General features: G+C 42.4%; 1 protein-coding gene across 3 annotated transcripts; it reads left to right on the top strand.

Annotated features, from left to right (window-relative positions):
• Positions 1–5,984: 5,984 nt before the first annotated feature.
• B3GLCT (beta 3-glucosyltransferase) lies at positions 5,985–114,538 on the top strand. 3 transcript variants are annotated; one of them, XM_030882559.3, is made up of 15 exons: positions 5,985–6,166; positions 20,079–20,128; positions 26,347–26,386; positions 39,420–39,529; positions 51,515–51,591; positions 52,396–52,507; positions 65,701–65,837; positions 69,953–70,016; positions 75,510–75,629; positions 77,193–77,262; positions 87,231–87,344; positions 89,683–89,782; positions 96,241–96,360; positions 105,006–105,150; positions 114,056–114,538. In XM_030882559.3, exons 1-15 carry the CDS (start codon positions 6,094–6,096, stop codon positions 114,221–114,223), a joined length of 1,500 nt encoding a protein of 499 aa, XP_030738419.1. In that variant the 5' UTR covers positions 5,985–6,093; the 3' UTR covers positions 114,224–114,538. The 3 variants fall into 3 exon arrangements, with proteins under 3 accessions (XP_030738419.1, XP_060144021.1, XP_060144022.1); XM_060288038.1 differs by lacking the exon at positions 5,985–6,166 and adding an exon at positions 18,933–18,960; XM_060288039.1 differs by lacking the exon at positions 5,985–6,166 and adding an exon at positions 19,793–19,814.
• The last annotated feature ends 29,641 nt before the right edge of the window (positions 114,539–144,179 follow it).

Consider the following 144,179-nt stretch of genomic DNA (forward strand, 5'->3'; position numbering starts at 1 on the left):
TTAGCTTGCAGCTTGAGCAATCACACAGGTGCTTTTCCTTGAGACAACATCTTAGTTTGATATACAGCAGGAGTACTTTAATGTTACGCCTCAGCTTGCCCCACAAAATGTTAAAACGTTGTGTGCTCAAGGGTGTAGTTTAATAAAATTATTAATTTATTCCGCTTTAGCAAGCATCCTCTTAAGTGAACTCGGCTTTTTTTGTTGTTGTTGCCACTGCCTTGATTAGCGCTAAGGCAATAATACTTTTTCCCATGAATGCTTTTGCACCACTAGTGGGAATTCAACACAGAAAAAACCCCCAAGTAATGTTGTAATATTTAGTACTGTTATAAAAAGTTTTGACTTGTGAACCTGGGTACCTGAAGGAGTCTTAGGGGTCCCTGAGAGTATCGTCGACCACACGTGAGAATTGCTGTCCTCATGTAAGTCACCTGACCTCTCTAAAATAGAAATAAAGCTGTTTTGAGAACTAAATAAAATATTATTTAAGAAGAAATAATGCATGGAGAGCACTTAGTATCGTGCCTGGTATATAATAAGTGTTTGTTAAATGTTTGCTACTACTATTAGTCTATTGATACTGTGAGGGTATAGCTACCATTTACAATAGTAGTAGTGATCATACTGTATCATTTTTCTCCATAAACTCATTCCTTTGGCAGATCTCCGTTTTAGTTACTGGCTCCATCTGTCTCCTTTTGTGGTCCCTTTCTTCACTCCAGCCAATATCTACTCACTCACAAGTACTGTTGATGTGACCTCTGTCACACCTTCACAATGGTCCCTTTTCTCCCATTCCTGCTGCTACCACCCTGCTTACAGAGCATGATTTGGTGGAAAGAAACTTCCATTAAAGGCAGTTCTGGCTGTTGGTATTTGACCTGCCTGAGACTCAGTTTACTAATCCGTAAAGTGGGAAAACAGTAGTCCTTTTATATATATATATATATATATATATATATATATATATATTTTTTGCTGTATGCGGGCCTCTCACTGTTGTGGCCTCTCCCGTTGCGGAGCACAGGCTCTGGACGCACAGGCTCAGCGGCCATGGCTCACGGGCCCAGCCGCTCAGCAGCATGTGGGATCTTCCCGGACCGGGGCACGAACCCGTGTCCCCTGCATTGGCAGGCGGACTCTCAACCACTGCACCACCAGGGAAGCCCTATATATTTTTTAGTGAGGGTTAAATCAAATAATATATTTGAAAGTAACTGGCAGAGTATCTACCTATGGCAAGTGTTCAGTGCACGTTAGCACATTTTAACAATACAGTATAAATTCTTCCAATCCATGAGCATGGAATATCTTTCCATTTATTTGTCTTTTTCTTTCATTTAAGTCTTGCAGTTTTCAGTGCACAGGCTTTTCACCTCCTTGGTTAATTTATTCCTAGGTATTTTATTCTTTTTGATGCAATTGTAAACGGGATTGTTTTCTTAATTTCTTTCTGATGTTCATTATTAGTATACAGAAATGCAACAGATTTTTGTGTACTGATTTTTTATTTTTTACTGAATTCCTTTATTAGTTCTAAAAGTTTTCTGATGAAATCTTTAGGGTTTTCTGTATATAATATCATGTTATCTGCAAATAGCACAGATCCCACTACTGTTGGTGGGAATGTAAATAGGTAAAGCCACTATGGAAAGTAAGAAGGAGTTTCTTCAAAAACTTAAAAATAGAACTACCAGATCCAGCAATTTCAGTTCTGGGTATTTATCTGATGAAAACAAAAACACTAATTTGAAAAGATATGCACCCCATATTCATTGCAGAATTATTTACAATAGCCAAAAGATGGAAATGACCTAAGTGTCCACTGTTGGATGAATAGATAAAGAAATTGTGGTCTATATTTGGTGGGGTATTTTTGAGCCAAAAAAAAGAACAGAATCTTGCCATTTGTGACAACACGGATAAACCTCGAGGGCGTTATGCTAAGTGAACTCAGACAGAGGAAGACAGATGCTGTATGATCTCCCTTATATGTGGGAGTTAATATATACACACACCAAGCTCATTGGTGGTTACCAGAGGTAGGGGGTAGAGGATGAGAGAAATGGATGAATTTTTTTAAGTTTAAATAAATTGAATTTTTAAAATGGATCATAGAGGGGAAATAAAACATACTTAAATTGCAAAAAGAAAAAAGTTAGATGCAGACACTTCCTAGTGCTGTGTTGATAAGCCTATCAGGAGCTATTCCTGATCTTTACTGAGAACTGAGGCTGTGTGATTCTAGAAAGGAGAACAAAAGAGCCAAGTGGTTAATCTATTTCTGATCAGAAGTTTCTAGGAGATAGCCCTTTTTGGTAGAGAAGACTTTACACCTTTTTCTATCTTAAAAAGCCCCCCCAAAAACCAGAATGGCAACAGTGTCGGATTTCGGGGCTTGTCCTGGGGGCTTGTCCTGGGGGCTTGTCCTGGGGGCCTGCCGAGATGGTAACCTCTGTTGTGCTTCCTGGATCTTGGTTCAGGGCTGATAGTCTGTAGGAACCCCATGGTTAAGCCTCTTACGGTAAAAATTGTGGTTTCGCTTATAATCTTGGAATAGCTTTGGAAGCAAAGGGAGAAGCTCCTCCAGGGTGTGGGAGAGACCCCCACATTAATTGTCATCAGAGTGTTCCTCCTGAGCGCCTGCTGCAGAAGAGGCTGTGGCCAGTGGGTCTACTCCAAGCCATGCAGGTTTCTGCTGTCTCTTCTCCCATAGGGGATAAAGATTCCCTTGCTTCCCTAAAGGTTAAAGCCTCAGGTGAAGTGACTGGTTTCTCTCCCATGACCAGGTGTGCACCGACTCCGGGGGTATGAGGCATGGTTAGCCGATGGTTAAATCATGGGTCTGATTATCACAAAGACCCAGTTTTAGACATTCTAGTCCACTGTCAGACGCCAGGCCGGATTTTAGGTTTGGAAAATAACCCCCAAGGGCACTCATAGTTCCTAAGGCCACTTTTCAGTGTGCAAAGAGGATGGCCTTCCCGACGCCGTGTAAGAGGGCCCTGAAAATGGAGAGTTGGAATCTGTCCCTTTGCTGATTCAGGACAGGATGCCCAGTCATGGGACAGAGGCAGCCAGCTGGGCGGGGCTGGGCAAGACGCCTGTGCCCTTATTGCCACTCCCCAACCCACCAGACAACTTTGAGTTTTGCTTTGTGCGTGTGTGCCTCTGCCTGGGATGCCCTTCCTCTTTTTCTCAGCCTGGGAACCTCCTAGTTCCCCTTTAAGACCCTGCCCTAAAGTCACTTCTGCTTTTCTGACCAAATCCCAAGGCGCTGATAGATTCTGTTTTTGCCTCCGTATGTTCCAAAGTGTTTCCACCTGTGCTATAGCATAACGTTGCAGCAGGAACATTACTTCTGAACGTTTCTATCTCCCTCACTGGACTGTGAGTTCTTGTGCCCAGGGCCACGCTTTATGCTTCTTTGTATCTTCCCCAGAGCCTAGCAATGGGTGTGCCAGCTAGAAGGCGTTCGGCGCCAGTTGAATGAATGAATGTAGTCCAGTCTTTTGGGCCTATAGTTATTATGAGATCAGAAACCATCTGTTTGGAACTTATTAGATTATTTGGCTATCTATGGTTTTCTGCATATATCTTTATGTTCTCCTTTAGTATTTAGAAAATTCTTTTAAAAATTACCGGTCTGTTTTCTTTTTTTTGGCTGCGCTGCGAGGCATGTGGGATCTCAGTTCCCTGACCAGGCATCAAACCCGTGCCCCCCCAAAATTACCAGTCTGTTTTAATCATGATGCAATAGGGCCCCCCAAAAGAGGTGACACCCTGTTCTACCCCTGCACAGGGGAAGGGCATACTTTTGAGGGCCAGTGTGGGGATGGCATCTGGAATTCAGCTGAGTGAAACCCAGGCAGGCAGAGCTGTGACCTGCCCTTTTTTCCTATCACAGTCTTACGGGGCATGAGATTAACTGTTCTCTATTGAAAGGTGTCCCCTTACAGTTGGTGTTTCAGGTGCCGAGGCAGGCCATGCATCACCAGGAATGTTAGTGTCCCCGCGCGCACGTTTGGTTCCAGGAAACTCCCAACCCGTGATCGGGAGGGAGTGCTCCCGGCAAGTCCATTTATCATGTGATTAGAGTAAGTGAAAGGTAATCCTTTTTAAAATGTGAGTTATGGAGCTTTGTGATGTACCATTTATCTGTGTCTGCCGTGGGAAGGAAGAACACTGGGGCAAGCTTATGACTTAGACGGTGCTCTCGGCTGTATTTAGGGCTGTTTCCCACACCTTTACTCCACATGATGAATCTGGATGAAAATTTTGATTGAGCACCTAGAGTTGCTTGTTACCAAACATGGAGTAGGTGTGTGAACACATACCCAGTAAGTAAGCTGCTTAATTTCTAGGCTTCTGTGTCTGTTTAAACACCTTGTTTTAGTGTTTAATATCTAATATACGTGAGGAATGTCTTCTTGGAAGAAAGCTAAACAGCTTTGGAAATTGGAAAACTTCTAGAACTCTAAACCAGGCAGGTGGGTTTTAAAGCAGGATAGAAGGGATCACTGTAGTCAACCATAAATTTGCAAACCTTCACTAAAAAAGGCAAGGAAGCAGTCTTACATTTCTTTTCCCTCCCAGATCAATGGTGTTGACATGGAGCCACAAACCTTGGCTGACTGGAACAAATGGCACTATTTGCATTCACATAAAATGGAAAACACACAAACTATTCAGTTCCCAGTTTTAAGACGGCAACATAAACCAGAGAGAGAAAACCCTGTCTCCAGACTTCCTTTTAAAATACTTGTAGCAGCTGTTGTACGGACAGATGACCATACTGGCCTCGTGCGTTCAAGGTTAAACCTCCCAGTGAGCATTCAAGTTTATTAGTCTCAGAACAGCAAACATTCATTCAGCACCTGCTTCTCTATATTCCCCACATTGTACTGGTATCCCTAGGGCCTGGGACTGGTCTTCATGCAATGTTTAGCAACTGGGTGAACGTTGCATGTCCATGTGGAAGATGCTGGTGTTCATGGGGTGCCTGGTACACTCCCGGGCACAGAGTGGGCATCCAAAAAATATGACGAAGTATGAATGAGAACATTGATGTGACCTTCAGGAGGTCACGGTCGAAACTCAGGTGAGCATTAGCATTTGGTCCCGCCTCCTTCCTGGGAGAAAGAAGTGTGTCAAGGCTTGGGGGAGGCAGAGCGGGTGCAGGACCCTCAGAGGGGGCTGCAGTTCTTCCTCTGTAATTGCTTCCTTTTAGGCCACCATCTTCCCGGCTGGGGAGGGACAGTCACCTGGGGACAAGAGGGACTTTCCAAAGGAGGTTTCTGTGGTCCCTCCACTCTTCTGCATTTTAATGTAATTTATTTTTTATCAGACTTTTGAATAAAAGTCCTTCCCTCTTCCATTATGGTGAACACTTAAAATTAAATTTATACAGAATTACGTTTACACAAATTTCTATTAAAAGCCAAATTCCAGGCCTAAGCTATTGGCCAAATTCCATTAAAAAAAGAATATGAAGTAAATTAGTTGAGCTGATTAAAAGCACCTTCATCAAAGTAGAACATTGGTGCCAACGATGTTGAGTTGAATTATTGATTTTTTTAATATAGCAGATGGTACATTAGCAGGGAAGAAAAGTGATTCTCCTTCCCCTCCTCTGCCGCCCATTCCCTCCCCGCGCCCCCCCCCCCACAACCGCTTCACTCTGGGGATAAGAAGGGGCACTAGAGACTTACTGGCGACCACGGAAAGGGAGGTGATGGAGTAAGGTGGGAGCGCACGAAGGCAAAGGATGGGGCCTAGGTGAGGGAGAGGAAGGAAAAGGAGGGGTGGAGACCGCAGGGAGCAAAGGTCAGATGCCTGGAAGGAGGGCGCTGTCCCCGCAGAGAAGCGGCCACCTCGACCCGCACCCCGGCCGCGAGCCAGGCAGGCGCTCCCGATACTGGCCGCCAGAGGGCGCGTCCGGAGCCGGCGCGGAGCTGGGGGAGGGAAGAGGGGAGCCGGCGGAGGAGGGTCAGCCGCGGCGGCAGGGGCGGCGGCGGTAGCGGCGCAGCTCCGTTCTCCGCGCGTCTCGCGTCCCCGCGTCCGGACAGGGCGCGCAGCCCCGCCGCCGGGATGCGGCCGCCTGCCCGCCGCGGCCGCCGTCTGGCGCTCCCGGCACTGCTCTCGCTGCTCACCTGCTCCCTGGGTAAGTAGCGGGCGGCCCGGGCGCGCACGGGAGAGGCGCGGGCTCCCCGGGAGCAGCGCCGCGCCGCGTCCGCGCCGAGGGAGACGCCGGGCGGCCCAGCCCTGCCCCGCGGGCGCCCGCGCCCCGCCGCGCCCACGGCAGCGCCCTCTCGCGGCGCCCCGGCCGGACTCGGCTCCCCCGAACCTTGGGACCCAAGGGCGCTCCTTCCCGGCCCCTTTCGGCTCGCGGGGTCCCGCCGCCGCCGCGGCCCGACTCGCGTCTTCCCGCTTCCTTCCGCTGCGAGCCGGCCGGCGGCCGGCCGGCCCGCGAGGGCGCGGCGCCCACCCCCACAGGAAGCGTGGAGTGAACGCAACTGCGAGAAACTTTGGATGGAGGGAAGCGGCGGCCGCGGGTCCGCCCCCTTGCCTTCCGCCCGCGCCCCACCGGCCCCCCCGGCCCCCAGCGCGCCTGGCGCTGGCGGCAGAGGCTGGAGGCGGGCGAGCTCCGTGGCCCAGGTCCCCGCGCGCTCCGCTCCGCCCGGCCCGCGAGGGCGACCGGCGGTGCCCCCGGGGCTTCCTGAGCGGTCTCGCGGACCTTCCCTGGCCCCCTCGGCTGGGATGCCCACCAGGCACCAGCCCCTTCTACGGATTCCTTGACCAGGAAGGGAGGACCGGGTGTCCGGCTGGGCCTCCGTGTATCGGTCGTGCCTCTGGGGAGGCCGTGGGGAAGCCTTCCCGAATCTTGCGTCTTCATGGGGGAAAATTAGAGAACACTTCTGCAAAAGGTGCTTGTCTGCTGCTGCTGTAATGCCCCTTTCGTTTTTTCTTCCATGCTCCTCACAAGAGCGTGCTCCCCCCCTTTATCATAAAATAATGTGATGAAAGTTTTTTTAAAAAATCATTGCAATTGACTCACGATGAGATGTGTTCAAGTTTGGAGGAAAAATTATTCCTTTTCAGTGTTCTCAGGGTTGTTGTCTCTTTTATCCCAGACTTTTGTGTTTCCAGCCTGTTAAGAGGCAGTAATTTTCAGATTTTTAGATATGGCAGACTGGTGCAATTTAGAAAAAGACATAGCGTCATTGTACACTGCTGTTTTGGTAGCCCACCGGACAGCCGTTTTGATTTGGACTTAAATTCTCTGAATAAGGACTTTAACCTGTGTACCCCTGGCATGTCTATAGGAGCTCAGTAAGTGTGGGAAAATCGAGTGAGATTAATTGGTAATTGTTCAGATGCGTGATTAAGTAAGTAACAATGTAATTAAAAATGTTTGGGCACCTTGGGCAGAGAAGGCTATAACTGACGGTGGGGAGCAACTGAACTTGGCGGGGATCTGCTTTAGTGGAAGAAAGAGTTGCATTGCTTGGGAGAGGGGCGGGCAGCCCTGGGAGAAGGGGAGGTTGGAGGGGTGGGACGGGGGCTAGGGGACTCCTGGCTGCATCAGTTGGCCTGCTGCCTAGACGTTTTGCAACTCACCAAATGGGGTGGGTGGTAACTGAAATTGGTATTCTATTTATAGCCCTGCACTTTGTAAGATGTACTGGGGATATAATATACGTATATAATATATTCACTATACAGGCTGAAGTGCACACTTGTGTTGCTATGTGTATGTATTTTTCACTGCACGTAAGGGAATATCTGCACTGTCCACACTTGGTGTAAGGGAGTATCTGCACTTTCCACACTTGGTAACACATTAAAGGACGTAAAGAATGAACTAAAATGTCCACATATTTTTACAGATGTCTGTTAGCCTTGTGAAGTTGTCTTAGGATAAGCACAATAAGTAAAACATAAAAACCTATTAAGAGTTCCCCGGGAGACATTTGGCTTTGTGAACTAGCTTTCATGGGTTGGTACAGAGAGGAAACTGTATTCTTCTAGGTCTGAAGTAAATCTTGAGTTCCTTTTATTGAGCTCTGCTTTGATGTAGTGGAGGGGCACCAAGAAATAAAAAGCTGTGGTACTCAGTCTTTTTATATCTTGAAATCAGGGTTCTTAGACTCTTGCTGAAATAGAGAACATGATAGGAGTTCCAAGGCATGTGAACAATCTGGACAGAGTAAAGATACCTTAAATATTCCCTTATAAGGGCAGGGTGGGGGCTGACTGTATATAGTTTAGTTTTCCCACAAATTGTAGTATATTCATTTGAGCTTTTAGAGAAAAGTCAATATAGAACATTTATCTTACACCCATACGGTTATACAGACAAAATCCACTGCAACTTCAGTTCTGAAGTCCAAAGCTAGTACTAGCCTCAGAAGATTTATTCATGCCTCTAGGTCAGCCACTGTGGCTTCTCGTTGCCTTGAGTCTCAGTTTTCTCATATAAAACAGGAGGCATAGACTAGATAAAATACTAGAACTTTGCCATATCTTACAGTTTTAACTGATTCTATTGTAGCAGAATCTGCTATCTGCCCCTCCAAAACCCTTAGTTCCTTCTTTTCCTGGATGAAAAACCTCTTAGATAATCAGCACTGTTGTGGACTGAGTTGTGTCCTTCAAATGCCTATGTTGAAGCCTTGATCCCTAATATGACTGTATTTGGAGAGGTGCCTTTAAGGAGGTAATTAAGGTTAAAAGAGGCCATAAGGGTGGGGCCCTAATGCAATAGGACTGGTGTCCTTATAAGAAGAGGAAGAGATGCCAGACAGGCTCAGAGAAAAAAGGTTGTATGAGGACACAGTGAGAAGACATCCATCTAAAAGCCAAGGAGAGAGGTCTCAGCAGAAACCAACCCAGCTGGCACCTTGATCTTGGATTTCTAGCCTCTAGAACTGTGAGAAATAAATTTCTGTTGTTTAAGCCCCCCAGTCTATGGTTTCTATTATGGCAGCCCTAGCAAACTATAATACAGGGGTAAGGGGAAGGGTGTAGGTGTAGGAGTGGTAGTGGTGGTGGTGGTGGCAGTGTGTCTAGTGGACAACATTTTTCATTGGCCCTTGCAAACAGCGGTAGCCAGTGAGCTATCTGTACAGCTCTTTGGGTGCGTCTCTTGGTAAAGCTTATTAAAGGTGGCTGACCCAGCTGAGATACAGGTCCTCTGCCATTGTTTCCTCCCCCTTCCCATGGCCTATTATGTGAATCTAATGGCTGGAGCTACAGTGGCCATCTTGTGACCACGAGGTGACCTTGAAGACAGAAGCCAGTAGTAAGGATGGTAGAGCAGAAAGGATGGTACCCCCTGGGTGCAAGGTGGATGTGGGGCACTGTGCTAGGCCAGGATTGCCTATTTCCACACTTGTATTGCATTAAAGAAAAAATCTGCCTTGTTGAAGCCTCAGTTGTTGTTGGTGGGGGGGGGTGGTTATTACATGCAGCCAAACCTAATTCTAATTGATGCATCTGTGAAGAAGCTTATTTGAACCAGTGGTCAAATAATAGATGTTAACGTTTGTCTTTCGTATCCCTGTTTCTACTCTGAGTCAGGATTATATCTCTTACCACCTGCCAAAATTAGGGATGATTTTTCATTCTGAGCCCGGTCTCGCTCTGATTCTTTTCATTGCAGTAAGCCAGACATTTTAGGACCCCAAGAGTCACACCTGGCTCCAGGTTGGTTTGTGTTTTTTAGTTTGGATTTTTAAGCCCTCCGTTTATTTCCTCAGCAGTACTCAGATATTACTGGCACAGATTTTAACCGTCTGGATGGATTCTCTGTTGTCCAGGTAGTCCAGGCCCCCCAAGCTGGCATGGCCGGCTTGCTCGTGGACTTGACCCAAGGGAGTTGGCCGGTGGCCAATAGTCAGGCTGGGGGGGGCGGGTGGTGGAAGGGGAGGGAGGAAGAGTAGCTGTTTCACGTGGGGGTGGGGGAGGGGAGGAGATGTCCAGACCCTCTTGTTAACTTCTTCTGAGGAAAACACTGTGCGCTCAGTACTTGAGCAGGTCATAATTACTGATCTCATTTGGACCATTAAGGGCCAGGTGTTTTGCTTTTCATTAGAAACATAAAGCAAGCCTCATTTGCAACTGTTACTCGTTTTGCTTCCTTGTAGCATTACAGGTAGTCCATCCTGGTGTTGAGCAGATTCTTGCTGAAGAACAATATACAGGAGTGCTAATTCCATCTTTCCAAATATAAAGGAAAAATGATGGTGGGTATCAGGGGCTTATCAGACCTCTTATTGGTCGAGAGTCTCTCTTAATGTCACATTTCAACCGTCTGATCACTAAGCTCCTCCCAAAGAAAACAGATTCAGTGTAGGTGCTGATTTGAACTACTGGAACGTATTAATAACTTAAATAGTATTAAAAGGAAGAGCTGTACTCACAGTTTCTTCATCTATTCCGGAAGTGTCGAGTACTGTCTACTATGTGTCAAGCCCTGGGGTTGACAGGGCAGGAAGGAGACCCATCTAGTCTGTCCCTACCCTCGTGGAGCTCGCAGTCTTGAAGGGGACCTTGAACACGAACTGCACCAGGAGTAGAATTGCAGCCTGCCCGGTGCTGCGGTGACGGTGTCCAGGGCTCTGTGCTAAGTGTTGCAGGGACGGTTGTGGCTTTTTACCTGGAGTCTGGAGCAGTGGTTCCCAACAGGGGGCCATCTTGCCCCCCAGGGAGCGCTTGTAGATGGCTTGTAGGGGCTGGTTTGGCAGGAGTGCTGGTGAGTGGCCTGCAGTGCACGGGACAGCTGGTGAGTGGCCTGCAGTGCACGGGACAGCTCCCACTGCAAAAGAGTCGATTATCCGGTCAAATCATCAATAGTGCTGGGCTGAGAAACCTTGGAGTTGCCTGTTTTCTTTTTTTTTTTTTTGCCACATCGTGCGGCTTGTGGGAACTGAGATCCCGGACCAGGGATGGAACCCAGAGGGCCCAACCTTGAAAGCCCGGACTTGTAACCACTAGGCCACCAGGGAACTCTGGAGTTTCTCAGGGAAGGGCATCAGAGCTCAGACCCAAAGGGGAAGCAGAGATCAGGTACCTGGAGGGAGGGAGGGAGGAGGGGAGCACGCCCGCAGGGGCAGAGCTGTGCTGGAGGAAGCTGGTGGAGAAAGACAGGACTAGAGAGGGGAGGGGCTGAACGGTCAGTCGGGGCGCTTATGCAGGGCTGTGAAGGCGAGGGGAGGAGTTCTGGGCTTTGTCCTTAGAGTGGTAGTGGGTACTGCAGGGTTGTCTTAGGAGAGTGACAGTGATTTGACTTCCATTTTAAGAAGCTCACGCTCGTTAGAACAAGGATGGGAGGGGCCCATGTGGACGTGAGGGACCAGTGAGGAGGCCACGTGAGAGCTGATTAAGAGTCTGGGGCGCGGTGGTTGACTGGTCCAGTGGGCTGAGAGGAGGGTCAGGGATGTCATAGGTTCTAGCTCTGAGCTGTAGGTGGAGAGTGCCTCTGTTTACTGATACAGGCACTGATGGAGAGGGACCAGATTTAATCAAAAGAAGAAATTTTTTATTGTAGTTAAATATATACAACATAAAATGAATCATTTGAACCATTTTTAAATGTACAGTTCTGTGGCATTAAGTACCCAGATGGTTTTCTAAAATTTACTTTTAGTTTTAAGGGGAGCTGAGGATGATGAGTTCCATTTGGTCAAGTTGAGTTTGGGGGTGCATGTGAGATGCTTAGGTACCACGTCTGGTGGGCAGTTAGTTCTGCGGGTCCGGAACTCAGAGGAGAGGTCAGCTCAAGAGAGATTTGGGGGAAATTTGAGTTTTTTGTTTGTTATTTTTCTTTCTTTTTTTTTTTTTGCGGTACGCCAGCTTCTTACTGTTGTGGCCTCTCCCGTTGCGGAGCACAGGCTCCAGACGCGCAGGCTCAGCAGCCATGGCTCACGGGCCCAGCCGCTCCGCGGCATGTGGGATCTTCCCGGACCGGGGCACGAACCTTTGTCCCCTGCATCGGCAGGCGGACTCTCAAACACTGCACCACCAGGGAAGCCCTGTTAGTTTTCTTTCTTAAAGAAGAGAGCGTTGATTGACAACATAAATTTATTTAAACGTTTACTCAAAATGTATGTGTACTGAAGATTTGGAAGAAGTTGGGGAAGCAAACAGTCTATCTGTAAAGCTGATATGATGTAAAGCTGTAGGTTTAGACAAAACAAATGAGTTAAAGTATCATCAAATAAGATTTGAATGCATCTCAAGTATAGCAATGCTGGTCTCTCCAAGGGATACGACTTGCTTCCACTCATAAAGGAATATTTTATGATCTGAAGAGGTGATGTGTTTTGGTTTACATCATTGCTTCCCATAAGAAGCTCAAGGCCCTTTGCACATCACGCTGAATTTATCTTCTCCGGATCCTCGAGGGTGGATATGCAGGAGTTTGCTTTTCATTTATGGAATGAAGGAAGTAAAGGAAGATAAATGGCTAAAGCCTGTCGTGAGAAAAGCCTTGTTCCGTCCCCTTGAGTGCCAGTCTCCCTGTCCATCCCAGTGCCTGTCAGACTCCAGCACATACGGGAACACCTCAGGGTCTTAAAGAGTCCCCTTTGTTAAGGTCTCCTTTGTTAAAATGCAGATTTCTGGGTCCCAGCCTGAGAATTTTCGGATTCAAGAGAGCCAAAATGAGGCCCCATGGTCTGCAGCTTTAATAAGAGGCCAGGTGAGTTGTGTGTGCTGGCAGGTGCAGAACCCTTCTCAGGCCCCCCTGGCCCAGGTGTAAACTGGGACTGTTACTGGGCGATTTTCCTGCAAGTCTGTAGAATGTAAAGGTGATTGCTGGTTGCTTTGTCTTTAAGCTGAAGTCAGGAGCTGTTATGGAGAAAGCCAAGCGTGGAACTGAGGCCTGATATTCGGCAGTCAGGTGTTCTGTCTCTTTGGAAAGGGAACTAGAAACCCCAGAACTCGAACTCAGAAGTCTTCCTCTGGTTCCGGCCTCGTTTGGCAGATTTATAGATGCTGCTGGAGGGACTGTAGTGCGTGGAGCACGAGTCTCAAAAACAGGAGCAGTACGTTGTTGGAGCAGAGATTTTTGGGTAATAGGTGAGTTCCCAGAGGCGCTAGAACATCTCAGGCTGCGGATGCCGCGGATTCAGTGGCACCAGCAGGGGTGCTTTTTAGGACCGGCTTTTTACGTTATAAAATTAAGATACCAAAAGTCAGGCATACATGATCCTGACAGTTAACTGCTGAGCGTCCTCTAGCAGTGTACAGGAACTGGACGGAGTGCCGACTCCCTTGGGTTTGTGTATTTGCTCTCCCGGAGCCCTTGTGTGTGTTCGGGAATGGGCCCTGTGATGCCCCTCACCCATGACTCCGCCTGTGGAACGTGCTTTACGAATCTCTCCCCAAACTCTGAGTTAGAATTTTCTTGTTTTCAGATCCTGAGCGGCATATGGGTTTTCGTATCATCTGTTTAAATGAGATACGAATCAAAGAAGCCAAAGATCTTTTCCTTCCTAAAATATATGGTTATTTCCTTTTTCTTTTTCTCCCTCCCATTTACTGTCCTTCCTGTGCATATGCTTACCCTCTGGCACATAGAATATATTGGTCCTGGCAAACGTCGTTTCCAAGTGAGGAAAAATCTGTATTCCAAGCTCCACTTTCCCACTGACTTCTATGAGGAAACGGGGGACGTGTTTCAGACGGAGCGAGCCCAAGCGCGGGCAGCCGTGGGCTGAGTGTCGGGGCTGTGTGCTCCCTGCCACGCCTCTCGTTACTTCTCCCAACTGGCTGCATCCTTTGTAAGTGAACCCATGGAACACCGCAGAGGGGTTCCCGACACGGAATGCCATCCACCTCTCCACCTGCTGTGGTGGCAGAATTGTGCTGGCGTTGTCCCCAGAGCGGCACATCTCTTTCCCTGAGAGTTTGCTGTTGGTACCTGGCACCTGAGCAGACGGCTCAGCTCCAGCTCTTCCCGTAGGCCAGGCATGGCCCTGGACGTGTGCAAGCATTGCCTTAGACCTCCCCGGTTTAAATTCCCCCTGTACAGGGAGGGAGGCAGAAGCTCCCAGAGGCCTCGTTGCTGAGCTGCTCAGCGGCAGGTTGGATGGCGCGTGGTGTGGGAGTTAAGACTCCATGTGTGAACAGGGTGCTGCGCTCGTCCTCGGGGTCACGCGGGACCCCCGCAATGCGGCGTCTTCCCTCGTTCTGTGGAGCTCTCACGAGAGGGCTCCTTCAAAGGACACCTTGAAAACGCCTTACACGCCTGCCTCCTCCTCTCTGCCTGGCCGTGCCTTTTTGTCTCCTTTGCAGTTCTGCCCCTGAGATATCGGGGCTCCCCCGCCCCCGTCCTCCCCGTCCAGCCTTGCGCCCTCAGTTCCGTGGCTCGTGGACACACTGAGCCGCGGAGGCTCCCCTCACGCCTCTGCGCCGCGCGGCCCCCTGGGGACCAGGCTGCCATGCGGTGTGGCCACTTGAGTGCCCGGCAGCACCTCGGGAGATTGGGAACCAGACTGAGTTTTCCCACAATCCGCTCACCGCTTGTTATACTCCAGCGTGTGACGGGCACCCCAGTCTGCCCGCCCCTCGGATCTGAAACCCGGAATTACCTACACTCGTCTCTCTGCCCGCTCCTTCCCTGCCCTCATCCACCTGTAGGGTCCGTCTCAAGGTCTGGAAATTCTGCCTCTTCAGTATCTCCAGCTCCACTCTCGGTCCCCACGTCGCTCTGCGCAGGCGCTGCCTCGTCTTAATTCAGTCCCTGACCTCTCATTGCCTGGCTCCGTTACCCTCCCAGCTGGCATGCGTGTGTGTCTTTCTTTGTCCCTCCACAGCCCACCCCACACGCTGCCTCTGGAAACTTGTCTAGGGCACACACTTCCACATGGCACTCCCCTCCTTAAAAGCGGCTCAAAGCTTTTAATGGCACTCAGAACAAAACCAGACTCCCTAGCGCTAACCCCTTTCCCGTTGGCCCTGTCATCCCCAGCCTCACCTCTGGCCCCAGTCACACCCTCCCCCCCAGCTGTCCATGCCCGGGTCGCTCCCCTCCCCCCCGGCTGTCCACGCCCAGGTCGCTCCCCTCCCCCCGGCTGTCCACGCCCGGGTCGCTCCCCTCCCCCCGGCTGTCCATGGTCTGGGCACACTGGGCTGTGTAATGTGCTTGGTGTGCAGAAGCCTGTTTCCAGGCCTCCTCCTCTGTGCTGGAAGTCTCTGCTGTCTGGAGTTTACTTGCTCAAGCCCCGCGTTGAGCTTGCTGCCCTGCTTGGTCCTTTGCCCTCCCTCTTCAGGGGCTCCCTTGGCAGTGCCATTAGAACAGCTGCCATCAGAGGGTGCCCATCTGCACTTGGTCGTTGGTGGAGAGACTCGTCTGTCATGTGAGACCATCGTCTGTCATGTGAGACCATCAGCTCCTTGGGGAGCTGCTCATTCATCTTCTCCCGGCTGCTGGCATGACACGTGGCTGTGACACATGCAGCCACTCTTTGATTTTCTGTTGAACAAACAATAGCATAGATGAATAATGATAGTGACAGTAGCTGCTAACACCCAGAGCCTCAGCGTGTGCCAGGCCCCGTTCTGGGCCCGCTGCGTGGGCTTCACCACCGGATCCTCAGCTGCCGGCAGCTGGTTCTGCCCTCTGTCCTCGGCCCTGCGTAGGGATGGGCCCTCCATCCTGTGGTTGGGTGCCCCCTCCTCCCCCCGACATGTCCACAACCCTGGAGACAGTGGATTTGTCAGAGGAGGATGAGGAAAGCAGGCCCTGCCCCAGTTCCTGGACCAAGCGCGTTTGTTTCTGTTCCCTCTGCTGCCAGGGATTATCTTCAAAGCAGGTAGTTGGAGCAAAGTAAATTGGCTGCAGACCTTGCATCCTGGAGCTTCAGGCCCCTTCAGAGGAGCTGCGATTAAACCTGGAAGCCCTAGGGAGCTTGAGTCGCCGGGGGCAAGGCTGTGCCGCTGAAACCTGTTCAGTGAAGTAGGTCGCAGCGAAGAACGGACCGGGGGGAGCCCTGAGCCCGGAGGGGGGGCGGGCGGGCCTCCAGCCGTGGGCTCCCAGGGGTGTGGTGAGCTCTGATCTGTCCGGCCTGGCTCAGATCCCTCCCTCCCGGCTTGTGTGGAGGACCCACGACCACTCGGCCCCACCGCAGTTGATCGTTTGTTTCCTCTTACAGCAGGGCCACCGCCAGCACCCCCTGAGCCTTTAGTCTATACTGAGCCCTCGCTGGACACTTTCCGCCTCGTCTCACTTCATCCCGGCAGCTCTCCTCCGAGGGGGTCATTTAACGTCTTACTGCTTTCATATTTTGGTGTTTAATTTGGTTTCTCTGATAAATGTTACCGGGAGAGCTTGGGAGGATAAGTCCGGCACAGGAAGGAAACGGGAGTTAGGAGGCGCAGTCGCCTTCCTGCCTGGGCTGGTCCTGCTCCCTCCCTTCTTCCCTCCCAGGAACAGAAGACCCGGTAGGTTAGTGTTGCTTAAGTCATTGCAATGAATTCCTCTCCCGTTTTCTCGCACTCGAGGGCTGGGCTGGCCTATGAATCCTAGGCCCAGGTGAGCTGTACAGTTTGATTTATCTCTCGGGATAGGTGTGCTAAGGCACATTAGCTGGCTTGAATCATTTAAAGTTCTCCTGAGAAAGGTCTTATTTCTGTTGCCTGCCCTGATTTGCACTTTAGATATAGTTCCCTGCAGCGACTCACAGGAATTCATGTTGAAAATAGAAAGGGGAAAATGACTTTCAAACAGCAGCTTGGCATAGAAGAGCTTGATTTACCTTCGAGTATTATTCCAACTGCGCATCAAGGCCAAGCTTTCAGGAGTAATTTTTTTCCCCACTGAAGCTGGAAATTATGAAGCCAGACAGCAAACACGGAGCCTCAGGGCCCCCCCTCCCCGGCCCCCGCCACGCTCTGTGAGATACCTACTCTGTGCTCTTGTTAGCCTTGTTGAAGGTGACAGGTCTTTCTTACCTCACTTGCTAATTTTTCCTCCTCTGTCAGCACCATTTCTCCTTCATTTCCACGAACTGCAAAAGCTGGCATTCTGTTGGTAGGAATTCTGTAAATGATTCATTATTTTCAAGTTGGATTTGTTAATGGTGTAGCATATTCTGTGCCTTCAAAATGCATTTGGTTCCTTGATGATTTCTTTTGTTTTATTTAGATTATGGAAATGCAAAGATAAAACCAGCTAGTATTTTTTTTTAATATTCATCTCATGGGGATTATCTTGCCATATTATGATTTGCTCTTCTGCCTGAAAGTAACGGTATTTCTTATGTTACTGCTTTAAATATTGTATAATTTATTTCCATCGTGGGAAAAAGGAGTTCTTAATTTCACAGCAGAGTGATAGGGAGAAATATGTTTTGTTTCCCTTTTTTTAGAAAGATATTTTACCATTAGGCCGGTATATTTTTGGAGAGAACTAAAATCTAGTTTACCCTTCCCTCAGTGCAGCCTTGTCTGAATAAAAGTATGGTGTCTTTATTCCATAGAGACAGGGAGGATTTGAGGAATTCACTTGATTCCAGGGCAACATCTTTCCTCTCTGTAATTTCTACTTTAAACAGTAACACTGTCGACTAATATTAGTTGCTTATTTATGAAAGGTTATGTGTTAGTAATATTTAGAACCAACACCAACTAAAGACAGTTTTTCTTCAGTACAGAGTCTGTGTTCTGAAGGGCAGGGGCTTTTGTGTTGACATACTCTTCTTTTTCACATAGCTACCTGGCTTGGCAAAAAAGTGAGGTAAGACTAACCCTGGTTATTAGCTGAGGGGTCACTGAACTTGTTAAATTGGGAAAGTTATTTTTCTTGATAAAAGAGGAAATTCTAACCCAGAGAGCTTTGACTCTCCATGTTTGGAATAAGGCATCGATGGGTTTGGGGAAGATGGATTTTTGAGTATCAGGTCCTACATTAGATTGACCTCAGTTTTTATATCCCGCAAGTTGCTACAGTGTTCTGTTTTCTGGAATTCTGTGATGCTGAGTGGTGTTGATGTGTTGCAACCTCCCTGTATGATGTTTATTAATAATTCTGTTTTGGGGGCTTCCCTGGTGGCGCAGCGGTTGAGAGTCCGCCTGCCGATGCAGGGGACACGGGTTCGTGCCCCGGTCCGGAAAGACCCCACATGCCGTGGAGCGGCTGGGCCCGTGAGCCATGGCCGCTGAGCCTGCATGTCTGGAGCCTGTGCTCCGCAACGGAAGGGGCCACAACAGTGAGAGGCCCGCGTACCGCAAAAAAAAAAAAAAAAAAAAAATTCTATTTTTGAGACCTTCTTGAGGGTTTTAAATGTGCATGCTAGTTTAGAGATAAACAAAAACAGAATATTAAATACCCAGAAGCAGAATTTAAATGGTGTTTGAGGTTAAATCTCTCCTCTCTTCTTAGAACTTAATGAATGATTTGGGCTCTGCATTTGCCTTGGCGTGTGTGTGTGCGTGTGTGCATAAAAAGTGAGAAAGCAGATCATACCCCAGTGAACATAAATTAAATGGGGGCACTAAGCTCTTTTGTTCTGCTGGGTTGACCATGTTCGCTGTAAGGAGGAGACAGCCCTGAAGTGACGGATTGGGAAGACTTGCATTCATTCGTTCAGTCACTCATGTGGGTAAATATTTATTGACCTTCTTCTGTGTGCTGGCTGTGTTCTAGATTTGGGGGCAAACAGTACATAAAACCACATTCCTAAGGAAGAAAAGCCCATATTCTTGCCTTCATGGGGCTTACATTAAACTAATATATAAGACAAGCAGTAAACAAATAAGTATATATTATGTCAGTGGTGGTAAGGGCTCTGGAGGAGAATAAAGCAGAGGCAAGGGCGGGGGCAGTGGTGGGCTTTTCTCTCCGGAGCCACATACAACACCTGCTGGCATCTCAGCTCCCACAGAGAGGTTCATTTGTATTTCACCCTGCCTTCTGAAATGTCATCCTGGAGGTGGGAATGATTAAACCACGTGAGTCGTTTGCCTCTTAGCGTGAATATGTGTTAGATTATCGCCTTTGAGCAAATGTTAGTTGAGAGAGAATTTGAGGTAGTGGATGTCTGGGGATAGGGTGGGAGGGATCAGAGGTATCGGGATGGGTGGCATTGTCTCCTGCTTCTGAGTAGGACCTCCTGCTACTCAGGGACTACCCCCAACTCCCATGGGGCTTGCACTGCATTACTGCTCCTTGGAATTGCCTGGCCAGCCCTTCAGTACCTTCCTGCTCCATGGCATTGCTCGTTTTTTTTCCTGGGAATGCTAATTGGAGAAAGCAAACTCTACGAAATGCTTTCCTCTTAGCTTTTCAGGAGAAGTGCACTGTAAAATTAAGGCACTATTCTTTGTCTGGTTAACCTTCCTGACCGTTTGGTTTATCATTTTGCTTTCTATTTTCCACATGTTACTGTCAGGTTACTATTATTATGATTTTTAATGTGGAGCCTGGATGTGTCTCTAGGGATATCTTTGTCTATTTACATGCTCCGACTAGAAACATTAAATCATTCTAAATGGGGAATGATTCTAATTCCTCTCGCTCCCCTGGCCCCATGGCTTCAGCAGGGTTCTGGTAACGCTCCCCTGCGTGCCTGGAGCAGTATATGCAGCGCGCTGCTGACCCGAAACCGCTGAGACGGAAAGCTTGCCCCAGATTTAGCTCTGCGGCCCGCCAGGCTCCGGCGGGGATGTGAGAGTAGGAATTTGTACTTCTTCCTGCTCGATTCTCAGCAATTCCCCTTTGCTTCAGAAGGCACCAGAATCCAGGTTTCTAAGAAGTTGTATTCCATATGCATCTATCTTGTGGTTTATAGCTACAGACATGAATGGTATACTCAGATCCTATCTCCTTTGATGTAGTATTTCCTTAGCTGGTTCCCTAAGCATGTTGCCTTCACACCGATGGATAATCTTAAGTCTGGAGAAAGGCAGCCTGCGGTACTAGTTTGTAGCAATTGCAGGTGCTTTTAAAAATGAGCAAAATTGATCATGTTGAACTATGATTTTTTTCCCCATTTGAAGTAAAACTGTTGACTATGAGAATGAACCCTTATTGCTGATTTTAATGTAAAAATGTTTCTCTCTTTTTCCAGCTTTTGCTTTGGTTTCTAAAGATGTGAAGAAGGAGGTCAAACAGTCTAAGGTACGAATTGTAAAGTCAAATCTATTCCTCCTGAGATTTGTCTGTATTTTCTTTAATAGGAGCTGTAATGATTTCATCTTTCAATGAATTAGTGAAATGTTGGTTAACACAGATTTTTGAACCCAAGCAGCAACTTACAGATAGGTTTGCTTTTAAAAAAAAAAAATCCTTTATCGTTAAGGCAGATCCACTTGGTTTTAAATTTCATTTTAAGAAAAAAGGTGCTTGGTTACGAAGCTAGACATTTTAGAAGTCTTGCTTGGATACCGTAGTTTTCTCCAGTCTTACTGCGTCTTAACCTTGGCCTTAATTTTCCCAGCCTGTGAAAGGATTCTGCTGTGTCAGGGTCACAAGAGCCTGAGTATCCCTCACCTTGAAGGTGGCACCGTCTGAGCGGGCATCCTGGGGACTGGTCAAGAGACCCCAAAGGTGACTGGCAGGCTCCTTGCACAGTCAGAACCCGAAACCAAGACGTGGGGGACCCATGGAGAGGGGATAGCACGTTTCCAAATCTCAGAGCTGCTCCTTTGCCATCATTGGTCGCATTCAAGAACTGCATCTGAATTTTACCATTTGGGGTTGCGTTAGATCAGTTTAGCATACGAGAGAGAGAATATTTTTAAAATGTGAGTTTTTTTTTTTTTTTTTTTTTTTTTTGCGGTACACGGGCCTCTCACTGCTGTGGCCTCTCCCGTTGCGGAGCACAGGCTCCGGACGCGCAGGCGCAGCGGCCATGGCCCACGGGCCCAGCCGCCACGCGGCCTGTGGGATCTTCCCGGACCGGGGCACGAACCCACGTCCCCTGCATCAGCAGGCGGACTCTCAACCACTGCGCCACCAGGGAAGCCCATGAGTTGTTTTTGTCACTTTAATTAAGGCTCAGTTGACTCTATTTTTTTCCCTCGCAATTTAGTATAAAAGCATTTTTAAATATCATGTTTCTTTTACCATCAGAGTATGATTGTGCTAACTATGCCGTGGGATCCCTAAATGTGAATAATAATTCCTTACGGTTTTAAGATTCTTTGTGATTAATAAAGCATTTTCAGGCATTTCATTTAACTTGATTTTCTCAGTGATCACGTTATTGCTAAGCAAAGCGGACATTCGCATGGAGAGCAGAGAAAATTTGCCCTTGGAGAAGTTTAGTGATTTGATCGAGGTCACATGACTGTTAAAAGGTGAAGTTAGAATCCAAATTTTCAGACTCCTTGAATTTTTCACACTGCAGTTTTGTATTACATTGTCACGTGCATTGCCACGTGTGTGTTTGGCAATGATGAGGCTCATTTATAATGAACTTAAGGGTTATTAATAGGGAATTAAAATTTTGTGTAATAAATTTAGAAATTATAGCCCATTCTTTCAAATGGAGGTTTTTACTAATCTTTTCAAAAGAGGAAATAAATATATATATTTGGCCTTAAATACATATATAAATAGAATAGAGATAAGGTGAGTCCTATATCTTAGTGTCATGTTTCATGCAAAAGTATTAAAGCCCTTGAAAAAGGCCATCAACCCCATCTGTGCTTAGGCCGCACAGAGCCGAAAAGCCATTAATCCCATGAGGAGCGGCAGTGATAAAATGTCCACTGTAGCCCAGACCCAAGGCTGGGAGATGGAGGAGAATCAATTTGTCCAAGGTCATCTGTAGATGAACCTGAGATAGGAGTTAAGGCTCTTTCCAATAACCGCAGGAATCCGGGATCATCATTAGTTTATCACTCTCAGCAGAGCTGACTGGGATCTGACCCTGCTGCCCAGAAGGCCGCCTTCCGTCCTGCTCACCACACTGCTCGCTTTGGTCAAGGGCTCTGGTTCCCTAGAACTAGGCCAGCCCTGCTCAGGGCTGGGGTCCTTCCCCAGACGGATCAGATTCGCTGGTTGGCATCTGGTGGCTTCGTACCAGAATCCCGAGGCTGCCAGTGCCCTGTCATCCTGCCCGGGGCTTGCCCTCTGGCCCAGGCTCCCCTCCTGGGCTCCTGGCCCCTGGCTCTTGTCAGATTCTGACCCAGCCCAGCTTTCCGTGGAGCCTGCCCTCCCAGGTTGGGGCTCAGGCTGCTACCTCAGCCAGGCCACCAGACTGTCTTCCAGTTGCACTTTTGCCCGGCCTTACATTCTGTGCTGGTCTGTGATCCTGGACCCTGTGGGACGTAGGCTTCGAGCTGGGCTCTGGAGCCAAACTGCTGTGGTTCACGGCCCTCCTACAACCCTGAACCCCTGCGGGACTCAGCAAACCTCACTAAGCTCAGCGTCCTCGTCTGTAAGACGGGGTAACAGGACTGCCCTCAAAAAGCTGTTTTGAAGATGAAGTGGGTGTGTGTGTCCGTGTGTGTCCACCACTTAGAGCAGTGCCAGTTCCTGTTTAAATGTTGACCTGCTCTAACAGCAAGAAATGTCTTATGCAACCTTTCAAGAGGTACCCACACAGATCAAAGTAACGGAGGAGCCATAGGCCTTCCTGCTTTTATCAGTTAAATGTCTTTTATGGTGGTTGTTGACTTCATATGAAGCGGATGATGAGGATGATAAAAAGAGCAGGAGTTAATAATTACTGAGCATTTGCTTTGGGCAGACATTACGTCATCTAACGAAACCCTCACAACAACCCTGGCAAGTAGGTCTTGTAATTGTGATTCCTATTTCACTGAAACCGAGCCCTGAACTAGTGCATGGTAGAGGCAGAATTAGAGCACGGGCCCAGCTTACAGCTGAGTGTAATGATGACCACATCTGGTTCATTCATTTTATTCGAGATCTAGGGGGTGGTGATTGTTTGTGACCGAGTAGAAGATGCCAGTTTACGTCTCTTTCTTCTTAAAAGATGTCGTAACAAATTCTTTGAGGTTGTTTTATCTCCTTTTAATGAAGGATTTATAAACTGAGCATCGCATATATGGATTGCAAGTGTTGAAATCTATTGTGCCTTAAAAATTAAACCTGCACGGAAGGGTGACTTGGATTTGTCTTTTCCTGGCCAGGGTAGGAGCTGTCTGGGGGGTAGATGCCCTGGTAGCAAACGTCTTTCCTGTCTGAGTAGCAATCCCGTTGACTTAGAAAACTTTGACAGTGAGCACATTTTGATGGGTATTGATAGTCAGTGTCAGAAACATGGATAATAAAACAAACCGTGTGTTTCTTCTTGGGAAAAGCTAAGCCTTTTCACGAGGGAAGCTGGAGACAGAATTGTAAATGTTCTGTCAATTCGTTCATTTAGTCTCATTTTCTTTCTCAAAGGGGAAATTACTGAAGACCATTCTGGTTCCGTTTCAGTTCACCTCATTCAAGTATTTCTTGGATATTTTATTTTTACAGTTTACACGTCCTAGCTATTGTGTCAGGCAGTCGGAGCCGCAGTGCTTAATAACAGATAGAAAGCTGTGGAATTTTGGTTGATTTTCTTTGGTTTTAGCAGGGCATCTGGTAGAAAGTCCAGTTCCTGTTCCAGCTTGTTTAGTCTGGAATCGCTGAGTTCAGGATAGTTTTTGTGTTCTACTTGTGGATAAAGGTGACTTTTATTGTAGGTATTGCTCTTAGTGTACACTCAAAATATATTTCCATCTAATGACACGTATTTTCTGAAGAACGCCTCTGGACGAGGACCGGGCACGCGTTACCGGTGGGTGGAAGGAAAGAACGCCGGAAAGGAGACAGAGACCTGGATTTTAATCCTGGCTCTGTGGCTGGAATGGCTGTTGGAGGTTGGGCAAATCCTGTATCTTTCTGAGCTTCCCTGACTTGCAAAGGGGAGTGTTGGATTGGATCATCTCCCGTGCTATTTTTAAAAAATTGTGGTAAAATACACAACATAAAATTTACCATTTTAACCTTTTTTTTTTTTTTTTTTTTTTTTTTGCGGTACGAGGGCCTCTCACTGCTGTGGCTTCTCCCGTTGCGGAGCACAGGCTCCGGACGCGCAGGCTCAGCGGCCATGGCTCACGGGCCCAGCCGCTCTGCAGCATGTGGGATCTTCCCGGACCGGGGCACGAACCCGTGTCCCCTGCATCGGCAGGCGGACTCCCAACACTGCGCCACCAGGGAAGCCATTTTAACCATTTTTAAGTGTACAGTTCAGTAGTGTTAAGTATATTCCTACTGTTGCACAAGCAGTCTCCAGAACTCTTTTCATCCTGCAAAACTGAACCTCTGCACCCAGTAAGCCACAATTCTCCATCCTCCTCCCCCAGCCCCCCACCACCCTGCTTTCCATCTCTGTGAATTCAGTGGTCCTAGGTACCTCATGTAAATGGAGTCATACCGTCTCTGTCTCTTTATAACTGGCCTATTTCACTTAGCATAATGTCCTCGAGGTGCGTCCATATCGTAGCAGATGTCAGAATCCCTTCCTTTCTAAGGCCGTTGTATGGAGGGACCACATTTTCTTCGTCCATTCCAGTGCTATTTTTAAATCGAAAATCTCCAATTTTCCGTTATCCTCATCTGGCAGCCAAAGCTGTGGCCTGGCAAGGAGAAGGCAGCCTGGCCCCAGGGGAAGCCGAGGGTTCCCTCCCCGAGTGCAGGCAATGCTCCTGGCCAGAGGGGCAGTGAGTCCACACGCGCTAACCTAGGACAATAGCCTGGCTCTGCTTCAGCACATGTAGGGAAGTGGCTTGAGCTTTCCAGTCTTCTTTTTTTTTTTTTTTTGTGATACGCGGGCCTCTCACTGTTGGGGCCTCCCCCGTTGCGGAGCACAGGCTCCGGACGCGCAGGCTCAGCGGCCATGGCTCACGGGCCCAGCCGCTCCGCGGCATGTGGGATCCTCCCGGACCGGGGCACGAACCCGTGTCCCCTGCATCGGCAGGCGGACTCTCAACCACTGCACCACCAGGGAAGCCCTCCAGTCTCTTTAGTGGCTCTTCTGAAAAGAGTTTTATCAGGATTAGGTAAAGTGTCACTTGATCCCGAGGTACAGCAAATCAGTACGTAACTCTGAGGTTCTTCTCGACTCGGTGGTATTTCTGTTCTTGAGACAAAGATAATTTCAGAAAATGCTACGGAAGGTGGCTGCTCCCCTGTGTTCCTCCCCCTGTCCTCATCTGCTGTCACGGTCCCTCCTGCATCCTAAGAGGACACGTCTCTGTGGCAGCGTCTTGGCTTTTAAGCTGTTCCGGTTTTGGTGATAAAGGCTCACAACTGCACTTCGCGTTGCAGTCTGTGAAGAAGATGGAGGGGTATTTGCCACCGTCCATTTATCATAATTATAGCATGTACCGTTGCAAATGGAAAGGGGCAGTTAGAGAGAAAATTCCTTCTTCCAGAGAAGACAATGAAAGTGGCAGATTTAGCTGCTGACACTCTGTGCTTTGTCAGAGAAGTCTTTGAAGAGCTCCTCCCTGATTTAATCAGGATCAGGTACTTCTGTGCTTACGTGCCCACGTCCAGATTTCTGCGTCTGAAGCTCTGCAGCTCTGAGACGTCCCTTTTGTGCTCATGAAATGTCATGAGCCCGAGGCTGACCCCCTCCACGGTCCTACTCAGGCCCTCAGGGCTGCTTCTCAGGTAGGAGAGAACACGGTGGTGTCATTCTTTTTTCTTTTTTTTTTTGATGTACCACGCAAGCACAATATTTATTTATTTATTTTCTGGCTGCGCTGAATCTTCGTTGTGGCGCGTGGGGTTCTCTAGTTGTGATGCACGGGCTCAGTTGCCCTGTGGCATGTGGGATCTTAGTTCCCCGACCAGGGATCGAACCCACGTCCCCTGCATTGGAAGGAGGATTCTTAACCACTGGACCACCAGGGAAGTCCTGGTGGTGTCATTCTTGACGGCAATACATCTGAGCCCCCAAAATGTTAAATACGATAATTAGTAGAGCCCATTTACCTGAGGAACACACAACTAGAATCGGTACTATCTCTGATATATTTGTAATGCTTAGCATTTACAAGTTTTTAAAATTAACCCTCCCAAGAGCATCATGAACCATCTTACTCAGGAAGAGCGAGCCTCACCTCAATTCAGTGACGTGCTCAGGATGACATCAGAGAGGAACGGCCCCATAGGAATCTTCTGCTGTGATGCAGAAGTATTGATACGTTGTTGCTGCCCCCCCCCCCCCGCTTAATTTTGGTCTCTTTCTTTAGGGAAGCATTTCCAAGCTCTCATTTTCAATGTCTACCTCCAAATGTTAATATGTACCATACATATGTATTTGGTGTATTGCTAGTTTTGTTATGTGACGAGATTTATCTTTTTCTCTTTTATTTAAAATACAGAATTTGGAGAAAAGTGGTATATCAGAGAAAAATGACGTAGGTGAGTAATGATTTCTTTTTTAACTTAAGAGTATGTATTCAGGTGTACTTCTTGTAAATTATATTTCAGTGAAGTGAATTTTCCTTTCTGATTTTATTTATGGGATAAATATTGTTGTCCAAATAGGCCGTCTTTGGCCCAGCCCGGTGTTTACCCTCATGAAGACACAGGGGGAACACTTTTCAGATTGACATATTGGAAGTAACAGCTAATACGCTGGATTGAATTCCCTCGGCCACAGTTTACTGAGTGGCCAATGAGGACAGATTCCCATGCCGGGGGGCCGCTGTGAGGGTGCAGAGACCAATGAGACAGAGGCTGTGGCACACTTCGCGGGACGAAGGGTCAGCTGTGGCCTTGGCTCACGTGCCCTCCGCTGGGAGCCGGGTCGCCACTGCTGACCTGCAGGCAGCATGCCCGTCCCCTTCGGGTCAGCTTGGCAGCCGCGTCTTCTGTTAAAACATGGGGCGAGGCCGCTCCTGGCTGCCTTGCAGACACACGGTACCCGCCTCACAGCCCATCGGCACTCATGTCTGTGCTCCCTTTTACACACATCTTTCTCCCCACGTATTGTGAACATCTTCAGGGGTGTGACCACGAGTTCGGATTCGGATTCCGTGGGCAGCGGGCCCCAGGGTGTTGATGGGAGGGCAGGGCCGCGCCTCTGTGTGTTGGGTCTCTTCCTAGAGTGTGTGAACTTGATCATTGTCAGTCATCCCAGGGTGGGCCATGGAGACCTGGGAGGTGGGCCTTTGGACGGGGGAAAGGGACGCTTTCCTTCCTAGGCCCTCCTTGCCTGGGCCTGGGTTCTGAGGCGTCTAGAAGGCAGGAGAGGCCCCCCTCCGGGTGGCAGGGTGGGATGGACTGTGCTGGGCCTGGGTGTGCGGGGGGACCACAGGGGGTGGGCTGGAGTCTTCGGATCTGAGAGCGGCAGTGTTTAGGGAGCCACAGGGGTTCATTGCTCTGCCTTCCCTGCATTACAACATCCTGTGTGGCTGAGCCTCTACTCACGGGAGGAGACTTAAAATCCTCAGAGATTTTTCCTCTGAGGCCAACCCCTGTGCATTTGGGCATTTGGCTGTGTGTTGATTTCGTGGGAGCTGGTGGGCCTCCTCGTAGTAAGTGGTTCTTAAATGAACAATGGCCCTGATCTGGAATGTGGTCTTGAACGTACCTGGGGAGCTGCCTGAGCAAGTGAATCTACAGTCTCCAAGTTGCAAATGGCAAATCCAGTGATAACTGAACTTGGTATCAGTTCATCTGAAAAACGACTCAGGGAGCTTATTTACTTAACGTCAGTCTACAGGACCGGGATGGCGGTGGGGCTACTAAAGCAGCCATCCCAGCAGAATCAGTGCCTGGATCTTGGTCTCACGGTGCTCAGGGCTGGGTGACCGACTCCAAGCGTGGGGCAGTCTTTTTTCCTCTTTTGACTCATTGCCTAATCAGTACATTCACTGGGGACCATGGTTCTCACCAAGTACGACATCCCTCCAGTGGCTCTTCCTGTGTGTGTGTGTGTCCATCCCCCAGCCTGAAGTCCCAGGCACTTGTTATACAGCTTTTGTCAGAAGACCATCACATTGATTTCACATCGGAAAAACACCAGCGTGAGATAATTTTCGACCGGGAGAGATTAGTACTTAGTGGAATGGTTGGTGCATGGTATATACTCAGAAACGGGAGAATTAGAGAACCTTTGATTGCTTTTTCTTTTTGTGAATTTTTGAATTGTATTTTATTTATTTTTTTGTACAGCAGGTTCTTACTAGTTATCCATTTTATACAAATTAGTGTATATATGTCAATCCCAATCTACCAGTTCATCCCACCGCCCCCCCCAACTGCTTTCCCCCCTTGGTGTCCATACGTTTCTTCTCTACGTCTGTGTCTCAATTTCTGCCCTGCAAACCGGTTCATCTGTACCATTTTTCTAGGTTCCACATATACGTGTTAATATACGATATTTGTTTTCCTCTTTCTGACTTACTTCACTCTATGACAGTCTCTAGATCCATCTACGTCTCTACAAATGACTCAATTTCGTTCCTTTTTATGGCTGAGTAATATTCCATTGTATATATGTACCACATCTTCTTTATCCATTCATCTGTCGATGGGCATTTAGGTTGCTTCCATGACCTGGCTATTGTAAATAGTGCTGCAATGAACATTGGGGTGCATGTGTCTTGTTTTTTGTTTTTTTTTTAGTGGTACGCGGGCCTCTGACTGCTGTGGCCTCTCCCGCTGCGGAGCACAGGCTCTGGACGGGCAGGCTCAGCGGCCATGGCTCACGGGCCCAGCCACTCTGCGGCATGCGGGATCCTTCCAGACCGGGGCACGAACCCGTGTCCCCTGCATCGGCAGGCGGACTCTCAACCACTGCGCCACCAGGGAAGCCCGCACGTGTCATTTTGAATTATGGTTTTCGCAGGGTATATGCCCAGTAGTGAGATTGCTGGGTCATATGGTAGTTCTATTTTTAGTTTTCTAAGGAAGCTCCGTACTGTTCTCCATAGCGGCTGTATCAATTTACATTCCCACCAACAGTGCAAGAGGGTTCCCTTTTCTCCACCCTCTCCAGCATTTGTTGTTTGTAGATTTTCTGATGTTGCCCATTCTAACTGGTGTGAGGTGATACCTCATTGTAGTTTTGATCTGCATTTCTCTAATAATTAGTGATGTTGAGCAGCTTGTCATGTGCTTCTAGGTCATCTGTATGTCTGCTTTGGAGAAATGTCTATTTAAGTCTTCTGCCCATTTTTGGATTGGATTATTAGTTTTTTTTAATATTGAGCTGCATGAGCTGTTTATATATTTTGGAGATTAATCCTTTGTCTGTTGATTCGTTTGCAAATATTTTCTTCAATTCTGAGGGTTGTCTTTTTGTCTTGTTTGTAGTTTCCTTTGCTGTGCAAAAGCTTTTAAGTTTCATTAGGTCCCATTTGTTTATTTTTGTTTTTATTTCCATTACTCTAGGAGGTGGATCAAAAAAGATCTTGCTGTGATTTATGTCAAAGAATGTCTTCCTATGTTTTCCTCCTAAGAGTTTTATAGTATCGGTCTTACATTTAGGTCTCTAATTCATTTGGAGTTTATTTTTTGTATATGGTGTTAGGGAGTGTTCTAATTTCATTCTTCTACATGTAGGTGTCCAGTTTCCCCCGCACCACTTATTGAAGAGACTGTCTTTTCTCCATTGTATATCCTTGCCTCCTTTGTCATAGATTAGTTGACCATAGGTGTGTGAGTTTATCTCTGGGCTTTCTATCCTGTGCCATTGATCTATATTTCTGTTTTTGTGCCAGTACCATATTGTCTTGATTACTGTAGCTTTGTAGTATAGTCTGAAGTCAGGGAATCTGATTCCTCCAGCTCCGTTTTTTTCCCTCAAGATCACTTTGACTATTCGGGGTCTTTTGTGTCTCCATACAAATTTTAAGATTTTTTTTTCTAGTTCTGTAAAAATGCCATTGGTAATTTGATAGGTATTGCATTGAACCTGTAGATTGCATTGGGTAGTATAGTCATTTTCACAGTGTTTATTCTTCCAATCCAAGAACATGGTATATCTCTCTGTCTGTTTGTATCATCTTTAATTTCTTTCATCAGTGTCTTATAGTTTTCTGAGTACAGGTCTTTTGTCTCCCTAGGTAGGTTTAGTCCTAGGTATTTTATTCTTTTTGTTGCAGTGGTAAATGGGAGTGTTTCCTTAATTTCTCTTTGAGATTTTTCATCATTAGTGTATAGGAATGCAAGAGATTTCTGTGCATTAATGTTGTATCCTGCAACTTTACCAAATTCATTGATTAGCTCTAGTGGTTTTCTGGTGGCATCTTTAGAATTCTTTATGTATAGTATCATGTCATCTGCAAACACTGACAGCTTTACTTCTTCTTTTCCGATTTGTATTCCTTTTATTTCCTTTTCTTCTCTGATTGCCATGGCTAGGACTTCCAAAACTATGTTGAATAATAGTGGTGAGCGTGGACATCCTTGTCTTGTTCCAGATCTTAGAGGAAATGCTTTCAGTTTTTCACCATTGAGAATGATGTTTGCTGTGGGTTTGTCCTATATGGCCTTTATTATGTTGAGGTAGTTTCCCTCTGTGAGCACTTTATGGAGAGTTTTTATCATAAATATGTGTTGAATTTTGTCAAAAGCTTTTTCTGCATCTATTGTGATGATCATATGGTTTTTCTTCTTCAATTTGTTAATATGGTGTATCACATTGATTTGCATATATTGAAGAATCCTTGCATCCCTGGGATAAATCCCACTTGATCGTGGTGTATGATCCTTTTAATGTGTTGTTGGGTTCAGTTTGCTAGTATTTTGTTGAGGATTTTTGTATCTATATTCATCAGTGATAGTGGTCTGTAATTTTCTTTTTCTGTAGTATCTTTGTCTGGTTTTGGTATCAGGGTGATGGTGGCCTCATAGAATGAGTGTGGGGGTGTTCCTTCCTCTGCAGTTTTTTGGAAGACTTTGAGAAGGTTGGGTGTTAGCTCTTCTCTGAATGATTGATAGAATTCACCTGTGAAGCCCTCTGGTCCTGGACTTTTGTTTGTTGGAAGATTTTAAATCACAGTTTCAATTTCATTACTTGTGATTGGTCTGTTCATATTTTCTGTTTCTTCCTGGTTCAGTCTTGGAAGGTTATACCTTTCTAAGAATTTGTCCATTTCTTCCAGGTTGTCCATTTTATTGGCATAGAGTCACTTGTAGTAGTCTCTTAGGATGCTTTGTATTTCTGAGTGTCTGTTGTAACTTCTCCTTTTTCATTTCTAATTTTATTGATTTGTGTCCTCTCCCTCTTTTTCTTGATGAGTCTGGTTAATGGTTTATCAATTTTGTTTATCTTCTCAAAGAACCAGCTTTTAGTTTTATTGATCTTTGCTATTGTTTTCTTTGTTTCTGTTTCATTTATTTCTGCTCTGATCTTTATGATTTCTTTCCTTCTGCTAACTTTGGGTTTTGTTCTTCTTTCTCTAGTTCCTCTAGGTGTAAGGTTAGATTGTTTATCTGAGGTGTTTGTTGTTTCTTGAAGTAGGATTGTATTGCTATAAACTTCCCTCTTAGAACTGCTTTTGCTGCATCCCGTAGGTTTTGGATCGTCGTGTTTTCATTGTCATTTGTCTCTAGGTATGTTTTGATTTCCTCTTTGATTTCTTCAGTGATCTCTTAGTTATTTAGTAACGTATTGTTTAGCCCCCATGTGTTTGTCTTTTTTACATTTTTTTCCCCGTAATTTATTTCTGATCTCATAGTGTTGTGGTCAGAAAAGATGCTTGATATGATTTCAATTTTGTTAAATTTACTGAGGTTTGATTTGTGTCCCCAGATGTGATCTATCCTAGAGAATGTTCCGTGCGCCCTGAGAAGAAAGTGTAATCTGCTGTTTTTGGATGGAATGTCCTATAAGTATCAATTAAATCTATCTGGTCTGTTTTGTCATTTAAATCTTGTGTTTCCTTATTAATTTTCTGTTTGGATGATCTGTCCATTGGTGTAAGTGAGGTGTTAAATTCCCCCAGTATTATTGTGTTACTGTCGATTTCCTCTTTTATAGCTGTTAGCAGTTGCCTTATGTATTGAGGTGCTCCTATGTTGGGTGCATATATATTTATAATTGTTATATCTTCTTCTTGGATTGATCCCTTGATCATTACGTAGTGTCCTTCCTTGTCTCTTGTAACATTCTTTATTTTAAAGTCTATTTTGTCTAATATGAGTATTGCTACTCCAGCTTTCTTTTGATTTCCATTTGCGTGGAATATCTTTTTCCATCCCCTCACTTTCAGTCTGTATGTCTCCCTAGGTCTGAAGTGGGTCTCTTGTAGACAGCATATAGATGGATCTTTTTATTGTATCCATTCAGCCAGTCTGTGTCTTTTGGTTGGAGCATTTAATCCATTCACGTTTAAGGTAGTTATCAATATGTATGTTTGTATTTCCATTTTCTTAATTGTTTTGGGTTTGTTTTTGTAGGTCCTTTTCTTCTCTTGTGTTTCCCACTTAGAGAAGTTCCTTTACAATTTGTTGTAGAGCTGGTTTTGCGGTGCTGAATTCTCTTAGCTTTTGCTCATCTGTAAAGCTTTTGATTTCTCCATGGAATCTGAATGAGATCCTTGCTGGGTAGAGTTGGGTAGAGTAATCTTGGTTGGTTCTTCCCTTTCATCACCTTAAGTATATCATGCCACTCCCTTCTGGCTTCCTTAAGTATATCATGCCACTCCCTTTTGGCTTGTAGAGTTTCTGCTAAGAAATCAGCTGTTAACCTTACTGGAGTTCCCTTGTATGTTATTTGTCATTTTCCCCTTGCTGCTTTCAATAATTTTTCTTTGTCTTTAATTTTTGCCAGTTTGATTACCGTGTGTCTCGGTGTGTTTCTCCTTGGCTTTATCCTGCCTGGGATTCTCTTCACTTCCTGGACTTGGGTGGCTATTTCCTTTCCCATGTTAGGGAAGTTTTCAACTATAATCTCTTCAGATATTTTCTTGGGTTCTTTCTCTCTCTCTTCTCCTTCTGGGACCCCTATAATCTGAAAGTTGTTGCATTTAATGTTTCCCAGAGGTCTCTTAGGCTGTCTTCATTTCTTTTCATTCTTTTTTCTTTATTCTGTTCTGCAGCAGTAAATTCCACCATTCTGTCTTCCACGTCACTTATCTGTTCTTCTGCCTCAGTTATTCTGCTGTTGATTCCTTCTAGTGTAGTTTTCATTTCAGTTGTTGTATTGTTCATCTCTGTTTGTTCATTCTTTAATTCTTTTAGGTCTTTGTTAAACATTTCTTGCATCTTCTCGATCTTTGCCTCCATTCATTTCCTGAGGTCCTGGATCATCTTCACTATCATTATTCTGAATTCTTTTTCTGGAAGGTTGCCTATCTCCACTTCATTTAGTTGTTTTTCTGAGGGTTCTTCTTGTTCCTTCATCTGGTACATAGCCCTCTGCCTTTTCATCTTGTCTGTCATCCTGTGAATGTGGGTTTTGTTCCACAGGCTGCAGGGTTGTCGTTCTTCTTGCTTCTGCTGCCTGCCCTCTGGTGGATGAGTCTGTCTAAGGGGCTTGATGGGAGGGACTGGTGGTGGATAGAGCTGGCTGTTGCTCTGGTGGGCAGAGCTCAGTAAAACTTTAATCTCATTGTCTGCTGATGGGTGGGGCTGGGTTCCCTCCCTATTGGTTGTTTGGCCTGAGCCGAACCAACACTGGAGCCTACCCAGGCTCTTTGGTGGGCTAATGGCGGACTCTGGGAGGGCTCATGCCAAGGAGTACTGCCCAGAACTTCTGCTGCCCGTGTCCTTGTCCTCACGGTGAGACACAGCCACCCCTCACCTCTGCAGGAGACCGTCCAACACTAGCAGGTAGGTCTGGTTCAGTCTCCTATGGGGTCACTGCGCCTTCCCCTGAGTCCTGATGTGCACAGTACTTTGTGTGTGCCCTCCAAGAGTGGAGTCTCTGTTTCCTCCAGTCCTGTCGAAGTCCTGCAATCAAATCCCACTAGCCTTCAACGTCTCATTCTCTGGAAGTTCCTCCTCCTGTTGCCGGACCCCCAGGTTGAGAAGCCTGACATGGGGCTCAGAACCTTCACTCCAGTGGGTGGACTTCTGTGGTATAAGTGTTCTCCAGTTTGTGAGTCACCCACCCAGCCGTTATGGGATTTGATTTTACTGTGATAGTGCCCCTCCTACCATCTCATTGTGGCTTCTCCTTTGTCTTTGGATGTGGGGTATCTTTTCTGGTGAGTTCCAGTGTCTTCCTGTCGATGATTGTTCAGCAGTTAGTTGTGATTCCGGTGCTCTCACAAGAGGGAGTGAGAGCACGTCCTTCTACTCCAGCATCTTGAACCAATGACTGGTGGCGCAGTGGTTAAGAATCTGCCTGCCAATGCAGGGCACACGGGTTCGAGCCCTGGCCCTGGAAGATCCCACATGCCACGGAGCAACTAAGCCTGTGTGCCACAACTACTGAGCCCATGTGCCACAACTACTGAAGCCTGTGTGCCCAGAGCCCACGCTGCACAACAAAAGCCACCACAATGAGAAGCCCGCACACGGCAATGAAGAGTAGCCCCCGCTCGCCGCTACCAGAGATAGCCTGTGCACAGCAACGAAGACCCAACACAGCTAAAAATAAATAATTTATAAAAAAGAAAAAAAAAAGAAAAGGATAGCTTTATTGCTTTGCTAGCAAAGGGAGACACACTGGGCTTCTGCCTCAAAGAACTGTGTGTCCCCACCTTTGATTGCTTTCCTCTTCACAAAAGAGTTAATCCTCCTACAGGGCTCCCTCTGTAGCCATCTCTGGTCCTGTTTCCTGAAAGTTCTACAGCTACTGTCGGCTTTAACACCGAGTGGGTCCTCGCTGTATCCTTGACTATCTTCCCTTCTCGCCCGTCACACTCATCATTATTGTCAGGCACTTAGTGTGTGACCCATTTATCACTCATTCCTGGAGGAGGTACAGTGACAGTCTGTCTTGAGTTGTGACTGTGTTTGCTCAAGGCACATTGCAGTGGGTTTAGGGAAGTATCAGCAAAGGGATGGGAAAATAGCGGAATCGTCTTATTTGGTTCCACTGACCAGGCAGTGAGAGCTTAAGAGTCACGTGGTTGAACGGCATGAACAGAGAAGACAACCCGGAGATCTAGACTCGGCCAGAATGCGATGCAGTCCAGGAGGGCTTAGGATGTATGTCAGGAAACATTTCCTGGTGCCGATACATAAAGAACAGCAGGAATCTAAGAACCAAACTGTACTATGCTGGTTATTTTCTGGAATGGGGGTAGGGCTGAACGTGGTCATCGTTCATTGTGTCAGGGTTGTAGGACCTGGGTACACCCTTCCGCTTTTGCCTCATACAGGTAACGCCAGCACACGCATGCCGTTCCTTACCTCACCGTACAGCCTCCCCTAACTGTAATACTTCAGGGCCCAACACTCCATTTGCTGTCCCGAACCTTCACTGCTCTCTCTGTTGGAAAAGTCGTCCCCGGGTGTCCCCAGGACTTGGTGTCCTCATCACATCCTCTGGGGAGGCTCTGCTATCTGGGGTCCCAGAGCGCTCTGGGGCCCTTCCCCAGTTTGAAAGCTGTTAATCTATAGACCCGGCCTCTTTGCGTGGCACATAAATCCTTCCTGATCTGATCTGGCTGACGCAGCCTTCCTCTCTAACTTTATCACTGACTGTTCCCTTCATCCTTTTCTCAGAAATGCCCGATAAACTCCCTGGTCACCTCTCAGGGCTGCTCCCAAGATAAGGTGGGCTGTGGGCTCTGTGATAACTCTCTTCTTCCTGCCACTGATCTGCTACCTTGTGCCTGAGTCTGTAGAAAACTGTGTTTTATTTTTTTTTACTTTTTAAATGTTTAATTTATTTTTTTAATGTTAATTTTTAATTTTAATATTTTATTTTTTTGGCTGCACTGTGCACATATGAGATCTTAGTTCCCCGACTAGGGATTGAACCTGTGCCCCCTGCAGTGGAAGTGCGGAGTCTTAACCACTGGACCGCCAGGGAAGTCCCACTGCTGCATTTTAGAGGAAACTCAGGAAGCACCCCTCCCCAGAAGCTCTCCCTGCACTGGCTCTCCTCCTCTGTGCCCCCAGGGTCCCCGCTTGGCTCTGCAGTGACACCCACGGCCTCGTGCTGTGATGGCGTCTTCTGAGCTAGACTCCCGTGCTGGGGCCACGCTTGCTCCTTTGTGTATCCTGGATCCTCGTGCTTAGAAGAGGCTTCGAGATGTTTGCTGAATGAGTGCACACAGCATGCGAGATCCAAGCACTTGATAAAGGAAGGGGATGATCTCTCAGGAGCAGAGGAAATAGCACAGGACCCAGATACGAAAAGGGGAAGAATTCGCTTTTTTTCTTCTCCCCAAGCCTCTTCCCCACACCAAAGAGCTGCTTCTGTGCCAACAGTGGGAACTTTGCTGATCTGGTAGAGGAGGTGGTGGGAGTTGATTCCTGCAGGGTTAACCTTTTGACAGATGGAGCTACTCTTTTTTTTTTTAACTTTAAAAATAATTTTTTTTATTTATGTAATTTATTTTTTGGCTGCGCTGGGTCTTCATGACTGCGTGCGGGCTTTCTCTAGTTGTGGCGAGGCGGGGCTACTCTTTGCTGCGGTGCACGGGCTGTAGGTGCGCAGGCTTGAGTAGTTGTGGCTCTCAGGCTCTAGAGTGCAGGCTCAGTAGTTGTGGCACATGGGCTTAGTTGCTCTGTGGCATGTGGGATCTTCCCGGACCGGGGCTTGAACCTGTGTCCCCTGCATTGGCAGGAGGATTCTTAACCACTGCGCCACCAGGGAAGTCCGAGCTGCTCTTTTAAAAAAATTTATTATGAATTATTTTGAACATACAGGAAGCTACAAAGAGTAACATGGTGTATCTACCACTCAGATTAAGAAATAAAATATTCCTAACACAGCTGTAGCATTTAAACCATCATCTTGATTTGGTGTCTATCGTTCTCCTGTGGTCTTTTATACTTTCACACCATATTTGATATGTATACATGCATATATATGGTATATATCCATTTTTTATATATTTGTGTTTATATTTTTGTAAACCATTGATTTATACTGTATGGTTATTCCCTTGTGCCTTGCTTTTTTCAGCATTCTGTCTTAGGGTTCATCTCCAATATCCATCTGGCTTGATCCACGTAGCGTCAGTTAATGTTTATTGCTGTGTAGTAGTCCAATCTGTGTATCCTGTTAGGGGGTGTCTGGTTTGCTTCCAATTGTTTCTTTTTACACAGTGCTGCTGTGAGCACTCTTGTTACGCTCCCTTGTACACGCATTGCGAGTTTCTCAAGGATGACTAATAAGGCTGGAGTTTCTGGGTCATTGCACATGTGTGCCTTCAACTTTATTAAATTTTGCAAAAATTATTCTCTGAGGCTTAATGACTCCAGTCTTAAAAAAATAAATACTTTTCATTTTGATAAGTCAGTTACGTTAGTGTTTCAGATGTAGTGGATCGAAGGTTCCATTTCAGTTGAAGTAGAAGATACCCGTTTGAGCTGTATCTGTGTGTCTCATTTATACTGATTTAAAACGGAGATCGGTATGTGGAGGTTTCGTATTTATATAAACTCCTACAAAGGAAGAATGAGGTCATATTCAGCAGGTTGTTCAGCATTTCCTTTTAAATTTTTTGTTGAGTTTTAACCAGAGAGCGTTTTGGATTATTTTTAGGATCTGGACTGCTCACTGTGGAGCTATTTGTTGTATGAATATTTGAGTGAATAAATGAATGGAACTATAGAACTGAACGTGAGAACGATAAAATTTAATGGAATAAATTAAAACCAAGTTAGCGGCCCTGAGTCGAGGGGTTAAAGTGAAAAGCTCCTGGTGGGGGGAGGGTCCTCACATTCATCTACTGTCAGCCTGCTGGAGGCTACAGTTTTTTAAATTTTTAATTTTTAAAAAAATTTTATTTTATATTGGAGTATAGTTGATTAACAGTGTTGTGTTAGTTTCAGGTGTACAGCAAAGTGATTTAGTTTTACGTATACATATGGCTATTCTTTTTCAAATTCTTTTCCCGTTTAAGTTATTGCAGAGTACTGGAACAGAGTTCCCTGTGCTGTACAGTACTCCTTGTTGGGTATCCATTTTAAATATAGCAGCGTGTACATGTCAACCCCAAACTCCTAGTCTGTCCCTCCCCCCAACCCTCCCCTCCCTGCCCCCCCACCCGGTAACCAGGGGTTCATTCTCTAAGTCTGCGTCTATTTGTGTTTTGTAAATAAGTTCAGTTGTATTTTTTTTATTAGATTCCACATATAAGTGATATCATGTATTTGTCTTTCTCTGTCTGACTTACTTCACTTAGTATGATCATCTCCAGGTCCATCCATGTTGCTTGGAGGCTAAAAGTCTGTGACACCTGCCTTCGGCCAGCACCCCCGTCTGGTGGCAGCGTCCTGACACAACGGCAGTTCCATTTCTTTATCACGAGCTCAGAACCTGGGCAGGCCTGATGTGCTTCCCTGGTGCGGGGCCTGAGCAGCCCCCTCTGCGGCGAGACGTCTGTGGTCTCCCCTGGTCTGGACCCTGTCAAGACACCGGCTGCCCCGAAGCCAGTCTTAGCTGGCGGCAGATACGGCCAGTGTTGCCGACAGGCTTTTATGCAGCCCTTCCCGCCACAGCCCTGCTGTGTGGAATCGTGGCTGTTTTCCTGGAGATAACACTGCATCCTGGCCAGGTGCCTTGTGAGGTCATTGCTGAGCGTCACCTTGAAGGGCTGTCCAGAATGTGCTTGAGGTAGAGTGTTAGTTTGCTAGGGCTGCTGAAACTAAGTGCCACAAACCGCGTGGCTTCAGCAGAAGTTTGTCTCCCGGTTCTGGAGGCTGGGTTGGTTTCCTCAGAGGCCCCCCTCCTTGGCTTGCAGGTGGCCGTCCTCTCCCTGTGTCTTCACAGCATCCTCCCTCCGTGTGTCTCTTGCCCGGATTTCCTCTTTTTATAAAGACGCCAAGTACTGTATATCGGATTAGGACCTATACTAATAACCTCACTTTAACTCGATCACCTCTGTAAAGACCCAATTCCAAATTAGGTCACATTGTGAGGTGCTGGGGGTGAGGACTTCAACACATGAAGTTTGGGGGACACAATGCAGCCCCTAACAGGTAGACACACTGTAGGGTTATGTGGGAATTGTTAAAAGGCTTCTTGCAGACATTGGATTTTCAGTGATGAGGGAAGTGACTGTTCTTTCCCACATTAACATTTGCGTACTTTCTGACAGATGCAGGAGCAACGTCACAGTTTGTTACCACAGACTTGGTTAGTACAGCGGGCTTATTTACTTACTAACTTCTAGGAAGGAAGTTGCAGAGATCAGTTTAAAAAGGGAGATTGTGTTATTAGAATTACATATAAATTGATTTTTTTTTCCCTAAGAGTTTATTGCCTGAAGGCTTGCCTTGTGGTTGTTTTTTTTTTTTGACTTGTTTTCAAGTTTATTTCAGTTGTTGTTAAAAAAAAATACCTGAAAACTTTTTGTTGTTGTTGTTCTAGATTTAAAAGGAATTGCATTTGTCATCCAGAGTCAAAGTAATTCTTTTCATGCAAAGAAAGCAGAACAGTTAAAACAAAGCATCTTAAAGCAAGCTGCAGATCTTACCCAGGTACGTAGAGGTGACTTGGAATGTCAGTACTTACTTATTTCTTGATGCATTTTTGTTTTCCAAAGCTCTTGGTCCATAGATGATCAATTTTATTGAGATAAAATACCTCGTTTTTTGTTTTGCTGGCTTAATATGGACTATATTGTTTAGAATGCTCTAGTTAATTTCTAATGCTCAAAGCATCGTATTCTAAATTATTATATATATTTTTTAAGAGAATTATATAAATGTATAGGACTATCACGGTTTCATCATAAAGTATGATAGAAAAAAGTGGAAGAAATAACTTTTTAAAGGCAGAGCTTAAAATAGCAAAGATAATTAATGTTCAAAATTTTGGTAACAAGTTCTATGGGAATTTCTATGTTGAAATAACACTTTCATTAACCTTAGTGCGGTGCTGCTTCTGTGAGTTTCTTAATCCGTTTTAAAATTGGATCTTATTAATTGAACTTTTGATTTGATTTATAATGTAATATCCAAGAAGGATTATGGAGAGAAAGACTGACACGTCCAGGTACACTTTAATGATGTTTGAAATAGGCGTGAGCTGAGTTTAAATCTGTTCTGAATGATGCTGGAGGTTTGGGGCAAAGGAAGAGCTACCTTCTTGTGCTGCCGTACAGGAGCTTTCTTTTTTAGCCAAGCAAAGAAATTCCTCCCAGCCCGCTCCACTATGTGGCTGTGGCCTTCAAGACAGAAGTGCTGTCTGCAGGTAAAAGCCGTCAAGCGCTCTCTGACAAGAGACCTGTGTGTTTGACAGACAGCTTCTTTCTGTTGGTGGGAGCTGGGAAGTAAAGGGTTGGAGATATCAATGGAAAAATGAACAACTGTAAATGGTATTCAAGGTTAAGGCACTGCTCACAGTAAAGCTTACTGTGCTTCATCTTTAAATGCTTTACGTATGAAATTCATCCACCCTCCCCACGTCCCCGCAAGGACAGACCCTCGGTTCCTCATACCTTCTCAAGGGAGAGGAAAGTGTTGCAGGCTATAGACAGGTGGTTGGTTTTTTTGTTTTTTTGGGGGGGAGGGTTACTTGGAGATAGGAGCAGCTTGATGAGTTTTAAGTTCCCCTTTGTCTGGAAACCCAACTTTGGAGATTTTCTTCTACTAAACCTTTTCAGATTCCATCAGAGAGGAAGTCCTGCAGCAACCTTGACAGGCTGGGGTTCCTCCGTGGGCTCTGGTAGAGGCCTGTGCGGGGGTCAGGGAGCAGGGCCCCACATAGTCCCTCAGTGGGGTTCAGGTGAGCATTCATGGAATTTAGCTCAGTTGGGCCTTGGCTGTTACCCCAAACTGTGAAGCAGTGATGATGTCAGGACAGAGTTATGTATCGTTTGAATTCATATATGAATTAAGGGCACATATATCTCTGTACCTTGTTCCCAGAAGTACCTTCCCTTTAGTAGAGGCAGATTCATGTGTGTTTTATTTATTTTTTTAAAATAAATTTATTTATTTATTTTTTGGCTGCGTTGGGTCTTCGTTGCTGTGCGCAGGCTTTCTCTAGTTGTGGCAAGAGGGGGCTACTCTTCGTTGCAGTGCGTGGGCTTCTCATCGCAGTGGCTCCTCTTGTTGCGGAGCACAGGCTCCAGGTGCGTGGGCTTCAGTAGTTGTGGCACTCGGGCTCAGTAGTTGTGGCTCACGGGCTCTAGAGCGCAGGCTCAGTAGTTGTGGTGCGTGGGCTTCATTGCTCCACGGCATGTGGGATCTTCCCAGACCAGGGCTCGAACCCGTGTCCCCTGCATTGGCAGGCGGATTCTTAACCACTGTGCCACCAGGGAAGCCCTTGTGTCTCTCTTTTCTAAAGTTCTCTGAGGTCAGTATAAAACATAAGAATGTAACATCCTGGTTACACGCTGTAATATGGTTCAACCATGATCAGTGTTCTGCTTGTGGTAACCTTTCCTAGAAAGGTTAGAAAACATTTCTATTTCTCTAAAGTGTTGAGCTTTTCTAGCAGTTTATTCTGCGCTCTGTTTAGTTTCAGTGTGCTTCTACTTAATTTGTATTGTCCTTTGCATTTGCAGTTGCCATTTAGACCACCTGTTTAGCTGGTGACTTAGATCGCCACTAGGTGGCAGTATTGGTTTTACATTTAAAGACACCTAATAAAGCAGTATCACCAAGCAAACCCCTCCCCCAGCATCTAATTTCCGTGATAATAAATGGAGTCTAGACTAAAGCAATTGGAAACCTCCCTTTATTATCAGATAGTCTGTTTTTCTTATTCAGTTCTTTCCTAGCGTGGAAGCCAGCTATGAGTACTGAAGTAGTTATGACAGAATTTCATTTTAGCACTTGGATTTAATTTGCTCACAAGATCCAGGGTGTACTGTTACAACTCAGGTAATTTCATATTTGGGTTAACACATCTTTTGGTAGTTGAAATGGCTGGAAAGATTTTACAGTTTGCATCTGTACATGATACTGGTTCATTTTTTTTCTCTGTGTAGAGTTCTTTATGTTACGTATGTGATTTAAAGTTGAATTTATTCCACGAATAGCATCTTGGAGATCCACAGATTGTCAAAAGCTCGCACCGGGTCTGTAGACAATACCTGGGGCAATGATGAGCTACCCTGACCTAGAACTACGTGAAAACAGAGAAAGAAGATTAACTGCAGAGAATTAAGTGCTGAGATGCACAGACTATAGGGCAGCAGAGTCACTTGGAGAGGCAGGTAATGGCTCCCTAGTTGCAACTTGACTGGAACTTGGTTTAAGAAACTGACATATTCTTGAAAAAGAACTGACAGCCTAGTCGTCAGCTGGGGAAGACAAGGACAGCTGAATCCGGGGCAGAGTTGTCAGGGCATCACCAGTGCTGCGGCAGAAGCAGGCTGGCTCCTCTGAGGCGTCAGCCCCATGGTTTGCCAGGTATGTGCTGCGCCTCTAACGGGACAGGATGTCACCTGCGACCTGAATCATGAAGTCTTCAGGTTGCAGTTTTGGTTTTCTCCATCGATTTGCCCACCATGAGCATTCACCACAGTTGCTTAGTGAGGGAGGAATCAGCCACAAGTTTTACCATCTGAATATTTATCTGATAGTCCAAAATATCTCTTCCACGCCACCAGATGTCTAGAACTGCTGTTTATTTATTCCTTACTCCTGTCGGGTTGCACTTGACTACGAAATCTGCCAGAAATTAAGGTGCAAAAATTTAATGGTTTCCGCAGTTAGGCATCTGCTTCTAGCTGTTCTCTTTTGCTTTGGCAAGTCATTGCCTACGCCTGTTTCGCCTCAAGGTGCTAAAATGTGGTCTTATTGAAAACACAAACGTTTTTCATTCTTCTCATTTGAGTATAAAAACAGGAGCCTAAGCGAACTTTCTATCTGAAACACGACACTGTACTCGGAGTTGTTACCAGAGTGGTGAAGCTGTTTCCCTTGTTTTCTGAAACAGTCTGGGTCATTGGGAGTTGTCACTCCCATTTCCAGGTTTGATGCTTATAAGGCAGGTCATAATGGTTTTGAAGTCTATAATGATATAGTTCTTCTAGTCAGGAAGCTAGCAGACTTTACCAAGTGCTTCCTGTGTACAGAGAACCATTCTGGATTGTGGTGGAGCCGAGTTAGGATTTAGAAAAGATACTCTAGTTCTTTGAATTACTTATAAGGTAGATGGTAACGATCTCATAATAGAAATGACTGTATCATTAAGTAGAAATTAGAAATCCGAAATAAGTCTATTAAAATATCTATTCAACAATATTCATTGCACATCTGTAGCTACATTAGGTACTTTTGAACGTAACAGGACACCTCTAGACAGTCCCTGGGGCCCTTGAGAAAGACGGTGGTCATGAAGTTGTTTAGGAAGTAGAGCGATATGTAAACAGCACATGAAGGAAGACTTCTATCAGATCAGATAGGAGAGACAGGAAATTAGCTGGAGGGATGTTGGTTTGGAACAGGGAACCAGATCTGGAAGACGAAGACATGAGTCATCAGGAAGGTTTGCTTTTGGGATGCCAGGGGACCTAGGATTTGTTCGGGGGGGTGAGTAAAGCGTGTTTTAGCAGGAATAGTGATCTTTCTAGATCAAAATGGATGGAAAGTAGAGCTGGTAATGTGGTTGACCAGTACAGGGTTCCTAACTGTACATCTACAGATAGAAGAATGCAGATTTGGAAGAAGTGCTACCTTTTTTCCTGAGTGTTTTCTCCCTGCGTTACAGATGGAAGGGTAATGTGAACTTATAAAGATTGACTATACAAAGAGGTGCATGAACAAAAGCCAGGTGGAGGTAAGGCTAACAGAAACCCGTAAGGAGAGTTTGTGCAACAATCTCTGAATTAATCAGGCCCTTGAGTGTATTTTGTTTTAAATACCTGTTATGTGCGTGGCATCTGTGTGTCAATTGTGATTTGACTTCTGCTTTTTGAACTTGGAAAAAATTCCTTCTTGAGTCAGTGTTTGTGTGAAAATTCTTGTTTTTTTTTGTTACGTGAAATGGGCGCAGTCAGCTCGGTCTCTGGCGAAGACTCTGTTGGAGAAGCTTGAGTTTATGTTGTGATGGAGAGGCTGTCAAATGAGAGTATTTTTTCCCTTCTGGGACCTGGGATCCGGTAACCAAGGCTGATCCTAGATTGACACAGTTTTTACTGCACCTTCAGAAATGTGTCAACACTTGCTTAAAATTATAGAAGCCATTAATATTCGCCAAAGGAATTTCAAAATAAGATTAAATTGGAGGCAATAAAGGAGAGAGGAGAGAGCATCATTGTGCTTTTTTAAAACTAGGTTCTAGTAAAATAAAGACTCATGTACATTTTGAAGACTCTGAAGTCTGATCTTAGCACAAGGCACAGGTCATGTGTGGTTGGGGAACCACTTTGAATGGGAGACAGGGAATAAGCCCCTGTAGGAGTGACTACTCAGAGAGAGGGGACAGGCTGGATTTAGAATGAAGGCAGGACCTGAGGGAGGGGCAGAACCACGGATAAGTTATGGACCCCTTTTTTTTTTCAACATCTTTATTGGAGTATAATTGCTTTACAATCGTGTGTTAGCTTCTTCTGTATAACAGAGTGAATCAGCTATACGTATACATTTATCCCCATATCCCTTCCCTCTTGCGTCTCCCTCCCACCCTCCCTATCCCACCCCTCTAGGTGGTCACAAAGCACGAGCTGATCTCCCGGTGCTATGCGGCTGCTTCCCACTAGCTATCTATTTTACATTTGGTAGTGTGTATATGTCCATGCCACTCTCTCACTTTGTCCCAGCTTACCCTTCCCCCTTCCCGTGTCCTCAAGTCCATTCTCTGCATCTACGTATGGACGCATTTTTAAGGCATCCTCCAAATACAGAAAAGAAAATTCAGAAGTGGGTTAGGCTTATAAGGTTTTCTTTTTAGGGGGGTTATGGTGCCCCTGTAAATTTCATTTTATGGCAATAATGGATTACATTTTCTGTTTTAGGCCCAAAGGGGCCAGACTAGCTGCTTAGAAACCTCCATACTCTCCCTTCCCACAGCTAAATAGCTTCTGAAGAGAGCAGACGGTTCCAATTTTGTTGCCTTCTTTTGTGGTACGAACTTTATTTAAAAGCTGGCAGAATCACAACCTTACAAATAAATGATTCTGCTTATTCACAGAAAGGTTTGGAAATCACTGTTTTCTCAAGAAGAGCTAGGTCTTGGCTCATTAGTTTAAAAAACCTCATTTCCATGCGATAAGGCAGGAAAGCTGGAAGCAAAGCCTTTCACAGAGGAGCGTGAAGAAGCTTGAGAAAGTGGCCTTGTGTTTTCTAGTTTCAGACGTTATCATATTGGCAAGGAGACAGCTTGAGGTGCTTCATTAAAAGGTTAGCTGTGAGAATCAAGTCGCTTTCACAACACTTTCCTTTTTAGGTGAGAGCAATCGGATGCTGAATTACTTAGTGAAAGTTTGTTTTCTGTCGTAATCGGTAGGTGTTAAGTAATCACATTGAGTTATTTATTAAAGTGGAGTTCTTACTGCGTTGCTGTTGAGTAAGAATTTATGCATCCGTTTACCAAATCTTTGTGGAGTATTACTTAGGCAAGGGCCTGGGCGAGATGCTGCAGGAGAAAACAGAGCAGTGAGACCGAGTGCACTTCCTCTGGGGCTTGCTCAGCTGTAATGAATTCTTCACACCATGTCGTGAATGTGGGTCTCTGTTTGGCGCCCAGCATTTGGACACCTTCCCTTACTGGAGATTTCTACCTGGTGTGAATCTGGTGGGAGTGGGCTCGGCCCACTCAGGACCTCAGAGCCCAGACTCGGGGTCTCCCCAGCTCATGGAGGGTGGCCAGCTGGACGTTGCCACGCAGGATTCTGAGTCTGGAGCTAGGGACCCATACAAGTGGTTTATTTATTTATTTACTGACTTTATTTATTTACATTTGGTTGTGCTGGGTCTTAGTTGTGGCAGATGGGCTCCTTAGTTGCAGCTTGCCAGCTCCTTAGTTGTGGCATGCAAACTCTTAGTTGCGGCATGCATGTGGGATCTTAGTTCCGTGACCAGGGATCGAACCTGGGCCCCCTGCATGGGGGGGCGCAGAGTCTTAACCACTGTGCCACCAGGGAAGTCCCGAGTGGTCACTTTAGATCTCACTCTCCTGGTGGTGACATCGGTGCCCAGGGGACCAAGTGAGGTGGCAATGCATGCGTGCACGTGTTGGAGGAGGCCAGTGCTCTGGGGCGGGTGATGCCCTGCAGGGCGACCTTTTCCCGGTGAGTCACTGTGGAGGGGGGCCCTGCCTGTGCCACCCTCTGGGAGGCTCGTGATGGGGGGTGGGGCACTGCATGTCACTTCCTGCAGCCGCATCAACAGCCACCATGAGAACACAGGCCAGGCAGCAGCCCGCCCGCCCTGCCGGGAGAGGTCAGCGGAGGCTTTGTCATGACATTTGAACTGAGCCTTGAAGAAACAGGAAGAGTTTGCCGGGGCGACTGTGAGGACCCCCACTGATGGAGAGGGGAAATCTTGGGTCTCGCGGGATGTTGGCAAAGGGCTCAGCTACTCTGTGAGCTACTACCATGAGTTCACATTTGGGGAGGTGGGCTTGGAGGGACTAGTGAGACACCTAACACGTGGCGCCGGGGTCTGCAGTAGAGACCCTGGAGGAGGGTTGGAAGCCATAATAGTGCCCGCAGCGGACGTCCACTGAGTGCTCACCATGGCCGTTACTTTACCTCGCGCTCATGTCAATACACTATGCCGCCTTCAAGCGTCAGCTCATCTAAGTCTATGAAGTGGTTTCTGTAATTCTCCCCATTTGCAGAGAGGAAATGGGCTTAGAGGGATTGAGCGACTTGCCCAAGCTCACATCACTAACGAGCAGTGCGGCCAGGCTTGCGTCTCAGTTCTGATCTGCCTGCTGACACACAGGTGGGGCCTTAATCACGGGGCCAGGCGGCAGATCGCTGCCGCTGCTGTGTGCAAGGAATTCCACGCCAGTTTGTAAACAGTGGTCTGTGCCCTCTCTCACCTTACCCGGCCTTTTTTTTTTTTTTTAATACCATTTATCCTTGGCATTATATTCTAGATATATTTGCTTACTGCCTGTATCCTGCATTAGAACCTGAGATCCAAGAGGTCAGATCCAAGACTCTGCCCGGTCTTTTCACAGATGTTTCCTATGTTCCTAGAACAGCACCTGGCACATAGTAGTTGCTCAACAAATATTGTACAATCATAATAATATTAATAACCATCACATGCAAGCTTGTGCCAAGTGCTTGGAATGTATTAAGTCACTTGACCCCATGACTGTTGTGACCCCCATGTTAGAGATGAGAAAACAGACCACAGGCAGGTCTGGGAACTTGCTCAAGGCTGAAGAGCTGGAGCGAGGATTCTGATGCAAGCACGTTGCCTCCAGAAATCAGGTCCCTACATGCTAAGCTTTATTGCCTTTCATGAAGGAGTGAATGATTCGTTAAAATAGAGTTATATGAGCTATAAAAATGTACATAGTAATGCATTTCAAAGTAAATATTTAATAAAGAGAAATTATATCAATGATGAGGTAATATTTTTCTCTTGTTAGGAAATGACAGGTTTCTGGGGAAAAAAATATATTTTAACATAGGCTCAGATTCCTGGAGCGTTTGTCATTATAGCATCACTGTAATCTCCTGGTCCACATGTGAATCCTGGGTTTTTAAAGGCTAGTAAATCTGTCTGATGTATGTTCCAAACAGGATATTATATCCTCATAAGATAGACCTACTTCTTACGGAAGAAATAACAATAAACAGATGTTAATTTTTGTCATGATTTATTTGTTGGTCTAAAAGTTCAGTGCCTAAGAACTATGTAATAGTTGGAATTTGGAAATACAGTTGAACTGGCATCAGTCTTAAAAGCAGGATTCAGTCCTTTAGAACTTTTGCCTGATACTGAACAAATATCTTGGGTTTTGCTTTCTAATTTAGTGCTTGGTCTGAATAATGAGACCGAATTAGACCATAAACTCATGTACTTAAATTAAGGTATGGACAAGTAACGAATATTGGGAAATAGTCTGTTGACAAGGGAAGAGGCCAGCATCATGGAGTTAAATTAGTTGAGCTTTTTCCAGACAGAGGCAGAAAGACTAAAGTGGTTCAAAACCAAATTTGCCTAATAAAGTTATTTATGACATTTAAAATATTAATCTACTTTGATCCATGTTCCAGTGTTGGCTTTTTCATTCATACTCATTCTAGATATAAATTTTTAATGATTTCTGCCTCCATATCAAGAATATGGGCTTTCTCCATTCTCAAAGCATTTTCAGAATACGCAGCTATGCAATCCAAGCCCTCTCCCAAATGAAGACGATGAATATGTATGAGAAACAGGTACTGAAGTAGAGTGTGGGTTCTGAATTTGTTGGTTCTCAGTAATTATTAATGGCATTAAATGTGAATATGCCATGATAAGAAATGTTCAAAGGAAGTACTGCCTGAAGGTCCAGTAGGCTTTCTGACTTCAAAATGCTTATTAGGATAACAGTAGATGCCAGTGATGGAAGTAAAGGTAGATTTTGGTTCAACAAGACAAATAGTGTTAACGTAAGATGTTTAAATTACTGTGATCAACTTTTTCTTTTTTCTTTTTTCCTTTTCTGTCATTTACCCATATTTGATTATTTGTATTTTTAGTCCCTTTATGATTGCCTCTGTTATGGTGTTACCTCATTTTTGATAGAATTTTACCTTCAACTTTTAGGTTTGAAATAGAATCATGGTTTGGTGAATAGGCATCATTTAGATGGCTGACAGGCATGACTGCCTTTGTTATAGCTTTTCGCTTTTATTCCAAAGGGCTCTGTTGATAGAACATTTTCTTACTTTTTCCTTGATTTTTCGTTTGAAAACTCTTCCTTATTCATCCCTGCAATTACATACTAAAAAACTCTATTTTCATCTAAAAGTGCTGTCAGGTGGTGATGTGGCATCTTTAAGGAGGTTTCATTCTTGTGGATAGAACAGACAGTAGATATAAAGAACATAAATTATTACAATCGCGAGTGGTAAGAACTGAGATAAGATCATTTGATGGAAAATTTTATTGTGACCTTTTAAATTATTTTATCTTAGAGGTGCTAATACATATGAGTGTGTGTGTATCTAAGTCTGTGTGTGCATTCACACACACAATATATACACACAGACAGACATACATGCATATGTATATGCACACATATATGTAAAACAAGAATAAAAGCTCTTGGTCCTTTTTGAGGATTAGTAGACAAAAGTTTGTAAGTAGAATGGCTTTGGCTTAATCAAGAGTTAATCAAGACCAGGTTTCTGAGTATCAAGGGAGGACCTATTTTATATTTTTAAGACAAAGGTAGTCACACATATTTGGAGATAGTTATCAACATAGCATACTAGTTTTTGAAATGTTTCTATTTGGAGATACAGGGGTGCAGAAAACTTTGCCATTTTTGTGTTCACCACCTGAAGCAAATACAAAATCCAGGCATGTGATTTAGTAAACAGAAAGTAATGGAGATAGGAAAGATTGTAACCCACTAGTAATCCAGAGAGTTTATTTTAGTCTAGAATATAACTCCTTTGCGCTGACTGAACCTTTGCCTCCTGCAGATTGACGTGACAGAAGGTATTCGTAGGCCTACCTCTGCACCTCTGCCAGGAAAGCACCCTCACAGCCTTTCTGCAGAGGTTACCCGTCTGGGTGTAATACTTGTGGACATCACTTGTATAGTTCCTAAAACTCGGAAGGGTGGTTCTTGTTTGGTAACCACATTTTCGTATTTATTTTTGCTCAAAATAATGTTTACTACATATATGTAGTAATTTCATCCTTCTGATTCTGGCTCCTTTCCAGTCTCTATTCATCTGTGATTTTGTTTTACATGGTTGGAATTATGTGTTTTAACATTTGACAGAAAGACATTCCCATTGTCATAATGTCTTCATTGTTATAATTTCAGTTGCTATATAATAGCTCATTTGCCACTTATTTTCTTGTAAGACTTCTTTTAGTGTTTGCTCTGTTTCTTTTCTAGCTAGTTCATATTAGCATGCTCCCATAATTATCTGAAAGTTTTATGCAAATATTAATGTTACTAGTTTTCTTCACACACGATTTTTGCTCTTATGTAATCCTCATGAATATGTATGTGTGTGATATATATGTATGTGTATATATGTATGCCATATGTATGTATAAGCATATAGCTGTATATGCATGTATATGTATAGATATGGCATATATATGTATGTGTATGGCATATACATGTATACAGCATATAGCCAATATATGTGTGTGTGTGTATATATATATATATATATACACACACACACATACATATAGCAGTTTTTGAAGACAATGAAAATTACTTCATTATTCAGAATCAACAGTAGGAAAGCCCAGATTACATTGGGGTGCTGCTAGTTCAACCTTTAGGAGTTTAGTTTTTCTCTCTGACGTGCCGTATTGTTAGTGTGATTTAACCTTTGATTGCTGTTTTTACGTTTCATATTTGTCCACGGCAGTTAAAAAAAATACTGCATGCGATGAAGAAATGAGGCCTATTTGATTGCCCGAAGAGTTATATTGGAAACCATTCTTTTCTTCTTAAATAATAAACGTATGTGAACTTAAAGAATGGTATGGCATCTACTTTAGTGTGGTAATATTTCATATAGTTAAGCATGTATTCTTAAAGTCTTTTGTAACAATTACCGGGCTGTAGGCGCTATAAAACACAGAATATCCTACAGTTTGTTGGGGGGTGTCCAAGCATATTAGGTGTCTGGGTTTTGACTTGTCTCAACTTGAAATAGATTAAATAGTGCTTAACTTCAAAGCTCACATTGATAGCTTTAAAGATATGACTCTCTCTCTCTCTATAGTAGAGCAGGTATGTATATGTAACCGTAGTTGTGTCTACTTCTGGATCTTAGTTCCTCCTAAGTTTATAAATTTTGATATTCCATCATTACGCTATTACTGTTGTTGCCTGAATACTTGAGGATTCTATTTCTAGTGTTTAGACCCAAAGCTCTTCATTATGATGGTGTTTTAGTGTTTTTAGGGCACTCTAAAATTTTTTCTTCACTTGAGGTAAATTGGCTATTATATCCTCTTGTTTAGCCCGAAGTGTTTTATTTTCCACATGCTTCCTCTGTTGTGTACACAGAGAAAGCTGTCTTTATGCCTCTGGGTTTGCCCTGACTTCCCCTGGGCTCTTGCCTTCCAGTCGCCTTTGCACGCCTGCAAATTCCAGGTCTGCTCCGGGTGTCACTGGAGACCCTTCCTGGAGGGCCTCTGCGCCATGCGGAGCGTGGGGGCTGAGGAGGCTGTGTGGCTTCAGCGAAAATCCTTCACTTCTAGTAGCTCCAAAGGGAAGAGAAAAGAGACGAGTAGGAAGAGCAAAGCGTCAGATCTTTAAAAATACCTGGTTTTAAATTTGAGTCTTCTGAAGAAATTGCTGCGGTCATATTGTGTTTTTTATTTGTTTCTCTGCTTTGACGATTGTTTCTTCAGGAAGTCCCCAGAGTCCTCCTCCTTCACCAGCTGGCTCAGCAGGAAGGCGCGTGGACCATACTTCCATTGTTACCGCAGTACGTTTCACGTGACACGTGCTCATTATTGGCATCTCTACCTGACGCTCGTAGGCTCCCTAGTTTTCTTACTCAGAGGGTGTTTTTTCCTCAGAGTCAGGAAGTAAAGTCCATTTGGACTCCATGACCACTACTGTAATCGGATTTCTTGATGATTGATTCTTTTTTTTTTCCTGTTTCACTAGGCAGTGGGTTTTATTTGAATTAATCTACAATGACCGTAATTCCCCAGCTCCTTACTGTTTGTCTCGTGTCTAAAACAATTCTTCCCAAGCTATACATCATAAGTACTACTTCAAACTAATTAGTTATTTCTTGGATTTTTTACAAAAATGATTCAGTTCTCTGAGTCTCCTGTTTTTATATCTAGTGTACCATGTGTCTTTAGAACTACTTTAACTTACTATTAGAGAAATTAGATATGTTTATAGTCAAACTGCATTATTCATACAGTTTAAGCATTGATGATTGATTCTTAATCATGAATAGCTTTTATTTTTAAATATGTTTCTTTCTTAAAAGATATGATGTCAATATATTTGATATTTGAGAATTATGTCTCTTCTGAATTGGGGTTTGTCATAGAAAGAATTAACTTTAAGAAGTCTAGCTGTTTCATAAACCAATAGTATCTGGCTTTCCTATACGCTTAAACTATACACGGAAGAAAAATATTATGGGAAAAAAAATCCAGATTTCTTGCCATTTTGTATGTCCTTCATCCATTTCCTGTTGATCAGTTTTAAACCTTATTATAAACTCACTTTATAAAGGTGATTACTATAACCTATTTGTTTTTGTCAGCTTTTCTGTAACATATAGCAGAAATTCATCATGGATTTTCTTCTGTGAAGAAGAGACAAGAATACAAATTCCACAACTCTTACAAGCACTCAGAAGATATGACCCATCAAAGGTAAATACAATTTCAATACGAGTATTTTTATTTTGGAGAAAATGCTTAAAAGAAGTTTAATTTTGATTAAGAGGTTTTTCAGTCTAATAAAAACACTTAATTTAAGATTAAGAAGAATGAAATAGGCTGCTCTTGCCTTGTGAAACGGAGCACATTCTGTCTATGCAACGTGTATCTCTCTCAAAAAAACCTGCTTTCACTTGAAGAATGAAATAACAGTTGAATATCTGGAAGCAATGTTAAATACTTCTCTTTGACGTTTGGAGCTTTCAGAAGGATGGAACTTAAAATGAGCCATTTTTAAATGAAAAAAATACATGGGTTATCAATTTTGAAGAATTAAAAAACTGTTGATATAACCTAGAGTTAAGAAATAAATTGGTTATTTCTCTTTATCAACAATGACCACATTATTTTACACAAGAAATATTTTTTGAGTACCAACTGTGTATCAAGCATTATGATAGCAGAGGCTAGAGAGACAGGGGTCCTGACTGCCTGGATGGTACAGAGTAGCAGGGAGAGGAGGGACCATTAAGAAAACAATTACCGAGGGAGAGGACTGGGGTTGGCTGCCTGAACACAGCCTTAAGCGGTTAGTGCACCACGGCTAGCCAGGCTGGGAGGGAGTCCCGGAAAAAGTCTGGAACTGCCGAAGAGGCAAGAGACTTTTTCTTCCCTCTTTGTTTCCTGGTGCGCGAGGAGAGGGGATTAAGAGGGCTGCTTAAAGGAGCTCCAGAGACGGGCGCAGGCCGCGGCTCTCAGCGCGGGCCCCAGAGACGGGCATGAGACGCTAAGGCTGCTGCAGCCACCAAGAAGCCTGTGTGCGAGCACAGGTCACTCTCCACACCTCCCTTCCGGGGAGGCTGTGCAGCCCGCCACTGCCAGGGTCACAGGATCCAGGGACAACTTCCCTGGAAGAACGCACGGCGCACCTCAGGCTGGTGCAATGTCATGCCAGCCTCTTCCGCCGCAGGCTCGCCCCGCATCGTACCCCTCCCTCCCCCCGGCCTGAGTGAGCCAGAGCCCCCGAATCAGCTGCTCCTTTAACCCCGTCCTGTCTAAGCGAAGAACACACGCCCTCAGCGACCTACATGCAGAGGCGGGGCCAAATCCAAAGTTGAACCCCAGGAGCTGTGCGAACAAAGAAGAGAAAGGGAAATCTCTCCCAGCAGCTTCGGGAGCAGCGGATTAAATCTCCACAATCAACTTGATGTACCTGCATCTGTGGAATACCTGAATAGACAACGAGTCATCCCAAATTGAGGAGGTGGACTTTAGAGCAAGATATATTATTTTTTCCCCTTTTCCTCTTTTTGTGAGTGTGTATGTGTACGCTTCTTTGTGAGATTTTGTCTGTATAGCTTTGCTTCCACCATTTGTCCTAGGGTTCTGTCCGTCCGTTTTTTTTCACTTAAAAAAATTTTTTTTCTTAATATATTTTATTTTAATAACTTTATTTTATTTTATCTTATTTTATTTTATTTTATCCTCTCCCTCCCTCCCTGCCTCCCTCCCTTCTTTCCTTCCTCTTTTTCTCCCTTTTATTCTGAGCCGTGTGGATGGAAAGCTCTTGGTGCTCCAGCCAGGCGTCAGGGCTGTACCTCTGAGGTGGGAGAGCCAAGCTCAGGACACTGGTCCACAAGAGACCTCCCAGCTCCACATAATATCAAATGGTGAAAATCTCCCAGAGATCTCCATCTCAACACCAGCACCCAGCTTCACTCAACGACCAGCAAGCTACAGTGCTGGACACCCTATGCCAAACAACTAGCAAGACAGGAACACAACCCCACCCATTAGCAGAGAGGCTGCCTAAAATCATAATAAGGCCACAGGCACCCCAAAACACACCACCAGACTTGGACCTGCCCACCAGAAAGACAAGATCCAGCCTCATCCACCAGAACACAGGAACTAGTCCCCTCCACCAGGACCTACACAACCCACTGAACCAACCTTAGCCACTGGGGACAGACACCAAAAACAAGGGGAACTACGAACCTGCAGCCTGCATAAAGGAGGCCCCAAACACAGTAAGATAAGCAAAATGAGAAGACAGAAAAACACACAGCAGATGAAGGAGCAAGGTAAAAACCCATCAGACCTAACAAATGAAGAGGAAATAGGCAGTCTACCTGAAAAAGAATTCAGAGTAATGATAGTAAAGATGATACAAAATCTTGGAAATAGAATAGAGAAAATGCAAGAAACATTTAACAAGGACCTAGAAGAACTAAAGAGGAAACAGGCAACAATGAACAGCACAATAAATGAAATTAAAAATACTCTAGAAGGGATCAATAGCAGAATAACTGAGGCAGAAGAATGGATAAGTGACCTGGAAGATAAAATAGTGGAAATAACTACTGCAGAGCAGAATAAAGAAAAAAGAATGAAAAGAACTGAGGACAGTCTCAGAGACCTCTGAGACAACATTAAACGCACCAACATTCGAATTATAGGGGTCCCAGAAGAAGAAGAGAAAAAGAAAGGGACTGAGAAAATATTTGAAGAGATTATAGTTGAAAACTTCCCTAATATGGGAAAAGAAATAGTTAATCAAGTCCAGATAGCACAGAGAGTCCCATACAGGATAAATCCAAGGAGAAACACACCAAGACACATATTAATCACACTATCAAAAATTAAATACAGGGGCTTCCCTAGTGGCGCAGTGGTTGAGTCCGCCTGCTCATGCAGGGGACACGGGTTCGTGTCCCGGTCTGGAAAGATCCCACATAGGCCGCGGAGCAGCTGGGCCTGTGAGCCATGGCCAGTGAGCCTGCGCGTCGGGAGCCTGTGCTCTGCAACGGGAGAGGCCACAACAGTGAGAGGCCCCCGTACCGCAAAAAAAAAAAAAAAATTAAATACAAAGAAAACATATTAAAAGCAGCAAGGGAAAAACAACAAATAATACACAAGGGACTCCCCATAAGGTTAACAGCTGCTCTTTCAGCAGAAACTCTGCAAGCCAGAAGGGAGTGGCAGGACATATTTAAAGTGATGAAGGAGAAAAACCTACAACCAAGATTACTCTACCCAGCAAGCATCTCATTCAGATTTGATGGAGAAATTAAAACCTTTACAGACAAGCAAAAGCTGAGAGAGTTCAGCACCACCAAACGAGCTTTACAACAAATGCTAAAGGAACTTCTCTAGGCAAGAAACACAAGAGAAGGAAAAGACCTACAGTAACGAACCCAAAACAATTAAGAAAATGGGAATAGGAACATACATATCGATAATTAACTTAAATGTAAATGGATTAAATGCTCCCACTAAAAGACACAGACTGGCTGAATGGATCCAAAAACAAGACCCATCTATATGCTGTCTACAAGAGACCCACTTCACACCTAAGGACACATACAGACTGAAAGTGAGGGGATGGAGAAAGATATTCCATGCAAATGGAAATCAAAAGAAAGCTGGAGTACCAATTCTTACATCAGACAAAATAGACTTTAAAATAAAGACTGTTAGAAAAGACAAAGAAGGCCACTACATAATGATCAAGGGATCAATCCAAGAAGAAGATATAACAATTGTAAATATTTATGCACCCAACATAGGATCACCTCAATACATAAGGCAAGCACTAACAGCCATAAAAGGGGAAATTGACAGTAACAATAATAGTAGGGAACGTTAACACCACACTTTCACCAAAAGACATATCATCCAAAATGAAAATAAATAAGGAAACACAAGCTTTAAATGATACATTAAACAAGATGGACTTAATTGATATTTATAGGACATTCCATCCAAAAACAACAGAATACACATTTTTCTCAAGTGCTCATGGAACATTCTCCAGGATAGATCATATCTTGAGTCACAAATCAAGCTTTGGTAAATTTAAGAAAACTGAAATTGTATCAAGTATCTTTTCCAACCACAATGCTATGAGACTAGATATCAATTACAGGAAAAGACCTGTAAAAAATACAAACACATGGAGGCTAAACAATACACTACTTAATAATGAAGTGATCACTGAAGAAATCAAAGAGGAAATCAAAAACCTAGAAACAAATGACAATGGAGACACAAAGACCCAAAATCTATGGGATGCAGCAAAAGCAGTTCTAAGAGGGAAGTTTATAGCAATACAGTCCTACCTTAAGAAACAGGAAACATCACAAATAAATAACCTAACCTTGCACCTAAAGCAATTAGAGAAAGAAGAACAAAAAAACCCCAAAGTTAGCAGAAGGAAAGAAATCATAAAGATCAGATCAGAAATAAATGAAAAAGAAATGAAGGAAACAGTAGCAAAGATCAATAAAATTAAAAGCTGATTCTTTGAGAAGATAAACAAAATTGATAAACCATTAGCCAGACTCATCAACAGAAAAAGGGAGAAGACTCAAATCAATAGAATTCGAAATGAGAAAGGAGAAGTAACAACTGACACTGCAGAAATACAAAGGATCATGAGAGATTACTGCAAGCAACTCTATGCCAATAAAATGGACAACCTGGAAGAAATGGACAAATTCTTAGAAATGCACAACCTGCTGAGACTGAACCAGGAAGAAATAGAAAATATGAACAGATCAGTCACAAACACTGAAATTGAAACTGTGATTAAAAATCTTCCAACAAACAAAAGCCCAGGACCAGATGGCTTCACAGGCGAATTCTATCAAACATTTATAGAAGATCTAACACCTATCCTTCTCAAACTCTTCCAAACTATAGCAGAAGGAGGAACACTCCCAAAATCATTCTACGAGGCCACCATCACCCTGAAACCAAAACCAGACAGAGATGTCAAAAAGAAAGAAAACTAGAGGCCAATATCACTGATGAACATAGATGCAAAAATCCTCAACAAAATACTAGCAAACAGAATCCAACAGCACACTAAAAGGATCATACACCATGATCAAGTGGGGTTTATCCCAGGAATGCAAGGATTTTTCAATATATGCAAATCAATCAATGTGATACACCATATTAACAAATTGAAGGAGAAAAACCATATGATCATCACAATAGATGCAGAAAAAGCTTTCGACAAAATTCAACACTCATTTATGATAAAACTCTGCAGAAAGTAGGCATAGAGGGAACTTTCCTTAACATAATAAAGGCTATATATGACAAACCCACAGCCAACGTCATCCTCAATGGTGAAAAATTGAAACCATTTCCAGTAAGATCAGGAAGAAGACAAGGTTGCCCACTCTCACCACAATTATTCAACATAGTTTTGGAAATTTTAGCCACAGCAATCAGAGAAGAAAAAGAAATAAAAGGAATCCAAATTGGAAAAGAAGAAGTAAAGCTGTCACTGTTTGCAGATGACATGATACTATACATAGAGAATCCTAAAGATGCTACCAAAAAGTGCTAGAGCTAATCAATGAATTTGGTAAGGTAGCAGGATACAAAAGTAATTCACAGAAATCTCTGGCATTCCTATACACTAGTGATGAAAAATCTGAAAGTGAAATTAAGGAAACACTCCCATTTACCGTTCCAACAAAAAGAGTAAAATATCTAGGAATAAACTTACCTAAGTAGACAGACCTGTACTCAGAAAACTGTAAGACACTGATGAAAGAAATTAAAGATTATACAAATAGATGGAGAGATATACCATGTTCTTGGATTGGAAGAATCAACATTGTGAAAATGACTATACTACCCAAAGCAATCTACAGATTCAGTGCAATCCCTATCAAACTACCACTGGCATTTTTCAGAGAACTAGAACAAAAAATTTCACAAATTTTATGGAAACACAGAAGACCCCAAATAGCCATAGCAACCTTGAGAACGAAAAACGGAGCTGGAGGAATCAGACTGCTTGACTTCAGACTATACTACAGTGCTACAGTAATCAAGACAGTATGGTACTGGCACAAAAACAGGAATATAGATCAATGGAACAGGATAGAAAGCCCAGAGATAAACCCACGCACATATGGTCACCTTAACTTTGATAAAGGAGGCAAGAATATACAGTGGAGAAAAGACAGCCTCTTCAATAAGTGGTGCTGGGAAAACTGGACAGCTACATGTAAAAGAATGAGATTAGATCACTCCCTAACACCATACACAAAAATAAGCTCAAAATGGATTAAAGACCTAAATGTAAGGCCAGACACTATCAAACTCTTAGAGGAAAACATAGGCAGAACACTCTATGACATAAATCACAGCAAGATCCTTTCTGACCCACCTCCTAGAGAAATGGAAAATGAACAAAATAAACAAAAATAAACAAATGGGACCTAATGAATCTTCAAAGCTTTCGCACAGCAAAGGAAACCATAAACAAGACCAAAAGACAACCCTCAGAATGGGAGAAAATATTTGCAAATGAAGCAACTGACAAAGGATTAATCTCCAAAATTTACAAGCAGCTCATGCAGCTCAATAACAAAAAAACAAACAACCCAATTCAAAAATGGGCAGAAGACCTACATAGACATTTCTCCAAAGAAGATATACAGATTGCCAACAAGCACATGATAGAATGCTCAACATAATTAATCATTAGAGAAATGCAAATCAGAACTACAATGAGATATCATCTCACACCTGTCAGAATGGCCATCATCAAAAAATCTAGAAACAATAAATGCTGGAGAAGGTGTGGAGAAGAGGGAACCCTCTTGCACTGCTGGTGGGAATATATATTGATACAGCCACTATGGAGAACAGTATGGAGGTTCCTTAAAAAACTACAAATAGAATTACCATACGACCTAGCAATCCCACTACTGGGCATATACCCTGAGAAAACCATAATTCAAAAAGAGTCATGTACCAGAATGTTCATTGCAGCTCTATTTACAATAGCCAGGACATGGAAGCAACGTAAGTGTCCATCATTTGATGAATGGATAAAGAAGATGTGGTAGATGTGGTAGATAGATGTGGTAGATAAAGAAGATATACAATGTAATATTACTCAGCCATAAAAAGAAACGAAATTGAGTTATTTGTAGTGAGTTGGATGGACCTAGAGTCTGTCCTACAGAGTGAAGTAAGTCAGAAAGAAAAACAAATACCGTATGCTAACACATATATATGGAATCTAAGGAAAAAAAAAAAGATCATGAAGAACCTAGGGGCAAGACGGGAATAAAGACACAGACCTACTAGAGAATGGACTTGAGGACATGGGGAGGGGGAAGGGTAAGCTGTGGCAAAGTGAGAGAGTGGCATGGACTTATATATACTACCAAAGGTAAAATAGGTAGCTAGTGGGAAGCAGCCTCATAGCACAGGGAGATCAGCTCGGTGCTTTGTGACCACCTAGAGGGGTGGGATAGGGAGCGTGGGAGGGAGGGAGATGCAAGAGGGAAGAGATATGGGAACATATGTATATGTATAACTGATTCACTTTGTTATAAAGCAGAAACTAACACACCATTGTAAAGCAATTATACTCCAATAAAGATGTTAAGGGAAAAAAAAGCAATTACCTTTAAAAGGGAGACGTTTAAGGCAAACATTGGGCGCTGTTAGAAGCACACAGCAGGGTATCAGACCGAATCTGGGAAGGTCATGACAGGAAGTGACATTTAATCTGAGTCCATGGGATGAGTAGGAGTTAATAGGAGAGAGTGCTCTAAGCAGAGGGAACAATATTTGAGAAGGTCTCGGGGTGAGACAGTATGCATCTTGGGTGAGAAGTTCACCGCTACTTTCATATTTTAACATTTTTATCCTGTGCAGATACGATGTTGCAGCTGGATCTTGTTTACCTCTACGTTCTGTCTGAGCACTGAGCAGTGTTTAACACTTAGTAGGTGGTCAATAAATATTTGCATACGACTGAATAACTCTGTAAGTCAGCTGTCCTGCTGGACTACATTCAGTGTCTCTGGAGGTTTAGAGGCAGCCCTGGAGTTTTGTGGAGAGGAAATCAGGCCGTTCAGTTCTCTTCCAGCAGCCCAGGCTGCACCCTGATCAACTTAACAGAATTCTTTAAACACGGAATAAGCAGAACTGGGTCCTTTCTGGGATCACTGGACACCTGCCCCACCCCTGTTCTGACACCCACTCCAGAAGTGAGTCAGATTTAAGGAGGATGTGGAAAAGGAGCCGTGGCTTCTGGGTGCCCACTTGGTTCGTTGATGGGGACACACAGAGTTGGGCAACAGTGATCATTAGGTTGATTTCTCAAACGCTGGAAAGTTTGTCACTATAATAAAACCACTGGTCTTGATGTTTTTTAAATGCTGGGAGGGCCCATTCTGATTTCTCTTCATGCATTTGATTTCTGGGAAAGTACAGATGTAATTGAATGAGAAGGTTGTTAGGTTAAAAGAATAATTCCTTCAAAGGAGAAAAGAATTATGAACGTGTCTCATCTAGTCTTTTCAGATGACGGCTGAGCAGCAGCTGTGTACTCGGTGCCGTATTTTATGTAAAACATTTGTTAGGCTTTTATGTTTGCCTTTGACTTGAGAAAAACTCCAGATCTTTTTTAGCATGTAGGAGTTTTGATCTCCTCCTAGTGTTCGTTTCACCTGGAGATTATTTTTTCCATTATCCATAGCTCTAATTCTGTACAGAAGATGGTGACTCACTGTACTTTTTAATGAAAATTGGAATGACAAATAAGTTCAAAGCAAGTTCATGCAAAGCAAGTACAGAGTCAGAGGTGAAATGAGATGCTCTCTTCTTCTTTTGTGAGCAGTACCACGTGAAAAAAAAATCTAGGATGCTTTGTTTCTTTTGAAACTAGCATTTGGGAATAAAAATTACATAATGTTGAAGTTAGCTCAAACCAGTGTGTTTTTTCCCCCCTACCATGTGAAATTTTAGGAAAAACGTATAAGACAAACCTGGCTTTGATACTGACAGAGGTAAACGACATTAAACTCATAATAATGTGTTAGAGTATCAGTTACTTCGTTGGATTCTGACATTTTTTCCCTTCAATATCATTTTGTCATTCTTACTAATGCAGATTTATGCTGTTACACAGTATTTTAAATGAAAAACTTTAATCTTCATTAAAGTAATTAATCTTTGTTAAATTGCCTTTCTAGGTGATTTCTATAAATTTCTATATCTTATTGAAGTCTTTCTGTTTTTTCCCCACAGTATGCTTTTAACGTGTATATTTGCTGAAATGTCTTTAATTTTTAATAGAGGTGAGACAGTGCTGGCAAAGAGTAATTCTAACACACTAATAGAACGTTGAGTTATTCTTTTACGGTCTGTCTTGATTGTAATCGTCTTTATTAAGAAGGCATTAAGAAAATTAATAAGAAAGATGGGGCAGTGTCTCTTCACAGAATCTGTGTTAATTTCTCCCTTAGAGTAGTTGACAGTATAATCCCCCCAAAATATTGAAAAACAACCTTATATACTAGATAATAGCCGAACACTGCTACTAGTTGTTGAAACATAAAAACATGTTCTGCATAAATTTATGTTTGGAACAGGAGATTATAATAGTGAAAGATTATTGAGAAAGGTGCTAACGTATACTGAAGTGTTTATTTTCTTTAAACAAGCTGTATTTACGTGGTGTGTTAAGTGTGATGATTTTCATCTTGGTTAATGTTTAGTAGTTTGATTTTTTAAAAAGATGTTGAATATTCTATCTCAAGCCAAGGCTATTTGCCTTATAATCACTTCTCTTGCCCAGTGGTATATATCCATAAAATGTCAGGAAGAAATCCTCGGGCGGAACTATGGACCTGGACACACAGTTGTGTTACTGGCTTTCACGTATGTTCATTTATGACTTGTTGCTGAATTGACCCAAACTAAGACTCTGGGAGGTATTTGGAACACAGCCATGAGCAGAAGAGGGCCCTGGGAAGACAGCACTGTATCCCTCCTGCTTTTATTTTCTGATAAGGGATAGGGAGTGAGGGGGTGATGGTTGGGTAAGAGAGAAAATATACAAAACTTTTAGAACTTAGGGTACTTGACTTAAATTATCTGCTGACATTTCTTTCATAGTTGCCTTTGAAAGCTCTCCCGGGCTGGCTGCATCATTTAACACAAAACTAGGGGCACCTGGGACATTTAGGTATCCTGGGATACAGCAGTGAGCAAAATAGACAACATCCCTGGTCACAAGGGGGGGATAGTCTCTTGCAGGGGAGACAGGCAAATGTGAAACAATGTGTCAGATGGTAATAAGTGTTATGGAGAAAAATAAAGCAAAATAAGAGGGATGAAGGATAGATTGGGATGGGCTTACTTTTCTTTAGAGGGTGTTCAGGAAAAATCTCACAGATCAGGTCACATTTGAGCCAAGCGTGAAGGAACCGAGGGAGGGAGTTATGTGCTCCCTACTCCTATGTCCAGCCGCCTACTTGTCTACCAGGAGCCTCAAACTCAACTTGTTCAAAACTGAACTCTTCATGCCCCTTTTTAACCTCTTCCATCTTCAGTCTCCTGCATCTCAGAAATGGCATCACTGTCTGTTGAGTTGCTCATATGAAAACACCTGGGGCTGGTGATCGATTCCTCTTTCCCCTCAGCCTCATGCTGGCACATTTAGTGGAGTCTCCCTCCAGGATACACCTCTCATCTATCTTCCCGCTGTGTTGAATACTATTACTGTGGTCCAGGCTACCGTCATCTCTTTCCTGGACCATGATTTAAGCATCCTAGCTGCCCTCCTGGTTTCTGTTCTCGCCATCCCAATAATCCAGTAGCTCTGTAATTCAGATCTTCTTGTTCACCTGCTCAAAACCCTCCTGTGGTTTCCCACTGCACCTAAGATAGTTTCATGAGGTGTCGCACTCCAGGTCAGCAGTAATTTTCTATCCCTGTAAAGAGGCTCCATTCTTTAACTTCTCTTGTTTTTGTTGAAAAGTTAACTGTATGTCTTATTTTTGCTCCTTTGAAAGAAATGTGTACACCTCTCCCCCAAAATTACTTTTAAGATTTTCTCTATCTTAGGTTTTTCAACCAGCATTTGACTATGTGGTTTTCTTTATATGTCTCTTGATTAGAGTTTATAGAGCTTCTTGAATCTATGGCTTGATGACTTGTGTCAGTTTTTAAGAAGATTCTAAGCCTGTGTTTCTTCAAATGTTGATTGAGTTCCATTGTCTGTCTCTTCCTGTTCTGGGTTTTGAACATCATGTAGTTAATTTATTTTTTTATTGAAGTATAGTTGATTTACAATGTTGTACCAATCTCTGCTGTACAGCACAGTGACTCCGTTTTACACATACATACATTCTTTTTTTAAGTTTTCTTTTCCATTATGGTATGCCAGGAGATTGGATATCGTTCCGGTGCTCTACAGTAAGACCTTGTTGTTTATCCATTCCAAACGTAATAGTTTGCATCTACCAACCCCAAATTCCCAGTCCATCCCTCTCCATCCCCGCCTCTCCCTTGGCAACCACGTCTGTTCTCTGTGTCTGTGAGTCTGTTTCTGTTCTGTAGATAGGTTCATTTGTGCCATGCTTTAGATTCCACATACAAGTGATATCATATGGTATTTGTCTTTCTCTTTCTGACTTACTTCGCTTAGTTTGAGCATCATGTATTTTAGACCTTGCACTGTGTCCCGTGTTGCCCCTAAGCTCTTTTCTGTATGTTCCTCTTTGTTTTCTTTTTTGTGCATAAATGTGGAAATTTTTTACTGACTTACCTTCCAGGTCACTATTCTCTCTTCTGTTATGTCTAATATTCTCTTGAATTCCTAACTTGAGTTATTGCATTATTCGGTTTTAGGATTTCCATTTGACTCTTGTTTATAGATTCTAGTTCTTTGGTAAAAATCATCATCTTTTCGTCTGTTTTCATATTAATTATATATTTTTTAAACTGCAAAACCTGGTTTATCTGCGAGTCTCTGTTTCTCATTTTCCTCTGTTATTGGTCTGGTCTTGTGCATTTAATATTCTTCTGGGTTGTAGACCTTGTCTGGGTAGGTCTAGCCACAGACTGCCCTTACTTCTAGACCCTTTTCCCCCGGCAGACCCTGCCCTCCAGCCTTGGGCTCCCAGAACTACTGCTGAAGTCTCTGCTCAGATTTTAGCCACTTCACTGCTGTTTCCCACTTGGTTCTTGTGTTTTCCCTTGGTTTCTGTGCAGCCTAGGAGTTGAGGGAAGCTTGCAGGCAGAATTTGGGGCTCACGCCTGTGGGATCCCCTTGAATCTCTACCATCTCGGCAGCTTGCAGCTCCAGCCTCTGTCTCTGCAGTGCAGCCAGATGGCACGAGTCCCCAGCTGCTGCCCTTGGTGGTGCGCTGTCCTCTGCTCGGGTAATCAGCAGATTCCTTGAGGGTGAAAGGAGGTGACTATGGGGCTCCCATGGGTGGGCTCCCCTTCTCTCTCACATCCTATTTGCCTTCGTTGTGTTTTGATGCCCTCAGTCATTTGCTCTAAGAATTTCTCCAGCTTTTATACTTGTTCTTGGTGGGAGAGTCGGTCTGATCCAGGCTGTTCTGTTGTGACATCTGAACCCTGGTCTATCTCCTGCTTCTCTTTCATACCATGTTTCCCATATTCCAGCCACGCTGCACTCATTTTTTGTTAGAATATATCAAGCTTTTTCCCACCTCAGGGACTTTGTATTAACTGCCTCACCTCTTCTTCCCCAGATGTGTACTTAGCTGGTTCCTTGATGTTATTTAATCTCCGTTCAACTGTTACTTCCTAAGAGGTTTCTCTCTCTTTCCAGGGTCACCCGTCACTCTTTTATTTTCATCATAGCACTATCTGAACTTACTTTATTTACTTGCTTTCTTTCTGTCTCCCCACTATTGTGTAAGCTCTGTTCCCACCTGGCGTGGGATAAATGTTAACTGATAATAAATGTTAATTGAATGACTGAATAAATGAATAAAATAGGCACTGATTCTGGAAGGAATTTTTCAAATTCTTCTTTGCAAACCTCAGTGGGACATAAAGGAACACTGTTTTCTTCACATTAATAGTATTTTGATAAGGAATATTCTATAAAATACCACTTTTATGTGTTTATAGTATAATGACGACTAGCATTTTGTTCATCCTGATGATCTGATCTTAAATTACTTTCTTTATAGACCAAGATTATGCTATATTCATATCACATGAGTAATAATTAGATTTTTGTGAAAATTCTTTAGAAATATATAATCTGTGCTTATTCTCTATCACCCAGGATATTTAACTAAAACTAATGATACCAATTTGTTTTTGGTCGTGCATGAAATGGCTTTTTAAAAAAATTTTATATCTTTATTTAACAGGAATGGTTTTTAGGAAAAGCATTACATGACGAAGAATCTACAATAATTCACCATTATGCCTTTTCCGAAAATCCTACAGTTTTTAAGTACCCAGACTTCGCTGCTGGCTGGGCCCTTAGTATCCCACTGGTAAACAAGTAAGAATTTATGAGACTTGCTTTTCGTTGCGTCTCGTGTATGAATCAACTTTTATTTCGCCGAGTCTTGCAGCTGATGGAGTGGAGCGAACTTTTCAGCAGAGGCAGCGGGTGGTGGTGCAGGGAGACCCGCGGCAGGAGCCGGACACAGGCTCCGTCACTTACTCATCCCCTCAGACTCACGCTCAGCCGCTCTGCCCTTCCTCTTACTCACCTGCAAAATGAGGCGAATGATCAACTGTGAGGCCGGGGGAGGGCCCACGAGTGCTCAGGACTCTGTACCCGGAGGTGTGGCCACTGTTGTGAGCTCTAGGCGTGACTCTGGTTGTCAGTAAGGAAGTGAATCAGCAGCACGCCTCGGGTTGGGGTGATGACTGGTTATGTGCGTGGACGTGTAGACGCATTTAAACGTGGGCTGGGCAGGAGGCATACCTAGCTCTTGGTGTGAGAATCACAGTCATGCAGTTTTCGATGTGAAAGGGGAAGATAAGCCGTAATTCAGGAGAAGCATGGCTGTTGACAGTCCTCTTAACCTCAATAGTTCAGATCGTGAGTTTTTGTTCTTTAGGGAATGGAAAGTTGATAGTGCAGTTGCGGTTTTTATATCTGCAAAGATGAAAATGTTTCTCTTATTTCTTACAGTAAGTGTCCTGTTTCTAGGGTTTGGAGTCCTGAAAAGCTTTTTAGCCCATTGTAGTAATACAAGGTAGTAGATACTTTGTCATTTGTGGTTGTCACTTGTGGTTGCTGAAACTTCTGGACTGCTCCCTTGACATCTGAAAGTTCCTTACAATGTAGTGTAGGAAGTGCTCCTTCCCAGTGTAGACGCAAGCAGCAGCAAAGGATGCAGAGTGGATGAAGGGAACATTGTTGCTGGAACTGGAAGCGGAGGTGGGTGGTGGTTTGGTGCAGGGGCCCAGCAATGTTATTGAGGGGAGGCTGGATCTCTCTGTCTCTCCGGCTTAGTGCACAGCATCATTTCACCCTAAATCTGGTTTGCTTTGTGCTTTCAAGGCAGTTAAGGGCTACGAACTTCTTATTTATGTACAGCAGGAGACAGCCTCTAACCACGGAATGAAAGTACTTATCCCCAGTCTCTAGGTGGATCCTGTCCAATTAAAGTCAGTTGGGACAACTTCAGGCCTCTACCATCCTCTGCACCGTTAACAGCTGCCAGAACGTCAGTGCATCGGTTGGGATCAAACTAACTCTGACCCTGGAGCCCCTTTTTTGGCCTGAATAATTGATCAAAATCAGAATTCTCCTAGAGGAAGGAAGGAGAGGCTCTGTATCATGTGGGTAAGCAACAGTGCCCACTACGGGAACGTCGATTCACTGTGTCTCCTTTCCTTGACTTATGGCTCACTTGGTAGGTAGGGCAACGATTTATAGTTACTCAAGTATTTCTTCTGCTCAAGTCACCAGAAAAACTGGTTACTTAAAGACACTTCATGACACTCACTTTCTTAGACTTTCTCACCGAAAATATTTTTGGGGCTAGCAGTCCCGCATCAGTGAGTGTTGAATTAACACTGCCCAACGTTTCCCGGTGCTCTAGCTACGTGATCTCCTCACGATAGCATCAGTAAAAAAAAAAAAAAAAAATACTTGCATCTTTGGAGAAACGCTCATTGATTTTCAGTAAGATGGTTTCTTCAAATAGGTGTTACTACAGAACACTGTTACTGGTTTCCCCTGTTGTTTTTCCATCAGAAAACCTTACCTAGATGTCCTGCAATATCTTGCTCTGTTGACTGTCTCGCACGTGGGACTAGAAGGGTCAGGAAGTTTCCCTGGTATGGAGTTGAAGGAGCCCTATATTTGTTGCAAGTTTCCGGTCTAGCTGGTTGTGTCATTAGAACTGTGTTACCAGGACATAACTTAGTGCCTTCTAAAAACAGGAAAGCTGAATGTCAAATTCTCTTGCCAGGAACTGAATATTTAATGAAGAAATATTTTCGCAAAGTAGTTGGGATTTCTGGCCTTGTTTTTTTTGGCATTGTTGGTTCCTGAAATTAGCGTTTGAAAAGCCCTTGGGTATAGCCCTTGCTTGGTGTATAGAAAAATGAAACCTAGTTCCCACCACTAGGACTGGCCTTTTAAGTCGGGTGAATGCCCCCCTGCACACTTTTAGAACTGGGACTTGTTTGCAAGGTGACTGGGTTAGGCCCCAGGTGTCCCATGAGGCTGACTCATCCACGCGACGTTGGTAATATTGAGGTAACCATCACTGGTTCTGGCAGATTCCACAGGCTGCTAAACGTAGCCACTTACAGATGTCAGTGTACATACTGATTTGTTTCCAGTCAGTCAGTGTTCATCTTAAAGAGATTCTTTCCTCTTAAAGAGATTCTATCAGTGGCTGTCACATTGTTCTCTAGTTTCCCTCAGAGAAAAATGTACAAGAATTGAATGCGAAAGAAACTTAAAAAGTCAGGAAGAGTAGAGAGCATGTTTAGGGTAACAGTTCAGAGGTGTTGATTGTCTCTTAAGAACGGGTGTGGGCAGCGTGGCCACCTGACAGTGGATGTCACGTGCCATTGGATGCTGATCGCAGTTCTGTGTTCCTCGTCCGTGGCGATGAGCCCAGGTGTGACTTTTCTTTGTGTGTGTGTGTTTGGTGTCTGAATGTGGTTGGCTCAGGTTTTGAAGGCACTTGGCATGAGTCCAAATCCCCAAGTTACCTTAAAAGAGTTTATTCATGAAAACTGGCTCCAGCCAAGCAGAGTTGGAGTTGGACAAGATTCCACACCAGGGCAGAGTTTTCTCTTAATATACGTCAGGAATGTTCTGAGAATGCAGTCTCTCTATGCAGTGTCCTCACCCACTCCTGCCCCTGAGCCGGCGGGCAGGTACTGAGCAGGAGTGTAGCAGAGGTTCCATGGGGCTTCCTTCCGAGCTGTGTACCATCGAGCCACGTTCCCGTCACCCGTGAGGCCGGTGCTTCCTGACTACACGTAAATCATAACCTGTGTCCTCCTTCATCTTTCCTCCGATTAGAGATAAGTTTTTAGAGAAATGTCTGTGGCTCAACCAGGCTAAAAACTCAGGGAGGACTTTTGAAACTGATTACTAGTTTTCCTTTTCAGATTACCATTATTTCTTTGTAGTTAAAATATTTGTTAGGAGGTTCGTCATTGAAACGAGGGTCCCGTCTGTAGCCCTGTACTAAACGTAAAGCCTGTGGCAGTTCCGTGGTCTTGGTAAGCATGTCTTTCTACCTCACTCAGCCTGAAATGGAGGAATGTATTGCGATGTGCCCTCATCCCTTCAGATAGCTCACCGAGTGCTCGTTTGGGCCCGGGCGGTGGGCGCTGTTTGGGGTGCAGAGCAGGAGGGGGGCGCAGGGGCCTCGCCGTGTGTGATGAATGGGGCTGTGCTTCCCACTCTGGGGGCAAAGGAAGTTTCCATTTATTCTCGTGGGCAGGTCTGGACACCCTTGAATTCGGTCTTGGAGAAAAGGCTGCCAGGTAGAGGTTGGGTCGGGGCGAACTGGGCCGCCGTGTGGCCAGGAGCGCGCTTCGGGGGAGGTTGGTGCACGCTGGGGAGCGGGGGGCTCTAGAGCTGGGGCCCAGGGGTCTGGGCCTCTCTTCTGTGTTGAAAAGAGCCATTATGGCTTTTCTGAAGCAAGAAAATGACTTGAAACTGTTATTCTTTCCCGAAACCACATGCTCTCTCCCCCAGGAAACTCCACAAACTGTAATTCATAGGGTCATTAAAAGTAGGAGACTGAAAAGTAGCAACTTCTGTTTCTCTATCAGGCAGGCTTTTTTCTTTTCCTTTTCTTTCTCTGTCATTATTTAGTCAAGGATTATCAGGAGTCAGCACACTCGGTGGCTTTTTAAAAGACATGTATTGAATCCATTGTGTTTTATGTTATTTTCCAGATGTTGAATAACGAACACTACGTTTGCAACAAGCCTTGCATTCGGTCCTGGTCCACAAATAATTGTGTTTTCACAGTCCTTTGCCTCAAGGAAATTAAACTCTTATTTTTGTCTTAAAATTTATATTTTTATTTGTTTTCAAACATTAGAAAGTCTCAAGAATGTGTTCTTCTTGTTTGATGCTTTTTTGGTTTTTTTCAAAAAACTCAAATTGTCTCTATTTTCTAGGCTTACCAAGAGATTGAAGAGCGAGTCCCTGAAATCCGACTTTACAATAGATTTAAAATATGAGGTAGGTCATGATTTGTTTGGTTCAAAGTCTTCGTAATCAAGAATTCGTGTCTTTTGATACAAAAGGTGTCTTGTGTTCCCTGAAAGGTGCATCCCCTCTGCCATTCACATCCATATTTTCCCAACAAGGAAATTGCACATGCTACCGTCTGTGAGGGCTTTCTTCTTTAAGCCCATTTTGGTCACGTAGGTGGAGAAGGAACGGTGGAGAAAACAGTTGTGTCTGTGATCCTTCATCCTTTGTTTTTAAGCTAGGTGGATGGGTCCAGAGATGGATTTTTAAAAACATGCAAAAATGTCAGTAAAATACCTCTGGTCTTTTTTTGTGCTTTGGTTGCACATATGTCTTCGACATGTCTCTTGTGCTGGACCCTGTGGAGCAGAATTGGGCCAGCTGGTCCCCCAGCACCCTGGCATTTAGTAGACATCTGTGACCAGTCATCCTGGAGGCAGGTGGCGGGCGTCCCGTCCTTAATCCATTAATCTCTCCTGAATCATCATCAAGAAGGTCTCTTCATGCGTACATCTGACTGCCTGAAACAGACTTGCCTTTCCCTCTGTAGGAATCTGTATTTTAGGACATTGGGGCCAATCGTGACTCAGTCCAGCAGTGCTGGTAGCCTGCCAGGAGCGAAAAGGGCACTCACAAGATTTTAATTTGGGGAGTATTTCTAAATGATGAAATAGGTTATTTGAGGAGAAATATTCATGTTAAAAATCATTCTTTTCCACAGAAGGGAAACAATGACTAGTTGAAAGCCAGGGTCTGTCTAGATTTTTTTTTTTTTTTTTTTTTTGCGGTACGCGGGCCTCTCACTGTTGTGGCCTCCCCCGTTGCGGAGCACAGGCTCTGGATGCGCAGGCTCAGTGGCCATGGCTCACGGGCCCAGCTGCTCCGCGGCATGCGGGATCCTCCCGCACCGGGGCACGAACCTGCGTACCCTGCATTGGCAGGTGGACTCTCAAACACTGCGCCACCAGGGAAGCCCTGTCTAGATATTTTTAATGAAAAGTCAGCTCAGGTATAGATACCCAGGTTTGGGAGTCTATGAAACATTGAATAACATACCAAAAAACCCTCTAACATACATGAAAGGTATAAAGATCAGTCAGAATATCTATGCTTAAGAGATTGAACTTGATCAGTTGCTTGGAGGCTACCTGTAAGTATCTCCCCAGGAGGGTCCCCCTTCGTTCTAACGAGAGTCAACAACTTTCTTGAATTCTCTCCCTGGCCCCCTTTTCTTCATATTTGATCACATACGAATGTATCTCTGAATAATACATAGTTTTGCATCCTTCTGGCTTTTATATAAACAGAACTGTACCCTGAATAATGTTCTAATTTGAAAGTCATCCGTGTTGATATATGTGGCTTTAATGAACTGTCGTCACTTTGTATAACTGTCTCTCCCAGGACCACACCACAGTGTTTTTGCCCAGTCTGCTGGTAGTGGGCCTCCGGGCTGCGACTGGGTTTTGCTGTTGCGGTCACCAGTTCTATGAATATTTTTGACGTGTGTCATGATGATCCTCTACAAGAGTTTCTCTAGGGCAGAAGCTTTTAAACTGTTTTTTGACGGTGACCGACTTTAAAAAATACATTTTTCATTGTGACTCAGTATATTTGTGTTTTGTTATTGATTTCTAACTTAGTATGATGGGTCTATATAACAGTCATTTGAAATATTTTTAGGTTTGCTTAATGGCCTAGTTCATGTTCACTTTTCATAAATGGAGAAAAGGATGTATGTGCTCTGATTTGGGGGTGGTGTAATATTCTCTTTATGTCTCCTAAAGAACAAATAGATTAATCAGTTAATCTGTTGTGCTTTTCACATATTTTATTTCCTCCCTCTCTCCCTTTTCCTGCTTTCGTTTTGTCTGCTTGATCCGGCATTTACTAAGGGAGGAATGTGAAAACCTTCCATGATAGTGGTGACAGTGTCTCTTTGTGGAACTGCCAACTCTTGCTATTTATACTCTGAGGCTATGTTAATTAGATGCGTACAAGTTTAGAATTGTTACCTCCTCTCCGTAAATGTATCTTTATCTCTAGTAATGCTCTTTGCCTTAGCGTTTATTTTGTTGATAGGAACACTTCTATACTAGCTTTCTTTTGGTGTTTGCTTCATCACTGTTTTTCATTTTTTTCTTTCAATTCTTTTGTGTCCTCTTCTGATGCATCTCTCTTAAAGAGGACGTGTTTGTTTTTTTCTCCCAGTTTGACAATCTTTATCTTCAAACCATATAGCAAATTTACATTTACATTTTTCATGCTTACTAACACTTTATTTTATCCTTTGTCTCCCATTTTTTTCTTTTGAAAATTTCCTTGCTTTCTTTTAGATTTTTAAAATTTTTATTCCAGTTTTTTCCCTCCTCTGTTATTTTTGAAGTTCATTCTCAATGTCTGTTCCTTAATGGTGGTTTTAAATACAGTAAGTCCCCTACATACGAACCTTCAAGTTGCGAACTCTCAAAGATGCAAACGTATTATAAACCTGTTACAGTGCAGTACTATATGGCCGATTGTGTTAGTTGGGCACCTAGGCTAACTTTGTTGGACTTACGAACAAATTGGACTTACAAACTCGCTCTTGGAACGGAACTTGTTCGTATGCAGGGGACTTACTTTAACATGTACAGTAAGTGGCTGATTAATCAATAGCCTAAAAATCTAAGGGCCTGAGCATAATAACTCTGATTATCCCTCTCCCAGGTTTTATGCTCTTTTGTCCAGTATTTTTGTTCTTTCTTTTTTTTCAACCCCGCAACTCAGATATTGTCCTTCCTTACTTTACACAGTTAAATGATTTGTATTAGCTTAACCCTGTATTTGCCGTGTCTGTGCTCACTATTCTGTTTTGCTTCTTGGACCTGCCAACGGGGATCATTTTTATTCTTCCTGAAGTACATCCTTCAGAATTTCCTTTTTAGTGAGGTGGCAAATTCTCTGTTTTGTTTTTTTTTGTTTGTTTGTTTTTCCTTATAAATTATCTCAGGGGCTTCCCTGGTGGCACAGTGGTTGAGAATCTGCCTGCCAATGCAGGGGACACTGGTTCGAGCCCTGGTCTGGGAAGATCCCACATGCCACGGAGCAACTGGGCCCGTGAGCCACAACGACTGAGCCTGCGCGTCTGGAGCCTGTGCTCCGCAACAAGAGAGGCCGCGATAGTGAGAGGCCCGTGCACCGCGATGAAGAGCGGCCCCCGCTTGCCACAACTAGAGAAAGCCCTTGCACAGAAACGAAGATCCAACACAGCCATAAATAAATAAATAAATATATAGGGACTATAAGTAACTAAAAAAATAATTATTTCAGTTTTGTTCTTGAGACATAGTTGCATTGTGTGTACAATTCTAGGTTGTGAGACATTTTCTCTCATCACAATACTGTTGTTCCCCTGTGCTCTGGCTTCTGTTACTGCTGTTGTGTTAGGAAATCAACCGCCACTCTTACATGGTTCCATTGTCAGTAATCTGCCGTTTCTCTGGCTGCCTTTAAGATTGTTCTTTGTCTTTGGTGTTCTGCAGTTTCACTATGGTATATATATGTCTAGGTGCAGACTCTTCTTTTTCTAATCCTGCTTAGAATTCATTGGGCCTTTCTATAATAGGATTGTTAAGCAATCCTATTTTTTTTTAAATTACATTTTAAAAAAATTCTCAGCCATTGTCTTTTCAGCTGTTTTCTCATCCCCTCTGTTATCTCCTTCTGGAACTTTAGATATATGCTAGAGGTTTGAACTTCTCTTCTACATTCCCCATCTCTGTTTCTAGCTGGGCTACATTTCAAATAACTTGGAGGACTTCATCTTTTAGTTGCCTAGTTTTTATTCAACTGTGTCTAATATGCTGTTTATCCCCACCATTAAAATGTTCATTTTTTTTTAAATGTTCATTTTAAGCGTTGTATTTTTCTTCTTCTTCTTTTTTTTTTTTTTTTTTTTTTTGCGGTACGTAGGCCTCTCACTGCTGTGGCCTCTCCCATTGCGAAGCACAGGCTCCGGATGCACAGGCTCAGCGGCCATGGCTCACGGGCCCAGCCGCTCCACGGCATGTGAGATCCTCCTGCACCGGGGCACGAACCCGTGTCCCCTGCATTGGCAGGCGGACTCTCAACCACTGCACCACCAGGGAAGCCCTAAGCATTGTATTTTTTCACATCTACAAGTTCTAGACGTTTCTTTTTCAAATTTGCTCTCTTGTACAATCTTTCAGAAATTTTGCTCATGTTTTAAAGTTTTTCTTTTCTTTATAAAAATACATGAAACAGTCATTTTCTATTCTGTGCTTGATCATTCCAATCCCCAAAGTCTTCTGGGCCTGAGCAAGCTGTGTCTGCTGGCTCTTGCCCATCATCTCGTCTCTTTGTACTACTTTTTGTGACTTTTCTGAGTACTTTAGTTCCTTGGGAACTGTGGCCGTCCCCCATCCTATATTAAGGTTGTGGGCTCCTCAGTAAGGATTTGCATTAGTTTTTGCCGGCTGCTAGAGGCTCAGGCTGACTTAGGGCCACTTTAAATTACTCCGAGGTGTTTCTGGAACACGTAGGTGACAAATGAGGGAGGCCTGCCTTTGGTTACCTAATCTCAGGATATCTGGAGATGATTTTTCCCTCCATCTAGTGCCAGTTTGGGGGCTTTGCTGTTAGACACGCCCCACCTTGGGCAGGTCATGGGCTTTATTCTCTTAACGTGCATCAGAACCTTGGCATCCTCAGAGCCCAGCTGATACCTACTGGGGAAAACTACCCTCAGTGGCCTTTTTCCTCAGGTTCTCACTTTCCATTTTTGTCCTCATAAGCTCCACATTTTTGTGCCAAGTTAGCAATACATTTAAAATGCTTTGAAAAATATTTTATCTCGATATTTTTAGATATTTGCAGCCAGTCGGTTTTTCAGGGTATGTAATTAGCATCCTGCAGGAAACCAGAGTCATGATATTTCCTTTTATCTTTCTCTGTGATGTTTTAGAATCCCTGAAATAGCTTCCCTAAAGTTGCTTATGACAATGTGGAATTTTTTGGAGGTCAGAATACTGATTCTTAATTAATTGTTTACGGTTAATAAAAGATTAGATTGCTCCACATGGAATTACTCCTTTTGTAAGTAAGAAAACCCCAAAGGGCTTCCCTGGTGGCGCAGTGGTTGAGAGTTCGCCTGCCGAAGCGGGGGACGCGGGTTCGTGCCCCGGTCTGGGAGGATCCCACATGCCACGGAGCGGCTGGGCCCGTCGGCCATGGCCGCTGGGCCTGCGCGTCTGGAGCCTGTGCTCCGCACGGGAGGGGCCACAACAGTGAGAGGCCCGCGTACCGCAAAAAAAAAAACAACAAAAACCAAAAAACTGTTGAATGCTGACATATTGATGCGGTTCAATTTAGCATTCTCTAGAGAAGGTCAGGTCTGCTTGCCCTTGAGATGTTTCATACCTTTGTGGACCTGTGGTGCTGGTTAAGAGCTTTCATTCATGCCAGTTTCCTGTGTGACAGATCGCTCTCTACATCTGGGACCGAGGTGATGGACCGCCCCTCACTCCTGTGCCTGAGTTCTGTACAGACGGGGCGGACTCTTCCTGTGCCACCACATTTCATTCTTTTCTACCACTTTGCGTAAGTAATAAAAGGACAGCTTCCTCGTGTGTCAAAGGAAAACATACATGCTGTGCACAATGTTGTCCTAGCGCTTTCCATCCTAAAAAACCCCAACATCTGCCATGTGCCACGTGAGAACTATATATCATGTTTCGGGGATACTGGCCCTATAAGGTGAGCACTGTCATTACCCTGTTTTGCACAAGGGAAGAGAGCAGAGTGGCGCTGAGAGCTGCGGAGGTGTGGCCTGGAGGCATTGCTTTTGTTGAAGATGTAGCGTGTAGCTGTTGGAATTCCTGTTCTGTTTCCTAGCAAGGCAATCTCAGACATTGCCCGTTATTCCTAAGCCTTCTCCTCGAGCCCACCCCCTTTACTTTCTCAGCCAGTGACCTCACTTTGATCTCACCTGAGACTGTGCAGAACTTTTAGATTGAACCTACTTGTTAGGGTAGACCCTTGGACCAGTCCCCAGGATGGGCCTGAAGACCCCGGGACTCAGCTGGGTGGTTAACAGTCCTTCCTCATAATGAAAAATATATTCACTACCTCAGATGTTGTCTGTTATTTTCAAGTCATTGATACAGAAGTCTGTGCGTTGCATTTTCAAAGAGGAATACACGTACACACAGACACACACACACTGCAACAGTGGGAGAGAATCGGTACTGTTGGCACAGTTCCTGAGGGGGAGATGTCTTTTTAGACATTACGCTTGCTTGTTCTTTAATGTTCTCCTGGACAAGCTGGAGGGGTTGACCTCCTAGTGCCTTGAGTGACATGACAAAACTGCAGTTACGTGTTGCTATAAACCAGTCCCAAATGATGCAGAATTAGGATTGAGTATCACTGCAGGGCTAAGACAGCGATAAAGGGGCCAGAACACGCCGCCCAACCCAGCTCCCTCCGTGAAGTGCCCACGGCCTGGGTGTGGGTTGTCCGCAAGCCCCTCTGTGAGCTCCTTCATCTGCGTGATCGGCCTGGGCTGGAACCAGGGCAGGGCTCCAGGCTCCTCCAAAGTGTTGGAAGTTATCCTGCCTTTGGCAGAGGACAGAACATCGCTGTTGCCTAGATTTGGGTAGACGATAAAGGGCCATAAAAATACTTGAACATCAAAGTAAGGCTGGGCCCCCAGAAGGGAGTCATCTCTTATTTTACACTAAAACATCCCCCTACTTCTCTCTCCCTTTGACAAAAATCTTCACCAGCTGGAAAAAGGAAAGGGAAGGTAGCCAACATTTACTGGGTACCTGTGATGCGCTTAATCAATAGTAGTAATAAAAGCAGCCGTACGGGTGGTTGGTTATCATCCTAATTCCCTAAATGAGCAGATGGAAGTTTAGAGAGCTGAGGACACTCGTCCAGGTGACACAGTGGAAATGCTGACCCGGGATCCTGGGGCCGGTCTGGCTGAGCAAAGGCTTTGTGGTCAGCGGAGCTACAGTCCCTTTTTTCCCCTAAAACTTAATCCTGGCGACAAGTGTGATGTCCCTGACATTGGTGAATTTGAACTTGAGAGCATGTGAGATGTGCAGTTAAGACACATTGACTCATGTATGCATATATATTTTTTTCTTTTTTTAGGGAAATCCAGTGAAGAAGAAGGATATTTTTGTTGCAGTAAAGACATGCAAGAAATTTCATGGTGACAGAAGTATGTTTTGGGTTATTCATTTTTATTGAACTTTAAAAATGCAAACTGCCTTTAAAACAACAGTACAAACCAGATATAAACTCAACCTAAATAAAAGGGACAATGACAAATATGTCATTGAAGTAAAAGCAGTTATTTAATCAGTATTCTTCATCATACCACTTCAATCACCAAGATCAATTAGAAAAGACAATTTTGTATTGCAACATGAGCGGTCATAGCCCTTCTAAGGACTGATTAGAGCAGTATTTTAAATTGGAAATGGAAAAGCTCAGCTGTGGCAATCTAGGAGACAGTTAGTGAATAACAGTCCATTTTGCAAAACAATGTCCTGTTATGTCCAAGTGCAGTCTCTGAGCTGTATGAGTATGAGGGGATTTCAGGGTAACAGAATGCCAAAAAGAATGTTTTTCTAACACTGTTCCTTCTTTTTATATTTATTTCAAATGCACACGTCAGAACTTTTAAGTAAGGATATGTATTTGCTCACATGTAGATATATAGAGAAAAGGAAAAATGTGCCTTACAAGCAATGGTTCCTTCTTAAGGAAATCCTGCATGTATTGATAGATGAATGTTGTTTTTATTCAAATTGTTGGCTTCATTTCAGGATTCTACTAAGTTATTATGATACTGTTTTTTAAAAAGCCTACCTTAAATATAAATACATAATTTATCTCTTTTTTCACCTTATTTCAAGCAGCACTTTTCTGAAATTGAAGGTTAGACAGTCTTTTGCATTTTCTAATTTTAGCATATATTTTAATTTTTTCCATGAACAGACTCAATTTCACCAAGTGTGTGATATTTATAGAGGAGAGATTTCTAAACCAGCTGTCTTTTTTTGTGGGATTAGAGCTATGTGGGGAGTTCATTTATATAATTTATGTGATAATATATTTACAAATTATATTTTAAAGGGGATCATATTTTCCAAATAAAAGAAAATTATAATTTGGGATTAAAGTGTTTTAGACACTGACATAAATTCAAATCTTGTTATAGTCAACACTATCTTTAAAGTACATTTACTATAAACCTTCATGGTTACCTAAAATAGTCATGATAAATGCTAAGTCCTATTAAATCAGCCTAAATAAACATATACATTCATTATATGAGTCCTAAAATACTATCACAAATCAATATAGCACTTAAAAATTTCATTTATCATAAATTTAACCTAGATTTAATATTCTTTTGTCTTTTTCATAATCTGTAAGGGCTCTGAAGGGTTTTTTTTTTTTAAGTTTCTTTTATTTATTTATATATATATTTTTGGCTGCATTTTGGGTCTTTGTTGCTGTGTGTGGGCTTTCTCTAGTTGCTGCGAGGGGGGCTACTCTTTGTTGCGGTGTGCGGGCTACTCATTGCAGTGGCTTCTCTTGTGGAGCACAGGCTCTAGTCATGCGGACTTCAGTAGTTGCAGCATGCGGGCTCAGCAGTTGCAGCACAGGGGCCCTAGAGCACGCAGGCTCCAGCAGTTGTGGCACGTGGGCTTGGTAGTTGCAGCGTGCAGGCTGATTAGTTGTGGCTCGTGGGCTCTAGAGTACAGGCTCAGTAATTGTGGTGCATGGGCTTAGTTGCTCCACATTGTGTGGGATCTTCCTGGACCAGGGGTTGAACCCGTGCCCCCTGCATTGGCAGTGTAGGATGGTTTTTGACAAATACTTTTCATTAAAAAAGTGTGAAGGCACTGCAGAAATACAAAGGATCATGAGAGATTACTACAAGCAACTATATGCCAAAAATGGACAACCTGGAAGAAATGGACAAATTCTGAGAAAATCACAACCTTCCAAGACTGAACCAGGAAGAAAAAGAAGATAAAAACAGACCAATCATGAGCACTGAAATTGAAACTGTGATTAAAAATCTTCCAACAAACAAAAGCCCAGGACCAGATGGCTTCACAGGCGAATTCTATCAAACATTTAAAGAAGAGCTAACACCTATCCTTCTCAAACTCTTCCAAAATATAGCAGAGGGAGGAACACTCTCAAACTCATTCTATGAGGTGACCATCAACCTGATACCAAAACCAGACAAAGATGTCACAAAAGAAGAAAACTACAGGCCAGTAGCACTAATGAACATAGATACAAAAATCCTCAACAAAATGCTAGCAAACAGAATCCCAACAGCACATTAAAAGGATCACACACCACGATCAAGTGGGGTTTATCCCAGGAATGCAAGGATTCTTCAATATATGCAAATCAGTCAATGTGATAAACCATATTAACAAATTGAAGGAGAAAAACCATATGATCATCTCAGTAGATGCAGAGAAAGCTTTTGACAAAATTCAACACCCATTTATGATAAAAACCCTGCAGAAAATAGGCATAGAGGGAACTTACCTCAAGGCCATTTATGACAAGCCCACAGCCAACATTGTTCTCAATGGTGGAAAACTGAAAGCATTTCCACTAAGATCAGGAACAAGACAGGTTGCCCCTCTCACCACTATTATTCAACATAGTTTTGGAAGTTTTAGCCACAGCAATCAGAGAAGAAAAAGAAGTTAAAGGAATCCAAATCCGAAAAGAAGAAGTAAAACTGTCACTGTTTGCAGATGACATGATATTATACGTAGAGAATCCTAAAGATGCTAGCAGAAAACTACTAGAGCTAATCAATGAATCTGGTAAAGTAGCAGGATACGAAATTAATGCACAGAAATCTCTTGCATTCCTATACACTAATGATGAAAAATCTGAAAGAGAAATTAAGGAAACACTCCCATTTACCATTGCAACAAAAAGAATAAAATTCCTAGGAATAAACCTACCTAAGGAGACAAAAGACCTGTATGCAGAAAACTGTAAGACACTGATGAAAGAAATTAAAGACGATACAAACAGATGGAGAGATATACCATGTTCTTGGATTGGAAGAATCAACATTGTGAAAATGACTCTACTACCCAAAGCAATCTACAGATTCAGTGCAATCGCTATCAAACTACCACTGGCATTTTTCACAGAACTAGAACAAAAAATTTCACAAATTTTATGGAAACACAAGAGACCCCACATAGCCAAAGCAATCTTGAGAAAGAAAAACGGAGCTGCAGGAATCAGGTTCCTGGACTTCAGACTGTACTGCAAAGCTACAGTAATCAAGACAGTATGGTACTGGCACAGAAACAGAAATATAGGTCAATGGAACAGGATAGAAAGCCCAGAGATAAACCCACGCACATATGGTCACTGTATCTTTGATAAAGGAGGCAAGCATATACAATGGAGGAAAAACAGCCTCTTCAGTAAGTGGTGTTGGGATAACTGGAGAGCTACATGTAAAAGAATGAAATTAGAACACTCCCTAACACCATACACAAAAATAAACTCAAAATGGATTAAAGACCTAAATGTAAGGCCAGACACTATAAAACTCTTAGAGAAAAACATAAGCAGAACACTCTATGACATAAATCACAGCAAGATCCTTTTTGACCCACCTCCTAGAGAAATGGGAATAAAAACAAAAATAAACAAATGGGACCTAATGAAACTTAAAAGCTTTTGCACAGCAAAAGAAACCATAAACAATACGAAAAGACAACCCTCAGAATGGGAGAAAATATTTGCAAATGAAGCAGCTGACAAAGGAGTAATCTCCACAAGCAGCTCATGCAGCTCAATATCAAAAAAGCAAACAACCCAATCCAGAAACAGGCAGAAGGGCTAAATAGACATTCCTCCAAAGAAGACATACAGATTGCCAACAAACACATGAAAGGATGCTCAACATCACTAATCATTAGAGAAATGCAAATCAAAACTACAGTGAGGTATCTCCTCAAACCAGTCAGAATGGGCATCATTAAAAAACCTACAAACAATAAATGCTGGAGAGGGTGTGGAGAAAAGGGAACCCTCTTGCACTGTTGGTGGGAAGGTAAATTGATACCACTATGGAGAACAGTATGAAAGTTCCTTAAAAAACTAAAAATAGAACTACCATACAAACCAGCAATCCCACTACCTGGCATATTCCCAGAGAAAACCATAATTTAAAAAGAGTCATGTACCACAATATTCATTGCAGCACTATTTACAATAGTCAGGACATGGAAGCAATCTAAGTGTCCATCAACAGATGAATGGATAAAGAAGATGTGGCACAGATATACAATGGAATATTACTCAGCCATAAAAAGAAACAAAATTGAGTTATTTGTAGTGAGGTGGATGGACCTATATAGACTGTCATACAGAGTGAAGTAAGTCAGAAAGAGAAAAACAAATACCATATGCTAACACATATATATGGAATCTAAAAAAAAAAAAAAAAACTTCTGAAGAACCTAGGGGCAGGACAGGAATAAAGACTCAGATGTAGAGAATGGACTTGACATGGGGAGGGGGAAGGTAAGCTGGGACGAAGTGAGAGAGTGGCACGGACGTATATACACTACCAAACGTAAAATAGATAGCTAGTGGGAAGCAGCCGCATAGCACAGGGAGATCAGCTCAGTGCTTTGTGTCCACCTAGAGGGGTGGGATAGCGAGCGTGGGAGGGAGGGAGACGCAAGAGGGAAGAGATATGGGAACACATGTATAACTGATTCACTTTGTTATAAAGCAGAAACTAACACACCACTGTAAAGCAATTATACTTCAATAAAGATGTTAAAATAAAAAAAAAGTGTCAAGGGAAATGAACTAGCTGCTTTTTTTTTTTTTTTTTAAAAAACAGCAAGCAGAAGTGCTCAGATTGATCTACTTGATCTTGAAGCTGCACTTGGAGTACAATATCAGTGTTAGGAATGGGGGTGGTAGTATTTTCTCTTTAGAAACACATTTTTCAAGTTGACAGTAAAGCCCTAAAATTAGGGACCATCCCTGTTGTAGTTTTCATGTTCTTCAGAAATGAAAAAAAAAAAGTTTGCTAATTTTAATGTCATTTATAATAATCTAGTTTATTGCTTGCTTAACTTTGCATAAGGTTGTGATAATCCTTTCAGGTATCTATCAAATGCTTTTATTATTTGAATTTTGAGTCGAAGTTCTTTAAAAATGATAAAATCTTCGAAGCCTGTTAGGAGCATTAAAACCAAGCCTCCCAAAACCAGCTCTTAATTTGCACCTGGGATCACTGTAGCCCGAGACCTAAGAGGTATTTTGCGGATGTCACAGCCGAGCTGCTGTGACAGGCCATTTTTAAACTTGGACCTGTTTGTTTGAAAAGATAGTCTAGGCAGCAGGATTTTAGGGGCTCTGAGGTCCATTCTGCTTGATGGAAGTGAAACCTGCCCGGGCCAGTGGGCTCTGCTCCTCGTTTTGGAAATCTAGTCCAGTCACCAGCTGGCCCAGAGAATTACCCAGGAATCATTTTAGTTTCAGTGAGAACGCCACAGTAGCTGCTTCTGACTGCTACTCTTTTTTTACATTTTCTCGTGTGTTTTTCACATGTATTCTATCATCTGATTTCATGTGGACAGTCCTTGCGATGTGGTCATTATTTTTATTCGCTTGATATCATAGAGAAAGCTGCCTTTGGGTTGAGACACAAATAGCTTGGCATCTTGTAGACTGAACAGGGGAGCTGGGGCTCAGGGTTTCTGGCTCCAAATCCCCAATTCTTTCTGCCACAGAGAGCTGTGCTGCACTCTCTGTGGATGTATTATAAATCTAATGCTTGATAAATAGTATTTGATAGCTGTGTTGATGCTCTGCTGTGCTCAGGGTCAGTTTTGACGCGGCCAGAAGCTGTGGCAGGAGGCTTTTTATTTTCAGTAGCAGGAGGGGTCACCAGGAATTCAAACCCGCAGATGATTTCAAATATACGTTGAGCTGGGAATTCAGATTCCCATCTTGTCCTCGCATATTACTGCTTTATTCAAGCAGAATACACGGACTGGGGGGGTTTGTTTTCTTGTTTCTTTCTGTATGCACTCTGGTAGAAACACTTGAAGTTACAAAAACCAAATGACAGTGAAGGAAAAAATAAACACAGACGAGACTGTATTTATCTGTGAGGAGTTGAGAGCTGGCTACACAGTCAGTGACTTCTCCGGAGGCAGGCTCTCACTGTGTGTGCGCTGCCCTTGGTTCCGAGCGTAGGTGGACCCTAGCCATGGCCCCTACTCCTGGCTCCTCCAGGGACGAGGGTGAGGGATGAAACATTCTGTTTAAGGCTGTAGTCAAGGCAAGGGGACATATACAGTGAACTCATTTTTCATACTCTTTTGGAAAAATTGATAATAAAGCCAAGTTCCAAAATTAGAAAAAATGATTTTACATCTTGTAATTTTTTTTTTGCCCAACAGTGAAACAAGCGTTTTGATAACTGCTTGTGTCTTGATTCTGATTTAGATGAAATAAAGCAACTTAGGACACAGTTAGCAAAAATATACTCTATCTTTTGGCTTAAGAAAGAAATACATATTGACAGCATTGGAACAGCAGTGCTGGCTGACATGCAAGCAGTTGGTAGGGTTTTAAAGAAACTTTGAAGGTATTACATAAAGTGATGAACTGCCACAGCATGTGAAGTTATGTTTAAGCAAGGAAAAGATCTCTGGAGTTTAACGTTCCGCCTGATCACTTCCTCCTGGGTTATGTGTTTTTCCTTGTGTGACATGAGCTGTCAGTGAATGTTACGGATTTTCTCTGTGTCCTCCTGCCACGCGGTTCCCACGCGGGTCTCAGATACCACGTGGCAGCCACCGTTTCTGTTCGCGGTGGGTTGAGGTGTTTCTCCTCCTGCGGTCTTCTCTCATTAAAGAGGTTAAATTACCATTTGCTCAGCCTTTAGTTCCTTTTCACAGCTTCCTGAGCTCCTAAAAAGAAACACTTTACTCCTTTCAGAATTAAAAAAATCCCTGTTTGCTATCTTCACTGTAGTGATCTTTCCTCTAGGTCTGAACACACTTACTCTGAAGAGTGTGTGGTAGCCGTGTTCCGTGTGGTAGGTACCATGGCGCAGTCTGCTCATTGAAAACATGAGGGTTTGAATGAAAATGCAGCCGGCTAGCAGGCCACACCCCGTGTTAGATGAAGTGAGTGCATGAGTCATTAAGGAGAGTTTGGTTCTCCCCTGGCTGCTGCACAGATGAAGACGGGCCAGACTGCCCTGAACTGCTGTGTTAGGTCAGCCAGGAGGGGGGGCTCTTCCGTCTTCCAGATGCCTCATCTCTAAACCCGGGAATCAGAGCACACGCTTGGTGCTGTCGCTAAGTCTCTCCCTGAGAAGAGAAGAGAACCCAGGGCTTTACTTTGTGGTCATACTGAGACAAAAGGTGCGTTTGTTAATTGAAAACAGTAGACTCCTTAACTCAAAACGATCATGCACAATTGGGTGGCAGATGTTGTACAGGGCTCAAGCGTCAGTTCATTTTCACTTGTAGTCAGTTTCGCACGTCAGTTCACTGGGAGTAAAAGTGTGTTCTGTGCCTCTTAGGGAGATGCATCTCCTGCTTCCAGGCTTTAAAGCCATGTGGAAGACGTATGCCATCTGGGCAGAGGGTTTTTTTAAATAGTACAGTTTTTACTTTGCCCCAATTTTAAATTATCTTGTGGCAAACATTCTGGAAAGAGGCATTCACTATTGTTTTATTATGTGGGAGAAAGTATGCTTCTCTGTATTGAAAATGAGATAGTAGATCACATAACTATATTGAAGTATTTTCTCCAAGTTTAATATCTTTAGGAATCTAGTGCCTCAATACAATATGAAATATATTATAAGTAATAGAATGAATTCAATTTAGGATTCAGACAGTCACAATAAAATAGACCAATATTGTTAAAGTTTTAAGTAGTTTCGAATCAACTCTGGTTGCAAATAGTCTTCACCTGCTGTTGTAGGAGACAGCCTTGCTTTACAGATGCACAGGTGTTACAGTGATAAGGGGACAGATGATTCACTGCTGGATGCTTTTGGTGTTAGAGTCTCAGAACACGTTACTGTGTTGAAATGGTTTGTCTGTTTTCAAATGATTGGTAATGGTGGTACCAGTCTTGTACCAAAGGGTGAATCGTTGATAAGAATAAAACCTTCCTTTAGACTAGTTCCAAAAAGAGCCCTTGGCCTTTTGTTGGAATTCTGACAAAACCCAGTCCTCAGTCTGCTATTTATTGAGCACCTACTATGTCCCCGGCCCTGTGCGGGGTGTTGGGCACTGAGTCTAACAGTAATTCTTACCTTTAGTGACATTTCTGTTTCATCTGTTTCAAACGAAAACTGGAAGCAAGTAGTTAGGTGTAGTGAAGAGCTAACTCGCACTTGATTTTGATTTTAACTTCATTCAAATTAGAGGATTGAGAAGAAATGCTTGTCCTGTTTATTAAAGCTCTTAGAGCAAACAGAATCTGAAGGCTAAAGGCTGAGGAAAGTGCAAGCAGAATTTGCAGGACCCCGGTGCTGGGACCCAGGGAAATTCTTGGCCTTTCCTCACAGCTTCTTCCCGTTATGCAGTGGAGGACATTTTACCCAAGAGTGCGACCACTAGCGGCTGCAGGCTGCGGGGAGCCTTGTCTGGGTAAGTCCTGCTTATTATATGCAAAGCAAACTGCCACTGCAGGGCCAAGGTTGGTTTTTGTTGTGCTGGAATTTGGACAGAGTAAGGATTTCTTTTCTTTTTTTTCCCCCTCAGCGATCTTATCTGTTATTTACTGCATCTTTGTCCATTCTGGTATGGAGAAATCTTTATATCTGCCTTTTTATGATTGCAGAAGAATTGCATTTTAATGTATAAAAATAATATTTAGTGGCTTAAAATACACAATTTGGTGATGACTATAGCAAATGTCCAGAACTCATCGGTCTTTTTCTTTTTTAAAAGCTGGTCAATAATGGCACTGTAAAATGGTGCAATTTTGTATTTTCTGTGTAAGGGCTGTCTGAGTTTCTCTCCCAGTTTGCTGACTAACATAGCTAGACACTTAAATTTGGCATTGCATGGGTAGTTTTTGCATATTTTATTTTTATTTAGATTGGGTAAAAGGGAAAGATAAGTGATCTGATAAAGTCTCAAAATATTAACTGAAGATGTGGTTCATCAGAGTTGAGATTCTTAAGTCAACAGAATATAAAATCTAGATATGATGATCTTTTCTATTAAAATAACAGCAGAAACCACTTCCTAAAATTTAGAGATGCAGATAGTAACTTAAAAAAAGTACAGAAGAAAATAATTACCGGGATAGTTGGTCAAGTGAATTAATATCAAACAGTGATCAAGCAGATTTCTGTGTCAGGTGCGGAGACACAGCTACCTTTGAGCATCTCGCCCTAAAATGCAGAAAACCAGGAGAGTTTTCTGCTGTTCGTGTTCACTGTATTAAAATAATTTATCTGTTCATGATAGAGTTTTAGAATCTGCAACGGTTCTCGATCTTATTTTTCCACATTTTCCGAAAGTGCAGCTCAGTAACGTCAGCCATCATGTGCAGTGATTCTCAGGGGTAGGGTCCTGCCCTTTATAGGGTTGGGTGGTCCTGTAAGAATCTTCGGGCAGAGATATGTGCAGTTTGAAAAGGTCCCCCCTCCACCGTGAGGGAGGCAAGCTTACATCTCAGCTACAACCACGTACAATATTCCAATCTTTAGGAGTAATTATATTTCCCCCCCTCAAAAGCATTTAAGAAGTCCAGTTGTGAATTTTAAATGAAGCAGCCTATTGGGAAAAGAGAAAAACTAATTAAAGTTAAAATTAATGTAAACACAACAGTATAATCAGACTAGAAAATTTATCCTTATATGGAGGCAGTGTATTTATCACCAGCAATGAGAAGTGCTCGGCTCTGGAGTATATGTGAAAATGCCTCAAGAAGGGGATTTTATTCCTGTGCTGTTGGCATTTCTTAGGGTAGAAAGCAAGCTCTTAGTCTTGAGACACCTGAAGAAGAACAAGTAATGCTTCCCTTCCTTTATAGGTGGTTATCCCGCCACTTTGAGATTCCAGGCTTCCTAGATGCCCGTGCCAGTGACGGTCCCCTCTCTCATTTTTTCAGTCCCCATCGTAAAGCAGACTTGGGCGGGGCAGGCAGGTCACATCGAATACTACAGCGATTACGCAGACAGTTCTGTTCCGACGGTGGATCTGGGAATTCCTAATACAGAGAGAGGTGAGTCCTTAGTTCTGACGACTCTTATTGAAAAATGTCCATTCTGGGGAATTCCCTGGCGGTCCACCAGAGTCCAGGTTTGGACTCTGTGCTTTCACTGCCGTGGCCCGGGTTCAATCCCTAGTTGGGGAACTAAGATCCGGCAAGCCATGCGGCGACCCACCATCCCACCACCAAAAAAAAAAAAAAAACGAAAAAGGCAAAATGTCCACTCTGTAAATATAGTAAATTAAGATAAAAATGAAATATTTTATAAATAGTATAATTTTTGCCACATGTAAGTTTCTTTCTTTCCTTCCCTCACATCTTTACCCATGGATGTGGATGAATTCTTGCAGTTTAAGTGCTTTTAGTGCTAACAAAGTTTACAAGTTTTCAGTCGGTCCTACTGATATGATTGACACACATGACAATTATGCATATGACAGTTATGATAGAGTTTAATAATAGATTTCTTTGTACCTTCATAGATCACTGTGGCCATAATGGGGTGTCCAGAGTTAATTTATCATCTTCCCATACAAAGCATCTCCTCATTTAATTTTAGCCATTTATCCAGCCAGGACTGTTACCCAACTGCTGCATGCCAGCCATTGGTAGATACTGAGGGAAGCAGGAATGAAGCTGACCGTTTCCATCCTCCTGAAGCTTATGGTCTGTTATGGTCTAGGATGCATTTTGTTTGTACTTCTGAGAGCACTTAACCACATTCGACATGGGCTGTATGTAGTATAAGCTCATATATGTCTCCATATATATTAATATTTTAATTAGTAAATTGTTGGAAGTATACCTGCTTTTCTCTTCAGATTGCAGGCTTTCTAATTCAAAACATTTTTTATTTCAAAAAAAATGGAAGTAGAAATTTGGCCACCTCACCTTCAGATGCTCTTTGTTCATCTTAATTTTTTTTTTTTTTTTTGTGGTACGCGGGCCTCTCACTGCTGTGGCCTCTTCCGTTGCGGAGCACAGGCTCCGGACGCGCAGGCTCAGCGGCCATGGCTCACGGGCCCAGCTGCTCCGCGGCACGTGGGATCCTCCCGGACCGGGGCACGAACCCGTGTCCCCTGCATCGGCAGGCGGACTCTCAACCGCTGCGCCACCAGGGAAGCCCTGTTCATCTTAATTTTTATCCAGTGTTCCTGCCATGTTTTTTCTTTAGTTTTCTGGTTTCTCCAAACCCTTTTATGAAAGAAAAAAAAAAAGTGAGTTGATTATCTTCTTCTATAATTTATCTTGATTATTTTATGGTAGTGTTGCTCATATGCCCTGATTGATAAAAGTACAGTGTAGATCAGATACGTCATTCCTGTAGTTATCAATTATTCTGACAAGGTTAGTAAACATATCACTAAGTCTGTCTGTTTTGGAAAAATGATTTTTGTTTGAATTTTTTTGTTTGTTTGTTTCTGTAACCTTGCTGTTTAGACTTTGACTGTGATAATCACGTATTTGTTGGTGCACTCCTTACTTGATTTCTTAATTTATTTTTAGTCTGACCTTATTATTGCTCACATTTGTAGTCTACTTTATCCAAAAGAAATTTGAGGTGGCTTTCAAAAATACATACTATAATGGTTAAAAATACATAAAGAGATCAAGAATAAGGAAAATAAAGGTTAAATCAAGTGGTTTATTCTCTATCGTGTCACCAAATACTTTGTTGAAGAGAGGGGCTTATTCTTTTTTATCGACTTGAGTTCTCTTCCCAAGCACTCTATTGCTACCCTGGCCCCAGCATTTTCCATTAAAGCTTCGATATCCGTTGGCATCTAAGGGACTGTGCCTCTGTCTTACTCAGTACTGTATCTTTAGTGACATCTGAGAACTGGCCACCATGTCTGGCATATTAGAAACTTAATAGCAAATATTTACAAAATAAATAATTGAAGGTGTAATACTGTACTTTTGCACCATTGTTTCCCTAAGGTTGTGATGCTTGAGGTTCTAATATTTCCCTTCAGAATAAGTAGATCTAAGGAAAGATGGCCAGGCTCCTGTAATTTCTTCGAGGCTTACAATTTTCTTGTATGTCTGGCGTGAAGATACTAGTCCTACCTGTACTTGACCTTGTGTAATTCCCCTCATCTCTCTAGGTCTTCAGTCCCTCATGTGTGAAATGAATGCCTTTGATTTCAAGATCTCTAATGTTCTTCCTGGTTCACTATGTCTATGGAAATTGGAAAAGGATAATTTTTAAAATTTCAAATTCTTACGGTGCATGTCAGTGTTTACACTTTTACTTACAACACTTTAAAACTAAAATAATGTTTCCAAGTGAATTATGTATATTTTAAGGAAAATAATGCATTGTAAGTTTTCTTCTCACCTTTCCTAGGTCATTGTGGAAAGACATTTGCCATTTTGGAAAGATTTTTGAATCACAGCTATGACAGAATAGCATGGTTAGTCATTGTGGATGATGACACATTAATAAGGTAAGGAGTCGTCCCTGTCCTAGGGTGGCTTTAAATTCTACATATATTCATAGTCAGAAACGGTGATGGGTACTTCTGCCGCTGGCCAAGATGGAGTAACAGGGACTGGATTTACCCTCCCATCTGAAACAACCCCCAAAAAGGACACAATATATGAAATAAGTGTTTTTAAGACACTGATATTAGGCAACAAACGACAGTCATCAGTGAGACACATGAAGCAAATGAGGTGAGTCCTATGACTGCCCCAGCTAACTGTCGTAGAGAGTTTCCACGTCCCTGCTCAGGGAGGGGAACCCAGGTGGAATCCAGCTGAGCCCTTGAGTTGAAGTGATGATGCTGAGAGTCTGGGGAGACCAAGGCCGTTAGAGTTTGCAGGACAGAGCACTGGAAAGGAGAGAGCTGCATAGGAAGAGAACACTGCAGACCTGTGGAGGGGCGCCCTAAGTATTCAGTAGAGTTTAGTCAGTGCATATGTATGAGGAAACTCCTGGAGGCTGGAGAAAGAACCAACCAGAGTGATTAGAGGGAGTGGTGCCCACCACTCTCAGAGGGCTGAGTATGGCACCTCTTCCCACCAGCCAGACTGGAAAACCCTTGATTCACAGGTATTGGGTAGAGTTTGTAGAAGGGTCTTGTTTTAATAGTGGGAAATAGCTAACCCTAGACTAAGCAGTGCTTTGGTCATACCTAACAAATACTAAAGCAAGACCCTCAAAGACCAAACGGTTTCTAAGTAATTGACCTGCATCCAAGAACAGACCTCAAGAATATTTATAGAAACACAAAACATCTAGCACCCAACAAAGTAACATTTACAGTGTCTGTGTTTGAAATGGAGGAAGCAGTGAAATCTAACACATGTATAATTGGAGTCCCTGATGGACGAAAATCAAAAGAACAGAAATAATATGTAAATTACCAGAAATAAAAGAAGACCTTAATTTATATCTTGAAAGGGCCTAGTAGGTCCCGGGGAAAACTGACCTGGGATCATCAGCTTCTTCACATATCCTAGTAAAACTGTTAGATTTTGATCATAAAGTCCTCTGAGTCTCTAGGCAAAGTGATGAAATACTCTGAAGACCAAGAAGATTAGACTGGTGTCAGACTTCTCAAAATAACATAAGAAATATGGTAACAGTGGAGGAACATTTTCAACAAAGAAATTGTGACTCACGGATTTTATACGCAGTTAAGATGTTCTTCAATATTGAGGCTACAGAAAAGGTTCTCAGCACATAAACTCAGGGACTAGTGTACACACGTGCCCTTCCTAAGGAATATATTGATATTAGGGAAAGAAGTTCATGCAACTAAGATGAAATTTGGGTAAAACGACTGATGGTGAGCATTTCATGTATTTAACTTGTAGAACTAAAAGCACAACGGGGGTAGGGACATGGGTAAATAACAGTATGTAAATGTTATATGTTCTGACAAAGTATTCAACTTAAAAAAAAAAAAGGAAAAAGGACAATAGGATAAGATCATGGCCTATTGTACAGGTAATGGATGGAATTCAAAGGATACCGATGTAAAACTGACAGACCAAGTAAGAGAAAAAGCATGGTAAGACATGAAAAGTTAAATAGAACATAAATACCAGGAAAAGAAAACTTTCTAATATCCAGAATGTTAGTAAGAAACACAGTACATATAGTATAATATGTATAATAATTCAAACCTAAAATAATTGTAGTGTTGAAATCAAACATCAGTCATATCACAAAATGTGAGTGGGTTTCAATCCCCTACTAAAAGAACAAACTTTTCACATTGGCTCATAAAACAAACCCTAACTCTATGCTTTATATGAAAGATACATAATCATTCAAGCAGTCTAACAATAAAGGGATGGATAAGGTTTGCCAAGCCAATGGGAACAATAAAGATAAACAAATTCAATTCCCAACTCAACAAGTTAGGAAAAGAATCACAAAGTCAACCCCCCCAAAACAAGAAAATAATAATGAAGATAAATGCAGAAATAATGAGGTAGAGGTCAAAAAAGCAGAGGATCAAACTAATGAACCAACATTTTGGTTCCTTTAAAAAAAAAATCAAATTGTATTGAGTGATTTCCAGAAGATACCATTACATGGAAAAAGCCAACTGCACAAGAATGTATTTAGTTTGCTTCTCTGTATGGAAGAAAGAGGGGGAAATAAAACATACCCATGTAGACTTACCTGTACAAAAGACAAATGGACAGGTAAGCCAGAAAACCATGAAGTAGTTTCCAAACGGGTGGACGGGAGGATCGGGTAGATGGAGTGGGGGGGGTGTGTGACCCTTTGCTGAGTTTATCTCTTAGTTTAGTTTTGACTTTGGGAAGCATGCTAATATTTTACCTATTGAAAAATAAAATAAATCTGTAAGGACAAGAAAAATCAACAAGGATGAGGAGAAAGCTGAAACAAGTGAACCCAACTGCATTTCAAATGAAAACGTAATCACACTACAGGGAAAGTATAACTAATGCAAATACAGCTGAAGACAGGATTTAGAGACACACCTTCAGTCAGGGGTGGGAGGAGGGGGGCATGTCAGACAGCTCCTGAGTTTTCAGTCGCCGTGTGGGTGAAGCAACTCTGAAGGCATTTTAGGTACACTGTGGGGCTGAGTAGGTAAGTGTTGGTTGGGAACCGTGGTGCTCACTGTGGGAGGATATGGGACGGGCCAGGTCAAGGAAGAGGCCTAAGGTAGGGCTGGAAGATTGGAAGTGGAGAAGTCTGCAAGAATTCATAATTTCTGTGAGACTCATGATTGCCAAAGTGTGTGTGTGTCACGCACGCACGCACACACACACACCCCTTCCTAGTCCTTCTCACCAAAGAAGACCAGAAGCAAAGATACCCCCGTAGCCCTGAGCAACTAACGACCGGAACTGATATTGCTACTTTCCTACGAAAAGGCACCAGTCTCAGAGAAATCACTGATTTAAAGGCTGAGGCAAGGAAGATACAAGAAGATATTTGGAACATTCCTTTTTATACCAGAGAGTAAGGAAGTGCTTAGAAAAAAAAAAAAGTGCATGTCAAGAGGACACAGAAGTGAGCTTGGAAAGGTTCTCTTTGGCGGAATCTGGGACAAGAGCATCAGTATGATTAAGGACGGTAATGGATTAGCAACCATTAAAATTAGGAATCAGGGAGTCCATGCTTATGATAAAGAAATAGGTAAGTAAGTAAATGAGGCAGATCAGGCACCATAACAAATATGACAGACTGGGTGGCTTAAACAACACAAATTTATTTCTCACAGTTTTGGAGGCTGGAAAAGTCAAAGATCAAGGTGCTGACATGGGAGGTTTCTGAGGCATCTTCTCCTGGTGTGAAGGTGGCCGCCGGCCTGGTGTGTGCTCACGTGACCTCTTCTTTGCGTGCCATGGAGAGAGCGCCCTCTGGTGTCTCTTCTTATAAAGACTAATTCTGTCACGGCAGGGTCCTACCGTTACGACCTCATTTAACCTTCATTACCTCCTTATAGACCCCATCTCAAAATACGGCCACATCCCCGATTAAGGCTTCAATATATGAATATTTTGGTTGTGGACATAATTCAGTCCGTAACAGGCGGGCTCTAGCTAGCAGGTTAACGAGGGGTTCTGACTGATAAATGTGGAGTGATGATGGAGCTGGAAAAGTCATCTCTTTGTAAGCAGCATAGTAAAGATGGATTCACGCAAGAATCACTAATGGATGCGAAACTCGGGGTGAATTTTGATGAGGACCAGTACATTTGCTGGTTGTTAAAGTGTCTGCCTGGAGCCTGAGAAATGGCAAAGGGAAAACTAAGTGTCCAGGGGAGACACCAGGCAGCACTGTGTGATCAAAATAGATACTCCCACTGGAGGACAGGTGGACACCACATGCCAGACAACATCACTTATATAATACTGCACCTGGGAATGTGTAACCTTGCCTTTATTATGAGGAGACATCAGACGAACCCAAGATGAAGATCAGTCTATTAAAAAGGGGGGTGTGGGGGCATTTATTATTTTAAAATACCAATGTCATGAAAGACAAAAAGCTGAGGAACTGTTCCAGATTAAAGGAGAATAAAGTGAATCATAAATAAATGCAGTAAAGGATCCTGGGCTCCATCCTGTATTGGAGGGAAAAATTGCTATAAAGAATGTTACTGGGTCAGTCGATAAAATTGGAAAATGGGTGTTAGCTTAGATACAAGCACTGTGTCACTGTTCATAGTTCTGGATTATAATTAAGGCTGCTGTGAACCTTTGTGTACGTGTCTTTGTATAGTCATCTGCTCTCATTTATCTCGGCGAAATACTGAGGAGCAGAATGGTTGGGACATATAACAGGTGTGTTAACTTTTTAAGAAACTTGTGTCAGTGGTAGTTTCTGAGGTGGCTGACTTTCACTGTTCTTAGAATATACACATTGGTGTGTTTGGGGGGAAGGGGCATAATACAGATATGTGTGTGTGTGTGTGTGTATATATATATAGAGAGAGAGACTGAGTGAGAATGATAAAGCACTAAAATGTATTAATGCAATTTTGATTGCACTTGAACATTTCCATACTGTTTCTGTTCATTTCTGTGCCTCAGGTTGCCCGAAACGGTAACAGATTGTTAAATGAAGTTCTTTTCCTGGTTCGGTGGCCAGTTCCCTTGGATTGAACTGGAGATCTGCCTGCTTTGGCCACATTTCCAGTTTCTACCAAATATGAAGTGTTGTAATCGTTGTCAGGCTCAGCTTATGCCTCTTCAGCTTTAATATGACCTTGCAAATATGGAAACGGTTAATGTTACCAGGAAAAGAAACCCAGATGAGATGTTAAATCCTAGTTATTTTAACCTCAGAAATTGAGGGTTTATGGCTTAATTGATAATTTTACAATATGCAGGAAGGAGGGAAATACTTCTCATTTCTTCACGCATTTGCTAGAAGGGGCTCTGAGGTTTTTAGGGAGCTTTTTACCAAGCAGAGGCTGCGATTTCCTTAGAGATCTTTGTCTCTCCATGACTGAATGGTGATTTACTAGGTGAACACACCCTTCCTTGCTTTCCCCTGCAGAGGTATTTATTAGATGACTTCCTGAATACTGATTCCAAACTAGGAGCCTAGAATGTTTAACTTCTGTGTCAAAAACAGGGTAGTTTTCAAACACTTTCTGGCCACTTAGAAACTGTCACCATTATCAGAGCCCTTGACCTTTAGGCAGATATAAACCTGATCAGTCAACTTGGAGACTCTGAGCACCGCACTTGTAAGCAATTTTTTTTCATACATCAAATTTGTTTTCTTCTCTTTCAGCGTCAGCTTTATTAGCTGGGTGTAAGATGCATAAGCACAGATGGAAAAGACGGCCCTTCCTGTACCTCTCAAAGACAGGAAAAATGAGACTCCAGAGCAGCAGTGTTCTAGATGTTAATGTTGCTCTTGAGAAAAGAATTCATGATTGGTAATTGAGAGAAATGCTTGACATATCGAGCTCTTAGAGATGCACGATGCTCATGAGTCACAGGTTTGAGAAACACTGGAATTTCCTTCATGCATAAAAAGTATTTAATCCAAGGTCAGCCATGGAAAAACTTTTTTCAAGCACGCTGATTAATAACATGAGGGAAGCTAGGATTTGGTGTGTATGACCTGAGAAGCTCTAAATTAGAAGAAACGGTAGAAGGACTTTACAGGGCATTTGGAAGTGACAGAAGTTCTTAAAACATGGGAAAACTAGCCTTTCTTAACATCAACCTTTGTCTCCACTTAAAACAAAATATTTATAGATTTTATTTTCCTATGAAATCTTTTTTTCTCATCCTTGCAGCAGCCATAGTTGCTGGCATTCTTCTGAGCAGCTCATGGATATTCTCAAGGCCCTTTGCAAGACACGACAAAGAAGCATAGGGGCCAGAGGTATAAACAAATAGACACAAAAGAGCGTAGATTAGGGAAGCTCATTGAAGCACAGTGGTGCATCATAATCTGAAGGTTTCCTGGAAAGCTTTGCTGCTCACACACTCTTCCCTACCTGCTGGCTCCCTGCCTGACATGGACCTCATCTATACTTCAAAAGTTCCTTTTTTAGCCATGAAGAAGATTTTAAAATACCAAGTGCACTTGAAAAGGTGTGATGATTAGTTCACGCTCAGTGGTGAGCAGGACTGGTGGAAGTGAGCCAGGACACCTGCCGCCCTGCCCACCCACACGAGGCAGCCACGCCCGGCAGGGGCTTGGTAACACTGGAGAGGAGGCCCTTGTTTCTCAGTTCCTCTCCTGTTTCCAGTAATGCACAGTGTTCAATTTTTTTTCTTTTTTAAAAAAAATCTTTCTTCTGTAAATCTCTTGAATTTCATCTCTAAATGACTTCCATATTGTATTGCATAATATAACCAGTGGGCTGTAAGAACCATGAAATATTTACTCTGAAAATGCATTTGAATTAAGTGATTATCGCTTCTATTCCCTTGGGAACCTTAGCATCTCCAGGCTCCAGCACCTGCTGAGCTGTTACGACGCCAGTGAACCCGTGTTTCTGGGAGAGCGTTACGGCTACGGCCTGGGCACCGGCGGCTACAGCTACGTCACAGGAGGAGGAGGGTAACTATGAGCATGGCTTTCTGCAGACACTCACGACATTACACTTCCTCTTCCAGGATGCAGAGATGGGTCTGTGGCCATGGGATCTATACTGATACGCAGGTGTTCAGTCAGTGGGAGCTGCTACTATAATAGGAAAGTGAACATTAAAAAGAACCCACAGTGAAGAATATTTTACTCCTTGAAGAGACAGTATATAAATGTATGTCAGGGAACTTGGTAGAAATGTCCCTTTAGTCGTGAGTGCTTCTAGGAAGCCAGTTAGTTTTGATAGTCTAAATGCAAAAAGTTTTGGATATTAATTTCAGAAAATAAGTCATTAGACTTTTTAATTACCCGGTGCTTATAAATCACATGTGGGAAAAGAGTGGTACAGAAGTTTAGACTTAAGCAATTAAGTGATATTTGTGTGGGATTTATAGGGTTTAAATAACAGTTAAACATCACTGCTTTTAAATAAGCATCTGCCTAATCTCTTATGGGGAAAGATTTTTGATTTGATTTATGTGAGTAAATCAATCGAGCAGTCAGTCGGTTCTATTATTTCTATAGTCTTTGCTATTGGGGTATTTAGGGAGAGTCTTGTTATCCACTATAGTGATTTAAATTTATTCAGCAGGTTTTTGTTGAATGTCCACTATGTGCTGAGCAACATTCTGGGCACTGGATTGTAGACTTCTGAAGGCTAGGACTTTATATTCTTACCTTGCGATCTCCTAGATTAGAACCATTCCTGCTGCAGGACTGCTACTGCGGGGTCGTATTCCAGGAGTTCTGGTTTGCTCTGGCCCGTTCAGTGGTGACTGCAGCATTGTTACTGAGGTGACCCTTTCCTAGTGATGACCAGGCCTGGGCAGGAGTACTGATCTTTGCTGATCCAGTGCTAAGGTTGATCCTCCATTAGCAATAGAAGACAGAGGTCCACAGAGGCCTTTGAGAAGAGACTAAAGCGTAAAGCCAAGGCGTATTGAGCTCATCCTCGTTAAAAAAAAAAAGGTTCCAGCTCTTTGCAGGCTTATGGTGATGCATTAGTTTCCCGGGTGAGGCGCCGGTGCCCATTAAGCCAGAGCTTTCCCCTTTTGTAAAGGGCCCTGTTCTTTGTACCGGGGGTTGTACGTTTTGTAGCAGGAAGGTGCTAATCCTTTGAACCCGGAAGGAACGGCCACAGCCGCCTGGTCTCCCTGCTCGTCGTCGTCCTCCGCGCCGCGGTCACACGGCTTCTCTGAAAGCACCTGGTCCTCTCGCTCCCCTACTCGGGGGCCTGCGCTGCCTTCCCGTGGATTTGAGTGCGAACTCTTTCCTACTTTTGTCATCTGACTGGGAGATAATCGTTCAGATTTCAACCAGAGTCACGTTGATCTGGGTCAGGGCTCAATTTTAACCACCTCTTGTTGGCCTAATTCCCAGCGTCCCGGGTGCGCTCCTGAGGCCGTGGAGCTGGAGTCTCTAGCGGGTCTTCCCTTCCGCCTTCCCGCCCCCAGACCCACTTTGCCCGCTTGCGGCTCCCCCGGGAAGGGCTCCTCCCTGGAAGCACCTAGGCTTCATGTCATCCATCTCTTCAACAGTTCCATAGGTTAATGTGATTTTTATTTTATTTGGATTTTTCTTTGTGTTACCAGGGGAGTTAAAGTCTTTCACATCCTTTTATAACCTCTCGTTGCCGTCAGAACGGTAAGTCCAAATTCCTCGCTGAGGCTCACCAGGCCTCTTGTGATCTCGGCAGACGCTGTTCTAGCTTCTTAGCCTCATTTATCTGCACCCTCATCTTAAAAGAATTTGTGCTGAACCTGTTTCAGTTCCTCAGAGGCACTATTTTTTTAACTCCTCCGCTCAGATATGGCGTCTGCTGGTCTGTACACCACACTGTCCCTCACCCCCGCCTTCTGCCTGTCACCTGGCCAATCCTCCTTCATTTGGACTTGATAGCGCTATCAGTTACTTATTCCTGGAAGCCTTCGGCCTAGTCCAGCCCCTGAAATCTGGGTTTGATGCCTTTCTAATATACCTTCATAGCATATTATTACAAACCATTATCATCTAATTGCCTATTTACTTTTCTGTTTTCCACCCAGATTATGAATTATTTGAAGGCAGCACCTGAGTCTCCTTTCCCATTCCATTCCCCCTTCCTAGCATGGGGACTTATTTTTTACAGGATACAAGGGATAAATGAATAAATAGATGCGTGAACACTGGTACTAATCTTTACATAACATTGACCAGTGTAATATTCTGTTCTTAGTAGCACTTTACAAAGATGCAGAAACATTCTTCATGAGATTGTCTTATATCTACCATTGATAAAAGCTGCAGACATAAGAGTTTCTCTAATATTACAGGAGACTTTTCTGGTCATCTAGCTTAAGAATCAGCTTTTTTTTTTAATCAGCAAGTCAGGATCAACTAATGGATGGTAAAACCAATTAATGGATCATACCATCATTTAAAAATAATGAAATTCAGAATGGAATAGAATAACAGATATATCGTGTACATCACATGTAGTAAGAGTATTATTGTTATGTGATATTTTTCCAGTTTTTATACACATACACACACATATACAAAACACAAATGGTTGCATATGAACTGTTTCTTGTTTTCTCACTGTGTTATAGTCAAATAGGTTTTTGAAAACCATTGCCTTAAACCACCCCTCTTCAGCCCCACTCATCAGCGCTAACCCAGGAGTGTGGACTCCAGGGATTTATGTGTAGGTACTCTGTATTGTTTGGAAAATGAGACCTTTGTACTATTTGAATCCAAGTGTCTGTTTTCCGCTTTGTTGCTTACTTCTTGAAAGTTTGGGTATTTGGAGGATTAGTTCAATAACTATTAGTTCAATAACAATTAGTTCAATAACTGTTTTCTTTTTTGAAAATACTTCCTTACATATATTTGGGTAGGAAGCTGTGGTCAGGATGAAGAGGCCCTGGCAGTGTTGCCCAAAGAGGCGGCCGTGACCCGCGTTCATCTGCTAGGAGTCCAGGGGGGCAGGCCCGTTTCTGACGATGCAGTTTATCTTCTGTACGTGGTGTGTGTTTGTGTGTTTGTTGCTACGCTGCATGGCTGTTCTTGATTTGCAGGTATTCCCTTGGGCAAATCCCTGCCTCTCATTTCAGTTTTTCTTATTTTTAAAATTAGTATATTGTATATTAAAGGAAGTCATATTATTGGTCTTACAGCCTTTCAACATCTGTTTTTTATTAACATTCTTTTAATTTTTTTTAATTGATGTATAGTTGATTTACAGTGTTGTGCTAATTTCTGCTGTACAGCAGAGTGACTCAGCTATACACATATATACATTCTTTTTTTATATTCTTTTCCATTATGGTTTATCCCAGGAGACTGGATATAGTTCCTGTGCTATACAGGAGGACCTTGTTGTTTAGCCATTCTAAATATAAGAGTTTGCATCTGCTAATCCCAAACTCCCAGTCCATCCCTCTCCTTCCCCCCGCCCCCTTGGCAAACACAAGTCTATTCTCTATGTCTGTGAGTCTGTTTCTGTTTTGTAGATAGGTTCATTTGTTCCATATTTTAGATTCCACATATAAGTGATATCATACGGTATTTGTCTTTCTTTTTCTGACTTCACTTAGTATGATAATCTCTAGTTGCATTCATGTTGCTACAAATGGCATTATTTTGTGTTTTTTTATGGCTGAGTAGTATTCCATTGTATATATGTACCACATCTTCTTTATCCATTCCTCTGTCGATGGGCATTTTAGTTGTTTCCATGTCTTGGCTATTGTGAATAGTGCTGCTGTGAACATAGGGGGGCATGTATCTTTTTGAATTATAGTTTTGTCTGGGTATATGCCCAGGACTAGGACTGCTGGGTCATATGGTAACTCTATTTTTAAGTTTCTGAGGAACTTCCATAACTGTTTTCCACGGTGTGAATTTACATTCACACCAACAGTGTAAGAGGGTTCCCTTTTCTCCACACCCTCTCCAGCATTTGTTATTTGTAGACTTTTTAATGATGGCCATTCCGACCAGTGTGAGGTTTTGATTTGTAGTTTTGTAGTTTTGATTTGCATTTCTCTAATAGTTAGTGACGTTGAGCATCTTCTCCTGTGCCTACTGGCCATCTATATGTCTTCTTTGGAGGAATGTCTATTAAGGTCTTCTGTCCATTTTTCGATTGGGTTGTTTTTTTGTTGTTGAGTTGTGTGAGCTGTCTGTATATTTTGGAGATTAAGCCCTTATCGGTTGCGTCCTTTGCAAATATTTTCTCCCATTCTGTAGGTTGTCTTTTCATTTTTTTTAAGGTTTCCTTTGTTGTGCAAAAGCTTGTAAGTTTGACTAGGTCTCATTTGTTTATTTTTGCTTTTATTTCTATTGCCTTGGGAGACTGACCTAAGAAAACACTGGTGCGATATATGTTAGAGAATATTTTGCCTATGTTTTCTTCTAGGACTTTTATGGTGTCATGTCTTATGTTTTAAGTCTTTAAGCCATTTTGAGGTTTGTTTTTTGTGTGTGTGCATGGTGTGAGGGTGTGTTCTAATAACTTCAGTGATTTACATGCAGCTGTCCAACTTTCCCAGCATCACTTGCTGAAGAGACTGGGAAACACATTTTCATATGTTTTTCCCATTTTATATTCTTGTCTCTTTTGTTGAAGATTAATTGACTGTAGGTGTGTGGGTTTATTTCTGGGCTCGCTATTCTGTTCCATTGATCCGTATGTCTGTTTTTGTACCAATACCACACTGTTTTGATTACTGTAGCTTTGTAGTATTGTCTGAAGCCTGGGAGAGTTATACCTCCTGGTTTGTTTTTTCCCCCTCAGGATTGCTTTGGCAATTCTGGTTTTTTCTTTTTCTTTTTGGTTTTATGTAAATTTTTGGATTATTTGTTCTAGTTCTGTGAAAAATGTCATGGGTAATTTGATAGGGATTACATTAAATCTGTTGATTGCTTTGAGCAGTATTGCCATTTTAACAATACTAATTCTTCCAATCTAAGAGCATGGGATATCTTTCCATTTCTTTGAATCCTCTTTAATTTCCTTTATTAATGTTTTATAATTCTCAGCATATAAGTCTTTCACCTTCTTGGTCAGGTTTATTCCCAGGTATTTTATTTTTTTGGTGTGATTTTAAAAGGTATTGTTTTTTTTTTTTTACATTCCCTTCCTGATATTTCATTGTTAGTGTAAAGAAATGCAACCAATTTCTGAATGTTAATCTTGTATCCTGCTACTTTGCTGAATTCATTTATTAGATCTAGCTGTATTTGTGTGGAGTCTTTAGGGTTTTCTATATATGGTATGATGTCCTTTGCATATAGTGACAGTTTTACCTCTTCCCTTCCAATATGGATACCTTTTATTTCTTTTTCTTGTCTGATAGCTGTGGCTGGGACTTCCAATACTATGTTGAATAGAAGTGGTAAGAGTGGACATCCTTGTCTTGTTCCAGATTTTAGCAGGAAGGCTTTCAGCTTTTCACTGTTGAGTATTATATTGGCTGTGGGTTTGTCATAAATGGCTTTTATTGTGTTGAGATATGTTCCCTTTATACCCACTTTGCTAAGAGCTTTTATCATGAATGGATGTTGAATTCTGTCAAATGCTTTTTCTGCATCTAGTGAGATGATCGTGTGGTTTTTTACTTTTCTTTTGTTTATGTGGTGTATTACACTGATTAATTTGCATATGTTGAACCATCCTTGTGAACTTGGGATGAATCCCACTTGGTCATGGTGTATGATCTTTTTTTTTTTTTTTTTTTTTTTGCGGTCTGTGGGCCTCTCACTGCTGTGGCCTCTCCCGTTGCGGAGCACAGGCTCCGGATGCACAGGCTCAGTGGCCATGGCTCACGGGCCCAGCCACTCCGCAGCATGTGGGATCTTCCCGGACCGGGGCACGAACCTGTGTCCCCTGCATCGGCAGGCGGACTCTCAACCACTGCGCCACCAGGGAAGCCCTATGATCTTTTTTATGTGTTGTTGGATTCAGTTTGCTAACATTTTGTTGAGAATTTTTGCATCTATATTCATCAAAGATACTGGCCTGTAATTTTCTTTTCTGGTGGTGTCTGTCTGGTTTTGGTATCACGGTGATGGTGGCTTCATAGAATGTCTTTGGGAATGTTCTCGCCTCTGCAATGTTTTGGAAGAGTTTGAGAAGGATCGGTATAAGTTATTTGCGTGTTTGGTATGATTTGCCAATGACGCTATCTTGTCCTGGACTTTTGGTTGTAGGGAGTTTTTTTTTAATTTATTTATTTTTTTATTACAGATTCTATTTCACTTCTAGTGATAGGTCTGTTCGAATTATCTGTTTCTTCTTGATTCAGTTTTGGTAGGCTGTGTGTTTCTAGAAAGTTGTCCATTTCTTCTAGGTTGTCAAATTTGTTGGCATATAATTGTTCATAGTATTCCCTTATGGTTATTTGTATTTCTGTAGTATCAATTGAGATTTCTCCTTTTTCATTTCTTTTTATTGGGTTTCTGTCTCTTTTCTTCTTGGTGAGCCTGACCAGAGGTTTGTCAATTGTGTTTACCCTTTCGAAGAACCAGCTCTTGGTTTTATTGATCAACATCTTTTTAATATTTAAAAGTTGGCAGAACAGACATACTGTGCTGTAACTGGTAATTTTTCTTTTTGGGGGTGGGGGGGGTGGGTAGAGCAGGCCAAAGTGAAAGGCTTTCCTTTTCTTTTTTGTTCTACTGGATGCTGGCAGAAGAGAAGCATTTTTATTCAAATAGGGTTTGAGAGGACGAGATGCCCGCTGTGACTGGGACAATTAGTTACCTGTGAAACTTTCCTTGACGGCATCAGGCAGACACTTTAAGGGAAATGTCTGTTTAGGGTGAACACACGTCCCCTCACACAGGCTCTTTCCTGGGATTGGTCAGTAGAGCAGGAATTCGGCTCGGCACGTAGGTGTGAGGCCCTGAGTCACTGAAGGACACTAGATTTTTAAGAGAGAGGCATTTTACGGTGAGTTTTCAAACTTGCAGTTTTCCCTGTCGTATAGGTCATAAGCACTTTTTTTTTTTCTTCTTGTACGGTCATATTTCCTTGTATCACCTTAAACAAAGAGCTTCTTTTTCCTCCTGTTTGGTCATATTCCATCCCGTCTTCTGACATCTCAGCACGGGCAGGGAGTGACTTCCGTGTCGCTGCATCACCAGCCGTGGTCGCTGGTGTTAGTTACATGGCACTGAACTGTGAGCCCAGCTGAGCAGGAATCGACATGTGTGCGTCAGGGATCGTGCTCACGTGCTCTGTCCTCTTTCCTTCCCGACTAGACTGATTCATAGAACTCTCCCTCCCTGGGGAAGAGCTCTGCAGAGGCAGCTTTGTTCTCACTTGTTGGATCATTAGACTTTTACTAAGGGCTTACTGTATGTGAGACCCTGTATTTGGCTACGGGAATATATGGATAAATTCTAGATAGTTTTGCCGTCAAGAAAGTTGTTGCTTATTGGGAATGAACTTGTGAACCGTATCAGCCCTATGAGCTATTGGGTTATTCATGATATGAGAAGATCCATTACTACTCTAGGACCAGAAGGGAAAGCAGAAACCAGTCTATATTTTTTAAAAGAGGAGAATTTATTGCAGGAACTTGGTACAAATGTATTGGAAAGGGCCAGAGGAATAAGAGGGAGCAGGTGGCTTTCCCCAGAGCTCAGCAACTATAGGAAGCACCGTTGCCTCTGAGGCTGAAGGAGCAAAGGGTGCTGGTTTCTGGGGCCTATTGGTGTGGGTTGCTGTGGCCGCTGCTACTCTCGGGTTAACAGCACTGCATCTGGGGCAGACCTGGGATGGGCTCCAGGTCACGGCTGCTTTGGGACCATCACCGACGCTCTGCCATCCCGTGCCGGCTGTGCTGGAGCCTGTGGCTACCCACGCCCCATCACCTGTCTCTGCCGCAGAGACCACCAGAGCCAGAAGCAGACGGCCTCCCCCAGTACTGGGCCCTTTGTCGTCAGGATGAAGCCAGGACCCATCTGGCCAGGGAGTCTGGAAAATACTGTAGAGTTTCTAGCCTCCTGCAGTGCTGAGGAGAGCACAGAAAGGTGGGGATGGCTGTGAGTTCCACCAGAAAGTACCCAACGTATCTGGTCAAGCAGCGTCTTAGCACTATTTGAGGCAAATCAATCTCTTTCTCCCTCTCTCTCTCTTTTTTTCCCCCTTTCTCGAAATTACCTAAAGGAAGCTTCTGTGGACTGGAATCACTTGGACCATGCATGGTTTTTTTCAATTAGATTTGCTCTCATTGTCAGTCGTCACCTGTATAACTGAGGTACCTAGTATTTCTGGGCCCATCTACCTGCTGGGAATGTTGGCGGATTTTGTTACTGATCTCATCGAGAGTGTGTAAACTTAAGAATTATTCTAATTTTCCAGTGACATACTAGAAAAAGAACACTGCCAAGTGTTAGTGTATAGGGTATATATAAAGAAATAAAATTGCCTATTAGATAGGCAGACATATTTAAAAGTGCTTTTCCTTTCATAGAAACACAGAAACATTTTCCTCAGAATAACAAATATAAAACACTGCTGATGTCAACATCTTTATCAGAAATGTGGCTCTGAACTCTGTCTCCTTATTGAGATTACCGGTTGTGAGGAGCTAACCGCCTTCTCTGTCTGCTCTGGCTTCCCCCAGGATGGTCTTCAGCAGAGAGGCAATCAGGAGACTTCTCGCCAGCAAGTGTCGCTGCTACAGCAATGACGCTCCAGATGATATGGTCCTGGGGATGTGCTTCAGTGGGTTAGGAGTCCCTGTGACACACAGCCCTCTCTTCCATCAGGTGAGAAAAATGTTTTTATTCCTACTTCTTCTCACTTGAAGGTACTACTACTTTTCCCTCCCCTGTTCTTCTGGAAGCAGTCTTAAGAACTGTGTGGACAGGCTCCAGGGGGAAATCCTTAACAGACCTCTTCGTGCAGAGGGTTGATGCTGTACCAGGTACAGCATGAAGATGGAACGCAGAAACATCTAAAAAATGAAATGGTGTTTGGCCAGCATCCTTGCCTGTAGGCTCAGGTAAAAGCTGTTCTTTTTTTTACTTTGAGTTAAAAAAAAAAATGGATGGTATTTAAAAATTATCAGATGCTATTTAAAAATATACAGGACTGACCTAATGTTGTCCCGCTAGCCACCAAGTGTTTGCAGTTCTACACTGTCCTCAGTCCTTACACTGTCTAATGGGCTTTCTCCCCTTTGGTTGCTATTAAACTGACAGACTAAACCTAATTAAATTTCAGTATAGTATCTCAACAAGCATATACTCTGGGGGTTATAGAAGAGATGATGTTTACCAGAGGTGGTTGGTGCTAATAGTTTCACCATCCTGCAGTGTGGGGTAAGAAGGGAATCCTTTTGCAATCATTTTAGTAGTTTCTTTTTTGAAGAATTGGGTTAGTGAGTATTCTGATCAGTGACTATCCTGATGCTGTAAGAATAATAGCAGATATATCTGTACTAAAAATAACCAGAGCCCACATTCACTTAATGCTCTCCTTTAAGAAATCAAAGCTTTTTGAAATTTGAATGCATAGGTATTTTAAGTGCCTTCCCTTACATTGAAAATATAGTCTTCATGCTTTACTTAGTAACCAGTAGCAAGCGCTATTATAGCCATATAGAGAATTGGGCGTGACAGAAATAGCACTATAGGAGATCACTTGAAGGAGGCAAAGAAAGTGCTTGCATTACCAAGAAAGGCAGAATCCATTTCTGCATTCTTGAGGACTGCAAGGAAAGATAAAGATAGACCTTAATAAGAAATGTATGAGAAACCTCCCTCCTGGTACTAGTCAGAAGGCACTTTGCCATGTTTTAAAACCTTGAGCCTATGTGTGGTATTATAGGACTTAGAAAAGCAAGTTATTCTCTCTTACCCTCTCTCTCATAATGTTGCACTCACAGAAAGGAAGGGTAATTAAAACTGTTGGTGTATAAGGGAAATAATTTATCATTGTTACTATCATAGTCTTAGGTTTTTATTTATTTTATTATTTATTTATTTATTTCTGGCTGAGTTGGGTCTTCGTTGCTGCGCGCAGGCTTTCTGTAATTGCGGCGAGCGGGGGCTACTCTTCGTTGTGGTGCGCGGGCTTCTCATCGCAGTGGCTTTTCTTGTTGAGGAGCACAGGCTCGAGGCCTGTGGGCTTCAGCAGTTGCGGCGCATGGGCTTAGTTGCTCCGCGGCATGTGGGATCTTTCCGGGCCAGGGTTGAACCCGTGTCCCCTGTGTTGGCAGGCGGATTCTTAACCACTGCGCCACCAGGGAAGACTCGGTCTTAGGTTTTCATAGCAGCCTTTTTCACTTAGGGAGGAATACGTTACTAAATGATAAGGATTATTTTCCTTCTTTCTTTTCTCCTTATGTAAAAGTCCTTTGAAGATAATTAAAAAATTTTTTTTCAATTGTTGTTTCCCATACTTTAGAACTCTTGATTTCTCTAATTCACATAATAAATTTTAAACCTTTCCAAAGTCATAAAGTATGCTCAAAATGTATCCTCCCCAACAGACACTGCTTTATCTTCTAATTCGTAAGCCTCTTTTAAGAGAGTTTGCTCTGATTTGGACATTACTTTCCATTTGTAATGTTTGAACACTGGTCCAAACAGTGTATTTGTTCATATTAAAAAGAGATAAAATCTAGGATTCCTGGTAAGTTAGAGCAGGCATTTGGAAACAAGCTCAGATACAAAGTTGCCTGGGCCACATTTCTTCTCCTTTTAGTCAGGGAAGGTTACTGTGAGATCACAGGTTCAGAAGGCAGCCTCAAGGAATGTCTAGTATATCCCTCTGTTAAAAACAAAGTATCTAGAGCATGTGGTTTTCTGCTCTTCCAAAATTATATGCTACTAATGGGTACGGCAGTGTGCAATGGTCAGTGAATCCTCTGCACAAAATTGTCAAAATAACTTTCAGGAATCTGGAAGTCAACCAAAAAGCACTGAGAAGCATTAATTCCTGAAAAACTACTGTAGTTCTGGGTAAGAGCAACAAAGTCTGAGGCCTTTCTGCCTGAAACCCCCCCACCCTACCCACCTTCCATCCAAGCTTGGTTGGAGAGAGCAGCAGTAGTTTCACCAGTATGGGCCTGGCTGGAAAAAAAACAACAGGTTTGCTATCAGAGGGGGTGGACTTGATTTGTGGGAGAGATGAAAACCCACAGGTATGTCAGCTAAAATTGTCAAATTTGGGTAGGAAACAAATAAGAAAAACCTGCATCTTCACTGGCCTGAGGTTGCAGTCTCAGTTATGGTGAAGGGATTACTGGTCAGAAGTTTAATACCTAATACCCTGGAAATAAGAGAGCATAGTAGGGCTAGAGAAGCTGGCTACAATTCTCTGGTCCACTGGGAAACTATGTGCATGCACATGGGACCGTGGATGAAAGTAATTAACAAGCTAAGGCATGTTTGAAAACCCACTGGAGCTTTGAACGTCCTTTCCAGTCCACACACAGATTGAAGCTTTATGGGCTTGAGACGTTTGAGCACAATCTCTGCCTATATTACAAACTAACTACTGAGTTATTCAGGCACAGGAGTGACTTCTAGAAAGTCATCCTAAAGAATAAAAATAAGAGCTAAAACTTGAGAAACTAGCAGCCACACACTCTAGGGAAAAAGATTCCACAGTGTAAGTTCAGGCAAATTAGTTTTTAAAAAAGAGTAGTAAACAGATTTGTGAGTTGCTATAATACATTATTTTAAAATAACCAGTTTCCAATCAATTACTGTGAAACATGCAAAGAAACACTGAACTCAGGGGAAAAATGTAGTCAACGGAAATGGACTCTGATCAACAGAAACGGACTCTGAACGGGACCAGATGTTGGGTTTGACAGACAAAGACTTCAAAGCAGCTAATAAAAAAAAAAAAACTATATTCACAGAATTAAAGGAAACTAGTCAAAGGAAAATATGATTACGTTAACTCAACAAATGGCAAGTCTTAATAGAACGATAGAAACTATGATAAAGAACCAAATGAAAATTTTATAGTTGTAAAACCCAATAAGAGAAATGAGAAATTATCTAAATGGACATAACAGTAGATTTGAGATGGCAAAAGAAACAATCAGTAAATTTGAAGGCCAATCAATAGAAATTACCTAATCCAAAGAACAGAAAAAAGACCGGAGAAAAATGAACACGGCCTCAAAGACAAGTGGTAAAACAAAGTATACCAACATACATTTAATGGGGGTCCTTTTTAAAAAGAGAAGGGAGAGAGAAAGGGACAAAAACAATTTTTTTTGAAGAAATACATTTTCTCAAAAATGTAATGAGAAACAATCTATTGATCTGAGAAACTCAACAAGGCCCAAGTAGGATAATCAGGAAAAGAATCACACATGAACATGTTATAGTCAAATCATTGAAAAACGATGACAAAGGGAAAGTCTTAAAAGCAACAAAAAACCTAATGAAAATGGAAATTAAAATGTTACTGGCTGATTGCTCATTAGAACTAAGAGGCCTGAAGGCAGAAAGAAAAAAAGAAAGTTAACCAGAAGTTCTATATCCAGTAAAACTATCCTTCCCAAATGGAAGTGGAAATAAAGACATTCCGAGATAAACAAAAAGTGAGAGAATTCTTTGCTAACAGACCTTCCCTTAAAAAAACTAAAGAAAATTCTCTGGGCTGAAAGAAAATGGCACCGTGTGGTACCTGGAATATATAGGAAGGAATTAAGTACACTGGAAAGACTACGTATATACGTGTTTGTGTGTATATATACACATGTGTGTATATAAGAGGAAAAAATGTGCGTATGAACATAAAATATATGGATGTGTATATATACAGATATTTTTCTCTTAATTTCTTTCATAAGATTGTTTAAAACAATATAACTCTATATTGTTGACTTTATAACATAGATAAATGCAATATATATGATGACAATGGAACAAAGGCAGGGGAAAGAAGTGGAGCTTTATTGGGGCAAGGTTAATTTTGTTGGAGTTAAGTCAGTATTAACCCGATAAGTTAAAGATACATGTTATCCCTAGAGAAACCTTTAAGAAAGTAACTTTTTTGATGTTTTAGCTATATTTTAAAAGAGACTTAAATGTACACTAAAAGATTTTAATAAAGAAGGGCAATAAAGGAGGAACAGATGGACAAAAAAGATGTATTAAAAATGGCATATACACTACAGAAAAACTGTAGAGGTTGCTCAAAAAATTAAATATAGGACCATATGCTGCAGCAATACCACATCCTGGTATATAGCAAAAGGAAATAAAAACAAAGTATCAAAAAAACAAAAACAATGGCATATAACATGGCAAATGGCTAATGAAAATACAGCTATATCAAGTGTTACATTAAATATGAATGGACTAAATACCCCAAAGGGCAGAGATTGTCAGACTGGATAAAAAGCATGATTTGTCTATATGTTGTCTATAAGAGTCAAGTATACTTTAGATTCATAGACACAAACAGGTTGAATATAAAAGGAAAAGATATACCATGCAAACAGTTGATCATAGAGAGGAATGTAAATTGGTGCAACCACTATGGAGGACAATATGGAGGTTCCTTAAAAAACTAAATATAGAGTTACCATATGATCCTGCAGTCCCACTCCTGGGCATATATCCAGAGAAAACCATGATTTGAAAAGATACATGCACCCGAATGTTCACTGCAGCACTGTTTACAATAGCCAAGACAGGGAAGCAACCTAAATGTCCATCAACAGAGGAATGGATAAAGAAGATGTGATATATATACACAATGGAATATTACTGAGCCACAGAAAAGAATGAAATAATGCCATTTTCAGCAACATGGATGGACCTAGAGGTTATCATATTAAGTCCGATAAAGACAAAAATCATATGACACTACTTGTATGTGGAATCTAAAAAAATGATATAAATGAACTTATTTACAAAACAGAAACAGACTCTCAGACATAGTTACCAAAAGAGATAGTGGGGGTTGGGGGATAAATTAGGAGTTTGGTGTTTCTTTTATATATAGTAGTGTGTATATGTAAACAACAACGACCTACTGTATGTAGCTCAGGGAACTATATTCAGTATCTTGTAATCTATAATGGAAAGAATATATATATAAAATATATATATTATATATATATTCAGATTTTATATATATATATATAATCTGAATCACTTTGCTGTTGTACACCTGAAACTAACACAACATTGTAAATTAACTATACTTCAATTTAAAAATTTAAATAAAGATATACTGTGTAAACAGTTGATCACAGAGAGTTTGAGTGGCTATAGTAATATTAAAAACAATAGATTTTAAGAACAGAAATATTACTAGACAGGAAGTGGGCCATTTCATGACAAAGGTCAATACATCAAGAGAATAAAACAATTATAAATGTATATATACAGCTAACAACAGATCTTCAAATTACATGAAACATAAAGGGACAGAATTGAAAAGAGAAATAGACAAGTATTAACTACGTGACCTGTCACATATAAAGTATTTCACCGACAACAACAGAATGAACATTCTTTGCAAATGTATAGAGAACATTCTCCAGGATAGGCCACATGCTAAGTCATAAAACAAGACTCACCTCCCAGAACGATGGAATGAAATTAAAAATCGAGAAAAAAAATTGGGGAAATTCCCCCAATATTTGGAAATTAAACAACACACTTTGAAATAACCCATGGGTCAAAAAATAAATCATAAGGAAAATTAGAAAATACCTTCAATGGAATGAAAATGAAAACACAACATATCAAAAACTTTGAGTGCAGCTATATAGTGGTTAGAAGGAAATTTACAGTTTTAAACATGTTAGAAAGGAATAAAGATATTAAATCAATAATCTAAGTTTCTACATTGAGAAGCAAAAGAATATCAAATCTGAACTATGTGGAATAAAAGAAATACTAAAGATCAGAGCACAAATCAATGAAATAGAAAACAGAAAAATAGAGAAAATCAATTAAGCCAAAAATTAGCTCTAATCTGGTAAACCTTTAGCTAGCTTGACCAAGAGAAAGAGAGAGAAGACAAAAATTGCCAAAATCAGAAATGAAGGAGGGGCGTCATTATATACCCTACCACAATTATGCCAACAAATTAGACAATTTAAATGAAATAGAGATAGACGTTTCTCCAAAATAGACATACAGATTGCCAACAAACACATGAAAAGAGGCTCAACATCACTAATCATTAGAGAAATGCAAATCAAAACCACAGTGAGGTATCGCCTCACACCCGTCAGCATGGCCATCATCAAAAGATTTACAAACAATAAATGCTGGAGAGGGTGTGGAGAAAAGGGAACCCTCTTGCACAGTTGGTGGGAATGTAAATAGATACAGCCACTATGGAGGACAGTAGGGGGAGTTCCTTAAAAAACTGAAAATAGCACTACCATATGACCCAGCAATCCCACTACTGGGCATATACCCTGAGAAAACCATAATTCAAAAAGAGATGTGTACCACAATGTTCATTGCAGCACTATTTACAATAGCCAGGACGTGGAAGCAACCTAAATGTCCATCAAAAGACGAATGGGTAAAGAAGATGTGGCACATATATACAATGGAATATTACTCAGCCATAAAAAGAAACAAAATTGAGTTATTTGTAGTGAGGTGCATGGACCTAGAGTCTGTCATACAGAGTGAAGTAAGTCAGAGAAAACAAATACTGTATGCTAATGCACATATATGCGATCTAAAAAAACGGTACTGATGAACCTAGCGGCAGGGCAGGAATAAAGACACAGATGTAGAGAACAGACTTGAGGACACAGGAGGGTAAGGGGAATATGGGACGAAGTGAGAGAGTAGCACTGACATATATACACTACCAAATGTAAAAAGGATGGCTAGTAGGAAGCTGCTGCATAGCACAGGGAGATCAGCTCCGTGCTTTGGGACCACCTAGAGGGGTGGGATAGGGAGGGTGGGAGGGAGGCTCAAAAGGGAGTGGGTATGGGGATATATGTATACATATAGCTGATTCACTTTGTTATACAGCAGAATCTAACACAGCATTGTAAAGCAATTATACTCCAATAAAGCTATTAAAAAATTTTTTTAATGATGAATTGAAAAATAAAAAAATAAATGAAATGGAGAAATTTCTAGATAACACTTTTTAAGCAAGGCTATTTCTCAAGAAGAAATAGAAAATGTATTTAAACTTAATACATTGATGAAGTTGAATTACAGAAGCAAGAATGCTTCCTAACTCAGTTTATGAGGCCAACATTAACCTAAAATGTCAGAGATGTACATTGTTTCCCTAGAGCAAGCACTAAGAAAATCACTAAAAAAAAAAAAAAATAGCTAAAAAGTTAACGAATTAAAATGGTACATTACAGAAGTAAAGGACAGGCCAGTGTTACTCTTGAACATAGATGCAAAAGTCCATAATAAAATATTAGCAAACTGAGTCCAGCAATATATTAAAATTGTTGCTTGTTTTTCACACTTAAAAATGAACTGTTGGAGATACAAATAGATGTAACACAGGAAAAAATAAATCCATAATATTTCTGCCTTTATTAATGCAGATTCCAGAAGTGATTAATTGCCTCTCAGGAGTCACCTCTGCAAGTGACGAGCTGGATTATTAAGCATTAGAATGTGCTAATCATTTCTGATAAATGAGGTCATGGAAAAGAACAAGACAAAACTAGAAGAGTAAAATGCATACAAAGAGGCATCTGTGATGCTGAGAAGTCTATAATCAACCTCTGTGCCCAGAATGCCAAAAGGAAATCCCAGACAGGCAGGGTCAGTGTGAGGAACGAGGACTTGGGAGCAGAGGCGGAGCAGGGTGGGAAGCTGTACACACGGAAAGAGCGCTGGCTTAAACTGCATGAGAGGGACAGAAATTGGGCAAAATGTAAACCTTCTTATGTGTAAAGATTACAGCACACTGAACAGTGTAACAAATGGAGATTGATTGTATTTTAGACACTTTTTTTTTTTTTACAGCTGTACCTGAGGTATGATTTACATACCATACACAATTCACACACAGTAATGGTGTGAATGGTACGTTGAAAAATTTTAGCAAATTTCCAGAGCTAGGCAACCACAAACCCGGTTTTAAAACACTAGGATATGCCCCCCAAATTCCCTTGTGTGAATCTGCACTCATTCCCCACCCCCATTCGCAGACCCAGAACACCACTGATTTGCTTTGTCTCCAAAGTGTTTCCTTTTCTAGGCTCTCCCTACTCTGAAAGACACATGCCTAATTCCAAGTTAGAGCAGCGGACAGGCAGTGGGAACGCCCAAAATTCCTTGCCCCACCTCGCCACACAACCATGTATGGCCAAAGTTTCTTTAGACCTGGGAAATAAGTTTTTCTGCCTCTTTGCAGAAGTCATAATAGTAACTTAAATGACTTACCAAGGAAAACTTTTCACACGTATTACCATGGTTGAGGAATATCCCAGAGGCATGACTGTGGAACCTAGAAGCAAAAAGCGATGCACTGGGGATACAAAAGTAATTGGAGATGCAGAAACAAAGAGCCTACACGTAGAGGGAAGATTTTAGTGGAAAAGATTTTCCTTCTTGCTTTTAGATTCCCATAACCAAACATCAGATATTGAAGGAGAGCAATCGTTTCACGCATTTAAATGCTATTCTGAAGCACAATTGTTTTCGATGAGTGAGAGCGCGGGATTCTCTGTTCTTCCTGCAGGCTCGGCCTGTGGATTACCCTAAGGACTACCTATCTCACCAAGTTCCCATATCGTTCCACAAGCACTGGAACATCGATCCCGTGAAGGTCTATTTCACATGGTTGGCACCCAGTGAGGAAGACAGAGCCAGGCAGGAGACACGAAAAGGCTTTAAAGAAGAGTTATAAAGCATGGTGGCCTGTGGGCACAGGCAGGACACAGAAGCAGAGACTGGCATTGTCCTGCTGTGCTGGATCACACCGCTTACGTGCGACATGCAGCATCGGAAGCTTCCTGACTTTCGGTGGACGTTATTATACGGTAATTTTTGAGTTGAGGGTGGGGAAGGAGTCATAGGGAAAACAGAGAGTTTTGTTTTCTGGGGAAGATCACTTGCTTTAGCATTATGCAGTTATTGTGATACACAATGATCACGGTGTATCTTTCAAGCTGTGAAACAGCTTTATTTCTGTCATAGAAAAATAAATGGTACCAGAATTTTCCTTCCTGTCCTGTCTCTTCATTAGAATCAAAGTTTCAGCTGGGCATGAGTCTGGAGAGACGTGATTGTGTTACTATATACATAAAATAAAGAAGAGGGATGGTCTCTTGATCTGGATATTACAATGGGGTGAACTTTTTAACCGTATTATTTTTTTTGCGGTACGCGGGCCTCTCCCTGTTGCGGCCTCTGCCGTTGCGGAGCGCAGGCTCCGGACGCGCAGGCTCAGCGGCCACGGCTCGCAGGCCCAGCCGCTCCGCAGCATGTGGGATCTTCCCGGACCGGGGCACGAACCCGCGTCCCCTGCATGGGCGGGTGGACTCTCAACCACTGCGCCACCAGGGAAGCCCTTAACCGTATTATCGAAATGATTTCCTGGTAACTCAGTAGGAAGACTGCTGTGTTAAGGATCATTCATAAAACGTCATAAAAGTCTAGTGATGAAAAACCCCCTGTAGTCTGTAATCCGGGTTGTTATGTTTTATCTGGTTTTCTGTTTGTACCTCATAAAAGGAGAAGAATAAGTCTTCTGCGAGAGCTTTCTCCTTCTTTAGAGGTTCATCTGTGTTCTGTTTCTCCCTGAAGCCCTATCTTTATGACCTACTTGTAACACAAAAGTGTAGTGGCTGCTGCCAGAAGATAATGTTCTCAATATTTAAAAAAAAAAAAAGTCATATTTTATTCAAGTCACTGAGCTCTGAGTCTCAGGAAGTGAATTAAATTAATTGTACCTGGTGTTTTACTCTTACTTTTACTTGTATGTTATATAATGACTCTCTCCAGACTCAGAAGAGACCCCCGGTGTAAGGGAGGCCCGCATGGTGATTTGGCAACTTCCCAGGTTTCTTAAATAATGAAATTTGCAGACAGTATTTTGAAACAGCTCTAATTTCCAAATCATACCTTTAATATACAGTAACTTAATACATTATTAATTTTAAAGCATATTCTGTATTTAACATTTTAACTATATAATTCAGTTTTCTAGAGGTATTTGCATAAAATTTGATATGTCTTAAACTAGTTTTGGTATAGTAAAATACTTTCCTTTTTTTTTTTTAATAAAAATTGTTATTAATTTTGCCTGTAACGTTTTTATAGCCAAGCACAGGGTTTTAAAGCCATGCCACCAAAAGTATCCATGCGTGTGTTTTTTAACAATACATTTTTCTTGTAGCTTATATGTAACTGATTTCCAAAATGATGCAATAGTATTTACCATTTTTCCAAACTAGCAAATACCAGGACTGTTGTGTTTTCAGTGATAACTGAATACACTGGATTCACTGCTGTGAGGGTGGATTTTGTGGTCCGTCCAAGGAACGGATCCGGGATGATTAACCGGATAAGAAGCACCCGCAGGACGTGTAGATCTGGCCAAGCTATTGCTGGTGACGTCAGTACTGCTGTCATAGCTGGGATTACTGTCACTGGTAGTCACCTTCATGTCATCTGTAATCATGCTCCTGGAGGGCCTGGCTGCCTAACCCAGTGGAGAAGAGCCTCCAGTTCCTACTCTTGCCTAACACTGTTACACTCAGAAAAAAGTGTACTCGTGATAGGACTGTACTGGCATCCATACAGGAAGATCCCCGTCATCGCGCTTTCCCTGTGTGACGATGATCAGTGCCTTCTGCTGATACCGGAGCACCTTCTCTGGTACTTTTAGGTGTTAGTTATGTTTACTTTTTGGAACGATGTAAGCCTAACCACAAGTAAAAGACCTTTGCCTAAATTTCTGATTTCTCAGATGTATTTATTAGTCCAAGTGGAGCAGGAGTTGGGAGGGCTGTGAGGAAAAGGAATGAATGAAATCAGAGAAAAAAGTTGGCAGCTCAGTAAACACAGTTTTTAAAAATAAAAACCTATCCTTTTAAGAGAAAACCATCAGACACTGAAGATATATTTATACAAAGTCTACAAAACCATTATCTATTTTATTAAATAATGAACTGGAGATATTTTGGAACTGATTCTCATAGAATTCATAACTTAAGAACCAGTTTTGAATCTGTACTTTCCTGGACAGACTCTTTCCTATTCATATTTTCTTTGCCTTTTAAATAGAAATTTGCTTCAAATGGCTGTTTTTATACTGGGATATCAACATCAAGGAGGTACAGGTGGAACCACTGGAATGCCGTTCTTGCTTTTAAGCCACTTCTGCTGATATAGCCAAAGCAATTTGGCCAAAGCCAAAGCAAAAAAATCAGACAGCGTAGGATTTTTACATCTTTCTGCCAAATTGGAAATCCAGACACAAACACGGCCTTTGTAGGCTGTTTGGGAACACAGAACAATAGCATGCTGGGCTGCAAGTGATGCTGTGCATGGGTATTTAAATATCAGTGCTCCTGGGTTTCTTTAGTACCCCTGAATACCTTCAGTGCTTCCACATCCATATCATTATAATTGTTTATGTATTTTCCTCAAAAATTAATAAGAGTAGACATTTGTAAGAATGTTTCTGTTGTCTTCCCTTCATAATCAGAGACGGAACTTGCGTGGACTAAAATGAATCAATGATTCATCCAGCAACTGTTTATTAACCCCCTACCATGTGTCAGACCTTCCAGGATGCCCCTTGTCTCTTCTACTCACCACTCCATCCCTGGCACCTTTGAATGCCTGGCACACAGTAGGTGCTACTGTTTTATGTTCCCAAGCTTTCTATAAGCATGTCACCTGCAAATGTGCTTTCCCCCTATCTACAGAAAGTGAAGACTTCGTTTCTGGCATCAAGTCTTTGAGCACATGTTTTCACTTTAAAGACACATATTTCTGGAGGGAGTTGGGGTAGGTACAAGGGAAAAGGACATAAACTGGTAACAAATGAACAAGGTGATTTCTAATAATACCTAAAGACACTAAGAACAGGGAGGCAGAACTGGATGGGGGCTGGGGACTAGCTTGGATAGAGTGGTCAGAGAGGGCTGCTAAGAAAGTGATGGTCGAGTGAAGACCCCACTGAATAGATAGAGTCAGGAATGCTGAGATATGTGCGCAGTAACAGCAAACGTGAAGGCTCTAAGGCGGGGACAAATCTGGCATGTCTGAAAAAGCAAGCCTGTGACCGCTTAGCTGTCATCACTGCTATTAGTAAACATCCAGGTGATGTCAAACAGTTGCTACAGAAGTCTGGAGCTCATTGGAGCAGTCGGGCTGGAGTGATAATTCTGGAACTCATCAGCATTTTTAAAGGTTTTGAAAGCCACAAGACTGGACAAGATCGTGCAGGGAGAGAAGGAAATAGAGTCAGCCTGAGCAGTCAGTGAGGTGGAAGGGACACCGGGGTAGGCAGGGGAGCTGTGTAAGGGAAGCCAAGGAAGGAGTGTTCTGAGAAGCAAATGATCAAGCATGTCACGTGTTGCCGAGAGGACGGAGAAGTGACAGTGTGACTGAGAGCGTGGAAGTGACCTTGACAAGACTGCTCCCAGTGAGTGGGGCAGGAGGCGGGCAGGATGGGAGCTGCGATTGTGGAGAGCGATTATAAACATTTGGGCAGGGGGGATCTATAGTTAATTCTTTTTATGATTTAAAGACAAGGAAACAGGGGGTCTTGGGAGTTTATATTTTAAGATGGAAGATTCTAGGAAACGTCTGTATGAGATGCGAATGGCCTCGTAGAGAGGGAGGATGACGAGTGACTGCATTGACGGTCCTGGCAACATGAGATGGAACCCAGAGCCCAGTGGGGGAATCTGACAGGAGGGTCTGCTGTCAAATGGGGGGACGGTGTAGGCACAGAGAAAGGTTTTTAGATTTGCTGATGTGAAGATATGGGTGTTTACATCTGATCATTTCTATTAAGTGTGAGACAGTGTTATTTGCTGGGAGTGTTTGACTTTTTACATGGGTTTGCTTTATGGAAACCGCACCGTTAATAATAATAACCACAATGACAACCACTTACATAATGCTTACTATACTTGGCACAATTCCAAGTGTTTCACACACTGAGTTATTTAATCCTCACAATAACCCTCAGAAGTGAGTACTAGTGCTTTCTCCAATTTATATTGGAGGTAACTGATTAACCAGCTCAAGGTCACAGACCTAGTAAGTTTTGAACCCAGACATTTTGGCTCTAGAGTTTGTTCATGTAATCTCTGTGCTCCTTCACCTCTATCAGGAACAATGTTGCCTCTTCCCCAACTGAATGTATATCTAGTTCTGAAACACTATCACAGGTAAAGAGATCACCAAGAATCCAAGAGTTAATCATGAAGTAACCCTATATAAGAGAGATAAAAGGCAAATATGATTATATATCAAATAAATTATAGAAGCAGTATGTGCTGGGGGGGTTAAAAAAGGAAGAAACTAATTGAAACTGAATTTTGAACTTTTGTTCTAGAACTTTGGAAAACAATACCTCTGGTAAGGGTTAAGATCCTCATACACTGTTACACTGTGACCCAGAAGTTCTACTCTGAGGCATATACCCTAGTGAGACACTCACATCCTTGCACTAAGAAGCATAAACAAGAATGTTCACAGCAGCATACACAGTTCAGGAGAGCTGAAAGTTGGAAACAGCCTACATGTCCATTGCTTGAAGGATTAATAAGTTCTGGAATGTCTTTACAATATCACATTATGCTGCGGTTAGTACGAATGAAATACAGCTACATGACACACCTCAATGTTAAGCAAATTTTAAAGTCACAGGACAAAACTTACAATAGGATCTCCTTTATATAATTTAAAACCATGCAAAATTTAAAAATAAACATGTAAAGATACACATCTAAAAAATTAAGGAAAGAGAAGGATAAACACAAAATTCAAGACAGTAGTTACCTCTGCAGGAAAGACAGAGGAATGTGCTCTCAGAGAGAGACACAGGGGACTCAAAGCTAATGGTTATTTCCATTTCTTAAACAGGTTGGTGGGTACATGGGTGTTTGTTTTATAGGTATTCTTTATGCCTGATAAATGTTATGAATATTCCCTGTTCAACATTTAATTTTGATGTAATTAATGTTAATAATGACTTGCTTTAATTAAAGAAAAATGTCTTGTTTAGCACCGAATGTGTGAGTATTAATTTCCCGTGAGTATTAACAGTTGTTCCTGCAACAACTTATCACAAACGGGCTGGCTTTCAAAAAACAAATAATTATCCTGTGTCCTGCCTGTAGAATTTGGGGAGTCTATCAGCCTTCTTTCATCTTTTCCTGTTTTTATCCCTTCTGATTCAATCTGGCAACATTTCTGCTTATATAACAAGCTCAAAAACCTTTTGAATCTCCCGTGTATGTTAAGGGGATTCAGGCTATTAGACAAAGGCTCCTCCACAGATCTTTTCTGATGATGTCATCCCTATTCCCGGCTCCTGCTGAGATGATTGAGGGGCTCCACTGGTCATCAGGGAACCCTCTGTGTGATGGGAAACTCTAACCTTTCCATCCTTTCAAGGCACTAGCCACTGTCCAGCTACACCTGTGGCTTTCTTTTCGGAATGTGCTTTTCTAATGGTGAATATCCTAATTTTAGCATCTCTTACCATGTGGATTTGCTGAAATTTTCCCAAATCATCAAGTCCAGGCTCATTTTTCCTTAACAGTTACCTCAATTTATCTCTTTCCTCTCAAATTTTCCCATAAACTACAAGAAGAAACCAGGTTGCATATCCGGTACGTTGCTTGGAAATCTCAGCAGAACATCCAAGTTCACTGCTTATATGTTCTGCTTTGCGTATAACTATAGGACACAATTCAGACTTCCTGCTAGAAGAATTACTTCCTAGACTTCCTGCTACTGCATAACAAAGGATCCCCTTTCCTCCAGTTTCCAAAAATATTTTCCTCATTTCTTTCTGGGCCCTCATTGGCAGGGCCTTTAAGGTTCAAATACCTACCAGCATTCTGTTTCTAATGATACGTGTGTTCTCTAAGAAAATACAGGCTTTCTCTCCTTGCTCCTTACCTCCTCCTGAGTCCTCACCAGAAGCACCTTTAACATCCACTTCTACCAAAAGTCTGTTTAAGGCAGTGTAGGCTTTTCCTATCATGCATATCAAAAATTCTTCCAGCTTCTCCCCACTACCCAGTTCCAAAGCCACTTCCACATTCCTAGGCACCTGTTACAGAAGCATCTCACTTCCCAGGACCAAAATCTGTCCCTGTGGCTGATGTAACAAGTTACCACAAACTTAGTGGCTTTAAACAACCAAAATTTATTACAGCATCACTGGGCCAAAGCCAGGGTGTTGGCAGGACAGCGTTCCCTCCAGGGGCTCTCGGGGAGAATCCATTCTTTGCCTCTTCCTGCTTCTAGTGGCTGCTGCACCCCTTGGCTGTGGTCACATAACTCCAATTTCCACCCCCGTGGTCACTCTGACTTCTCATCTCATGCCTGTGTATCAAATATCCCTCTGCCAGCCTCTCGTAAGGATACACGTGACTGCATTAGAGCCCACCTGGATAAGCTAGGATAACCTCCCCATCTCTAGACCCTTTAGTTAATCACATCTGCAAAATTCTTTTTTTTTTTTTTCATATAAAATGACATCGACAGGCTCCAGGGATTAGGACGTGGATATCTGGATATCTTTTGGGGAGGGAGCACCGTTCAGCCTACCAGAGTACGCGTGATTCCTCCCGTTGGCAGACAAGTGGGTGAATCAGGGGGGTCTGAGCATGGCCTGCCTGTTCTTTCTTTCATTCACTCATTCATTCACTTGACATACATGGGGTTTTTTTTGTTTTGTTTTGTTTTGCGGTACGCGGGCCTCTCACTGTTGTGGCCTCTCCCGTTGTGGAGCACAGGCTCCGGACGCGCAGGCTCAGCGGCCATGGCTCACGGGCCCAGCTGCTCCGCGGCACGTGGGATCCTCCCGGACCGGGCCGCGAACCCGTGTCCCCTGCATCGGCAGGCGGACTCTCAACCACTGCGCCACCAGGGGAGCCCGACATACATGTTTTGAGCAACCACCTTGTGCCAGGCATTGTGCTAAACACTGGGCACTCAGTGGTGCCACCTAGATCATCTCATCAGAAAACACACACACACACACACAAATATCAATTTCTTATTTTAAAAAGCTAGTCATTGTTTAGGCAGAGAAGAAATTAGGCTAAAGACCTGCCTGGTATTATTCTGGGCGTCTCTGCCCACCAGTCTACTGGATATTTTCAGACATTGCTAAATCTAGAATTTCTTTTCACTATTTTACTTTCCTGTTTTATCCCTCCTCCGGGTTTTTACTGATTCCACAACTGGAATTGGGGGTTTATTCTGCTCTTTTATATCGAGGTGTGTGGGATGAGCACTGCGTTAAAAGGTCCTGAGCTGTGGCCTCACTGTGCCACCTTGGGCAGGTCGCGTCATGTCTCTGGGCTTCAGTTTTGTAACGAAATGCAGTTTGAACTTTAAAATGCTATGATTTTACTGTCTAAATATAGGACCTGCATCACTAAATATTCCTGGTGGGTGCTATTTCCACATCTGTGCTCCATCCTGAAAAGACCTTCATCTCAAAACTTCAAGGTTCTCTCATTACAATGAATTATCTGCTCAATCTGGAAAATTTTGTCATACTGAGTTTAACCAATTTGAAATAAATCTGACTTTCATTCATGGATTCAGAAACATAGGACACCTGTGTAATAAAGGTTTTGAGGTTATATCATTTTATGGATACAGAAGTTAACTTTGGCTCATTCGATAAATATTTATTAAGTTCTCTCTTATGTTTTAAGGTTCTGGAGATGCTATGGTGAGTGAAAGCACACCATTCATTGTTCTTGCAGACTTTATCATCTAGGGCACAGACGGTCATCAAAAACAAGTGCTACTAGTAATAAAGCATATACTCATAAACTTAAATGCTGACAGAGTTGGGCTTTCATTTGAGATACAGCAATAGAAAACAGTTAACCAGGTAAGGGGTCAGAAGGAGAGAATTTTAGGAAGAAGAAACAGCAGATGCAAAGGCTCTGTGGCGGAGGGATTACAGCTGCTTTGAGAAACTGAGAAAAGCTAGTGAGACTGGAATGCTTCAGGATCGCATTTCATGCCCCTCTGTAACTGGCTTTCCTCACTTAATACATCATGGACATCTCACATGCTGTCAATATTCTACAACAACCCCCCCCCGAGTATTCACTGTATGTTTATACAGTAATTCATCTAAGGATTTCTCTATTATTGGTTATTTTGATCAAATAAAAGCCGTTTCCGTGCTTTTAATTTTTGTAAGAGATTAAATTGAAGCAAGAGAAGTAGGATGACCTGGCTTAGACTTAAGGTGGTGATTCTGAGTTAGATTGGTTATGTTGGTCCTATCAGATAGGTGGGTTGTGGAACTTTAACTGTTTTTCTTATTAAAGGTGTTTGTTTGAAGAAAGTGAAAGGAAAATAATAAAAACTGTGTCTATTGCAACTCCCAACTCTCTTCCTATCTCTCCCTCCCTTTTCCCTTCATTCTCCTCTCTCTCTCTCTCTCTTTATACACACACACACACACACACACACACACACACACACATTTATACATATACATATATATACTGACAGGTTCCAGGGAGAACCTGTCAATATATTTTATATATATAAAATTTTATAAGCTGTAATGCACATCCTAATAGCTAAACCTTGGTACGTGTTCAAGAGTTCAAGATTACTTCTGTAGGCTAAATTCCTACTTACATAAACGTCTGAAGGCGTCTACTGCATGTTATCAAGGAGGAGTGCTTGAGCAAAATGTACCAAGTTAGACTTCCACCAACCCATACGGCTGTTCATATTTCGTAATATTTTTGTCCTTTAGGGGAGCCTTCCTTTTTTGGTATGTTTCTTTTCATTTTGATTTAAATCCACTTATTCCTCTATTACCCTGGAGGAGCCTCAGGTGAAGGACGTCGGCATACTCGTTCTTGTGTCCTTTACAAAAGAGCCCAGCACAGAGCTCGTGCTCAATAAATACGTGTGGAATAGCATTAACCTGCAGGTCAGTCAGCAATGGTTAATACAGGACTGACCATCCTGGACCTTCTGCTCACATGAAACAGATCCTTCTCCACCATCTTGAGCCCACATTTCTGAGTGTCTTTAAAGCACAAACGTCCTTGTGTGGTCAGGAACCTTCCACGCAGTTCCCCTACCTAGATTACAAATCTCTGGACGTTCTCTTGGAGTTTGAGAATTCTCTTTGACAAGCTTTTAATTCTGAGCTTACTTTTAGATAACATGATAATCAATTGAAGCGTTCTGACCACCAGTTATAGCTGTAATCTTTGTTTCTCTGTGTCGACACCAATCACCGATGTCAAAATGACAACAGCACATTCTCTTATCAATTACAGAAGTAAACCTTTCCTTTTTCAGATAATTCATCAATGACAGTCTTTTTCACAAAGAGCTACTTAATAAAGGCCTTGACTTGATGTGAAAACAACAGTTTGGGGTGAGTAATATGATACTTTGTCATCGTTTAGTTGGAAAAGAACAGGGGCAAACCCAGTTCACAAATGGTGAGTTTGTATACCGCAAAGGCCAAATGATGTCACGGCACCTACGAAAATAGACTTTGCATGTGTGGATATAATTGGCATCGAAGGCAAAGTGAAAGCAATAGCAACAAACCTTGATTTATTGTTGAAAATGGAGTGAATAAACCATTTCCCTTATTACTGGTTTAAGAGTTTGAATTTTTTTCATTATTCGCATGCAAATGAACTTTAGATAGTTTTCAGATCCCAAGTCCAGCAATAACTGGATTAAATATTCATTTAAATTAGATTTCAATAATGCCACAATAGTAATCTTGTTTTCAAAAGACCAATTTGTTCTAAGAATGTTGCTATTATAACTATTAGCATTGCTTTTGTTACCTGTTTAATTATCATGAGCCAGCAAACAAAGTGTCTGTGGACAGACAAATGAGATTGTCTGCAGAATGACCCCAGAGGCGCTCTCCAGGTGGCCGGGTGTGCTGGATACTTTGTTTGCCCCTTGGATCTATCTCCACCCTTCTTCCCGTGTCCCGGGAGGCTCACTGGCCCTCTGGCTTCCAGTTTGGGTTAGCCAGTGGGAGACACCTGCAGGAGGCTGGGAGGCGGTGCAGAGAGACGTCTTTTCCCGCTGGCTCCCTCCAGGCTGGGCACCGTGGGGTGGCGCTGCCCTTCTGTTCCTGTTGGACAGCCTCTCCCACGCAGCTCCTCTGCACGTGGTCCAGTAACAGCCCCTCCCGTTGCCCCTTCGGGCCCCTCCAAGTTGCTAGGGTTGAGGTACTGCAAGATTCCTGCTGGTGTCCCGCACACACTGCCCACGCCTTTGCCAACAGTACCTTTCTCAAACTCTTCTCAATTACCCAATTAGAGTGTGAGATCTGTTTCCTGCCAGGGCTCTGACACCCCTGGCAGGGTTGCCAGTGAGTTAGCTGGGACCAGGCGCTCCCTCCCCTCCGCAGGAGATGCTGCAAGTGTGCTCAAGCTTTAACAAGATGCTCTGGGTACTGTTCCCAGCGTGCAACTCCCCTGAGCAGCAGGCGCCCCAGCCCAGGCGGCTCCCCGGCTTGTAAGGCAGCTCTCCTGCCTAAAAGGGAGAGCACCTGCTGGGGGAGGAGGGGAGGGGCAGGCTCCCTGTCCTGGAGCACAGCCTCGAGGTGTTGATGTCCCCAGCTGTGTCCCGGTCAAGCCGAGGTCCCATGCATGGGTGTGTGCCAGAAACCAGGGGAAGACTCACGGGTCTGCAACTCCGTGACTTCCAGCTAGCATCAGTCATTGGTGTCTGGCTGAGCTCTTTTGATACGTCTTGAGGTTATTAATAATATTTTGCACTATACGGTTATTGAAGTTAGAATGCAGGTAGCGTCATAACAGAACCAGACCCGAGGTTCCATTTTTCTGCTATTAAACATAATACCAGAAATTTACTTTTAGGGAAAAAAGAATTCATCACACTAAATTAATGTGATTATGAAAAGATGTTCGTCACCACTAATTTTTAAGAAATGCAAATCAAAATTACAATGAGGTATCACCTCACACTGGTCGGAATGGCCATCATTAAAAAGTCTACAAATAATAAATGCTGGAGAGGGTGTGGAGAAAAGGGAACTCTCTTACACTGCTGGTAGGAATGTAAACTGGTGCAGCCGTTATGGAGAACAGTATGGAGCTTCCTCAAAAAACTAAAACTAGAGCTGCCATGTGACCCAGCAATCCCACTCCCGGACATATGCCCAGACAAAACTATCAATATAATTCGAAAAGACACATGCACCCCGATGTTCATAGCAGCACTATTCACAATAGCCAAGACATGGAAGCAACCTAAACGTCCACCAACAGATGAATGGATAGAGATGTAGTACGTATACACAATGGACTATTACTCAGCCATAAAAAAAAGAATAAAATAATGCCATTTGCAGCAACATGGATGGACCTAGAGATTATCATACTAAGTTAAGTAAGTCAGAAAGACAAATACCATCTGATATCATTTATATGTGGAATCTAAAATATGACACAAATGAACATATCTATAAAACAGAAACGGACCCCACAGACATGGAGAAGAGGCTTGTTTCCAAGGGGAAGGGGAAGGGGGAGGGAAGGATTGGAAGTTTGGGGTTAGCAGATGCAAACTGGTATATATAGGATGGATAAACAACAAGGTCCTACTGTATAAACTCTGTTCAATATCCTGTGATAAACCATAGTGGAAAAGAATATGAAAAAGAATATATATATATGTATCATTGAGTCACTTTGCTGTACAGCAGAAATTAATACAACATTGTAAATCAACTATACTTAAAAAAATAATGTGATTAGTTTTATCGGTTTGGGAATGTTGTTTGTATTTACTTTATCAATTAGTTGTCCTTTCATAGTTGTATAAGAGCTATAACATAAGAAACTGTCATGGACTGAACTGTATCCCCACCAAATTCATAGGTTGAAGCCCTAACCCCTAATATGACTGAATTTGGAGGAAGGATTTTTAGGGAGGTAATGAAGGTTAAATGAGGTCCTAAGGGGCTTCCCTGGTGGTGCAGCAGTTGGGAGTCCGCCTGCCGATTCAGGGGACGCGGGTTCGTGCCCCGGACCGGGAGGATCCCACATGCTGCGGAGCGGCTGGGCCCGTGAGCCATGGCTGCTGGGCCTGCGTGTCCGGAGCCTGTGCTCTGCAACGGGAGAAGCCACAACAGTGAGGCCACAACAGTGAGAGGCCCGCGTACCGCAAAAAAAAAGACTTATGAATACATTTTTCTGGGAGGAAAACCTCAGGGTTCAGAAGAAGAAGATAATGTAATTGTTTTCAAATGATCCCGTTTAAGTTCTATTATTCACACTTTGAGGGACCAGAGAATCAAACACATCATTGAAGAAACTGATGCATCTGTGGGCAATATGGTATCTAACTCAGATCAAACAGGCCCACAGAGACGTAGGAAGGCCTGACTCATAACAACCAACAGTTAGGGGGGAGTACAGATCAGAAAAACATTTTAACAACTCAGAATGGTTCCCTGAAGGTAGCACTTCCATATAAGACTGAGGAGCTGGAATCTCACAATGACTACGCAGAGAGACAGAGGTGGATCAGGGTGGCCAGAACACACAAAATCACCCCTGGATGAGAACTCTATTAACAAGTAGGGAAATACTAAGGACAGGCCTGTGGCCTGGTATATCTAAGTACTGAGTGCTGAGGAATAAAAAAATATGCTGGTATTTTTACTGGGATCATGTTAAGTATTTTCCACCTTTGGAAAGTGTCACCTCTTGGTCTCTGCCACTATGGGACCCCATAATCCACACTGCACTTAGAGATCCCAGTTGTGTGGTAGTGGTTCCCACTGTAATTTCTGACCTACACAGAAGAGCAACCATAGACCCTGCAAGGATGCTGGGGGTCCCCTACCAAATCTGTCCACAGTCGTGGTAACACGTGTGTTCTCTGGTCCCGCCCAAGGTGGGTGAGCAGGGTTTCTATGATAAATCCACTTTAACATTCCAACATCCCTACATCTTGGGTACCTTCCTCTGCAGTACACCAAGCCAGTGCTGGCATCTGCCACCTTCAGTCCATATTTCAGACACTCGACGGAACGGAGCTCTTCCTCCTACTCCTGCTAAATCCTGAATCCAGAATTGTGCTTAGCGAGCCCATCTCAGCCTCATCCAACTTTATACTCCTCCGCCTTGATCGCCTGCCCTTGAGATCCATCTCCACAAAGATTCTCGTTTCCTAACTACACAAATGGGAAAGATCGGAGAGTTCTTTTGGTACGTGTCACACCGCCTCACGTACTGGGCCTCAGATAGGGGAAGACAGCTATAAAGGACTTGATTGGGATAAATGATGACATCTGTGGATTCACTCCTAGAATCCTATCTATGTTAAATTTTCTGAGTTTGATCCTTGTGCTATTATTTCTGTTCTTGTTTTTAGAAAATACATACAACCCTGGGCAAAAATAGCCTACTTACTAATCCTCTAAATCATAGCTAAGCGTGAACTGCATACTTAAACACTTACAGCGTTATTGTTCGTGTAGCCCTCAAAAGGGTTTTGAAAAATTGTTACTCTTCTTACCTTTTTGAAGTTAACATTTAAAGTGTTTAATCATAGATTTTACTGAGAATTATCCAAAACTTGTAAATAAGATAAAAAGATGATTCTGTGAACTTCTCGTTTTGCTAAGAGCATTTTCTAACAAGCCAGTTTTAAAACAATCTGACTCTTTGAGGGAATGGAAGTTTGACTTAGTTTTATACTTGATTGGAACCCAGTCATTTTATTATTTTACATTTCTGTAAAGTTAGAGGTTAGCTTGTAGAAAAATAATATGTGTTGATCTTTCTTCTGTTTGCTAGAGCAGATGACCTTTAAGGATTATGAGTTTATTGCCCTGTAGGAATTAGCCAGTTTTGCTTCTAATTTAGCAGTCTTGTTTCAGCATTCCTTCTCTCACTAACTACATAAAACCCCAGTTTCTCATATCCTTTTTGAAATGGCTTTGTCTCACGCTAGTCCCTTCTTTAGTTGGTTAACTAAAATGTTCATTCATCTATCTGTATGATAATTATGTTTTTAACATTTTGTGAGTTATGCTTTGACAGTTCAAATAGTCATAAAACATGTAATTGTAGTATACTGTAAAAACTTTAAAACCGCTAAATCATCTTTTGATCTAGCCAGATGAATCCAAATACAATGGTGACTTAATACCTACTATCATTCTCTAAAAAATACAGGAATGAGCTCATCTTTAACAAGCAGAAGCTTAAATCATTGTTTTTCCTCCTTAAACTCGTGCCCACAATTCTCAAAAGCCATTTATTAATAATCCTGTCATATTTCTTGGCAAAAGATATATATATATATATATATATATAGGAATTATTGTTTTAAAAAATTTCCTCTGAGGATTTAAATGTTAAAAAATTCTCAGTTGATTTATCATAATTACTATGAAAACACAATTGATTAAAACAAGTTATGTATTAGATTTTTTTGATAGTTATTAAATCTAAGAAAGTATTTTATTGGAAATGCAACTCAGTGAGATTAGTGGAGCTTTATACAATTTTTATATATTCATGGATGAATATTATTTATTGCTATTTTAATTTTTATTGATGTAAGCACATCAATAAGTAGATGGGAAATGGAAATAATATTATTATAGTATTGTCATTTAATTCTTTGAAATCCTGAGTTATAATGCCAACAATTACAGTGCTATTTAGTCCTCCAAAAGGATGTTTAGTGATCTACCAGCTAATAACTCCATTACATCATCCTCCAATTTTGTTGACAGCAAAGAATTGGAAACCACCTGATTTACATAAGGATTTTCACCTGGTCATTTCCCATCACTGATTCCAAGGTTTTGAATGGATCCTTTGTTTTGCACCTAGGGGTCTGTCTACCCAGAGCAATATATCATAGTGAGGTTAGGGGTGGAAGACCTGTAGGCCTTTCTTTTACAGAGTGAGAAGGGAGACTGTGAAAGGGGAGGTGGGGAAGGAGAACCCGTACCTGCAGTACACAGTTCACAGCATGGATGCAAGCGTGCGTCTTGAAATGCATTCTGTTAAACATCCAAAACCACTTACAGTTTGAAGGCTGCTACTCTAGAGAATTTAGCCCATGATTTTGTGATGTTGCAAAACAGGATTCCCTTGGCCACCAATGCTGACCTTTCAATGGATTTAAATGACTTTCCAGCACAGGTGCACCGAACGCATCATACCAGCTGCGCAATTAGCCCAGACATACCTGCCAATATAATTCCAAAGAGAAACTCACAAAATGAAGAAAATACAACCTAAAAAGTTATATCAGCATTTAACAACAATTTTTTGAGGTAAGCACTTTAAGAAAGATGAGAAATATCCTCTATCATCGGAAGCTAATGGTGATGTTTTATTCTGACATATTAACACGTAAAGTTGTATTGACTCACTTGCCTGGAATTAAGATGCAGAAATATCATATCATGTCCCCAGTGATACGAAGAAAGGCAGTCCACCCAAGAAAGTTAGCAGAACACACCAATGTTTGAAGAGTCTAATCAGAGCTATCATCATTTGCTGGATAATCAGTTCAAACCACACAAAAAGGGAAAGATATGTAGTCCCCTCCATTTCTTCTCTTCCAGCAAACTCTCAAGGAGCTTATACTTAAATTTCAATAAGTGATCTTCAAAATGTGAAAGAAACAGGCTTTTATATTCTCTTGCTGCAATCCACTTCCAAATTATTTCATTCGAGAACCTCACATGGAAGTCAGGGCTAACTTAATTGGGGAAAAAAGCAAACATACAAAAAACATAACAAGCTCTCTAAACTCATCCTAAGGCATGCTATATTAACTTGTAAGCTAGTCCTTGCTAATGAGGTAATATACATATTCCAATAATCCAGATGAGAATATTTATCTGCCCTCTGGCTTTATGAAGGTAATTCTAAGGCCAGAAGATTAAGATGTTTCCCCAGCATAGAACAGGGGTCACTGCCAGTGTCCATCTGTGAGGGTGAGTGGTCAGCACACTCTCACTCATCTCCTCTCTCCCCATGACTCCCTCACCATCACATGGGCCCAGCAGGGAGGAATGAGATTGTTACCCTGCTGCCTCTGGGACGGGACCGGCCAGCAGAGGCCTCACGGTGGCCCCCTGTGCCCTGTGGCAGAGGAGGAGGCAGAGCCGTCGTCCTGGCGGGGAGTCCACAGCCAAACACCCTACTCACCCTCACCGCTGACCCAAGGGGCAAGGGAAGGGGAGGAACACAAGTCTGGGTGACTGGGCCCAGGGGCAGGAGGCAGCTTGTTCCCCTAGTTCTTGGCTCCACAGTTTCCAGATGGAACTATGAAGGGAAGTGATCCATTACATGCAGCTTTTCATCCTCCCAACTAAGCAAATGGCTTTTGGCCTAGGAAGAGGATGGAGGATAAAAAAAGAAAGCCACAACCAAAGAGTTCACCCCAAACATTTTCCCACACGCTCTGGAAATTCAAAATCAAAGTTTAAAATGTTTCTAGTGAGGAAAGGGAAGGTTTCTCTTTTCCTCAAATTAATTTTTTTTTGTTTTATCTCGTGCTCTGCATTACTCGACTGCAGAATCAAAGCACGCCTTCCCCTATTTAGTTAACAGGTTCATTGTTCATGCTTCTTCAGTTTAGAGCTTTAAGTCCTCAACTCTCAAGGATCACTAGGATTTCCTGAGTGGCTCTGAACAAGTGCAGATGCTCAGGCTCCATCCCTGGAGACTCTAAGACAACAGGTGTGGCGTGGGGGATTATCTGTAGCACAGCAAGGACTGAACTCTAGAACTACATTAATTCCCTTTGGTACTTTTCCTCACATGACTTGGATGGTAGGTGGGGTACCTGTTGTCCACTCCTGGGAAGTTGGGTCCATGGCCTGACATTATGTAGCATGTCCAATTTGTTATAAGGATTCTTGTCAAACTTGAATGTAAGAACATCTTTCTCCTCCTCTTCTGGAGTAGCTTCCAGTCATGCTAGGAATAGCAAATTTTGCTCCTAAGTTTATAATTTAGGAAATACTTTGCTTTTTGTTTTATAAATAAGAAACATTTTGTATTTTTTTCTGATTAAAAGGCATATGTTCATTATTAAAAATTCAGAGTGCAGAATATATAAAGAAGAAAAAATATCTGAAGAAGATGAAAGTCACATGTAATACCTGTACCTGGAAAAACAACAATTCATATACATTGTTCAAGGCATTATTTTATGTCTAATCACAAAATAGGGATCATACAGTACGAACTGGTTTGTTACTTGATGCTTTCACCTAATAAAATGTCAGGAAGATGCTTAAGGTCAACAAATAAATACAAAAACACGTGTGTGTGTGTGTGTGTGTATTTGCTCTAATGACTGCATAATATTCCACCATAGAGATACACTGTAATTTATTCAAAGAAGCACCTTTCGATTTCACTGATTTTCTCTATTTTCTCTTTATTTTCTATTTCTAGCTTCCCCAGACATGATTTCATTTCCCTCTAGACAGTACCTAGACTAGGGGCAAAAAACTGATCCAATCAGGATTTGAGATGATTCAAGGGGAATTTCAGGCTATCTGAGGGCTGGCTGGTCTTCCATTCTGTCCTTACATCTAGGGCTTGGCACTTTAGGGATCTCTGCTAAAAACCTGAAATATTCACAAGGGTCCTTCTTCCTTGTCTCATCCTGATCTGCAGTTTGACTTCCTCGGCTCTGTGACTGTGTAAACTCTGTTTCATCAGGTAGCCACTTAGCAACTATTTTCTGCGCCATTTCTTGGCCTCTCAACCCAGAGCAGTTTACCATGCGGCAAATTCCTTGAGGACAGATGCAATACGGAATAATACAGAATGTTCTCTGTAGTTTCCTTGACTTTAGGATCTTGATGCCTCAAGCCCCGGCTGCCTTATTAACCCTGCGTTCACTTCTGCCTCCCAACTGGAAAAAGCTCCAGGCAGCTATTTTCTGCTCAGTCTCAACCTTTTGCACTGAAAATGAGCGATTTATTTCTTGAGGGAAAGGGGGATAAAAGAGGTTCAGCTCACCTCAGTATATTGCCCTTAACTTTGGGCGTAGCTCCTTGTATTAATTTTCTTTCGCTGTGCAACAAATCATCATGAACTTAGAGGCTTAAAACAACACACATTTATTATTTCACAGGTTCTTAGGGTCGGGAAGCCAGACCTGGCTTAGCTGGGTCCTCTGCTTCCAGATCTTTCATGAGGTTGCAGTCAAGGTGTCAGCTGGACCTAGGTTCTCATCTCAAGGTTAGCCCAGGGAAGGACCCACTTCCAAGCTCACTCAGGGTTGCTGGAAGGATTCAAATCCTTGTGGGCTGCAGGGCTGAGAGCTCACTTCCCACCATCTTTTGGCTGTAGCCCCTCGGTTCCCTCCACACGGCCTACTCCAACATGGCTGCTGCTTCATCTACACAAATGTCTACATGCTGAGAAGGCTACAGAGAGAGTTTGCTAGCAAGGTGGACGTTACAGTCTCACGTAATGAAATCACAGAAGTGACAGCCCGTCACTTTTGTGATACACTGGTTAGAGGCAAGTTAGAAGTCATACCTACACTCAAGAGGAAGGGATTACACAAAGGCATGGATACCATGAGGCAAAGATCACTGGGGACCATGTGGGAGTCCACTATCCCTCATGTCCTGCCTGCCTTGGCCAATCTTTGATGACCATCCTCAAAACCTTTGTTGTTGTTTTTTTTTTCGCTAAATTTTACTCTGTTTCTAGAGGTCTTGGTGGAAAGTTTGGTCTAATACAAGCTACTCTATCAGTGCTGCAAGCAGAAAAGTATACATGTACTTTTTTGTGGGAAAATACACATAACACAAAATGTACCATTTTAACCATGTTAAAGTGTACAATTTAGTGGCGTTTAGTTTACTCACAGTGTTGTGCAACCATCATCACGACCTAATTCTAGAACATTTTCATCGCCCCACACAAAAACCCTACACCCATTCATCAGTCACTCCCATTCCTTTCTCCCCCAGGCCCTAGAAACCACAAGTCTGCTTCCTGTCTCTATAAATATGCCTATTCTGAATACTTCATATAAATTGAATCCCACGGTATGTGGCCTTTTGTGTCTGGCTTCTTTCATTCAGCATCACTGAAAACAAGGATCACCCATGCTGTAGCATGTGTCCATACTTCTTTTCTATTTACGGCTGAAATATTTAATTGTATGGATTATGTTGTGGTTATATTTTAATTTACACAAATATAAATTCTGCTATAGATCTCATTACACCTTTTACTTTGACTCAGGAACTTAAAAAAAAAAAGTTATTTTCTTTGAGGTATAATGTACCCCATGGTTAAGTGTTACAAGTGGATGAGCTTTGATAAAAAGTATGAATTTATGAAACTACCGCCAAAATCACCATCATGTAGAACATTTTCATCTCTCTAAATGTCCCCTTGGAGACAATCCCATTTGCCCACCAGGGCCCTGGGGCAGCCACTCATCTGCTTTCTGTCATGACAGTTTTGCTTTTCCCAGAATTTCATATAAATGAAACCATTCAGTACAATATCCAATGATTGGAGTTTCCATGGATAATATAGAAACTGCAGAGGAGAAATTATCACAGAAATAATTTTCTAAAATTTCCCAGGGAGGTAGAGAGACTTCAATTTTCCAATTAAGAGGTCCTAGTCTATGTCTAGCACGATAAATAAAAAAACATAAAGCGAAACATAAGCACCTCTGATGCTTAGACAGCAATGTGAAATTTGACAGAACCAAGGATAAAGGGACTATCTAAAATGTCCATGAAGAAAACCACAGGACTCCTATAGAAGGGAGAATAAGATGGGCGTTAAGCAATAGTATTAATAGAGAATAAGTGACTTGGAACTCGGAATGCTATACAAGCCATACTGTCGATCAAGTGTGAAGAGCCAGTAAATACATTATTAAATATGCCAAGATGCAGAAATTTTATTTCTCATGCACTGTGCACTGCTTCTTAGGAAGTTGCTCATGTTCCAGGCAAATGAGACAGTAGACAAAGGAAAGGATCCAGAAAACAAAGGCCCAGTTGAACAGTAAGAGTCCAGAGTGACGGAATGCAGCAGGTCTAGAGAAAAATCTGTCCAGCTTGCAGCAGGAAGACGGACAACTCCAGGAGGGAGATCTCCTGGGGAAAAAGAGATCCATAAGGCCTTAGAGTACTATTGAGATGCTGGATGAACTTAAGAATACGACAAAGGGAGGAAATGTTAGAAAGGCAGTTAGGTATTTCAGAAAATAAAAGTTGTAAAGGAATGACACATGATCATAACACACTAGCTCTGCGGTGAACAGTATTTACACAGATATAATAATGTCAGTACATTATTGATATTTAAAACCTTAAAAATCCACCTACAAAGAACAGAAGAATTAATTATCGTTCCAAATAGCATATAAAGATTGTAAAAGTGCATATGACAAAGGGGCAAGGAGTGGGGAAGAGTGGGGAGAGGAGGTGATGGAGGGGTAGGAAGGCTATGTGCTCATATTATCGATACAATCTGAAGTGTTGAAAGATAATATCTAGAGTTGATGCTGTAAGAGATAGAAATTTAACTATATTATTTGAAGTTAAGAAAGGTAATTAGTAGAGAGATAAATAGGTGCTATAACTATATTGGGGGAAGGTGGAGAATGCAGGTAAGGGGGTCCCCTAAATTTGCTAAGTGAATAATGATAGTAAAAGTATATCATGTAGAAATACACTGGTAAACACCAGAAGAGTTAGAAACGAGTGATGAAAAGTGCCTGCCCTGGAGATCTGAACTGGGGAGGAAAGGACTAGAAAAAGAACTTGTGCTTTTCACTACCTTCCTTCTGTATTACTTGATTTTTAAGACTATGTATATGTATTATTTTTATAAAATGTGAAAAGACAAACACCTCAAAAGCAATGAAATTTAAAAGATGGTGTTGATTTGAGAACTAAGGTCCAGATTTATGAAGAACTTGGTGGTCTGTAAAAAGGAGTAGATTTTGTCCTAGGTTAGGGTAAGATCTTGAAGAATTTTTATCAAGGGAAAGGCTTAGTACAATTTGCGTAGCGCAGAAAGATTTTGAGGGATTGATTTGATGTGGTTTAAGACTAGAGACAGGTCACAGTAAGGAGGCTACTACACTACAACAAGGAGGAAGAGTTGAGGGCCTGAACAAGCAGCGGGCATCGGACGTGAGGACGGGTGGCTTGGGCAGTGAGGGTGTGTGCAGCCCATCCTACAGGTAAAGAATAAAGGGAGGCGGGCTGACCTAGGGGGGAAGACAAAAGTTTACATTTGGTCACATTGCATTTGAAGTCCCTGACGTGGCCTTTGGAAGGTCCCTGGGCCAGTTGGAAACATGGGTGTATGGCTCTGGAGGGATGTTTGGGGGCAAGCACACACACCTGCCTAGGGTCCACTGAGGCCATGACTGTGGGTTACATCACTCAGAGAGAGGCCACAGGAGGAGCCACGGGCCAGAAGAGCATCTCCAAAAATATCCCGGAGGAACGGCAGCGTCCTGGGGGCTGGATGCCTCAGAGGACACCTGGCCGCTGATTTGCACACACCTCTCTTTATTTCAGAACTCCTGGCACAGACACTGTTTGAAACTCACTTTATTTTCATATTCTCTATCGCAATTGTCTAGTTACGTGGCATGAAATTAGCAGTTATTTAGTGGGAAACGGAATACATAGGCTGTGAAAAATAACCAGAAAAACCAAATGAATTTTTCACTTTTCACTTAATTGTTAGGTAGTAACAGGTAGAATTTTAGTTGGATAAGTTAGGGTAGCTGGCTCTCAGTCAGTACATTTACTGGTACTTATTTTCCATGAAGTGCTGGGTCATGCTGTCTTGGTTATCGATTTCAAACCAGCCAAGGTATTCTTACCTCTCACAGAGTAACTTTAGAGGCAACTAGACATTTGGAAAAAGTAACAACAGTGAACATGGAATCCACCCAGGGAAAAGAAAATCTGAACAATTTATTAATACACTTAAAGGTGAAAACGAGTGGAATTCAAATGTTCACCATGCAAGGAGTGATAATATCTCCATGGTAACCAATTACTGCTTGACCTTCTTGTGACCACAAAGATAGGGAACACTAGGAACATAAAAACCAAGGGAAACTTTGAGTTGACAGAGGGGTCATAAATATCAAGTGCGTTCTCTCAGTGGAGGCAGGAAGTCTCCTGCAAGACAATCTATACCACAAACACCTGGGCACGCGGCTTCCATATGTGAAAAACCTTTTGAGATGGCTTTACTCCCCTCCACGCTAGCCCAGCGTCCAGCCTCATTCCTGCAGACTAAGTTTGATGAGTGATGTTGCCTTCATTATTTCATAGCACTTGATTTCTGTGTTTTCATCTTAAATGGGTCCACAGAAATAGTGGTTTAAATCATTCTGTTGACCTGAGGTTGAATGTTATGTCATTCGAGTCAACACACACACACACAAACGGTAAATGGATAAGAAAACAATGGTAACCTGACAATCCATAGATAGCACTACCATCAACAAAGAAAGAAGCCTGGGAGGAGTTCCTTTGGCATTACGTAGGCCAAGTTTTCCTAGACAGGAACAACCAGCTTTCAAATCGACATATACAGAAGGAAAGAAACATTCTGACTTTGTGGTTTTAAGGGGCCAAACCAGATGAGAAAGTCCACAGAGGAGGCAACGGGAGGGACAGTCCTGCTGTAGAGTACTGGCCTTCTTTAGTGTTCATTCAGGAGTCCCTCTTGGGCTGGCTGGGTTGGCCGATGAATTTGGAAGAATATAGAATTAGGTGGCATGAGGATGCTGCAAGACTGAATTTAAACACTGTAATTTTGCAGTTACGAGGGGCCACTGATCTGTGTCACGGTCTGGAATAATGAGTCGCAACTTTGTTTAGATAGCAGATCAACTAGAAATCAAAGAATTCATCTGAGAAACCCACAAATATTGAGTTTATTTCCTCATGAAGCCAGGAACAATTTCATACACATAAAATGATAGATATATATAAAATGATAGATATATATGGAAAAAATGCCATCAGATTTATCAGAACCATCAACTAGGATTCCCTGTTAATACCTGCTGCTGTCATTAGATTTGGCTGTCTTCTTTTGCTAACAGATAAGCAGCAGTAGCTTGCATGGGTGTGGGCACCACGGCGGGGGTGGGGTGGGGATCTTAAAATCCAGAAAGCATTTCAATTCATCTAGTTTTCCCCCGGCAATTGGAAAAAACCGTTGTTAAAACCTGAGCACTTGAGCACGATAACCCATCTCCTTGGGAAACTAGTCTGTAGGAGTACCTTCCTGAGAATCACTGTTTTAGCCAAAATAGAAAGCAGTGCCAAGGTGTCAGAAGTGTGGGATTCACATTTGCTCTTCTTTACTGAAGTAAACATTTGCTTAGCTCACTTCAAAAAAGTTACTGAGTCTTCGATTTGCCATGTTGACTCAAAAGCCAGCAAATTCTTCTGTATTAAATGGCTAAATTAATAGAACAATCCATTGCCTTAATCTAGAAATTCAAAACCTTTTGAACTGCTGCTGCCAATTTAAAGTAAATTAGTAAAAGTTGCTGTCCTTCTCCCCAAGCCTATTTACAATATCTACGATTCAGGTAAGAAAGGACATATTGAGGGACCTCCCTGGTGGCCCAGTGGTTAAGACTTCGCCTTCCAATGCAGGGGCTGTGGGTTCCATCCCTGGTTGGGGAGCTAAGATCCCATGTGCCTCGTGGCCAAAAAAACCAAAACATAAAACAGAAGCAGTATTGTAACAAATTCAATAAAGACTTTAAAAATGGTCCACACCAAAAAAAAAAAAAAATCTTAAAAAAAAAAGACATATTGAAAGTATCAACATATACAGGGTAATGAAGTGGATTTCATGTGAAATCCCAAAGAGAGCTGGCAATGTGGAGAGCAGAAGGCATAAGAGGAGGGGAAGAGTACTAAGAGGACAGGAGGGACGAAAAATCAACAGGAGACGCTGAGTTAATGGCAAGTTAGAAAAAATTTAAAAAATTTTTTTACTGAAGGATAGTTGACTTATATTAGTTTTAGTTGTACATCATAGTGATTTGATATCTTTATACATTATGTACCACATGAAGTTATTATAACATTGACTATATTCCCTGGGCCGTACATTACATCCCTGTGACTTACGTATTCCATTATATAACTGGTAGCTTGTACCTCTTAAGCCCCTTCACCTATTTTTCCATTCCCCGCCCCCTCCCCTCTGGCAACAACTAGTCTGTTCTCTGTATTTGAGTCTTTAGTTTAATAGCACACTAAACACATGAAAAGACACAATTAGTGAACTAAAAATTGGATCGATATCATCCAAACCTAAGCACCCAGAGACAAAGGAATTTAAAATAAAAACCAATGTATAAAAAATGTGAAGAACACTGTCAAACCATGTAACATATGTGGTTGAAGCCCTAAAGGAGACAGAAAATGGGGCAAAAGCAGTATATGAATTTTCTAAACCTGATGAAAGATCTCAATCCACAGACTAAGAATCTCAGTGCATCCCAAGCAAGAAAAATACAAGAAGTCGAAATTTAGATACATCACAGGCCAAATAATCCTTAAAACTAATGATACAGGGAAAAAAAATCTTTAAAGCAGCCAGAGGAATTAAAAGACACATTAACTTCAAAGGAAAAACAGACTGATAAACTTTCCAATAGAAACTCTGGAATCTGGATGACAATGGAATATCTTTAAGGTGCTAAAGGACCTAGTATTCCTAATTCTGTGAAGTTATCAACTGGAAATGAAGGTAAAATAGATATCTGAAAACAAATAAAAATCTAGATAAATAATTTCCAGCAGACCTACGATTAAGAAGTACTAAAGAAAATTTTTCTAGCTGAAAGGAATAATCTGTGAAAGGCTAGATACGTGGCTGAATATAAAAGAGTACTGACCACTTAAACGAACAACAATAACAACTTATGAGATTTAGAGTCTACATAGAAATACAATATATGACAACCTAAGTACAAAGGGCAGAAGAGAGTAAACGGAGTTGTGCTCTTGTTTATTGTACTGCTCGTGAAGAGGTAAAGTACAAATTTATGACAGGTGCAGATAAATCAAGAATGTATACTGTAATTGCTAGTCACTAAAAATAAAATAAAAACTAAAAATCTAGTAGAAGAGATAAAATGGAATGTTAAGATAATTAATCCAAAATAATTCAGAAAAAGGAAGAAAATATGAACAAAGAACAGATGTGACCAACAGAAACTAAGTAAAAACACTTAAATCCAACAATATCAGTAATGAAATGACGGAATACAGAGAAAATCCAAACAAATTTAATAAGTACCATATCTAATGACTTTACCAAGGTCACCAGATATAAGTTTGATGTAAAAATTAAATGTATTTCTACATACTAGCAACAGTTAGAAAATAAAATTAGAAAAATAATGTTCTTTACAATCAAATCAAAAATATCAAATACCTAGAAACAAATTTAATGAAATAGTTGCAAGACCTCCACCTTGAAAGCCATAGAATTTTGCTGAGAGATATTTAAAAGGAACTAAATACATGAGCGAGTTATCATTTCATGTACTGAACTATTCAATATTGCTAGGACCACGATGATCTCAAACTCATCTACAGCTTCAGTTCCAATCAAAATCTCTGTAGATTTTTTTGTGTGTAAAAGTTGACGGACGTGCTGATTCTAAATATATATGCAAATGCAACGAACCTAGCACAGCTGGACCAATCTTGATGACAAGGTTTGAAGATTTACATGACCAGATTTCAAGACTTAGCAAAAAACCACTAAAAAGTGTTTTATGGCAGAAGGATATAAATTAGACAGACTGAACAGAACAGAGTTCAAAAATAGATGCATACATATATGGGCACTTTAAGACAAAAGCAGTAAGTGCAGTTCACGAGGGAAATTATGAAGAGAAGTTAGATATGTCTATGGAACAATAGAAACAGCCACATAAGCTTTGATGGATAATAACATACTATTCAAAGCTTAAACTAACAGCATATAGAACAGTGGTTCTCACAGGGGGCTTTGTGGCTCCAGGAGACATTTGGCCAGGTTTCTGGCTGTCACAATGGGGAGGACGTGCTACGGAAATCTCGATGCTGTTAAATATGTCACAAGGCACAGGAGAGTCCCCACCACCAAGAATTATTCAGCCCCAAACGTCAGTACTGCCAAGGCTGACAACCCCTTGTCTAGAAGAAACAACAGGAGAATAGCCTCATGATCTCAGGTAGCAATGAAGTGTTGACCAGATCAGAAGAAACACTACCCGTGAAATAAAAGATGGATACGTTTGATTTCGTTAGAAATAAAACCATTTTTTCTATCAAAGAAAAGGAAAAGGTAAGTCACAGACTTGAAGAAGGTACATATGATCCGTATGTCTGACAAGGACTCTGGCAGGCAGACTCCAAAATGGGCCCCCTAACCCCTGACGCCTGGTACCCATACCCTTGTGTAACCCTCTCCCCTGGAGTTGTAGGGGGACCTGCGGCTTATCCGTAACCAACAAAATATGGCAAAGGGGACGGGATGTGTGTGATTATGTTCCATAAGCCTGTGAGGAGACACCCTCCCTTGCCGACTCTAGGAAACGAGCTGTCGTGCTGGGGAAGCCCACGTGGCAAGGAAGTAAGGGCAGCCTCCAGGCAACAGTCAACAAGAAGCTGAGGCCCACGAACTGACAGCCCACAAGGAACCGGATGCTGTCGACAACCACGAGCCCGGAAGCAGATCATACCCCGCCGGAGCCCAGAAGACCGCAGCCCCGACCAACACCTTGACTGCAGCCTCGTGCTCAGCCTCTTCATCCACAGAAACTGTCAGATGATGAACGTATGTTGTTCTGTGTCACCGGGTTTGTGGTAATATTGCTGTGCTGCCATACATGATGCAGACTCATAGGCAGAATATCTCCTACAAATCTGAGACAAACACAACCCGATCAAAAACGTCCAAAATACTTGAACAAACACTTCACAGAAATTCAATTGACTAATAAATATACATTTTAAGTGCTCATCAGCATCATTAAGATCATGGAATCACAAGTTAAAATCACAATGAGCTATGCTACGCAACTACAACATGGCTGAAACAAAAAAGACTGACAATTCTGAGTGCTGGCGAGGATGTGAAGCAACTACTGAATTCTTGTGAAGTACTGCTTAGAGTTTTAAAAGAGCAGCCACTTTGGAAAACCATTCAGCAGTTTCTGCTAAAGCAAACCAAACATCTGCCTCAGGATTCAGCAAAATTTTGTTTCACAGGAATTATTTGCTCAGGGGTCATCTATGGCCGAGTTGACCAGCTATGACAGAATATATGGCTTGCAAAACCCAAAGTATTTATTATCTGTCCCTTTACAGAAAAAGTGTGCTGATCCCTGGTCTACACTATGTCTCAGCAATTCCTCTCCTAAGTGCATAGTTCTACAAATGAAATGTTCAAGGGAGTTCATCAAAGTTTTACTTTAATAGCCCCAAACTGGAAAAAAAACCTAAATTCCCACCAAAAAGAGAATGGATAAATTCCCATATATTCATACAGTGGAGTACTCTACAGCAATTAAAAGGAGCAAAGTACTGGTAGATATAACATGAATGATTCTCTCACAGGTATATTGAGCAAAAGACACCAGACACAAAAGAGAACGTACTGTGCGGCTCATTTACATGAAATTCAAGAACTGGTAAAAATAGTTGATAGAAATGGAACAATGGAAAATTCTGGCGGGAGGGCTGGGTATGGGCAAGGAAACCACCTAAGGGAAACGTCTATGGTATTGGAAAGTCAACGTCATGACCGTACGTACACTAGAAGTCAAGTCAGACAAGAAAGTTTGTTCTTTATTACATCTCTCAATTAGAAAATGCATGTCTACTGTAGAATATCTGAAAAGTACACCAAAATTTAACAAAACATTTAAAAAGCAGGCCTTCAGAGGGCAACTACTCTCAGCATTTTGCTTTATTTTCTTCCCGTCTTTTCTTTTTAATGGTTTCAAACCTACTGAAAAGTTGCAAGAACAAAACACAGAACTCCCTCATCCCTTTCATCCAGGTTCCCCTTTACCACTAACTATTCTGGGATGTACTTCCCCAGACAAGAACGCTCTCCTATGCTGCCACTGTGCAACTCTCTGAAAGTCAGGACATCGATGTTGGTACCACATTCCCATCCAGTCCACAGACCCTGATCCAGTTTCATCACCTGTCCCACCACGGTCTTGTTTTCCTTTCTGGTGCAGCACCCCATCCAGGGATGTGTGTTGTGTTTAGTGGGGACATCACAGTCACATAAGTTTCCTTCAGTCTTTTCCTGTCCTCATGTCCCTGCAAATCTTAAAGAATACAGGTGATCTGTAACGTGACTACCGATCTAGTTTCACGTCAGGGGACACATGATGCTGTTGCACTGGTTCCACTAAGATGTTCTTCATGATCACCTGGGCAAGTTAGCAACTGTCAGCCTTCTTCTCCCCCTTTGTATTTGATCAGTGTTTTGTGGAGAGATGCTGTGAAATCATCCTATCCTCAAACCTCCATCCACCAAACCTCACATGCACTGAAAACTCCTGCCTGTGTCACCTGCTGCTGTGATGGTGGCCAAGCGGCAATTATTTTTATCATGGCTTCGACACATGTTGCTTGGCATTCTCTTTTAAAGAAGAGCTTTCCCTTCTCCACTTTATATTATTTTTATTAACATGGACTCGTGGGTTATTATTTTACTCAGTGGGCTATAATCCCACATTGTGTGCATATTTCAAAACCGGGAAGTAATTACGAACTTAAGCTACTTGGATTATTTCAAAAGATGCAATAATTTTCTTCATTCAACAATGAAATAAGTTAGAAAATAACTTCATAAGTAGCAAACAAATTTCCCTGAAAGTCACAGTCACATACATGGTACATCCTAGAAAAGATGAGGGGCATGAAATTTTCATTCACTCTCACACGTTTCATTAAATATTGGATCCAGTCAAGGGTGGAGAAAAAAAGGCAACTTTCAAAAAGGGGTATGTGGCTTATAGAAGACATTTACTCTTACTTCCTAATTGCACCAGATGGGGAATGTGTCTTCCCAGTAGATCTAGGAGGTGGAGTGGGTACTCAATCCATCCTCCTCTGCTCAAGGACTTTCCACGGTCCCCTGGTTAATTAATTAAAAAACAAGACCAAATAAAAAAATTAAAATCTCCTCAAAGGACAAAAAACTAACAAAAAAGAAAAAAACAAAAAGAAAGCCCACTAAGACGTCCCAAGTTACTCTCCGGAGTGTCACCAGGAAGCAATTCCAACAGTTTGAGCCAAGAATTTATCTATCACAGTCATCACAAGCATGCCTTCCATTTAAATAAGCAAAACTTTCTGCAATAAACAGAAGCAAAAACGGTACTGATCACTTTTCTTGCGATGCACAGTTACTCAACATGAACTAGTATTTAAACTGAGTTAGGAGGCAAAGGAGGCCACGCCTCCAGGCCTCGTCTCACAAGAGTACACGTGGGTGGAGGCAGGGCATCTGTCATTACTGAGAAGCCAAATGTTAAGTTTTAATCTTTGGTTT

Source organism: Globicephala melas, chromosome 18, assembly GCF_963455315.2.
Source record: "Globicephala melas chromosome 18, mGloMel1.2, whole genome shotgun sequence".
Lineage (NCBI taxonomy): Eukaryota > Metazoa > Chordata > Mammalia > Artiodactyla > Delphinidae > Globicephala > Globicephala melas.

Excerpts from the sequence above, each read along its gene's own strand:
- B3GLCT (XM_030882559.3), top strand. The coding sequence starts at position 6,094 with ATGCGGCCGCCTGCCCGCCGCGGCCGCCGTCTGGCGCTCCCGGCACTG. Across the intron at positions 65,838-69,952 it reads AGTATCCCACTGGTAAACAA|GCTTACCAAGAGATTGAAGA; the intron begins GTAAGAATTTAT and ends TCTATTTTCTAG. Across the intron at positions 87,345-89,682 it reads AATTCCTAATACAGAGAGAG|GTCATTGTGGAAAGACATTT; the intron begins GTGAGTCCTTAG and ends CACCTTTCCTAG.